General features: G+C 44.6%; 2 protein-coding genes, 1 long non-coding RNA gene and 2 other non-coding genes across 13 annotated transcripts; 4 read left to right on the forward strand and 1 right to left on the reverse strand.

The window, feature by feature from the left end:
• Window positions 1–23,506: 23,506 nt before the first annotated feature.
• On the forward strand, window positions 23,507–43,751 carry Znf746 (zinc finger protein 746). 7 transcript variants are annotated; one of them, XM_077796663.1, is made up of 7 exons: window positions 23,507–23,779; window positions 26,697–26,996; window positions 27,084–27,210; window positions 28,126–28,272; window positions 39,220–39,411; window positions 39,898–40,023; window positions 41,051–43,751. In XM_077796663.1, exons 1-7 carry the CDS (start codon window positions 23,756–23,758, stop codon window positions 42,142–42,144), a joined length of 2,010 nt encoding a protein of 669 aa, XP_077652789.1. In that variant the 5' UTR covers window positions 23,507–23,755; the 3' UTR covers window positions 42,145–43,751. The 7 variants fall into 7 exon arrangements, with proteins under 7 accessions (XP_077652789.1, XP_077652790.1, XP_077652791.1 ...); XM_077796664.1 differs by having other exon boundaries at window positions 41,054–43,751; XM_077796665.1 differs by having other exon boundaries at window positions 28,126–28,239.
• Window positions 43,752–43,977: 226 nt separating this feature from the next.
• On the reverse strand, window positions 43,978–57,675 carry LOC144253956 (uncharacterized). 2 transcript variants are annotated; one of them, XR_013343384.1, is made up of 3 exons: window positions 57,317–57,675; window positions 45,782–45,911; window positions 43,978–44,910 (listed from the first exon to the last, which is right to left on the reverse strand). It is a non-coding gene; the product is annotated as an uncharacterized LOC144253956 (long non-coding RNA). The 2 variants fall into 2 exon arrangements; XR_013343383.1 differs by having other exon boundaries at window positions 57,160–57,675.
• A 579-nt stretch (window positions 57,676–58,254) lies between these two features.
• Znf777 (zinc finger protein 777) lies at window positions 58,255–84,937 on the forward strand. Of its 2 annotated transcripts, XM_077796671.1 has the most exons (7): window positions 58,334–58,371; window positions 58,679–58,733; window positions 61,695–62,543; window positions 63,841–63,967; window positions 66,076–66,189; window positions 78,761–79,012; window positions 82,780–84,937. In XM_077796671.1, the coding sequence occupies exons 3-7, from the start codon at window positions 61,710–61,712 to the stop codon at window positions 83,979–83,981; spliced, it is 2,529 nt and encodes an 842-aa protein (XP_077652797.1). In that variant the 5' UTR covers window positions 58,334–58,371; window positions 58,679–58,733; window positions 61,695–61,709; the 3' UTR covers window positions 83,982–84,937. The 2 variants fall into 2 exon arrangements, with proteins under 2 accessions (XP_077652796.1, XP_077652797.1); XM_077796670.1 differs by lacking the exon at window positions 58,679–58,733 and having other exon boundaries at window positions 58,255–58,371.
• A 17,764-nt stretch (window positions 84,938–102,701) lies between these two features.
• Window positions 102,702–102,773, forward strand: Trnac-gca (transfer RNA cysteine (anticodon GCA)). Its single transcript has one exon. It is a non-coding gene; the product is annotated as a tRNA-Cys (tRNA).
• A 15,955-nt stretch (window positions 102,774–118,728) lies between these two features.
• Window positions 118,729–118,800, forward strand: Trnac-gca (transfer RNA cysteine (anticodon GCA)). The gene has a single exon. It is a non-coding gene; the product is annotated as a tRNA-Cys (tRNA).
• Window positions 118,801–135,790: the final 16,990 nt, after the last annotated feature.

Consider the following 135,790-nt stretch of genomic DNA (forward strand, 5'->3'; position numbering starts at 1 on the left):
TTCCTATAATTTTTAGAATGAGTTTGCTAATGTTCACAACAAGAAGCACTGCTTAGGGCTTGATTGGATTTGTTAGTAAAAATTAACATCTTAACAATATAGAGTCTTCCCATAAATATAGTATATCTCTAGTTTTTGGCATTGTTTTATCTAAGTCAAGGTTTATAGTTTTCAGTGTGTACGTCTGTCACATGTTTCATCTGATTTTTACTATTTCAAATTTTTGATGCCTTAATAAGTGACATTTTTAAAGCTTTAATTTTTAATCATTTGATGTTAATATATATAAATGCAATTGACTTTAAAAAATTTTTTTAGTTGTAATTGGACACAATACCTTTATTTTATTTATTTATTTTTACGTGTACCAGGGTTTGAACCCAGGGATACTTAGCCACTTAGCACTCTAGTGCTGAGGATCGAACCCAGTGACTCACACATGCTAGGCAAGTGTTCTATTGCGGAGCCACAGCCCCTGCCCCTGCAATTAACTTTTGTATGTTTATTTTGTATCCTGCAAGCTTGCTAAACTCACTTATTAATTCTAATAACTGTATTTTCTACTGGATTTCTATAAAGATAATCATGTCAACTGTGAATGAAGGGTTGTTTTTTTTAATATTTATTTTTTAGTTTTTGGCGGACACAACATTTGTTTGTATGTGGTGCTGAGGATCGAACCCGGGCCGAATGCATGCCAGGCGAGCGCGCTACCACTTGAGCCACATCCCCAGCCGGAATGAAGAGTTTTTATCTTATCCAGTTGCTCCTCTAAGGCAGAGAGTATTCAATCTTCCTCATTAACTATGATGTAAGCTGTAGGTATTAATATGAATTAAACATTTCCAAATTTCTCCCACACACCAGTTCCAAAGACTCCTGAACCATATCATCAGGCGTGATAACAGGAATAACCCCACTCCTGGTACCACTTTTCTATGTTAATCACCTTTCCATCGATGTAACCAAATACCTGATAGAAACAAATAAGGAAAGATTTTTTTCAGTTCATGCTTTCATGAGTTTCAGTCCACATTCACCTGATTCTGTTGTCTGTGGACTTGTGGTAAGGCAGGACTCCATGGTGGGGAGAGCTGCTCACCTTGGGCTTCTCTCTATGCCTGGCCATGATGAGGAAGAGGAAGAAGATAGTGATAAAGAAGGAGGAATAGGAAAGGGCCAGGCACATGCCTGCAAGGGCCTACTTCTCCCAGCTAGACCCCATCTTCTAAGTTTTCATCACCTTCTAATAGTGCCACCAGCTGGGGACCAAGCCCTTAACACACAAGCTTTCATGGGACATTTAAAATCCAATCCATAACATGTCCGAGTGCTACTTTAGAGGGATGCTACAAATTTTGATATGCTGTATTTTCATTTTTTCTCACTTTAAAATACCTTCTAACTTATCATTTTGTCTTTTGACCTGTGTATTATTTAGAAATGTGTTGTATAGTTTCCAAATATTTGAGTATTTTTAGAGATTTCTCTCTTGCTGATTTCTCATGTAGTTAGAGAACTTTTTTTGATTTCTTTAAATTCCACTAAGACTTGGTTTTATGTAGTAGAATATGGTCCAACTTAATAAATGTTGCATGTGCTCTTGAAAGGAACGTACATTCTGCTGTTCTGGGTGAAGTGTAAAAAATGTCAATTACATCAATTTTATTGATGGTATTGTTTACATCTTCTATATTTTTATGAATTTCTATTTTTAATACCAATTATTGAGTGAGGAGATATTGAAATAGCCTGACTATAAGTTCTATCGGTTTTTCCTACCTGTATCTTGAATATTACCATTGAGGGAAATCAACTTTTAGGATTGTCATGTTGTCTTGTCATTCTCCATTGCTTTGAAAAACCAATTTTTCTGATATTACCATAGCCAATACAACTTTCTTTCTAATAGCATTAGTGTGATCCATGTTTTAGCCAATTTTGTTTATATTAAAATGTATTTCTTTGGACAATATGTTCTGGGATCTTTCTTCCTTTTTAACCAATCTGATGATCTCTGTCTTTTATAAAAAGCAGTTAGTCCATATACATTTAGTAAGATTCATGTATGGTTAAATTTAAATCTGTTATCTTCATATTTATTTTCTATTTGGCTCATGAGTTCTTTATTCTCTTTTCCCTCTATTTTCCACATTCTTTTTTAATTTGATTTAATTTTTTTAAAATATTTATTTTTTTAGGTATAGTTGGACACATGCCTTTATTTTATTTACTTATTTTTATGTGGTGCTGAGGATCGAACCCAGGGCCTCACATGTGCTAGGTGAGCGCCCTTCCATCTTCTTATGCATGGTTTTCGTTAGTTCATTTTATTACCTTTTTTTGTCTTACTAATCACAACTCGCAGTTGTATGTAGTATTGTTTTATGTGTCCACCTTTAACTTACTCCAACACATTCTAGTGATATTACACCATTGCATGTATAGTATGGGAACTTTGTAATAGCATACTTGCATTCCCCCTGCTCAAATTCCATGCTTTTATTCCTTTGTATTTTACTTCATTTATTTTTAATTGGTGCATTATAATTATACATAATTGTGGGATTTGTAGTTACATGTTCATGCATGTACACAATGTAACAATATGATTTTGTCAACTTCATTTCCTGGTACTTCTCCTCTATATTTTACTTTACCAGAGATACTTTACCACTGAGCCATATTCTAGCATACACACACACACACACACACACACACACACACACTCCTTTTAATTTTGAGACAGGGCCTCAATAAGTTTCTGAGACTGACCTAGAACTTGGGGTCCTCCTGCCTCAGCCTTCTGAGTCACTGGGATTACAGGCAAGTGTCACTGTACCTGGCCTGTATTTTACATTAACTGCTATAAATCCCACAGCACATTGTTATTATATTTGCTTAAAGAATTAGTTATCATTCTTTATGCTAAAATTGAGAAAAGTTATATGTATTCACATATAATGTATGTATTCACATATAATGTGTGTATTCACACACAGTTACCACACATATGAATTCACACATAGTTTCCACTCTGATGCTCTTTATTCCTTTATGTAGAGCCATAATTCCATCTGGTATCATTTCCCTACTGTCTGAAGGGATTATCTCAAAGTGGGTCTACTGGCAATAATTGTTTCAACTTTCTTATGCCTAAAATGTTATTATTTTACCTTTGTTTTGAAAAGGTATCTTCACTCAATATAGAATTCTAGATTGACAAAAAAGAACAAGGAAAAAGAATTGCTATTCTGGTATGATGAAGATTTTGTTCTGCTCTTTTCTTGCTTGTATTGTTTCTGATGAACAATTTAACATCCTTATAATTGTTCTTCTGTACCTAACATTTCTTTTTCTTTGTCCATCTGCTTTAAATATTTTTTATCATTTGTTTTGAGTAGACTGATTATGATATCCTTTGATGTCATTTTCTTTATGCTTCTGCTCAGGATTCACAGAGTTTAAATCAATGAGTAATATGATTTTTATCAAAATTGGAAAATTGGGGCCACTATGTTGTGAGCATGCCCCCCCCCAAAAAAAGTTCATGTGTTATAAACTTAATCAAACAATTCTTTGCTAATGGTATTTGGACATAGGGTCCTCGGGAGGCATTAGTATTAGACAAAGTCTTGAGGGTGCCCCCCCTTCCCCCGCCTGGTGGCAGTAGTGGCCTCAGGAGGGAAGGGAGACAGACCTGGGGTAGCACACTTGCTGTCTGGTCGTCTGACACCCTCTGCCGTGCTATGGCCCAGGAAGAGGCCCTCACCGGATGATGGTGCCACGCTCTTAGACTTCCCAGCCTCCCAAACCACAAGCTAAATAAACCTCTCTTTATAAATTACCAGTAAGTGATATTCAGTTAAAGCAGCAGATTAAGACAGGGGCCCTTATTTCTTCAATTTTTTTTTCTATTTTCTTGCCCATGCAGTGTCAAGGGTTCTTTTCTGCTCATGGATGCTCCGTTCTTTCTTTTCAAAAATGTCTCCCTTATCTAAATGTTTCACTCTGAATATTTCTATTGCTAAAATCAGTATCCATCAGTATTTTCTTCTACAATGTCTAATATTTGAATCACACAAGTGTATTCTTTATCAAAATTATTCCAGTATAGCATTTTCATCTCTAAGCATTTACTTTGGATCTTTGTGACATAGTAGGAAATATATATTTGGTCTCTGCCCCCATTTAAAGTCCTTGTAACCTCTGAAGTAAGGAGTGTCTTTTTATAGATTAATGAGGCCGTAGATGTCAGGGGCCAGTTAGCAGAAGAGAGAACTGTGTGATTAAAGAATTGGGACTTTCAGCCTTATCCTCTGCCTCCAGGGAAGAGAAAGGGGCTAAAGTTGAGTTGATGGCCAATGGCCAGTGATTTAGACTACCATGCACATGTAAATGAGCCTACATAAACCCCAAAGGGATGGCATTCAAAGAACTTCCAGGTTTCCCAACATGGGAAGGTGCTGAAGGTGGCATGCCTAGAGAGGGCATGAATTCTCCATGCCCCTTCCCCATCCTTGCCCAACATATACTTATTGCAATGTCCTTTATAATAAACCAGTAGCTATGTTAATCTGAGAAGTACCAGGTCTCTAGTACTTCTGCCCCAATTTATACCAGTTGGGCAGAAGCACTAGAGACCTGGACTTGCAATTGGCATCAGATGTGGGGATAGTATGTGGAACTGAGCCTTTAACCTGTGAGCTCTGACTCTAACTCTGTATAGGTAGTGTTAGAATTGGGTTAAATGGTATGACACAATTCCCTGTGTTCACAAGAGAATTAGAGAATTACTTGATGGAGAAAACTCCCACAGTTTGGGGACCAGAAATATTCCATGTTGAAAGAACAGTAGAAGAAAATTTTTCACACTATGGAGTCTTGAAATAGCTCCCAGGAAACTAAGCTTAATCCAGAGTTGCTAAAACAAACTGGGAAGTCTGTAAACAACAGGAATTTATTTCTCACACTTCTAGAGGATAGGAAGTCCAAGATCAAGTCAGTAGCAGATTCTATGCTCCGGGAGGGGCTCACTTACTTGTTCATAGACAGCTGTCTTGGCTTTTTGGGTTTTTTTTTGTTTGTTTGTTTGTTGTACTGGTGATTGAAACCAGGACCTCACACATGCTAATTAAACACTCTGCCTCTGAGTTATATCTCCAGGGTTTTTTGTTTGTTTTTTCTTTTTTGGAGATAGGTCTCACTAAAGTTGCCTGCACTGGCCTAGAACTTCCAAACCTCTTGCATCAGCCTCCAGAGTCACTAAGATTACAGGCGTGTGCCATCATGCCCTCCCATGGCCACCTTTCTTCTGGAAGGCCAAGGGAACCCTCTAGGGCCTCTTTTATAGTGCCCTAATCCCATTCATAGGGCCTCCACCCTCATGACCTAATCAGCTCCTAAAGGTCTCACCCCCTATTACTTTCACCTTGGTAGTTCAAATTTCAACATATGAATTGAGGGAAGGGTACAAAATTAGTTTGTAGCATTGCTTAACTTTTTGAACACAGAGAATATAGTTACAATAACTGTTTCAATGTTCTCTGCTAATTTTTCTGGGTCAGTGTCTATAGCTTTATTTTTCTCCTACTATGGATAGTATTTTTCCTGCTTCCTTAATATCTAGTAAACTTTGCCTACTAAACATCATGCATTTTACCTTGAGGGTGCTGGATATTGTGTATTCCTGCGAATAGCCCTGAGGTTTGTTCTGGAATACAGTTGAAATACTTCTGTGAACTCTCTCCAGTGTCCCATAGTGACAGGTCTTCCAGGCTGGCTGGTGAGAACAGGCTGTAACTTCAGAGTGAGAACCAGGCTCGGATCCTTTCCGATGGCTCCATCACTGGCCTGGGAGAATTTCCTCCTGTGCTGAACATTTCTGTGTGCCACTCTGCAGAACTCCAGATTTCTCTGTTGCTGAGCATCTCTCTCCTGTCCAGTATTCTCTCCTGCAAACTATCAGCATTCATCTCCCAAGACCTGAAGCTCTCTCTCAATTGCTGGAGTCCACTGGGCTCTGCCTGGTTCCCAGCCTTCGGCCATAGCCTAGGACTTTCTCATGTCAGTAACCTGGGGCATTCACGAGGTTTGCCTTGCTCCTTTCCCTTTGATCAAGGATGGCTAGCCATCACCAACTGATGCTTAGTGTCTCAAAAACTATTATTTCATAGAATTTCCCACTTTCTGGTTGTCTAGGTAAGAAGATAAAACCAGTCACAATGAGGATAAATCTTGGTTGTGAGCAGAAATTCCACTAAAAAAAAAAAAAAAAAATCTATGTGATATCCCCATCTGGATGTCTTGAGGGTCCTGAAACTCAAGATGGCAAACCAAGTGTCCTGTCCCCCACCTCCCCACCCACACGCCCCCGCGCGGCGGTCCTGGCCTCAGTGGATGGAATTGACTTGTCAGTCCTTGTCACCCTCCTTTCCCGGGCTCCTCACCACCAAGTCCTGGTGGGTTCTGGCTCCTGGCCCCTTTCTCCAGGCCGACACTCACTACCCTAAGACCCCCATCCTCTCCTGTGGCAGTTCGTGCTGGGTCACCTGGAACAGCTGGGACTGCCTCCCCGGTCCCCAGGGCGGATCCAGGTTAGAGTCGGAGAAAGGAGAATTCGAATGCTCTTTGGGAGGTGGAAGCGAAACAGCAGCCATTATTCTCTGCAGGTCGTTGTCGCTGGTTTGGTGACAGACAGACATAAATACTGATGGAATCCAGTTTAGACTGCTCCCCCTCCCCACCGCCAGCCCCGTCCACCAGCAGCAGCCCAGAGCTTCCACCCGGTCCCTGGCCGAGGACCCACCGCCGCGCGCTCCCGCCACCCGAGTGCGGATCCTCGCGCAGCCTCGGGGACCGCGGTGCGCGGCTCGGGGACGGCGGCGGACGACGGTTCCTGGTCCTCCGGCGCCCCCGTGCGGGCGGTCAGGTCTCGCCGCGGCACAAGGTCACTCGTGCCGCGTTGGCCTAGGGCGACTCTGCTCCCCGGGTGAAAGCCGGGGACCTTCTCACTCGGTAGGTCTTGTTTGTTTGTTTGTTTGTTGTTTTCCAGATTTTTCGTACAAGTCTGAAATATACAAAAATGCGCAAGTCGTAAGGGGTCGGCTGTATAGATAATTCTAACATCACCCACCTCGATAGCTCGGCGTCCGAATCCGAAACAGAACACCACCCGGGAACCACGACGGAAAAGTGAGAAGAGGCCCCCTCCGCCGGGGCGCTCTCGTCGGGCCGTGTTCTCACGTTTCCAAAAGCAAAGGAACCGATATGAAGACAGAAACCTAGAAACAAAGGCAAGACCCTCAGCCTGGTGGCCAGTCACACCGATCACAGGGTCCTGGGGACAAAAGTCCCACGGGTGTGACTCAGGAAGAAACAGGAGCCAAGGAACCACCGGCAAGTCCCGGGTCGGCAAGTCCTTCTGGCCCCTTGGTGTTTGGGGAGCCGGTTCCGTCTGTGGAGACCAACTCGCAGGCGGAGCGCAGAGGCCAGAGGCCGGTACCCAGGGCTGTGCACACAGTCAGCTCCCACTCTTCTGAAAGGGACAGAAGGGAGTCGGTGCAGTGAGCGCCCCTCGTGCCCACGTCTCGGCCATGAAATGTCATTAAAAGGAACCAAGAACTCTGGGTGAGATGGCTGATTCCAGGGCGAGGCAGGAACCTAAAGGATGAACCAGGGAGCGTCCTGTGCAGAAAGTATGTGCTCAAAGGCGGAGGGGAGGCCCAGAACACGGGTGCCAGTGTGAGAGACACCACCAGCCAGGGACCCCTGAAGCATCCAAAGTCAAGAATGTGTTTCAGCTCATTGAATTAAAGAACCTATGAACCCATGTTAATAAGTTTATTTCATATTTAAGGTGGGGAAAAAAGGAAGCTCTTATTTATATAAAAATGTCAACTCATACAGGTAAATAAAATGATAGAAATATCCAATCACCATTTTATAACCATCATGGTCATTTCAATTAATGAAAGTAACCATCATTGTAACGATCTGGATCAGAATCATTAATGGATACTGAATTTGTTAAGCAAAAATGGTTGGGGAACAAGATATAGAAAAATCGGTCAAAACCCATTTTAAATGAATAATCGAATTATGTTGAATCAAAAGTCTGACCAGCTGGCTGGCGACCCTGCGTTCTGGTGTGAGGTACTGAGAGCGCCAAGGCGTCACCTCCAGAGTCATTAGCCAAATTCAGACCTTCAGCAAGTAGGGAAGCAATCAGGCAAAGCCCTCGCCCATAAGCAGCCCCCGCCCTAACTCTTGGCCTGTTGAACCTCACAGGGTCCCCCAGTGATAGCCTGTGAGGTCCAGCCGTGTGGCTTTGGTGTGTTGAGTGCAGGGAACTCCTGCAAAGCAGCTCACTCAGTGCTTCAAAAATGTTGATTTCATGGAAGAAATCAGAAGGCTAGAGAACTGTTCTAGATTAAAGAGATGTAAAAACACACGACAACTATTTGCAATACATAAGCCTTGACTGGATCCTGAGTTAGGAATGAAAGATGATTATCGGTAACATTACTGGGATAAATGAGAAATAAAGGCTATGCATTGTATAATGGATAAGCATATCATTTATTAACTTCCCGAATATCTAGCGGTTATGTAGGAGAAAAACTTTGTTCTTAGAAGATACGTGTTGAAATATTAGTGGTGCCAGGATGTCTTTAACTAACTTTCAAATGATTTAGAAAACACACACACACACACACACACACACACACACACATACACACACACACACACACACACACACACGAATATAGAAAGAGACACATAGCAAATGTGGCCAAATGTTACAATTGGCCATCCAAGTAAATAGTATGAGGACTCTCTTTATACTATTTTTATAAATTTTCTATCAACTTGAGGTTTTTTATATAAATTGTTAAGAAATTTACTTTTAAAGGTGAATTTAAGGGGCTGGGGTTGTAGCTCAGTTGGTAGAGCGTTTGCCTTGCATGTGTGAGGCACTGGGTTTGATCCTCAGCACCACATAAAACAAATAAAGATTTAAAAAAGTGTATTTAAAAACAAAAAGAAGAAAAATATTATCCAGAAATCACCCTTGTGCTTCCTCTCAATCTTAATATCCTCTTTCTGTTTGGGGAGTTAATAACATACAATTTTCCAAAGAGGTCTCATGTCCCAGTTTATTGGCCATTTTGAAATCATCTTCTGTGAAGAGGGATCACATCCTTTAATGGACAGAACTCTTAATGATAATGGTCTGATTTATCAATCTTTTCCTTTAGGTTTAATTTGGGGGGGTTCTCTTTGATAAATCTTCACATTTTTACCAGCTCACAAAGATAGTCTTTTGTTTTCTTCTTGAAACATATTGCTTTATTTTTTTGTTTTGGGCAGACACAGTAGGTGACTAAGGTTCTTTCCATTGTTGTTTGATTGAACATCATCAAATGGAAAGATCCTTCCTTCTCCCATCACTATGAAGTACCAAGTTTGTCACAGACCAGGTGCTCAGCTCTGTTCCTGTACCTTTTATTCTGTTCCATGGATCTATATATTTTCTCAGGCACCAATACCACACCAATTATCATCTTAATTACTGTACACAGCATATCTGGAAAATTCTTCCAACTTCATTCTTCATGAGTATATTGGTTCTTAGACTTTTTAAATATTTATTCATTTTTTTTAGTTGTAGTTGGACACAATACCTTTATTCCATTCATTTATTTTTATGTGGTGCTGAGGATCGAACCCATGGCCCCACGCATGCTAGGTGAGCGCTCTACCGCTGAGCCACAATCCCAGCCCCTGTTCTTAGATTTTTTAATGTCCATAAGAATTTTAGAATCAGCACATTAATATACTCAAAAATATTAAGTGGTTTTGTTAGTGATCATTTTGAATCTATAGGTAAAGATGAAGGAAAAACTGATACTGTTGCTATACTTAGTTCTTCATTTCATTAACTTAATATATCCCATTGGGTTTTTAGGTCTTTAATTTTTCTCACTGGTATTTTAAATTTTCCTTTATAGAGACTTTAACCCTCTTTATTTTTTTCCTTAGTCATTAATTTTTTTATATTGTAAATAGACTTGTTTAAATTTCTCTAGTGTTACAGCTTCTGAAAAAAATGATTGATTTTTATAATTTCATCTTGTATCCAATGACCTGCTAAATTTGCTTATTAATTTTAACAGTTGATCTGTATATCCTTTTAGATTTTATGTACACAATAATACCATTTGTGAATAATGACAATCTTATTTCTTCTGTTCTTACTGTTCATGCCTCTCCTTCTCTTTTCTTCCCTAATATGCTGGCCAGGACTTGGAACACCTAGTTGAATAGGAATAGTAACTCGAAGCATCCTTTCTTTTTTCCTGTCTCTAAGAACTTCGAGTATGTCCTCGTTAGGTGTAATGCTTGCTAAAGAAGTTTCCTAATGCCCTTCATCAGCCTAATAACACTATGTTCTGGTAGGATGAACAAAGGTGTCCAAAGGTACCAGGTCCTAAACCCAAACCTGCAACTGTTATTTGCCTGGAAAAGATATTTTCGCAAACGTGATTAAAGTCTTAAAATGAAGAATTGACCCGGGATTATCTAGATGGACCCTAAATGCAATCAAAATTGTCCTTATAAGACATTTGTTTTTCATTTCATATTTTTATTGGTGCGTTTTGCTTGTACATAATGATGGGGTTTGTTGTTACATATTCACACATGCACATAATAAAGCCATGTAATTTGGCCAATATCCCTCCCCAGCACTTTCCCCTTCCCTCCCTTTCAGTGCCTTTTCTCTTCTGATCTCCTGCAAAGAGACTTGACATGGAGAAGAAGACAATGGGACCCTGGAGGCTGAGATCAGAGAGATGTGGCCTAGGCCCAGAAATGCTGGAGGAGGCAAGGGATGGTTTCCCCCTGGGCCTCTGGACAGAGTGCAGCCTGGCTGCTACCTGACTTAGGCTCAGTGAAACTGATTTTGGACCTCTGGGCTACAGAACTGGAAAATAATAAATGTTGTGTTTGAGTACTTATTGATGATTGAACCCAGGGGCACTTCACCATTGAGCTATATCACAGCCCTTTTTATTTTTTTGAGATTGGGACTCACCAAAGTCCTGAGGCTGGCCTCAAATTTGCAATCCTCCTGCCTCAGCTTCCCAGGTGACTGGGATTACAGACAAGCACCACTAGGTCAGGCATAAATGTAAGCCAGTAAATCTATGGTTATTTGTTATAGCAATCATAGGAAATTGTACCTTTTGCCTTGTTATTGTAGTGGATTGAACAGTGTTCAATTCATTTTCATGCCTCAAAATTCATTTTCATCCAGAATTCAGGATGTGACCTTATTTGGAAATAGACCTCTTAACAGATGTAAGTGAAGTAAAGGTTGGCGTGAGCTGGAAGCACAGGAGAGTATCCTCATAAGATACAGAGAAGGACACAGAGACACCGAGAGAAGGCCATGTGGTGACAGAGACAGAGACTGATTTCACCACAAGCCAAGGAATTCCAGGAGCTGCCAGGAGCTGGAAGAGAGGGGAAGGATGCTCCCCCAGGCCTCTGGAGGGAGCGGGGCTCTGCCAACACCTTGCTTTTGGTCCTCTGGCCTCCTGAAATACAAGAGAATAATTTTCTATTGTTTCAAGCCACTCAATTTGTGGTGATTTGTTACAGCATCCTTAGGAACTAAGGGAGTTATATATGCTTTTACTGTTCATTTAGTGCTTTAAATGTTAGGACATGCAACTATGACTTGTTAAAATCTTATTTACATATTATAAAAGTATCTTTCATTAAACCAAAATCAGACTCCCTGTAACTTCTGGGCATTGGCAGTAATTGTATTACCTGGGGCTTTATAGAAAAGATCTAAACCTCCATAAAAAATCATATTTAAGTGATAATTCTGAATGCTTCCCATACAACATAAGCATCTTACAGCATTTTAAGTCCACTGACATTTATCCTGCCTCTTCTATTAACATTGTCATATTTTTTTTTAATTCTACATGTAAGGATTATAAAACCTTATTATTATTGCTTTATAAAGTCAAAATTAATTTATATTTTCACAACTACAGTTTCTTGTTCTTCATTCCTTTTTGTATTTCCATCTGTATCCATCTGGGTTTTTTTTTTTTGTAATCTTTGAAGAGTCCCTTTTTATTTCCTTTAATACGAGCATGCTACTAACAAACCATTTTTGCTTATCTGGAAATGTCTTTATTTCAATATTTTCACATGTGAGGGATACTCTGAATGGGTGTGAAAATTCTAGGATGCCATTTCCTGTCTTTCGGGATTTTTGAAAGATCATTCTTGTCTTTTGGTTTCTGTATTTTCTGCTAAGAAATTAGCAATAGTCTTATTTTATGTTCCTTTGAAATGAATATATTTTTATCTGGTTATATATAACATTTTTTTCCTTTTTTAAAATTTCTATGAAGGCTTTATGTATACTTTCCATGGGAGGATGTTAAAAGTACATAATTTATTGATTTTTTTTTTTTTTTTTTGTGTGTGTGGTGCTGGGGATTGCATGCAAGGCAAGCGCTCTACCAACTGAGCTATATCCCACATTTTATTTTTAAGAGCAATGTTAGGATCACAGCAAAATTAAGCAGAAAAGACCAAGATTTCCCATTTACTGCCTGCCCCAACACGTATTACATGTATGATGGACCACCCCACCATGTTCCATATTCTCCCCAACACAGCCTCCCTGACCATTAACATCCTCCCCCAGAGTGGGACATTTGTCACAATCTATAGGGACATCGTCATCCCCCGAGTCCACAGCTCACATGCAGGCCCACTCCTGGTGCTGCAAATTCTGTGGGTTGGGACACACACGTAATGGCCTGTGTTCATCACACAGTAGCACACAGAGTGGTGTCACTATCCTAAATATCCTCTGTTCTCCCTCTCCCTGAGCCCTGGCAATCACTGACCTTCTCACCAGTCCTGCCATCCTGCCTTTTCCAGATGCTGTACAGCGGGGACCATGCAGGGAGCAGCCTTCCCACCGTGACTCTTTTTTTTTTTTTTTTAATATTTATTTTTTAGTTCTCAGCGGACACAACATCTTTGTTGGCATGTGGTGCTGAGGATCGAACCCGGGCCGCACGCATGCCAGGCGAGCACGTTACCACTTGAGCCACATCCCCAGCCCCGTGACTCTTTTCTCTCAGCAATACATGTCCAAGTTTCTTCTGCGTCTTTTCACAGCTCAGTGGCCCATTTCTTTTTAGTGCTAAATAATATTCTGTTATTTCGATGTCAGTTTATTTATTTGTTCACACAGTTTTCTTCTCATTTATTTTAGTTGGAATTTGTGATTCTTGCAGTGTGACTTGTCTCACTTTGTTAGTTCTGAAAAATTATTGGCCACAACTCTGTATTGCTCCTGTCTCTGTCTCTGTCTCCTCTCCTGAGGTTCTAATTACACGTATGCTGGGCCACCCCACCATGTTCCATATTCTGTTTTAGATAGCCTATATTTCCCATTATTTTCATTCTGTGCATCAATCTAGCCATTTTCTTCTGACTGGCTTTTCTTCCAGTTCACTTAGTCTTGCTTCACCCCGACCCACTCTGCTGGGAAACCCATCAAGAGTCTCTATATTATAGAATTAGTTTGATTCTTTTTTCTCATATCCAATTCTCTACTGAAATCATCCATCCTGTCATTTGCTAATCACATTTAAATTTGTAAGTCAGTTAAAGTCCATGTCTGATAACTTTGCTATTTGGCTCTCCTGTGAATTTTTGTGTATTATCTGTGTTTCTCTTGATTTTGCATGGGTGCCTGGTTTTGACTGAATGACCGACACTATATTTAAAAATTCATAGACATACTTTGAGATTCTGCAGGACATTACCATCTTCCAGAGAGAATTTACTTTTTCCTTCTGATAGGCAATTGGGGTAGAAGCAGATCATCATAGGTGAATCGGGGACTTACATGGTTGCAAAATGGTCATGAGCACCCCTAATGCTGGTCCAGTATGCTGGTGGCATGTATATCAGGAATCTTTCTGGAATTTTTGAACTCCAGGACTTTAGTGCTTACCTCTTGACATCTGCTACCTTCCCCTTAAGCAATGATTCTGCCACCTTAAATTTCCAAATGTCTACTTCATTTTGTATTCCCTGCTCAGACTCCATCATTGATTTCCCAGTTCCTAAATCAATGGTTTTTAAAACATGTTCTGTAGAAATTCTTCTGAGACCTCCAGTAGAGAGAAAAGAGTTCAAGCCATCAACACAGCAATTGCTCATTAATCTGATCTCTCTATTCCTCTTCACAGGCTTTCGTTTGAAGAAAGAGGTTTGCAGCCATCAAACTTCCCAGATTATCTCTTAGCACCCACAAATGACATCAAAACCGTGGACTTTTTGTTTAGAAAATATGGTCACCTTGATTATACACCCTTCACTCCCAATGCTAGGTTGAGGAACCAGTAAGTACTCAATATAGACTTGACTCATTTCTACTGAGTAGGTTTTGTCCCCACCCAAGCTAGATAGGACTCGGTGTCCCTATAAAATATTCCTAATTCCATCTGACTAGCCTTTGATGTGACATCTCTCCCCCATTGTGAAAGTTATAAGGCAGTACTGTATTCATTACGAGGTCATCTAACATTGATGACTCAAGGGTCAGCCTTATAAAACTTCAAAATCTTTTGCGAATATGAGTCAGAATCTGAGTAATAAGCTTCCTTCTATTATAATGAATAATGCCATTTCTGGGTGGCCATGTTCTGCCCAGTAAGTATTTCTGAATTACATGGTAAAATATCTAATTTTTGTAACTAGAACATTATTTTCAAAGCTGTGGAGAACTTAGTTATAGGGAAATTTAGTAACGTTAGTTATTAAATTTTTAAAGTAGATCTAAAAACAAACTCTGATGGCTCTTTCATGTACATCTGGGTTTTCCATACTTGGCATTTGTACATTCTCTGGCCACACTCCTCTGCTGGGAGAGTTCAGGGCCAGAGCTTTCCCCTGCCGAGGAAGCCTGGACTTCCTGGGTGTTCAATCCCTCACTCCTGGGGCCCCAACTCTGACTGACCCCAGGGAAAAAACAGAGCCCATGGGATGGGCTGCTCTCGAAGCTGCTGTTTCAGTCACAGAGAGCCTTGGTGAGGGCAGGTTTTGACATCAGCACATCAGAATAATTGAGGCTACAGAAGGATCTAGAAAACATGAAAGGCAATTGTGGACTCCAGGGTATGCAACTTCCTCCACACGCACACGTGTCATGTGCCCACCCTGTCCCTGGCATAGTGCCACATGGGAATCTACCTCCAGATGGTCTGAGGGTGGTATCATCACAGTGAGAACTCAGTGACACCTGAGATGCCCAGAGCTGTGCTTCTTCGGACAGAGTCAGGGACTCTCCTGGAGGGAGACCCAGAGTGGCCAGGGATGGAGGAGCAGGAGGTAGGGTCTCAAAGCTCCCTTTCTTTGACTTTGTTCAGTAGTCGATAAAAGTCTTCAAAATTAGAACAAGCATGGATGTTTTATGAAAGAGACCACGAGGTGTGCATGGATGGGTGCACGCTTCTGAGTGAGGACAGACATTTCCTCTTCTCTGTCCTTGAATGCACCAGTGTAGTATCTCCAAGGCACTGGTCCACAGCAAGCCCCTAACCCAACCACGGGGCATGCAAGTCTCCCAGCTCCCAGAAAAAGAGTTGAAGAGGAGGTAGCTCCACAGAGCTAAGGTCCTGAAAACCACCACCCCTGCAACTCTGCAACTTTCGTGAGGGATTCCAGACAGGCACTTGGCACTCACTGGCTCTGTGGGAGAGACTCCAGAGCCAGCTACAGTCTCTCCTGCACATTGCCACTCTAACAGCTGCAGGGGAACATCTCTGTGCAAGCCCTCAGTCGGTGCCTCTTTCTCTTTGGGGTGAAAAAGGCCTGTAATTGATGTCAAGTTTGAACAGATACCACCTGGAGCCCAAGGACCTCTGCCTCAATGCCTAACAATTTTTCACCAATCCTTTGTATCAGTTAGGATAAGCTAAGTTTAGATGTAGAAACAAGCTACCCCCAAATCATGGGACTTTAAAAAGCAAAGGTTTGCTTCATGCTACTACATGGGCATCAAGCATTGGCTGGGATTCTATTCAACATCTCCTCCCTCCAGGATGCAAGCCAAACACAGCAGCAGCCACCTTCGTGAATACTGCTGGTCATCCCAGTAGATGAAAGAAATCTGTGGAGGCTTCTAGCCTATAACTAAGTGATCAGCCCAGAAATGATGAATCTCCATGCACAACTTCTTGTCTATGACCCAACCCAATAAGAAGGGGCCAGGAAAGGTAATCCAGCCATGTTCTCCAAGGGAAGTCAATTGGAAATATTTGATATGCAGCAATGACTACCACAACTTTTTGAAAGACCTAAGCCTGAATCTTTAGAATGTTATGGCTGTTCACACAGCCAGGAAAGCTCAGACATAAGGAAACAGCTGGAAAATACAGACATAGCCAAACTTCTGCACCTGCCTCAGAATAGGAAGCACCCTTAGGGACTCCTGGGTCAGTAGCCCTCATATCTATGCAGTCTGATCCACTTGCTTTCCCTCCTCTCCGATCCCTGAGTTGAAATGCAGGCTCAAGTTCACCAACCTTCCCAGGTACCTTCTGAGTAAGCTGCAGGTATTCAGTGATCCCCCACACCCTTACATTTTTCCATGAATATAAACAGAAAGACAGAGAGAGTAAGGGTGATGGTGATGTTAGAGCAGAGGAAAGTGATGAATTCTTGGGACCATAGTTTATCACATCACACAGAGCAGTCGGTTAATACTTGTACTATGTCAGTATGCTCTGTAAACCCACCCTGTTATAGGCATTGCAGAAGACAAGAGAATTGAGACAGTCTCTGCTGTCTAGGAGGAGAGTTAGGCCACCACCTATTACTTTGCATTGTCTCTGTGACAAATGAACAGTGACAACATTAAAAAATGTTAAAGTTTGGAAAAGACAGAGTTTTCCCAAGACTTAAATGGAATGGAAAAACTTCACTGGAAGAATCAGAGCTTGCATTGGTCTGGGAAAATGGGGTGACTTTAGGCTGGAAGTGGGAGGGTATGAGGAAAGGCACAGGAGTGGAAATTTGTTGTGCCTACTTATGACATGTGTAGTGACAGACTGAGCCATGGTAAGACACAGGGAAGGGCATGGAAGGCCTCAGATATTAATTAAAGGGAGTCTGTCTTTATTCTTTCCGCAAAGAGAGGCCCAAAGACCAGCAACCGGAAACGCTTTGCAATAGATCCCTGTCTCGAGTGGAGGCCAGGGCAAGTCATAGTTTCCCACACACGGCAGTGCCTCAGAGCCTCACCAGCACCCTTACCCACCCTATAAGGAAGTTGTTCCAAACAGACCTTCTTTGTAAAAAAAGAAAATACAATAAAATAATCCCTTGACACTCAGCCCTCAGGACCCATGCCTACAGAACTGGGTTCAGTAGAGCTGGATGGGATCCAGAAATCCATGCACTTACAAGCTGACCCAGAGACACTAATGGAGCTCCTCTGAGAACTAGGTTAGGTAATTCCTACCTAAAAATGGTCCTGGTACATCTAACACAGCATGGCAAAAGGTGAATATTTTTTAAATCCCACTCCTAAAAATTGTTCATATTCTGATGCTTTGCTTATGCGGCAGGTCTGCTCTTCCTCCACTCAGACCCCAGGCCTGGGGCTGTCCTGCGCTCCTCCTCACAGGAGCAATCCATCCCTTAGTTACCATCTCTCATTGCACGTCCTTCTGCTCCTTCCTGTCTGTTCTCACTGCTGCGACATTTAGTCAGCCCTTTCTTCACCTCCTGCTTGGACTCATAGCAGTCTTCTTACTACTGATCTTCTACCCTTCCTGCATATTCTCTGCTGCACTCAGGCAAGTCTACCCATCAACAAGGTAAGTGGGTTAGGCCCTGCTCAACCAGCGATCAACTCCAGCACCTTGGCCTGAATGAAGTCCAGAGCCTTAGCATTTGCGCTTGTCATAATATGGCTCAGCCAATGCCATAACCTAGTGTTGAATGTCCCCCAAAGGCCCTTAGTTAAAGTCTAGATCCCCAGAGTAGCACTACTGGGAGGGCTGGGGACCAGTGAGAGGTCCTTGGGAGTGTGACCTCAAAGTGGATGTAGGCCCCAGCCCCTCCTTGCTCTCTGACTTCCTAGCCACGGCATGAGTGCTTTGCTCCTCATGCACTCACTCCCTGCTATTGCCACCTGGCACCAGCCTAAAGGCAATAAGTCCTCTCAATCATGGACAGGAACCTCTAAAACCATGAGGCAAAATAAACCTTTACACGTTAAATTACCTAAGCCATGTTTGATACAGTGACAGAGAGTTGACTAACACGGCCTAGGTTCCTGTGTTATTCAAAGTCTTAGCCAAACTGGACTACTCTACTTCTCCTAAAATGCTGTACCTTCCTGAGTCAATTTTCTTCTAGGTTTTCACCAAGTTCATACCTCTACACAACCATCTGGTCTGAAATGCTCTCTGCCCATTAAAATTCTGCCCATCTTGCATAATTAAGTTCAAATTTTAGCTATTCTATAAAGTCTACCCTGTTTTTTAAAAAAGATAAATATATACATGTATATTTAAATATATATTTTCTTATTAGTTGTGTGCGATGCAGTTGACTGATATTGGGGAATATAAAGATGAGCAAGTTATGATCCTTGTCCAAGGGCAATACCTAGCCCAAAGGGCCGGAGTATGTGATGGGGACATGAATTGGAAAAGACCTGTGAAATTGAAAGGTTTCTCACACCCACAGCTCTTTGAGAGAAAGTGATCCTCAGCAATTCTCTCTACATAAAATTGCTGACAGTTTTCACCAAGCACAGAGAGTTAGCCTGACCCTGCATTCTGGTCTCCACCCCTATGGGGGTCTTGACTTTCTCCCCTGTGCTCAAAAGGGGCAGCCTCTATTGGACAGTAAGAACCAACTTAATCAGATCCTTCCCTGGGGAAGAATTCCTTCCAGGGACTCACAGAGCCTTGTAAACCCAGGCAGCACCTGCCCCACTGCTCAGATCCTCTAGGAGGCAGGGACAGGTCCACTGCAGATGCACGGGGACCCTGTGAGCCACATCACCATGGAGCTAACGCCACAGTCTTCTTAAACAGAAGTAAGCCCCATTCTCCAAGGTCATCTGGGTGGAGATCCTAAGGACAGAGTGTAAGGGACTGGCAAGCACATGGTGGTCATGAGAATATTAGCAAATAACCATGCAGAGTGACCAGCACCTAGGCCACAGTGAGAGAGGAGGCACTGGTCTTCACTCAGGTCCAGTATTAAAGTAAGTTAGTTCTGACTGGGGTTGCGGCTCAGTGGGAGAACACTCGTCTAGCACGTGAAAGGTACTGGGTGCACTGAGTTCAATCCTTAGAATCACATAAAAATAAATTTTTTTAAAAAAGGTATTAATCGACAAATGCATGAAAAAATGTTCATCATCACTAGCAATTAGAGAAATGCAAATCAAAGATTTCATCTCACTCCAGTCAGAATTGAAGCCAGATTTAAAATTAGGTAGTCAGTGTAGTTAGGTAAATCAGGTCTAATATCGAGTAAGATCTAAAATGGAGGCCATGTTGAGAATGAATTCCGGAAACGCAGGACAACTCATGGAATGTTAATGAAGTCCAGGAAAAAGTCCAAGGCCAGAGTCACCCCAAAGAAGTGTTAATGAACAGCCCCCAGCAAACTTAAAGATAGCCCATCCCAAAGAAGTGTTAATGAACAGCCCCCAGCAAACTTGAAGGTGCTGACTCAGAAGCCCTTCCTGACCAGATTACTTCTTTGGTCCACCTGTGTCCCACCCCTCGGGCCTTCCCACCTACATTCAATCACTGAAAGAAACTATAAAATGGAGAGACAACGGCACTTCCACAGATTCCATCACTTGGGTCCCCTTCTTCCTCCGGGAAAAGTCTTTTCTTCTGTCCTTTAATAAACTTCTAATTTCTACTCTGACCTTGCCTCGGTGTGATTTTCTGGTGTTATTCTTCAACATTGGGGAAGCAAGGACTTGTCACCAGTCAACAGTGGTAACAGAATGGCATCTATTAAGCATACAAACAACAATAAGTGTTGTCAAGGATGTGGGGGAAAAGGTACTCATACACTGCTGGTGGGACTGCAAATTGGTGCAGCCAATATGGAAAGCAGTATGAAGATTTCTTGGAAAATTGGGAATGGAACCACCATTTGACCCAGCTGTCCCTCTCCTCAATCTATACCCAAAAGACTTAAAAACAGCATACTACAGGGACACAGCCACATCAATGTTTACAGCAGCACAATTCACAATAGCTAGATTGTGGAGCCAATCTAGATGCTCTTCAATAGATGAACAGATTTTTAAAAATGTGGCATATATACACAATGGAATATTACTCAGCAATAAAAGAGAAATCATGGCAATCTGCAAGAAAATGGAGTTAGAGAAGATAATGCTAAGTGAAGTTAGCCAAACCCCAAAAAACAAATGCTGAATGTTTTCTTTGATATAAGGAGGCTGTTTCATAGTGGGATAGGGAGAGGGAACATGGGAGGAATAGAGGAAACCTAGATAGGGCAGAGGGGTTGGAGGGGAAGGGAGGGGGCATGGGGTTATAAATGATGGTGGAATATGATGATCATTATTATCCAAAGTAAATGTATAAAGACATGAATTGGTGTGGATATACTTTGTATACACCTAGAGATATGAAAAATTGTGCTTATATGTGTAATAAGAATTGTAATGCATTCCACTGTCATATATAAATAAAAATAAAAAGGTATTGTGTCCATCTACAACTAAAAAAAAAAGTTAATGATGAAAGAGATTAGACTTGGTGATGTTTCTAGAATGATCTGTTCCAGTCTCCTCACCTTACACATGACACAGGGAGAGCCCTGGGAGGCTGGATGACTTGCTCAAGAACTTCAACCAGTTAATGGTATTGAAAAACCAGCCTCTACCTCAGAGCAAAGCCTGTCCAAGGAAGAGGCACGACCTTTGTCCTTGGAAAGACCCAAGAGCACTCCTAGGCACATACCCACCCTGCTGAGTTGTTTATCTACAAATAACGGGAGAGATCTGCTGTGCCAGGTGTCCCTGACTCAGTCAGGCTAGGTGGGGACCCACAACAACCCCCTAGCAGCCACCAATCAGCATGAGACAAGGAAATACCTGGGATGCCAGATGACCCTCCCAGTAGTTTATGGTGGTTGAAAACATGTTGGGAAACCATGTAGTTCAGCACGTACTCCCCTCGTGGACTAAACCAATCAGTTCATACGAATCCCCCTCTTTTACTAGCCAATCACCCCTACCCAACTTGTTCCCGCCAGTGACTGTGCTAATCATGTTTTAGAGTTGTTTTATGATTTTCCCACGGTGTGTGATGATTTGCTAAGAGATGCTATGATGTATGTGAAGTTTCTGCCTTCCCCAAAGAGTGTATAAAACTGCTGCAAACCCTGGGCTCTGGGCCTCTCAGTGTCACCAGTTGCTGTGTGCTCGCGGGGGGGGGGGGGGGGGGGGGGGGCGCGGGGCGGCCGGACCAAGCTAGCTTGCAATCAACACCTCTTTGCTGCTTACATGGATCTTGGTCTCTGGTGGCCTTTTGGGGGGTCCCAAATTCGAGCATAACAGTGTAAACTTCAGGTCTGTATCCCAGGTCTCCATCCACCAGGATAAATAAGGCTTGGGTGTATCATAAAGTTCCTGCTGGCTTTTTCCATTTTAAATTCAGGACCTTATGGTGAGGCTTCAGGATGCCTCCCTTGCAATAACTATTACAGTTGTGTTGTCAGGGTTTTTCCTTAATATTTTCCCCCCAAATGATAAGGTTTCAGTTCCAAATATGGGTCCAGCCCTGGCAAAGGAGATGTGTTCATTGGGAGGGGAAGGAATAGATGGAAGAACTCAAAGAAAATAACAGTAAAAAGATTTGGGGGGGGCTGGGAATATGGCTCAGCGGCAGAGTGCTTGCCTAGCATGTGTGAAGCACTGGGTTCAATCCTCAGCACTAAATAAAAATAAATAAATAAAAGTATTGTGTCCATCTACAACTAAAAAAATATTTAAAAAAAATAAAAATAAAATTTTAAAAAGGATTGGGGTCAGATTCCAGAGCATTTGCCTAAGTGCCTGGGGGTAGCAGGTTGACTTTAACTTTCAAGGATTTACTCAAAAGGCAGGGCTCCAGGCAGGAAATCCCTACACTTAGGGACAACCCCCTGGACCTGGGAGGCCTCAGGAAACCCCTGCATTAGCAAGGGAGAAAGGAGAGTCAGGCCTCCCCTAACAGCAAGGACTTCCCCCAGGACAGTTCCCTGGCCAATTCCATATTTATACACAAATAATGAATCTGGGATAAGACCCTCTCTTGCTGGCCCGGTGGGGTTCAGGCCAAAGAGAGAGGATTGAGATCCCAGCTGCTGGACCACATGGTGAGCAGGTTCCTCCCTGGGGAAGTCCCCTGAGCACAAGCAATTCTGAAAGACAATACATACATCCAGACCATTATGCGGAGGCCTCACACCGCATTCCTTCCACCCGCTGCTCACCTTTACTGCTTAAGGAGTTTTCTCCCCCTGATAAAAATACATATTCTTTTAATTACAAAATAGAAATAAGAGTTGAAAAAAGTTAGATATATATGGCCTGTTGTCTCAATAATAAAGAAAAAATGTTTAGACTATGTTGATGTACACGCTTCCCAACCTGTTATGTATAAAATATCATGCATGTGACATATAAACATTACATGCATGCATGTGTGTACATCCCATAAACAGGGTGCACTGTATATGCCCAAGCTATTGTACACACGTTTTAAGACAAAATCGAATCATTCTGTACAGACTTCTCAATACATCATGAACGTCTTTCCATACCAAGTCCTTCGCCAAAATAATTTTAAATGGTGGCGTTGTGTCTCGTTTTTCCTTCCACTAAAGACATTTCCTATAATAAACATTATAGGAAGCCCCACGTGGCTGCCCACCGGGAAGTACCCAAGCCATCTCCCCGCGGCTGGAAGTACGTGTCGCCTTTCAGAGCAAAGACAGACGGGAGCTACCGCTGTCCACCACACAAAGCCACGTCCCCGCGGCTCCCGCAGCAGCGCGAGTCCCCGGGCGATCGGGCCGCGGGCACCGGGGAGGCGCAGGGCCGAGGGAGGCCCTGGGCGGCCCCAGCTCGCGCCGGCCGGGCCCGCGCGGTGCCTCGAGCCGGGACGGGACTTTTAGCAACGAGTCCCTCGGGCCGGACCGCGGGCGGCGGGCGTGACCCAGCGCGCGCCGACCGCGGGTCCGCGGAGGGCGTCCGGGCCCGGGCCGGGGCGGGGGCGGCGGGGGGTCGCGGCCCCGCGGGGGGCGGGGCGGGGCGGGCGCGGCGGCGGGGCGGGCGGGGCGGCGCGCGCTGCCGTTCGCCGCTCGGGCTGCAGGTGGGGCTGTGCGGCCGCGCTGCCTCCAGGAAGCCTCACGGGCCTTCGTCGGCCGGGCCGCGGCGCCGGCTCCCAGGATGCAGTGTGGACCGGCCGGGCGCTGACGGCGGCGGCGCGTCTGCGGGCGGAGCGGAGGCAGGCCGGCCACCGAGGAGTGCGGCGGGGAAGGCAGGGCCGGGCCGGGCGCCGCCTGCCGAGAGGACCGGCGGCCGGGCCTTCGTGGGGCGGCGCGCGGCGGCGGCGACTTCCTCCGGGCCGGACAGCGCAGGGCCATGGCCGAGGCGGCCGCGGCTCCGGTAAGGGCGGCCCGCGCGCTTGGACGCGCGGCCTCAGGGCTCCGGGCGGCCCGGGCCCAGCTCACGGCGCCGCAGGCCCCGGGGAGGGGTTCCGGGGGCCAGGCCGGGCCGCAGGGCCTGGGGCTCGGGCGAGCGGGGCGCAGGGTCCGCCGGGGCCTACGGCGCCAGCCGCCCGGGCCCCGCACCGCGGGCCGAGCCAGGCAGGGGGAACCGCCGCCCCGCGCCGAGTTCCCGTAGCCTTCCGGGGCTTCCTGCCCCCGACCCGGCCGCTGTCCCCTTGGTCCCCGCGCCCCCCCTCCCGCCCGGGCTCCTTTCTCTGCCTAGCGCTCGGCCCAAGCTTCCCTCCCCCAGCTCCCCCCAGCGGCCTGGTGGCACCTGGGAGGTGTCCGGCGTCGATTCCGCAGACACTGAGCACCCACTATGTGCCCAGCTCGCTCCGGGCGGCGCGGGAGGGCTGCTGTGTTTGTCGAGCCAGGCACTGCACCTAGCCTTGTTTAGGCATTATTTTGTCCTCACTGCAGACCTATGGGGCAGGTACTGTTATTATCTCTGCCGTACAAAAGAAAAACCGGAGGCCCAGAGAAGTTAACTTGCCCATGATCAAACAGCTAGAAAGTGTGGGGAGACAGTGGCTCCGAGTTCAAGGACCTGGTGTGTGCTGGGGAAGCAGACAGGTACACCGTAAGGATCTTGCAGAACAGAAAAGGGGGAGCGCAGTGTCCAGGTGGAAGCATACCGTGGGAATGCAGGAGCAGAAGCAGCGACCATCCTGGCCCAGTATTTTGCTCTTCTGTGATTTGAACTGGGCTTTTGCAGGAGGTTAGTGTTTCATTAGACTGAGCTAGACCCAGGGAGCTTTCCAGGAAGGGAGGAGGCTCCGGCAAAGGCACAGAGAGACAGAAAGACCCCAGGAACAGAAAAAGAGTCCATGATCTTGGAAGAGATGACTTTAATAGGAGGCTGCAGAGAATTGGAAGGGATTGAAAGGCCTGGACTTTGTCATGTGGGTGGGAACCGCTGAGGGATTTGGCTGCTGCTTAGACCAGCAGCTCATCTTAAGTGGAGTTTGGGTTTCCCTGCTGGTAGCTAAGGCAGCAGGGCTACTTCACACTAGTGAGGCTGTGGACTTCAACAGAGCACAGTCCCCACCTCCCAGTAGACACTCTGAAGGCCTCAGGTGGGGCTCCCAAGCCACATGAAAATGATAAGAAGACTGCACCATTGTTCAACTATCAAAGAGGAATGTCTTCTTAATGATGTTGGAGTTTGCACAGGTGCCCTTTTCATGCAACAGGAAGATTCTAACAGTGCATTTAGAACATAATGGGATTTCAGGGGATGGAGAGCAGGTGGTGAGGGGCAAGGACAATTTTGGAGTAGATTGTTGAAGTCTGGGATATATGGCAAGGTTGATCCCAAGGAGGAGTTGGAGGTGAAGGGAGGATTACCAAGCCCAGCCAACCCCCAAAGCACCAGCAGGACTGCACCACACACTCCTTGAGAGCAGGGCCCCTCCCATGGCAGTCTTTCCCTATCAAACATCCCTTTGCCCATCCATACTCCACCCTCTGAGACCAGCTGAAGTCCTACCTTAGTGAGGCCCAGAGTCCATCCTTTCAGACAGCCAGAGAACTTTTTTTTTAAGTACCATCTGGGCAGGGTTTTTTTTTGCTTCCTGTAGCACTCTCCTTTTGTCCCTTTTTCTGAGGTGTCCTTCCATGTTCTGATTCTCAAGAACACACTCCAAATTAATCCACATATGGTTCCTAGAAGCCACTTTATTTTGCAAGTAGTTGCCAACATTTTGCTTAGGAATGCTTTTCCAGAAAGTCATCCATCCATCTACTGTCACCAGAAAAAGCCTCCATAACATGACTCCTCCCTGCCTCAGACTGTAGTGGGCAGATAGTCCACAAATGTGTGCTTCCTTCATGGTCCCCATCTGCTAGTCGGTCAAGCCTCTGTGTGGCCATTTCCATTGACAGGGAAGCTCCATATCTTTTGACTTTTGCTGCACATTTAAAAGTATGACTTTTAAAAGTATGACTAAGGTCCAGTCTCTAATAGAGCCATGTGCTCTATATTCTGCTCGGTGTCTATCTTCCTCACCAGACTCAAGGGCACGTCACTCATTTCTTACAGCTACAAAAAGGTCTTGAGACTATCAATTTTACATTGGGAAAGGTAGGAGCCAGGAGAGAAAGAGAATCTCAGGAGGCTCAGGTAGTGTGAAAAAAATCCAACTAGCTTAATGAAGTTGCAGTAATGGTAATCCTAGCTTGCAAGGAGTGAGGGACAAGATCAGATTGTCTTGGAGAAAGGGGAATTGGCCATTAGATTTTTCTGTCTTGTTAAAAGAGGACAGGAGGTGCTTTAAAAAAAAGAATTGAGCAACACTCTTGTTTGTGTGGTTTCAGTGGAACAGCTGGGGGTTTTTTGCTGGGTCATCGGCAGTACAGTTCCTGTGGGTACCGGGAGTGCAGGCTGGGCTCTAGTAAATCTGCAGTTTACCATTTCTCCACTAAAACACCCCAGCAATGCTAAGTCACTGTTTACTTTGCAAAATCATACTGAGCGCCTGCTGTGTGTCGAGCACTGTGCTGTGAAAAGCTGCAGTGCGCCTCCAAGGCCTCATGGTGTTGGCCCTGCAGGAAATGGCCAGATAGGGTGGTGAGCCTCAAGATGGGATTCTGCCGTGTGCTCTAGGGGCTGGAAGCAAGGCGCCACAGCCACGGGCCAGATCTGAGATTCCCAAAGGAGGTGATCTCCAGGTTGAGATCTGGCACATGAGACAGGAGATTCCCACTTCCCACAGACATGGGCTCCCTGCTCTCAGCCTGCCTCTCCCATGCCTAGGGAGATGGGGTCATAGATACAGTGAATGCAATGAGTGACGCTGGTTTCTCATTTTTGAAAGATTTCTCCATGGACAATGGCAGCTACAATTCAGGCCATGGAGAGGAAGATCGAATCGCAGGCTGCCCGATTGCTTTCCCTAGAAGGTCGAACAGGGATGGCTGAGAAGAAGCTGGCTGATTGTGAGAAGACGGCCGTGGAGTTCGGCAACCAGTTGGAGGGCAAGTGGGCCGTGCTGGGGACCCTGCTGCAGGAGTACGGGCTGCTGCAGCGGCGGCTAGAGAACGTGGAGAACCTGCTGCGCAACAGGAACTTCTGGATCCTTCGGCTGCCCCCTGGCAGCAAGGGGGAGGTCCCCAAGGTAGCCTTTGGGTGCCCTGGAGTTGGGAGCCCTTGGGGCTGTGCCTGTAAGTGTGTGGGTGAGCGAGTGTGACACTTGTGGTTCCAGGTGCCCGTGACCTTTGATGATGTGGCCGTGTATTTTTCCGAGCAGGAGTGGGGCAAGCTGGAGGACTGGCAGAAGGAGCTCTACAAGCATGTGATGAGGGGCAACTATGAGACACTGGTCTCCCTGGGTAAGGCCTGGCACTCCCTTCTCTGTCAAGTGGATTTTATAAGTCCCCAGTCTCTTTCTTCTGCTGGTTGTTTTCATCTCAGTGACATGTAAACCCCTAGATACTTTGAGCAAGGGAGTTGTCTTCCTCCTCCTAAAGATGATGCTAGTAATAGTCAGATTCCCCCTTCTGCCTTTTGGAGTGGCAGAGTGAGGAAAATGAAGGTCCCTTTCCTAACAGGGCCTAGACTGTGGACATAACTGCTGAGATGTAGATTGCAGGAACTCCTCTGCTCTAAGGTCCAGTCTCAAATTGACCACATATTGAAGAAGGACTTGCTTTACCTTCTCTTGCAGAGCTTTTGGCCTTTATGTGATAATTCTTCAGGGTCCATAGAGAATAGGACAGATCTTGCTTCCTACAGCAAGCATTTTCCCCTGCCCAAAGCCTTGCTGTCCCAGACTTAAGGGTCACTGCCTGGGAAGGGCCTGGATTCTGCCTCCTGGGCCCATTTCCAGCTCAAGATGAGCTCTCTATGACCTCAGAATAAAGGGCGATGAGGTGTCCTTGGTGAGGAAGGGAATGGGCACAGGCGTGCTGTTGCGCTCTAGAGTGCAGACGTGAGCTGTTGGCTCCTGTGGAGGCTTTATGCCCAGCACTGCTGACACAGGGCCAGGTAACTCTTTGTTGGCTGGGGCTGTCCTTTGTGCTGTCAAATGTTCAAACCAGCCCTGCCCTGTGCCCGGCAGATGCCAGCAGCACCTCTCCTAGACTATACAAGATGATCAAGCTTTCTAGCAAAGTTGCCCACCTTTGAGAACCATTGCTCTCTACCAACCCAGACATTTAATTTCCAGACCTTTCTTGATTTTCCAGCTGCCTTTCCCTTGCTCTGATGGGAACATGGCCAAAGCTAACCTTCCTCTCTTTCCTCAGACTATGCCATCTCCAAGCCTGAAGTCCTCTCCCAGATTGAACAAGGCAAGGAGCCCTGCACCTGGCGTCGTGCTGGCCCCAAGGTTCCAGACGTTCCTGTGGACCCCAGTCCAGGTGAAGGGTGGGAGAAGGCCAGGGAGACACCAGGTGATTGGATGAAAGCAGAAAAGTAGCGGGTTAGGGATGCTAATTGCTTGTTTCCCGAGAGACGGGAGAAACATGAGATGGGTGTGTGAAGTCTGCCTTCTGTAGTCGATGTATAACCTCTAACCTACTCAGCTGGCACTCTGGAAGCTAGTGCCTTCCGCATAGAAACGGGCAGACCAGCCAGCCAGCCAGCCACACAGAATGATGGGAAGAGAGTAGAGGATTTGGGCAGAGAAAGGAAGAATCTGTTGAACACAGAATTCATCCAGAGCTTTGCAACATCCACTGGCTGCCTTTAAGTCTATTCCCAGCTGCACAACGGAATTCTGTTGGCAAGCTGTGTGGTCCAATGTTATAAAATTCATGAATTTATTTAAGGTGAATGTGAATGCTAGATATCAGTGTCTCAGATTTCCCTGGAGCACATTTGAAAGTTCAGAAAAGGACAGGGGACATATGAGAAAAACCACATTCCTGAGGGGAAGACCTTGCTGGATTCTCTGGCCAGGAAGACCCTGTCTCTGTTCCATCCCTGCTTCCTACCTTGACTGTCCCAGGGTTCCCTTCCTTCAACACTGTGTGACTCAGAAGTCTTTCTGTGGCCAACTCATGTGCACTATTTGTGTCTTATGTGTTTGTTGCTTCATCTCAGTTAGATTTTCATTTTATCAAAGGCAAAAGCACATACAGAACTGACCTTGTGACCAGCTTCTGCTAATACTCTCAGTGGTTTAGTTTAGCAATATATTTTGAAAGTCTTCTAGGTGCTGAGGACTGTGCTGATGGTTGAAGTATAGAAAGGTGACCAGGAGCAGAGCACTATCCACAGGGAACAACTACAGGTCACAGGCAGCCTCCAGCTTCCACATCTGGGTGGGGGGGTTCATGTGGCTGGTTTTATTTTATCTGTAACACTTGCAGGGCCTTCCCAAGCTCCCACACCATCATTAATTAAAAGCGAATGAGAGCCCGGAGGAACCCCAGTTGCCATCAAAACCCCTTCAGCACTCAGACTCCCATTGTCTGATAGGAGTCCCATGTGGCCCTTCAGTGCAAGCACTAGGGAGGACCCCTACTGTCCCCCACCCTCATCCGGCCTGTCCCTGCCTCTGTCAGGCTTCATGTCCCTTTTTCTTTGTCTTCTATGAATTCCTCCACAGTGCTTAGCAAGTCCTGCTGGATCCTGAGTGTTCCTGCCTGTTCTTGCTTCTCTGCAGTTCTCTTGTCCTCTTCCCCATGTCCCTCTGACACTGGGCTTGCAGGAGGAGGTATCCTGCTCCTCAGTTTTGCCCCTCTGCTGGCTTCCCTTCCCTGTTCTGTAAATTCTGTAAACCCTGCCCCAGGTGCTCAGGTCTCTCAGATCTCTGGGGATCCCCCTTTCCACCTTGTCACTCTTAATGCCTTCACTCTTGGCGAAGGCAGCATCCACATGGAGGGTCCTTGGCTCTTCTCTGCCCCACATGGTCAACCTTTGTCGATGACAGTTACAGCACCCCTCCTAACCACCCCCTGCCATCCATCTTTCCAGTTCTCTCTCTCTCTAGAGCCTGAGTGCCCTGGGCCCTTAACCTCAGGAAGCTGTGAGCCCTGAACCCTCCCACCTTCTCTCCATCCTGGCCCATCCTCCCTTCCCTCTGTGGCCATCTGCAGTGGTCCCTTCGTACAGCCTCAACTCTCTATTCCTCCTCTGTTCACTGTACCCATCTGGCAGAAGCACAGTTCTGGGGAAATCTGCCTGCCTGTTGTGCATCTGCGCTCAGGTACCTGTCTGCAAGCCTGCTACTGGTCTCACCTGATTCTCCCAACCAGCAATGTCAAGTGAGCACCCAGCATTGCCCAGCAATCCCTGGCATCACCTCACTAGGCCAGAGATTGGCAAACTGTGGCTCTTGGGTGAAACCTAGGCCAATTGTTCCTATGGCCCACAAGCTGAGAATGATTCTTGTTTTTTGTTTTTAGTGCTAGGGATGAGCCCAGGAGTGCTCAGGCACACTATCCTCTCTGCCATTGCCACGCCACTTTCCTGATGGTTACCACAGATTCTTTTTGAGCAGCTACGAAGCACCTGTTTTCTCACATCTTTGCCCACTTTACATCATTTTTTACCAGTTGGATGGAGGCACAGTGGTTTCTTGGTTTAATTTGTATTTTCCCGACTGTTAATGAAGTCGGGCATCCTCTTCACAAGGTGATGTGGTTTCTTCTGTGAATTGGGTTTTTTTTTTTCTGTTTTTTCTACCCAGTCCTTTTTCACTTTTGTATTGATTCTGGACATCCTTGTTTGTGTTCTAGGTGCTGATCCTCATCCACTATGCGCATTACATTCATCTGCCCCTAATCTGGCAGATCTTTGAGCTCTGCAGTTCTTCTGTGGACGTGTTGATTTTTGGTAGGCATACCTGCCAGTCTGTTCCTTTATGACCTGTGCTTTTTCTTTGTGGCTGTCCTTGCCCTTCCTCATCCAAGGTCAGAAAGGTGTTCTGTTATATTTTCTTATAAAACTTTTAAAGTCTTGCTTTCCAAATTTAATTCTTCAGTCCATTCTAGAATTAATATTTGTATAGGCTACAAGGGAAAATTTACATGTTTTCCCCACAAAGATGTCAACTTTTCCAGCAATTTGCCAAGTGTCTTGTCCTTTCTCCATTGGTTTGTAGCACAGCTTCTGTCTTGAGCCAGGGTTTCATGTGTGCTTGAGGCTGTTCCTGGGCTCTGTGGTTCCTGTTGGTCCTCTCTAGGACACTCTCTCAGCTTTATAATATGCCTCACAATCTAGCAAACCAAGCATTCCCTGCTTATTCTTCAAGGTTTTTCTTGGCTATTCTTAGATCTTTGCTCTTCTGTATGAATTTCAGAATATTCATGTCAAGTTCTCAAGAAAATCCTGTTGGAATTGCATTTACAATTTAATGTTAGGGAATTGCTACCATTAAAATTTTGAGCTTTGGGCTGGAGTTGTGGCTCAATGGTAGAGCGCATGTCTAGCATGGGTTTGATTCTTAGCACCACATATAAGTAAGTAAATAAAATAAAGGTCCATTAACAACTAATAAAAATATTTTTAAAAAATATTGAGCCTTGCTCTTCATGGGAACACTTACCAAAGATTTCTCTTTGTGGTTGAATAAGGTTTTACAATTTCTCCTGATAGTTACAGTTTCTCTCCTAAGTCAGATTTGTAGAATTGATTACATGTTTTATGGTTGTTACTGGGTCAGGTATGCTATTGGCTTGGGTTTAGTGAAAGAAAATGTGTTCTCTCATTAGGCAGAGAGAAATATCTATTTAGAGGCTCTTGGATTTGTTACATATACAATTACATCCTCCACAGTAGCGCACCTGTCATCTCTGATTTTGATTTTGTTTTTGTTTTTTGTTTGTGTAGCAGTCTGGCTAGGACATTGAAGAATAGTAGAATGATAGCATCCTCATCTATGGATGACATATATTTCTAGAGTTTCCACATTAAGTTTGATTTTTTTTCATAGACATTTGAAGATTCTCTTAGTTTAAAGGCATGTCCTTCTGCTTGTGGCTAGCCAACAGTTTTTATTATGAATAAATGTTATATTGTGCCAAATGCTAGATTTTTTTCCCCTCTGTTTAAATAGTGCCTAGGTTTTTTTGTTACTCTGTATTATACATAATAGTAAATAAAACTCACATAATGGGTGGAGTGCTAGTCAACACAGTTCCCAGTATCCAGCACACAAAGAGCCCGGCCAGAGCCTTCAGAACCCATCATGCCTCCCCGACCACAGTCCCTGCCTTCCTCTTTCGGATTAATAGAAAATTCAGAAACAGAGCTCATCAGCCTTTTGCTTTCTTTACATTTTTATTTCCTCTGTACATATCCCTAAGTAACATTGTTTAGTTTTTGCCTGTTGAACTATTTATGAATGGAGTCTTATCGCGCATGTTCTTGAGTTTGCTTTTCCCACCTGACATCATGCGCCTGAGTGTCTGTGTTGGCGTAGTGCAGTTGTAGTTCATTCATTTTCATGACTTTCACCACTTCATAGTTTTCTGTTTTATGACTATAACACATTTTTTCCTTCTACTGTTGGTGGGTGTTTGTGTTCTTTCTTTCTTTTACTTCAAGACAATGCTGTTGTGAAAATTCTTGTGTGTATATAAAAGTCCCTAGATACTGACATGGGTATAGACCCAGGAGTGCCGGGTTGTAGGAGAGGTGGTGTGCTCACCGTCACCTGGTAATGACAAAGTGTTTCTGAAGTGGGGATACCAGTCAGCACCCTCCCCAGCAGGGCCTGGGGATTCCTAACATATCTTATTTTCACTGGCTTTGAAATGCCATTTCCATTCTGCCCATCTGGTGGAAGTTGAAATAGTCAAAAAATTGTGATTTAAATATGCATTTTCAAAATTAGGAAGCTTCAGCATTATATCCACTATTTATTTTCTTGTGAAATGTCTTTTGTCCACTTTTCTTTAAATTCGTAAGAGTTCTTTACATATTCTGGATATGAATCTTGCTGTCAGTTGTGGTGTTGATGGTAGGTTTTTCTGTTTATGCTTCCTCGTGTTGCTGGGGATGGAACCCAGGGCTGCATGCTGCGCACCAGCCTGTGGTATATTTTAAAGTGCAGATGCTTTTCACTTCCGTATTCTTGGATCTTCTAGTCTTTTGCTTTATGGTTCATGCTTTGTATGTCTTCTCCAGTTAAGAATACTGTCCAACCAAGAGGTCATAATACACGTCTCATTTCCTACCAGAGGTTTTCTATTCTTGCCTTTCATGTGCAAGTTCTTAATCCACTAGGAATGGATTTTGTGGTGATCTGAGGGAGAGCCCTGGTTCTTTATCACTAGCCCTTTGTTCTCATTTTTCCTTTGCTATTTAGAGAAACTTTCAAATTACCTCATCAAGCACCATGAAAAATCCAGTCCGTGTTATGGTTGGAGTTGACTTCAATCTACAAAACATTTGGGAGAAAATTGACCTTTCACTCTACTGAGTCGTATCATCCTTGACTATCCTCAGTCCCTCCATTTCTGTGATGTCTCAATGAAGGTTTATAATTTTCTCCCAAAAAGTAGGTTGAGGGTGTAGCTCAGTGGTAGAATGCTTGCATATCATGCCTTCAGCCCTTGGTTCAATCCCCCACACTGCAGAAAATAAAAATAGATCATTTTCTCCCAACAAGGTCTACACATTCTTTTGTCAGTTATATTCCTAGGTTGTTTTTGGTTTGTTTGTTTCTTTGTTTGTTGTTGTTCAGTCTCTGTGGTCAGTGGTGTCTTGTTTTTACTTGGGGGCAGGGATCACCATTCCCTGCAGCTGCAGCTTAATCAAGGTGCCATCTCCATCCCCCTGCCCTTCCTCGGTCCAATTGCCTGCTGCCCCCAGGGATAGGTGCCCTCTGCTGCTTTGCAAGGGACAGGCTCTATGCTGGCCCAGGTTACTTCTGGTTTTAGGGTCAGCATGAAGAATTCCTTCTGCACAGATAAAAACTACATCCTAAATTATCACTAATAAAAGTAGCTTAGCTTCACTGGCCTTCCTCATTTGTTTTCTCAGTTTAAGAGCCACAACAGGAAAGAAAATAGTAATTGGTCAGCTCCCTCAAAATCCTAATAGTAAAAAAAAGGCAGTTGTGTTATTTATTGATATTTCTATACAGGAACCTTGCTAAAATTCTCATTGGCACTAATAACTTTTCTAATAATTATCTAATGGTTTTCAGATTTTCTGAAAAGTTAATCATATCATCTTTGAGAAATAAGACTATTTTTTTAATTTCAAATCTTTATGGTTTATTTTTCTCTTATTGGGCAGGGAAATCCTTAAATAGAAGTGATGATAACAGGTGTCCTATGGATTCATGATTTTAAAGAGAATAATTTTTAATTTTTCACAGTGAGAATAACATTTACTAAATGTCTCATTTACAAATCCCCTTTATCAGGCTGAAGAAGTCCCCCCCATTTCTGACTTGCTAGGTATTTCCAACAGGAGTGATTGTAATTTAAAAAAAAAAATTTTTATCTTATTTATTCTAATTTGTTATGACAATAGAATGCAACTCAATTCATATTACACAAATAGAGCACAATTTTTCATGTCTCTGGTTGAACACAAAGTACAGTCACACCATTGGTGTTTTCATATATGTACTTAGGGTAATGATGTCTGTCTCATTTCACCATCTTTCCAAACCCCAGTGACTGGAATTTGTAGAATGCTTTTTATTTTCTTCTTGGTGTTTATTGAGATGATTATATAATTTTTCTCCTTAACTCTCTAATAAGGTCAATTATATTATTTCCTAATGTTAAGCCGATGTTGTAATCCTGGAGTAAACCTAACATAGTCATGACCTTTATATACATTTCCAGACTTGTCATGATCATTTTGCTTAGGACTTTGCATCTTTGTTCATGAGTGAAGTAAGCTCATAATTTTCCTTTTTCAGACTGTCTGCATTATTTGGTTATTCAAGATATAAGCTCTGATGTAGGCCCTCTGTTTTTATTTCAGGGAGTTTGTGTAATGTTGGAATTTTCTACCCTTGAACATTTAGTAGAAAATCCCAATAAAGTCACCTGAGCCTCCAGTTTTCTTTGTAGGGGACATTTTGACTATCCATTTAACTTATTTTAGTTATTAGACTATTTAGCGTTTCTATTTTTTCACTGGTTATTTTGGAAAGTTGTAATTTTTTCTAGGAATTTGTCTGTTTCCCTGGGATTTTCTGATTACTTGGAATGACATCTGTAATGCCTTGTTGTCTTTCTAACCTCTGCTGAATCCAAACTGCCTCCCCTTTTCCATTCTCCATTTGGTTCCTGATGCTGTCTCCTTTCCTCCTGATGTGCTTGCTGGAGATGAACTGGTCTAATTTCCTCTTCACTGGACCAACTTCATGCTGTCAGTATTCTGTCCTTGTTTTCCCTTTTAGTAATTTATACTCTGATATTTGTCATTGTCTTCTACTTTTTAAAGGATTTTGTTGGTGGTGTTATTTCTTTCCTAACACCTTGCAGTAACTGCTTAGCCTATTAATTTGCAGCTCTTATTAAGAGCACACAAAGCTGTAGAAGTCCTCTGTGCCATGGTGCCTGCAGCCCATGTGTCTGGATAGATAATATTCTTCTCTACTGGGTCCAGTTATCTTCTAATTGTCATTGTGATTTTTCCTTAGACCCTTGGATTATTTAGAAAGCAATGTTTGTTTGTTTTAAATTTTAGTAAATATGAGGACTTGAAGACTTCTAACTTAATTGTATTATCATTAAAAAAGACAGTGTGTAAAATATTCATCTTTTAAAATTTGCTGAGATTTGTTTCATAACCTGGAGTGTTCTTTTTTCTTCCTCACTATGTGCTTGAGAAGCATGTATGCTCCCTGTATTTGGTTTCTACTTGTGTCCATTTGATCAGGTTTGCCAAGTGTTGTTTAGTTCTATGACCTTTAGTTGGTGATATTTACCAATTATGAAAAATATGTATCAAAATCCCCCACTGTGAGGGCAATCTGTCCATTCCTCTCCAGAGTTCTTTTAGTTTTGCTTTATTATTTATTCTTAAAGTCAATTTCTTCTAAGATATGTAGCTATATCACTTTGTGTTGTTAATTCTGGCTTAGTTTATCTTGTATTCTGTGATATTGCTTTCTGCATCCTTCTGTTACAGGTGTGAGTTTTCTGGTAAACAGCATATTTCTGTGTTTTTTGTTTATTTACAGACTGATAGTCTTTGCCCTTTAACTGTCCAAAATTATAGCCACCAGCTACAGGTAGCTATTGAGCACTTGAAATGGGCTGTAAGGACAAAATGTAGACCAGATTTTGAAAACTATGTGCAAAAAAGAAAAAAAAAATGTATATGAAGGATGTGTGTATAAAACTATATAAGGTACCTTATTTTGTATTGATTGTATGTTGAAATAGCATTTTGGACATATTGGGGTGAATCCTTCCATCTGTTTCCTCAAGATTTTACAATGCAGCTACTGAGCCCCTCTGCCAATTGCCTGTCCCGTGGGACCCTACTGCTCCAAATCTTTTCCCTGGTCATGGTGGCTTTTGTGTGTGGATCCTTGCTGCCTTTTTTAAAGGAAGCTTTAGAATTTTTCTTTGTGGGGAGTTATTTTTGTGGGTATGTTGGTAATGAACTTTCAGTTTAAGTGTACTTATATATGGATCTATTTCTATATGAAAAAATCTTTATTCTATATTCTATCCCTGTTTGAAAGACAGAATTCTGGTCTATTACTTTCTCTTAGCCTTGTGAGACTGTCGCTTTGCAGAAGTCAGCTGTTGATCTTGCAGGTAATCTGTCTTTTTTCTCTGCCTGCTTTTAATAAGGCTTTGTCTTTGAGAATTGGCAGTTTCACTGCAGTACCTTTACGTGTGGACTTATGTTTCTTTCTCCTGCTTCAATCCGTGATATTTTCATCAGTTCAAGGAAATTAGCAATGTTCTCTCTTTGAATATTGTCTTGCCCCTTTCTCTCCAATCTTTTATTCGTGAGGTTTTCATCTTTGCCTCTATAATCTCTCTTTATATTTTCAGCTCTATCCCCAGGCTGAGGTCTGAGCATCACTACCAGGAGTATTCTTCCCCACACAGCTTGGAGCCAAGGACAGGGCAGGCAGTGCCCTGAGTGGCAGTTTGGGCTTGGGTTGTAAGTTTAGTCTGCTGGGAATGTTGCCAGTTGGGTGGTGGGGTGTCTCCAGCCAGCTGACCCCCACACACACCTGACCCTAGACCTGCCACACTCCTTCCCTAATGGGAGCATGCCACTCAGACCTGGGCAGGAGCTGGATGTCCTCCATTCTAATTTACTGTAGAAACTGGGGCTTTCTTAGTTTCTGGCCTCTGTTTGTTTTCCTTACTTTATTTGTAAGTCATCTATACTTTGATTTTTTTTTTCCTTTTTCTTATTTTTATACTATACCCAGCATTTTTATTTTTAGCTGTCCCAGTCTGGAAGGAGTTTCTCTGTTTCTCTGCACATCTAGCCAGCCATATGCCAGAAAGAAGACTTGATGCTGCTTTTACATCTGTTAAGATGATCATATTGTCTTTGCCATTACTGTTAACTTTGTGAATTATATTACCATATTTTCTAGTCTCATCTTATCCTTGATAAACCTGATTTGCTCATAAAGTGTTATCTCTTTCTATTTTGAAAATACATTATGGGATTTGATTTGTAATTCTTTAATTTAGAATCTTTCATATGTGTTCATAAATGAGATTATTTTATACATTTTTTCATATACATTAGTTTGTATAATCAAAATTATAATAGCTTCATAAAAGGAGTTAACAGATATTTTCCTCTCAGCTTTTTCTTTTTTTCTTTTTTTTTAACCCAAAGGCACTTTACCACTAAGCCAGCCTTTTTATTTTGAGACTCAGTCTCACTAAATTGCTGAGACAGTATTTGAACTTGTGATCCTGCCCCAGCCTCCCAAGTTGCTGAGATTACAGGCAAGCACCACCTTGCATGGCTTTCTCAGCTTTTTGAAGATATTCCATTATCTCTGATGTCCTGATTATTGTAGTAAATCTGCTTTCAGGCTGAATGTTATTGTTTTCTCCTTAGTGCTTTTTAAGATTTTTTTCTTTGTTTTTGCTGTTATTTCATTTCACTTGAATGTTGTCTGTTTATTTATTTGTGTTTATTTTCTACTTTGGAACCCATAGTTTTATGAACCCTTTAAACTATGGGTTCATAATGCCTTCAAGTTTGGAAAATTCTCAGCCATTCTTTCTTTACCTACTTCCATTTGCCCCTTTCTTTGTTCTCTACTTCTGGAATTTCTACCACCGGTTGTTAGAACTTCTTATTCTATCCTTCATGGCTCTTAACTTCTCTTTCGTATTTTCTATTTCTTTATCTCCAGTGCTTTGCTCTAGGTTATGTCCCCAGATCCATTTTCCAATTCATGAATTTTCTCTTCAGCTGTGTTCAGACTGATAAGCCATTTATTGAGTTTCTAATTTCCACAACTGCTTTTGTCATTTATAGAATTTATTTCACTCTTTTTCAAATCTATCTATTTAAAAAGAATTTACTCTCCTTCCTTAGAGATTCTGCTCCTTCTTTTATTTCTTTGAATATTTTAGACATACTTATGTTACTATATCATTCAACCTATCCTTTTTTTTATGGTTCTTGAGAGCAAAATCTGCCAGTGACTCCCATGACTATTTGGCTCCTCTTCTGGTCTAATTTTTAATTTTTCCTCTAGTTTTAGTGTGTAGGGGACCCCTGTAGTCTGAGTTGTAGGGGTAATCCCATGGGGCAGGTTTGCTCTTGCCTGTGCTGGGTTCTCCTGGGTCTCCATGACTCTCAGCACCTTTTCAGTGAGCTTCTCAGCGTAGGGCACCTGCACTGTGTGGGTAGAATGAATTCTGTGTAGATGCTGAACTCCAGTGTCTTACGGGTCACTTCCCTCGCACACCCCTGGACAGGTGGACAGCTTCCTAGTAACTCCCTTTAGTGGTTAGAGTTTTCTTAGGCCCCATCTCACTTAGGACAGAGCCTTATAGATCCTGGCTGCCTGCAGCAGGTCAGCACCACATGGACATGAAAGCCCAGCCCCTAAGGCCTGTGTTCTATGAAAGCAACACTGTGGGTTCATTTGTCTTCTACAGCAACTCTTGACTGAACTCTTACTCATATATCTGAACTCTTTCTTTTGAGTCATTTAACCATGTATATGAGGGTTAAAGTTGGGGAGAAGAGGAATTTGAGGTTCAGTTTTATCTGTCACTCCTGTGTTTTAAGTGAAAGCAGGACTTCCCAGAGCAGCTCATGGACTAGCTCCAGTCCAAAGTCCCTACTTGCTATTACCTTCCTTCCCATCAGACTCTTTGCTGTTGAACCTGTGTAAGGCCAATGTGTCCATTTCCTTGGCTGCATATTTATGAGCTCAGGGCCAAGGGACTCACACACTCTCCCTTTCCTAGGCTCTGGGCCCCCTGTTCCTGCCCCTGACCTTCTGATGCAGATCAAGCAGGAAGGTGAGCTCCAGCTGCAGGAGCCACAGGCACTGGGCGTGGAAGCCTGGGCATCCGGGCAGCCAGATATTGGGGAGGAGCCCTGGGGCCTCAGCCAACTGGACTCTGGGACAGGAGACATCTCCACAGACGCTACCTCAGGTGAGTGGCTAAGACAGAGCAGTAGACACAGGAATGAGTTGTAGAAACTGAGGGCAAGAACTGGGGGAGGTTCCTGAGAGGCTGTGGGGAGCTATGGTCTCTCAGAACTTCTGGTCTGACTAGTATAGAAGTTTGCCTTCCTTGAGGAAGGGTCTGGACTGAAGCATATCTCACAGGCCCTCTGGGGGTTGGTGACACTGTTCCTGAGTGTTCTTTGGCCTAGCAGATTATCTAGGCCAACACATGCCTGCTTTTCCTGTCCCCAGCCTCAGGCAGTGACATCAACAGCTGCCTCTTGGAAAAGGGCTCCTTCTCAGTGACATCTGAGCTTCCCCATGCTCTGACATCAGAGAGGCTGGGTTGTCATGATCATTCAGAAAAGTCCTTGTGGGGCTCTTGGGGTTTAGCTGCCCTCCCCTCCACAGTTTTCTTCTGCTCCCCGTACCCTTCCTGCCCCTGACCATGGCTCTGGTCTCTTCATTGCAGGCGTCCATTCCAACTTTCCAACCACTATCCCACCCACTTCCTGGCAAGCAGATCTCCCTCCCCACCATCCTTCATCGGCATGCTCAGACGGGACACTGAAGCTCAACACAGCAGCCTCCACAGAAGGTATGGGGGGTGGCGAGAGAGGAGGCGGGTGCCTCCACTGGGAGCCCTGTTTATTGGTGAGGTACCCTGACCTTTGGGTGTCTGTGATCTCATGACTATTTTAATTCTGAATTCTGTTTTTTATCTCCTCCAAATGCTTAGGCTTGAGCAGTCTTTCCTGACAGTATCCATGTTTTAGACCATTCTCTTTCATGTGGTGTTAAGCATTCTATTCTAATGTTCTGATTTCTTGAAGGACAGACCTCCTCTCCAGACTCACATGGCTCCTCTGGCATAGAAGCAAACAAAACAAAGCCAAAACCACTTCTTAGGTATTGGCCTTCCAAAGGCCAGAATTGGGAGCATCACTTACCAAACTTATGTATTCGTTTTTTTCTTCTGTTATGCTACCTCAAGTTATAATTTCTGTCATCTTAGCATCCACCAAAATATGTTAAAAGCCAAGGTCCCTGGTATAAAACCTTGGGATGTGAAATTACAGTACCTTTATATACATTCCTACTCATTTTCTACTCATTCTCTAATATTCTCATCATTAACTGGGTGACTGCTTCTTGGATGTGTTATCTTGCTTAATCCCCTGACATCTGACATTCACAGAGGAGCTGCTGGTTGGAAACATGCCTGATGTCCACAGCTGGTACAAGCAGAGCCCAGTCTCAGATTTATCTAAACCTGTGCCTATGCCTTTGCACCTTGGGCAGTAGCCTCCTTTGGTCAGAATTCCTTTTCTTAGGAAAATTCATGATTAGCCTTAACAGCCAAAATGAAAACAAAAGCTGGGGGGCAGATCTGGGGGTTGCCTTGCTGTGGCAAAGGCACTAGGACACAGTGTCCTCTGGGTCATGAGATAGCCTCACCACCATGGTGGAGTGCTCTGCAGAGTCTGGTCCTGAGGCTTGGCCAGGAGGGCCCAGAGTAGCGTCCCAAGGACTAAATAGCTGCTGTGCTTCTAAATGAAAGCATCAGATCCTTAATTCCTCAAGAGTAAGGGCCAAGATGATATGTGCCTTTCTGTCTTTCTCAGCAGATGTAAAAATTGTGATCAAAACAGAAGTCCAAGAGGAGGAGGTGGTGGCCACACCTGTGCATCCTACCGACTTGGAGGCCCATGGGACTCTATTTGCACCAGGCCAAGCCACAAGGTTTTTCCCTAGTCCTGTCCAAGAAGGAGCCTGGGAAAGCCAGGGTAGTTCCTTCCCTGGCCAGGACCCCGTGTTGGGGCTGCGTGAGCCGGCCAGGCCTGAGAGGGACATGGGAGAGCTCAGCCCTGCAGTGGCCCAGGAGGAGACCCCTGCGGGGGACTGGCTGTTTGGTGGGGTCCGGTGGGGCTGGAATTTCCGGTGTAAACCTCCGGTGGGCCTGAACCCAAGGACCGTGCCAGAGGGGCTGCCTTTCTCCTCCCCAGACAATGGAGAGGCCGTCCTGGATCCCAGCCAGGCCCCGAGACCCTTCAACGAGCCCTGTAAATACCCTGGCCGGACGAAAGGCTTCGGCCACAAACCCGGCCTGAAGAAGCACCCTGCAGCGCCCCCGGGAGGCCGGCCCTTCACCTGCGCCACCTGCGGGAAGAGCTTCCAGCTGCAGGTGAGCCTGAGCGCGCACCAGCGCAGCTGCGGCCTGCCAGATGGCGCGGGCACGGCCACCAGCACCGGCACGGGTGCGGGCACGGCCACCTCAGGGGGCGGCAGCGCACGGGACGGCAGCGCCCTGCGGTGCGGGGAGTGCGGCCGCTGCTTCACGCGCCCCGCGCACCTCATCCGCCACCGCATGCTGCACACGGGCGAGCGGCCCTTCCCCTGCACCGAGTGCGAGAAGCGCTTCACAGAGCGCTCCAAGCTCATCGACCACTACCGAACGCACACAGGCGTGCGGCCCTTCACCTGCACCGTCTGCGGCAAGAGCTTCATCCGCAAGGACCACCTCCGCAAGCACCAGCGCAACCACGCCGCGGGGGCCAAGGCGCCGGCCCGCGGGCAGCCGCTCCCGCCCCTGCCCACCGGGCCCCCCGACCCCTTCAAGAGCCCCGCAGCCAAAGGACCCTTGGCTTCCACAGACCTCGTGACTGACTGGACTTGTGGCCTAAGCGTCCTAGGACCCACTGATGGTGGCGACCTGTGAACACCCCCACTACCATAGCCCCCGTGGGCTAAAATGTACAAAGTCCTGAGTGCAGACAGCAGGGTGGCGTTGAAAGCCTAGAGGCAGAAAGGGAGACTGGCAGAACCAAATTCCCACATTGCTGAACTGATCACTGGAACAAGAGGAACGCTCCACCTCTAGACACAGTAGGATTCTGATTGTGAAACTGCATACCGTAGTAGAATTTCAAGTAATTTAACTGCAAACCCGGTTTTTGTTCTTGTTTCTTTTTTAATTCTTGAGGAAAAAGCTGGAAAACAGTAGCAGCATCAGTTGAGATCCTGTCGTGCACTTTTGTTTTTCAGGGTGTGTGTCCGCCATGTCTCCTGAGTCTGATGGCAGTGCTGGGAGGGTGGTGGGTGGGGTCCTGGAGGTGAAGAGGGCCCTGGATACCCCTGGCCCCAGGACTTCTAGGGATTGGTCTCCAGACAGCACAGTCTGTGGGAGTTGACTCACCAGTCTGCCTGGGCAGCAGGTCTGGGCCTGGGCAAAGAAGGGTACAGGACCTGGAACCCCAGCTTCCACTCAGCAGGAAGGACCAGACCAGGAGAGTCAAGGCAGTGGTCAGCTTGCCTGCCTATTGAAAAGGCCCCTAAGCACTGGCCTGGCTTTTCCCTATTCTGCACCATGCCATCCGCAGTACTGTCCTAGAGCACTTGACAACATCCCCCAGGGACTCCTGGGCCCCATCAAGGAGAGCCATGTGGAGCTGTCAGGTCTGGAGGAAGTGAAGAGCCAAGGCTGAGTGTGGAGCCCTCACATCTGGTTATGCAGAGCCAGGCCTGGAGCCAGCGGCCCAGACCCCAGATGCTTCTGGTGTGCTGCCCCTCCTATAGTGTCTCATTTCCAGAGTACTTGCACATCACATCTCACTTGATCATACCTGACTTTGGGAAGTAGCAGGACAGGTACTTGTTTCTTTATAGAAATGAGATGAAAAGGGCTCAAAGGGGGCATATCTCGGCCCCTCGCCATTGAATGCACAATGTGTGCCAGGAGCCAGGAAGCGCCACAGCTGGGACACAGTTCCTCCTGAAGCCTTAGTTTAAGGGAGAAAAGGTTTTGGGTTTTGCCCTCTGAAAAGACTTGTCCCACACCCAGTGAGTCAGATCCTTAGGCCTCAGAGGAGGAGTATCTGGCTCCGAAGCCTTCGGGAACCTGGCCTCTTTGGTGTGTGTGCTCATTCACACACTAGGGCTGCTCAGGAGGCAACCTGGGAGGCTGGTAACATGTAAGTGGCTTGCTCAGTCCCACCTCAAAAGTCTTCAAAGTGGAATTAGAAATGGGCCCAGATTTCTTGTCCACCGTAGTGCTATCCCCACCACACACATATCCATTCCTGGTTTTTGAAGCAGCCTTTGGTCCTCTTGCCCAAAAGGGTTCCTGCCTCTCTTTGCAAGGAAAGGCCATGGCATCCATTCATTCACTCTGTCCTGCATTTTATTAGGAATAGACTAGTTAAGAAAAATGTTTCTATGTACTGTATATTTTGTACCTGTTTACACTTCTAATATTGATATAACTGATATTTTGAAAAATAATTGAACAGAAAACATCCTGTTAAAATAAAACCTAACCAGCACCAAGGCAGTTTGGTGGGTTCCATTCTTAGACCCGTGTCTTTGTTGCTAACCACGTCCGCCAAGGGGCTGTCTGTCCACTTCCTCAGCACCCTCCTTGTGCGCTTAGTCACCTTGAGCCCCCAAGAGGTAACTATCTTTGAGAACTAGGAATGGGAGGTCCGCGAGAAATTTGATCCCTTGGAGATAAACTGGCATTGGGAGGACAATCAAATCACACTGCATCAGAAAATAAACATGGCTTATGCAATTTAGTTTAATTTGACATTATACATGCAAATAAGTCTAGGAGGAAAGATGCAGAATATCAAAGAAATAGATGTTGGCTATTTTGTCCTCTTCTTTTCTTGGCTGGGTGGGAGGCAAAGGACAAGTAGTGTGCCTATGGTATAATCGTAGTCTCAGAATAAAGTCCCTCTAAGTGGCACTTAACTCAGGCTCCTACCGACCAGACTTGTTAACATCTTGTCTCCTGTCTTTGGTCTTTTTCATTTTGGTCATAGTTTTTTGTTTTGTTTGTATAGTGGTAGTCGGACAGCATGCCTTTATTGTTTAGTTTTTATGTGGTGCTAAGGATTGAACCCAGTGTTTCACACATGCCAGGCAAGCTACAGCCTCAGCCCCATAGTTGTGTGTTTTTTTTTTTTTAAGAAAAAAAAAAAGTTTGATAGATAACAGAGGGTTGCTGAGACAAACTTTTCTTTCATTTTTGTGCAAGAGTCAGATGCAAACATGATGGCCCTTCCAGCCATGGTGGAGCGGGGTTATACCAGCCGGACCCCTCTCCTGGCCCAACTCCCTTGTTGGACATGCCCTGTGCTTGGGCCGGCTGGGGCTTGCCCTCCAAGTCTGCCTTGCTCCTCACACCCTCACCACTCTCCAGGTGCAGGAATCAATGTCATGCCCAGAAGCCCTGGTCTTGGTTCCCAAATGGAATCCTCAGTCTTGGGTTTGGGTTCACCTCACCACATCAGAACTTCAGACATCCAGGAGGAGGTGGGAGATCAGGCCTTTCCAGGAGGGACTGTACTGCCCCACCATGGGGACCGCCAGCCCAGAGCACAGCCATTCTTCCTGGGTCCATCCGCCCCTGCTGTTAAACTGCCACAGTCACCCAAATGTCTTGTGGTTCCAGAGGTCAGAAGTCCAACTGAGTCTTTTGGAGCTAAAAATAGAGGTGTCAGTAAAGCTGTATTCCTGCTAGAGTCTCCATGGGAGAATCTGCATCCTCATGTTTTCCAACTTTTCAAAGCCACCTGCATCCCTTAGCTCATGGCCCCTTCCTCCAAAGGGAACCACAACAACTTCTGCTTGCCTTGCCTCATCCCCTTTTTCTGACTTTGCCTCCCTCTCATAAAGACCTTTTGATTACATTGATCCTGCCAAAATAATCTCTCCCTCTCAAGATCCTAGTTTTTCCTGGGGGAGAGGGGGATGCTAAGCAAACACTGAGCCACATCCCTGGCCTAACATAACCACATCTGCAAACTCCATTCTGCTATGTGAGGTAACACATTCACAGGCTCTGGGGATTCAGTGACATCTGTGGGGACTCCCAGTCATTCCTTGTCTCAGCAACCCTCTGTTATCTATCAAAAGATACTTATCTGCTGCCTGCCTTCTCTTAACATCTACCTTCAGTTTCTTACAATTTTGTTCTCTTATTCCTGATGCCTCCAAAGATGGCCCCATCCCTTCTCATTCTTCCCATTGTTAGGTGACAGCACTTCACCATTGTCACATTCACAGATGGATTGAGACAAGACGGTCAAGCCACACTCCACCCCTTTCAATAGCATCAAGATCTCTAAAGATCGTCCTGGCCACTTTCAGCTATGATTCTTCTCCATCCTCCGTTGGACATTCTTCCACATCACTGAAGGTTTGCGGGAGGCCTTGGAAAATCCTCAAGTCTATTGCTCTATCCCCTTGATCCCCCAATTCATCTTTCACACTGCCACAGGGTAACCTTTCTAACTAGGAAATCACATCACTATTGCTCTCTGATTTAAAGGCCTCCAAGAAATCTCCGTCACCTGCTGGTTAAGATCCAAACTTCAGGGGCTGGGGATGTGGCTCAGCGGTAGCGCGCTCGCCTGGCATGCGTGCGGCCCAGGTTCGATCCTCAGCACCACATACAAACAAAGATGTTGTGTCCGCCGATAACTAAAAAAAATAAAGTAAAATATTAAAATTCTCTCTCTCTAAAAAAAAAAAAGATCCAAACTTCAGCACAGCACATCCAACCCCTCATAGGGGCTCCTTCCTGGTTCTTCCTTTCCACTCTCCATGTGCATCTCACTCTACACAATTGCAACCACCAGCTCTCCCCTGAGCACCATGCTGTTCCCTGCCTTTGCATGTGCTGTTCCCACTGCAGACAATGTCCACCCTACCCTTAACCCTTGCCCAACTGGCACAGTCCACTTCCCACAGGTCTTAGTTCAAAGCACCACCCAGGTCCCTTGATCTCTGCACATGAAACTGACACCTCCCCTGCTTTTCCCACTCCCCTGAGTCCTACTCAGACTCCAACTGTTGACTTGCCAGACCCTCCTTTACTTTGCATATGTCTGTAAAAGTAATCTGTTTAAACATGAGGCACAGGGCTTAAAATTCATAAGGAGACCTTTATTCATTGGCAGATATATGGTGGAGTCCCTGATTTTGTTTTAATTGTCAAATTTCTTTTAACCCAGAGTATTAAATGGTTTATACCTAACTATTTACCAACATTGAAAGCACATTTTAGACATTAACTATATACACTTAAATAATTTCTGTTTCATAAAAATTTTAGCCAAAGTCCGTCGCAGTGGTGAACGCCTGTAATCTCAGCAACTCGAGAGGCTGAGACAGAAGGATGGATGGCAAATTCAAAGCCAGCCTCAGCAATTTAGCGAGGCACTAAGCAACGCAGTGAAACCCTGTCTCTAAATAAAATACAAAATAGGGTTGGGGATGTGGCTCAGTAGTTGAGTGCCCCTGAGTTCAATCCCAGTACCCCCCCCCCCAAAAAATGTAATAAATACAAAATCTGTGGATGATATGACTCAAACACTCCTGATACAAACATCTGTAAATTATGGATAGGATTTACTAAGCAAATTAAATACAAAAATAAAAAGAAAACAAAGGGAAAACCTATGTGCCCAAAATGAAGACAAACTGTAGGCCCACGTTGTAAATATAAGTAACTACTGTGCCCAACTGGGGTGGGGTAAGAAGGGCATACAGGCCATGGGCACCTAAGATAAAGCCCTGGATGTCCTCTTGGTCAGCAAATGCAGGTTCAGAAGCACACATCCCAATGCCAAAAAGAAAATTTGAAGTTGGGTCCTCCTGGAAGCAGATGCTGAGACAGTCTGAAGTGCAAATGTGTCGGGAATGATGTTGTGGAAGATAACAAGAGGAGGAAGCAGGATCGCAGGCCAAATCTCCAGCCATAATATCTGTGAAAGGAAAGAGGCAAGGAAGCAGCCACCTGGCAAAGCTGCAGCCACCAGACGAAATTCTAGGGCAAATACTGCCCATGGGCGGGGATTCCTATGTTGGGCATCAATGACCAAGCCTCGGGCCTCTAGCCACTCAGTCCTTGGCTAGCGCTGCACAAAAAGAGCATGAAAACTGAAGCATTTCCCAGACTGTGGCCACCTGCACTCTGCAGCCAAATACCCAATGCCTGGATTAAGATCCAATCGGTGTGACTGCACAGCTGCCACAGATGACAAAAGCCTGCCTGTCTGAGATTGGGAACCAGGCACTGGGCACTGGCCGTGGTGGGGGCCATGTCTTCCTTGAGAACTCAAGGCCACAGCTAGTACCTCAGGTTTGGGTTCAAATTTACATTATCCACAGGGCTGATAAATTGGCATAAAAATTGTATAGAAGCCAATAATAGCACTTGAGGTTTCCGGCTGAAGCAAACTCAAAACCAGGAGGAACCATCCCACAATCCAGACCACAAGCCCTGCTCCACACAAACTCACAATCACACACCACACAACCACAGGAAACAACCCACTATTAATGAAAAGACAAATGCAGGATTACAAATCCAAGAACTCAAACTCATGTAAAGCTACTCCCAAAGAGAACAGACAGAACATGAATATGTTTATACTGTATAAATCTAACAAGAGGCATGAAGTGGTAGAAGCAACATGGAAAAAGCACAGTTAGTTGAAATGACCAAACCTTAAGAAAAGTCAAGATACTGTGAAAAAGAGAGTGCCATTTGAAAAAGAACCAGTGAAAATCCCAGAAATAAAAGGAAAGTCTCCAGGTGCAGTGGCACATGCCTATAATCGAAGCAGCTCAGGAGGCTGAGGCAGGAGGATCAAGAATTCAAAGCCAGCCTCAGCAACTTAGTGAGACCCTATCTCTAAATAAAATGTTTTTTAAAAGGGCTGGGGATGTGTCTCAGTGGTACAGTGCCCCTGGGTTCAATCCCCAGTACCAAAAAAAAAAAAAAAAAGTAACATTACTGAAAAAAAAAAAAAAAAACGGTTAAAAAACAAAAAAAAAAACTTACTGGCCTGGTTAAACAACATAACCAGATACAGTTGAAAAATAATTATGGCTGTCCATTGGTACCCACTGGGAAGCCCAACGAACCCCCATACCAAACCCTCAGATGATTAAGTGCCTTATATAAAACAACACAGTATTTACATACAAATTGTGCACATCCTCCTGTGTACTTGAAATCGTCTTGATTGCTTATAATGTATAATACAAAGTAAATACTATACAAATAGTTGTTATGGTATATTTTTAAAGGAACAATGACAAGGAAAACAGTTTGTATATATTCAGTACAGATGCAATTTTCTTCAAATATTTTATATCCAAATCCACAAATACAGAGGTCTGATTGTAATTAAATCAAAGATAGATGAAAAAAGTACCCAGAATGAAGTACAGAGAAAGAAAACAATGGGTGGGAACCTGATATGTTATAATCATAGACCAGGAACACTTACCATAAGTCTATCAAATCAGATGTTCTTAACTAGAAAGTGATTAGGAAATTAGGAGAAAAGAAATGTTTTTAAAAGAATGACTAACAAGTTTCAAGAATGGATAAAAGATATAAATCCTCAAACTCAAAATGTAAATGTCCTGAATAAGATAAATAAAAGTAAATCTACACATAAAAATATGTGAAACTATAGTACACCAAAAACAAAGAGGAAATCCTAAAAGCAGCTAGAGAAAACGATAAACAGACATCAGAAGAAAAGTATTAGGTTAACAATAGACTCTGCTGTGATAAAAACAGACATCAGATGACAATGGACAAATGCCTATGAAGGAGTAAGGGAAAATAACTGTCAACCTAGATTTTATACCCTGATCAACTATCATGCAACAACAAAATGAAACTAAGATGTTTTCAGAAAATGAAAACTCAGAATGCACCATTCATAGACACTAACTGGAAAAAAACAACTGGGGAAAAGGATAAACCTTAACACGCACTTGATTTATAAAACAATAACAAAGATAAATTTAATGAGTAGAAAACACAAAAATTGGGCTGGGGATGTGGCTCAAGAGGTAGCGCGCTCGCCTGGCATGCGTGCGGCCCGGGTTCGATCCTCAGCACCACATACAAACAAAGATGTTGTGTCCGCCAATAACTAATAAATAAATAAATATTAAAAAAAAAAAGAAAGAAAACACAAAAATAAAATACTAAGCAACCATAATCCACAGGAGGATAGAGTATGATTTAAATAAAAGCATTCTATAGTCTTTGTGATTTCAAAGAGAAGAACAGAGAGGTCAATTTCACTTAGACTTTGCAAGTCAAATGTGTATGTTTAAGATGCTCATTAACATCACTAAATAGAAGTAGAATGGCTCCTGGCAGAGATAGAAAAGATGAATAAAGAAAGCTTACAGGCTGGGGTTGTGGCTCAGCAATGGAGCACTTACCTAGCATGGGTGAGGCCCTGGGTGTGATCCTCAGATCCCAAGTACCACATAAAAATAGATGAATGAAATAAAGGTATTGTGACCAACTACAACTAAAGAAATGTTTTTTGTTTTTTAAAGAAAGTGAGAGAGGAGGGAGGGAGGGAGGGAGGGAGGGAGGGAGAGAGAGAGAGAGAGAGAGAGAGAATTTTTATTATTTATTTTTTAGTTCTCGGCGGACACAACATCTTTGTTGGTATGTGGTGCTGAGGATCGAACCCGGGACGCACGCATGCCAGGCGAGCGCGCTACCGCTTGAGCCACATCCCCAGCCCTAAAGAAATGTTTAAAAAAAAAAAAAGCCTTAATCTAATGAAAGGGAGCAGAGGAAAGAAGCAAAGAAAGAAAAACAAAATAACATGATACAAAAATCCAAACATATCTATATTCACTATAAATACAAAGAAATGTGAAGCTTTCTGGTTGAAGAACAAATTGTCAGATTATAAGATGAAACAAAAATTCACCTCTGTGCTTTTAAGTTTTAGGAGGTTTAATTCATTGGTGCATAAACACAAAATCATTTTCCTTTCTGCAGTGACTGTCCTACAATTGTGTTAACCCTTCCTTTCTCACTAGCTATTCAGCACCATAATGACATCCTGTTGAAATTCTAATATATTTCATCAATTTCTACTATCAGAAAAGTCTTTTTGCAGTCTCATTGCTAATTATTGCAGTCTCATTGCTAATTATAACAACATTCAGAGCCGCGTGTCCCTGTCTCCAATTCAAGCTGCATCTGTCCAGCTGTGAGCAGCTGGGTGGAGCCAGCAGGAGCCTACTCCTCAAGCCCTACCCTCTTCCCTCACTTCCTTCACTCCAGTCAAGTCCCTTACAGAGCCTTGCTTCTGGTTTCAGGTTTATAAAGGAGGCAGAGGACACACATCTGTTGACACAGGACCTCCATTCAGCTTGGCTCCACCTGTGATTATGGACACCTGCTAGTACAGTGTATCCAGCTGGAATTGTCAAAATGCAAATGTCCAGAATCCAAGAGAAGTAGCTGGAAATTTCTGCCCCTCACTCTTTCTGGAGAAGGCATCTGTCCTGTGGCCATGTGGGTAGCCTCAGAGCTCCACCTTCCCTCCAACCTCTGCTGCTCTGCAAGAAGGCTAGGTAGTCATTCTGCTGCACCACCGGGAGTTGAGAACTGAAATGGGGTGGGGACAGCCACGACTTCTCCCCACTTGGCGACTTCTCCCCACTTGGCGGGGCTACTCCTCAGAAATCTCTTCCCATCAGTTTTCATGGCCTGAGGGACACCCACCAAGGGCCTTCTGCTTCTCCCCTGTACTAGAGAGACTATAAAGGACCACAGGCTGTCTCTTGGGCTCCATAAAATCAGACCAAGTCTTCCCTATACATGTGATGGGACAAGGACAGTAGTTGGCCCTCCTGAGGTGGTGCCTCTTGATGAGTCTGTCCCAAATCCTCTGGCCACATGAAATTAAAATGTGGGGTGCCTCACCTTTTTTGTCCTCAGTCTTGATTCCCAAATAAGGAGGAAAAATTCTTGTTATCCTGTCATGTGCTGTTATAAGAGATAGACCTAAAAACTAAGGATACAAAATACTTCACAGTTAGTAATGGGATGGTGCAGGTGCCGGTAGAGCGGCAAACCCGCAACACTAGCCAAAAGAAAGGTAGAGCACTAATGACTGGACAAGCAGGCTCTAATGCCAAAACACCACCCAGTTAAAAGGGTCATCTTTTTGAGAAAAAGAAAATAGTATAAGTATCTAATAGCATGACCTCAAAAAAAATAAAACTGGCTGAATTAAGAGGGGGGAAAAATGAAAAGAGGAAGATTTTCACATACCTCTCACTAATTGATCAAACTACCAGAAATTAGTAAGGATATAAAAAAATTTGAAGGGCACACATTTAACTAGTATTATCCAAATCAATTTTTTGTTGTTTTCAAGTATTTACAAAAACTGGCTAAGAAGCAAATCAGAACAAATTCCAAATAACCCATTTTATTCAGACTACCTTTTAAAATCACAATGTGATAAAATTAGAACTAAATAATAAAATGACACACGAAATACAAAATGTTTTATTTACTTTTGGTACTAGGGATTGAACTCAGGGGCACTTAATCAATGAACCACATCTTTTTAATTTTTATATTGAGACAGGTCTCGCTATGTTGGTAAGGCTGGCCTCAAACTTGTGATCCTCCCTTCTTAGTCTCCCAAATTGCTGGAATTATAGGAGTATGCCACTACACCTGGCTATACAAAATGTTTTTAAAAGAGAATGATCATTTAATGAAGAAAATATAAAACAACACTGTTTTTTGAGGCAAACCCTACTATCTAGCCAATTACAGAATGTTTATCTAGCATTAATGTGTAAATATGCAGTTGATAATCTTGAGAGGGAAAATACACCAAGAGTATACACAGCCATAGAAGTAAATTCATATTAAACATAGCACTCTATGAAATGAAACCCTGAGCAGTAGAGTAAAACCAAGCTGCTAAAAGTCGGGACACATGGCTGAGTCTCAAACACTATGTGTAGGCCAGAAGACGTCACCCATTTACAAGAAGGCAGGAGCAACCTACATGAAGAACACAGATTCACATATGCACATGGACTCACAGGTGGGGAAGGAACAGGAAGGAACTTTCTTGAGTGATGAAATGTTTTAGGTCTTGGTTGTCCATGCGGATTACAAAACTACATTTGCCAAAGCTAGATGACCTATAAATTTGAGATTAGTGCACTGAACTGCATATAAATAATACTTTGATTAAGAATTTTAAAATTTTGTGCAATACTCAACCAGGCACAGTGGCACACACCTGTAATCCCAGCGGCTTGGAGGATGAGGCAGGAAGATTGCAAGTTCAAAGCCAGCCTCAACAATTTAAAAAATTTGAAGGGCACTTAGCAATGCCCTTGAGTCCCGACTTTCAGCAGCTTGGTTTTCTCTATTGCTCAGGGTTTCATTTAATAGAGTGCTATGTTTAATATGAATTTACTTCTATGGCTGTGTATACTCTTGGTAAATTTTCCCTCTCAAATTATCAACTGCATATTTACACATTAATGCTACATAAATATTCTGTAATTGAGTGGAATTCTTTGTTATGAATTTATCATAGTAGGGGTTGCCCCAAAAAACAGTGTTGTTTTATATTTTATTCATTAAGTTATCATTCTCTTTCAAAAACATTTTGTATAGCCAGGCATGGTGGCATACACCTATAATCCCAGCAACTTGGGAACCTAAGAAGGGAGGATTACAAGTTTGAGGCCAGCCTTAGCAACTCAATAACTTAGCAAAAAAGGCAGGACATGTGGCTCATGGCTCAGTGGTTCAGCATCCCTCAGTTCAATCACCAGTTCCTCACATGTGTGAGACACTGGGTTCGATCCTCAGCACTACATACAAAACACATAAATAAATAAAATAAAGGCATTGTGTCCATCTACAACTAAAAAAAATATATATTTTTTAAAAACTGTGCAACAATTACTGTGAAAAATATTAAGACATGAGAGAAACTGGGAAAAGATATTTGCCATGTGTACAACCACAATGTCTTGTGGAGATTATGACACATTTAGTAGTGCCCCTTTGTCCACAGGGGATGCACTCCAAGGCTCCCAGAGGAAGCCTGAAACCTCAAATAGTACTGAACCACACACAGTTGTGCCTCAGAACTCAAGGGGCTTTGGTTCCAGGACCTTGCTGTGATCCCAAAATCCAAGAATGTTCAAGCCCTTTCTAAGAAATGGAGTAGTGTTTGTGAAGAATCCAGGTACACCCTCCTGTAAACTTTAAATCATCTCTGGATTACTTGTCATACATAATACAATGTAAATACTATATGAACAGTTGTTGTACATTACTGTTTAGGTGATAATGATAAGGAAAAAAAGTCTGTACATGGTAGGTACAGATGCGATTTTTAAAGAACATTTCCTGAGATTAGTTAAATTTGTGGATACAGAACCATGGATACAATTATGTATATACTATTTTCCTAATCATGCATACACAACTGTGATAAATTTTAATTTATAAATTAGGTATATTAAGATATTAACAACAATAATAAAATAAGCAATGATAACAACATATTTTAATAAAATTGCCAGCATCACTACTCCAGCACTTTGAGGTCATTACTAAATAAAATAAAGATTACCTGAACAAAGCACTGCAATACCACAGTCGAACTGATAGAGGGCTACTAAGTGCCTAAAGGGTGAGGTGTGTATACAGTGTGGATACACTGGACAAAGGGATGATTCAGGTCCTGCATGGGATGCATCTCATCACACTACCCAGAATGGTGTGCAATTTAACTTAGCAACTGTTTATTTCTGAAATTTTCCACTTAATATTTTCAGCCACAGTTCACCATAAGTAACTGAAACTACAGATGGTGGCAGGGACTACAGTTGGCCTCTGTATTCAAGGGTCCCGCATCTGTGAATTCAACCACCCTAAGGCAACATATTTAGGGGGAAACTTATGCTTGCAATGAACTTGTATAGACATTTTTTATTGTCTTATCCCCTAAATAATACTATGTAACTATTTATACGACATTCATATTGTTTTAGGATCATAAGTAATCTAGTATTGATTTAAAATATATAGCAAGGGGGCTGGAGATGTGGCTCAGCGGTAGCGCGCTCGCCTGGCGTGCGTGCGGCCCGGGTTCGATCCTCAGCACCACATACCAACAAAGATGTTGTGTCCGCCGAGAACTAAAAAATAAATATTAAAAATTCTCTCTCTCTCTCTCCTCTCTCACTCTCTCTTTAAAAAATAAAATAAAATAAAATATATAGCAAGGGGCTGGGGATGTGGCTCAAGCGGTAGTGCGCTCGCCTGGCATGCATGCGGCGCGGGTTTGATCCTCAGCACCACATACAAACAAAGATGTTGTGTCCGCCCAGAACTAAAATATAAATATTAAAAATTCTCTCTCTCTCTCTCTTTAAAAAAATAAAATAAAATAAAATATATAGCAAGATTGTATAGATTATATTCAAATATTATGCTATCTTATATAAGGGATTTAAATATCTGCAGATTTGGGGATCCTCCATGAGTCCTGGAACCAGTCTCCCATAAGATACCAAGGAACAATTGTATAAACCTACAATGTGTGCTAACAATAGCACAAAAGATGGTAAGGATGACCTATTGTGAGGTTATCGCACCAGATGTAAAGTACGCTGTTAAAAATTAAGGATACATATATTGTAAAACTTAGGGCAGTCATTTAGAGATGTAAGTAATAAGTGAACTGTAACTTTAAGAAGTAGAATATTAACATAAAAATAGACTTACTCAAAAATAACCTCAAAACTGGCCCCCTCAAAATGGAGAAAAAAGTATTATTAAACACTTGGAACCCACAGAAAATAACTAGCAAGGTGGTAGATTTAAGTGCAATCATATCTGTGGAGGAATAACTTCTAATGTTCTAGAACTGAGCAGGATAACTATGGTGGACAACCACAGTTAATTGAACATTTCAAAATAGCTAGTAGAGAGGAGTTTAAATGTTCCCAACACAAAGAAACAATCAAGATCTGATCAATATGCCAATTACCCTGATCTGATCATTACACATTGTCTACATATATATAGAAATGTCACACTATACCCTACAAATATGCACAATTACTATGTGTCAATTAAAAACAAAAGTATATTTTAAAAAATAAATGAAATAACATCAGCAATTATCTCCACCTCTCGACCAGCACGCTGGTTTCATTAAAGAGGTTCATAGCATAGAAGTTAACTAGTGAGATCCAAATAAACACACAGACTCAATTACCTTTTTCTATGACCAGGTCCGAGAGGGCTCTCCCCTCTGGCTCCTGCCTCAAGCCACCTGGTGGAGCAGCAAGGCTTACTCAGGACTAGCAGGAGAGAGAGAGAGCAAGCCAGGGAGTAGCCTTTTATTGGGGAACAAGAAATTCAGGGGAAAATTCCATCCAATGAAGGTAGAGGGGGGCAGTATTCCAAGGTCAGGGTCAGTGATTGGTCTCAGGGTCAATGGTCAGTCACACCCCCAACATGGACAAGCTCTTGCACCTGGAGAGGGTGGGGATTAGCTCCAACACAGTTTGGCCAGAACGCCTCACACCCAGTCAGGGAGGTGCCCAATCATGTGCAAGAATGGCTTCCCACAATTATCTTAAATGTTCAGTGATGGGATTAATATCCAGATTATACTGTTTACAAAACTTCTATAAACCAGTAAGACAAAAGCCTTACAACAGAAAAAGGCAAAGGATGTGAAGAACAAATTCACAGAGGAAGAAAACTTAATGTCAGTAGCATAAATATGAAAATGTTCAATTTCTTTGATGGGGAAATACAACTATAAACGCAAATTAAAATAATGAGTTATCAGGCTAGGGTTGTGGCTCAGCGGTAGAGGGCTTGCCTAGCACATGCAAAGCCCTGGATTCAATCCTTAGCCACATAAAAATGAATAAATAAAATAAAGGTATTATGTCCAACTACAACTAAAAAATAATATTTTAAAAATAAATAAATAAATAAATAATGAGTTACCGGTTCCTACTCCTTAAATTGGGAAATGATCTAAGTCCCTCATCACTAAGAGTTGGCAAGGACCAGAAAACAGATCATGTATTACTGTGGGAGCTACCTCCTGTGAGCCCTCTGGGAAGACTGGGAAAGCTGAAGGTGCTCCTGTCACCCAGTAATTCATGTCTAGGTCCCTCTCCTGGGGACATTTTCCAACCGGGCCGGTGGAGTGAGATGTGTGCAGAAGTTCCTGGCAGCAGGTTTGTCTTCCTTCCCCTCAGGGGAAACAGGAGTTTTAAGTACTCAGTGAAATACTATATAGTGGTTAAAATGAGAGAACCAGATAGGCTTGGTTAAACATGACTCTGTCTCAAAAACACCATGATCCACACACAAAAAGAGCAAGTTGCAACAAGATATGGACTGAATAATATAATTCACCTAAAATCTTAAAACATCAAAATCAGTAGCATGCAACTGTGGATGCACACGTGACAGGAAATGCATAAAGCCACGGTGTGGTGGGAGGGGACCGGAGCGGGTGGCCTGGCCTGATCAGTATCCATAACTTTCCGTTTTTAGAGACGCTCTGCTCTGAGCGGTGGCCTGGGGCCGTCTGCTCCCATGGCCCTCCAGGCCAGCTGCACGCCTGACCTCCCAGGGGTTCGTGAGGGGGGCACACGCTCTGCCCCTTCTTCCCTTGCGCGGTCCAGTGGGGATTCACCGCGGGGAACCGGGCACCTGCTAATGCCCCCCTCCCCTGCCCCATTTCACCCCCCGTCCCTGCCCCACTCGGCTCCCAATAAACGTCGCTAAGTGAGCCTGTCCAGCAAGGCCAGGGAAGCTCTGCCTCTCCTTTGGGGACCCTCTTGGCTAGAAAGCACTCACAGGAGGGACGGAAACGTCACTTGGGGTCGCTCCCTCTCGGCCTCAGTTTCCTCCCGAGTGCCCCGTCTGGCCCCCGGCAGGCCGGCGCCCGAGGACTGGAGGAATTCGCTCCCCTCGTGTGGAAAACCACCCTCGGGCGCTTCACAAAAGCACCCACCGGCTCGCCACCCTGGGAACCGCAGCCCGCGGCCCGGGGACCCGGGCTGCACCGCGCTGGTCACATGAACTCGGGGCTTTCTCTGGTGTGACGGCTTCCTCAGATCCCTTTGTGCGCGCAGGTTTTGAAAGGGGACGGCCCGGGTCCGGGGTGTGAGGGGAGCAGGAGCCGGCGGGAGGAAGGCTGTCGGAGCCAATCGACCCGCCTCCAGACCCCAGCACGTCGCCGGGGCTGCGCGCTCCGAATTCCGCCCCGCCGCGCGCCGCCCGCCTCGCCCGCGGGTGCCCGGCCGGGAGGACCCCAGGTGAGAGGCCCGGGGTCCCGGGGGGAGGCCCGGCGGCTCGGCCCGGTCTCCACGACGGGCTGGCCCGGCTCAGGGCGTGTCCGTCGCCGCCTGGCTGCTCGCTCGACACTGTTCGCTCCTACCGGCTGTAGATGGAGCTGTCTGGGTTCCGGCAGCCTCCGACGAGCCTCGGAGTGTTTCTCTTTAAACGGCCTGAGAGGGACATGCCTCCCAGGATGCAGTTTGTATCAACATGGCAGCTGCTGTGCAGCTCCCCTGCTGAAGAGGCGCCGGGACGGCAGCGCAGCTCGCAGCCGGGGCCGGGGCCGGAGCCGGGGTCGCAGCGGCGGCCGCAGAGGGGCGGCGCGCGGGCCGGGGGCCGCTGCTGAGGGCCGGGGCCCAGCTCGCGGCCGGGGCGCAGCCGGCCGGGCCGCCCGCACAGCCGCGCGCCCCGCTCCGACGCCGCCGCCCGGGCTCCGCGGCCCCGCGCCCGCGCGCCCCGAGCAGGCCGGGGCCCGACGGCCGCGCGCGAGCCCCGCGGGGAAGGCAGGGCCGCGCGGCGCCGCCCGCGGAGAGGACCGGGCGGCCAGGCCTGCGCGCGGCGGCGGCGGCGGCGGCGGCGGCTCGCGGGGTCCGGGCCGGACAGCGCAGGGCCATGGCCGAGGCGGCCCCGGCGCCGGTGAGGGCGGCCCGCGCGCGCACGGACGCGCGGCCTCGGGGCTCTGGGGACGGCCTGCGTGCCCCAGGCTCGGCGGCCCGGCCTGGGGTCTCGGTAAGGGACGGGAGCGCTGCGACGTTGGCGGGGGAGGGGGCGCCCTGGAGGGCTCGCGCGCCCTGGGGCTGGGGGGGCGCTGCGGGCCGGCGCCGGGCCGGGGATCGGCCGCCGTCCGTGCGAGGCTGCGCGGCCGCCGGGCCCCGGCACACGCGGCCCCGAGGTGGGGCGCCGGCGGCGCGCTCGCTCGCTGCGGAGCCGGCGCTGCGTCCGTCGGGGTGGCCGCCCGCACGTTTTCCGCAGAGCTCGGCCTGCCGAGCCTCTCCCGGCCCGGGCGCGGCGCTGACGCGGCTCTCCCATTTCGCAGAGCGGAGACACTGAGGCACAGACACCTGGCGGCGACCTGCCCTGCCTGCCCCAAGGTCACGTAGCGACTCATCCGTGGCACGGTGCCCGCAGCCTCCGAAAGGCCTGCCTGGCGGGCTGCGGGCCTGGACGGGGAGGGGGCGGCCTGGGCGGGCGGGCGGTGGCTGCGGCCCGTCGGGGAGGAGGGGAGGCCGGGCAGCGCCCCTGCGAGTGTCTCCGCGGCGAGGAGCTGGTGACCCTTCCGGCTCTGGCCCTGACCGCTGCCAGCCTCTGCGTCTGGAGGGCCTGGACCGAACTTTGGGTGTCCTGACGGATGGGGCCTGGGGCTGCTGTTTCTCCTCGGTGCACCATTCTTGAAAACCAGCCTTTAAACGCCCTCAGCCCCCGGTGTGCTCACTGAGACGCCCTGGCTGTGCTAGTGGGGTTTACTGCATGAGAATCAATGCCTTTGAGCCTCACTTTCCTATGGAGTACAGGAAGGAGGGGGAGGGCATGCTTGGCTTTCTAAACACCCCCCCCCAGTTCTTAAAAATAATAATAATAATAGAAACTCTTGGGAAATAAAATGAAGATTTTTACCTGCCAGACCTCTGGGTTTAGGGCCTCTTCAGGGCCTTTTAAAGGTATATAATTCTGGGTGAACCATCCTGGGTCATGCAAGAAAATTGCACAGCTTGCATAAGTCGGATAGTTGTTTATGTGTATCTCTACTAATGTGGCATGAATCCTGGAGGCCTCATCGCTTATGCTACACGGGGAGGAGTGGGACTGTTAAATCCTATGAAGAATGGTTCAGAAGAATTCAAACCCTAGCCCCTCCCAGCGGTTTTAAGAATTGGGCTTATTTGTTTTAGATAATTTACTGCCCCTCTGTTTGATCATTTCTTTCTGCTTGGGGTGAGATCAAGCCACAGGTTTACTGGGAGTGATGAAATTATAGCAGGCTGCTTTTGTTTGGGGTCTGGGGGAGGGGGCATGCCCCAGTGGCCCTTCATCCCTTTCCGGTTCCCCAAATCCCAAAATGGAGAGAGATGGTCCAATAATAGAAAGCAAAGAAATAGTATTTTCCTTTGAGCTGATTAGACTGGTTGGTAGAGATGTCTTGCTCTGCTGGCTTTATTTTCTACACTGGAGCTTTTTTTTCATTGTTTCACTTAAACCCCTGTATTCCTCTGGGAGGCTAACCTGGCCTCCAGGGATTTTTCACTTCTTCCTACTAGCTGTAGGCAAATATCCTAATCCCCCCCTGAAGACAGGGCCATAATGTGCCTATTGTGTTGCATTATGCTAGCCTTTACCTGTGATTGGGGCCTCTGCCTAAGGGGCCACCCAGACCTGCCTCCACCTGGGAACAGTGACGGGTTGAGAGTGGGCTTAGTTGATGAGCCTTCAGGTTGAAGGCATCTGTGAACTCAATAAATGTTAGGGGCCCATGACCCTGCGTAAATGGTAATGTCTTTAAGGGCATGGCCTTCCACCCCATCTTGGCCACCCCCAGGAAGCCTCCCACAGGTCTGGATTATCCTCCAGCCTCTGATCAGAGCACATACCTACTGGCTGCCTCAGTGGACAGTGAGGCCCAGAGGCAACTGACAGGCTCTGGAGCCAGGCAGCTGTGTGCCTTGGGCCAAGTTACTTAGCCTCTCCTATCCTTAGTACCTTCATTTGTTAGGTGTGGATAGTGATTCCGATAGTCCCTATTTCATAGAGTTTTGTGAGAACTAAATGAGGTAATCCTTTAAAATGCTTATCACAGTTCATGATACAATAAACTTTGAATGATTATAGCTATTCCTGACTAATTAGCTCTCACATCAAAGGACAAATGCATGGTACTTTCTCAAAGACCTTTTGCTGAAGGGTTCTTGAATCTTCAATTCTTAGCTTAAAAGTGTGATGTCATTTCAGCCAAGCTGCTTATACATGAATAAATGAACACATAAAAGAAAGAAAACTGTAGAGGTCTAAAGAAGTTTTGGATTTGTCTGATAGGTGACTCAAGGAACTTCATTATTTATTCCCATAATTTTGTTGTGACTCAGCAATTTACTGTTGATTCATTCAGCTGATGTTTATTGAGCACATGCTATATAATCAGACTGCACACCAGGGAAGGTCTAATTTTCAAATAGAGAAAATGGAAGATTTAATTACTTTAAAGATCACTTGTATATAAAACATAGTAATTGAGCAGATTCATTGAAGGAAGATCATGAAGAGATGGACAAAAATTGTTATAGGAGAAATTCTTTTCATTACAATAAAGGTACCGCTTCACAGGGTAAATACAGAGCTGGTCACACACGGAAGAACATGGCTTCACCTCCCTGGTGATTAGAGTTCTCTCAGGTGGATGTGGTGAGGTGGGAATAGGGAGAGTGAGGATCCCTGAAATCCCAAAAGGAAACATCTTTATTTTGGTTCTAGGCCGCACCACTCTGACCCAAGTCTCTAAATGGGCTGACTTCTGCGCGGCTTCCTGTCCTGTCCTTCCAGTCCCCCATTCTTCCTCACTCCCACGTCCCCACTAGGAACGCAGCCCGCCAGAGAACACCTAGCCCAGGGCCCACCTGCCCAGAGACCTGGGCTCCTGTAGGAGGGCTGAATCACCTGCTGCCTGGTCTCCCTGTCCCCCTCTTCTGTGTAGCAGAAGCTAGAGAGGTCAGAAACGTGGGCCAGGATGACACAGGCAGCCGTGGGTTCAGATGGGCGATAGCCAAGTGTTCTAACTCATGTCTGTACCCTTCCCTTGTCCACACTACTCACAAGATGAAATCTGTGAAAGGTACACGCTACAGGAAACGGGGTGGCATAGCTGTCTTTTATTTGGTGCTCCCAACAGCTTTATCATTGATGTCAAATCAGTGCTGAAGTCTCAAGAAGAGATTCACGTTTATGGGGCATTTCTTATTGCTACAAAAGCTGATGACCTCTTAATATGAACATTAGGGATTTATTTTGTCAGCTGGAGACTGTGGCCTTCAATCCTGTCTTTTCCTTTCTTTCCTTGAATACAGATCCAGCAGCAGGACATGGAAAACCAACGCTCATCACCTCTGTCATTCTCGAGTGTCCCGCAAGAAGAAACCCTACATCAGGCCCCAGCTGGACTCCCCAGAGAAACTCTACTCCCATCCCGAATTCTTCCCCCCAAAGAAATTCCTTCTTTGTTGCCTACTGTTCCCCGGCAAGGCTCCCTGCCCCAAACTTCCAGTGCTCCCAAGCAAGAGACTTCTGGCCAGATGCCGCATATACCCCAGAAAGGACCGTCACTCCTGTATCCTGCCACTTCTGAACAAGAGACGCATCTCCAGGGCCACCTGGCTTCCCAGGAAGAGACCCAGTATCCTGCTGACCAGGAAATCTCCCTTCTCTCCCACTCCGCCCACCATCAGGAAGCCCCACTCCACTCCCCTGAAGTTCCTGAGAAAGACCCCCTGACTCTTTCCCCCACAGTCCCTGAGGCTGACATGGACCCCCTGCTCCAGAGCCCAGCTTCCCAAAAGGACATCCCCTTCCAGGTCTCTTCTGCAGCCCAGAAGGAACAGCCACTGCCCACAGCAGAGATCACCCGCTTGGCCGTGTGGGCTGCTGTCCAAGCTGTGGAGAGGAAACTGGAGGCCCAGGCCATGAGGCTACTGACCCTGGAGGGCAGGACGGGGACAAATGAAAAAAAGATAGCCGACTGTGAGAAGACGGCCGTGGAATTCGCAAACCATCTGGAGAGCAAGTGGGTCGTGCTGGGGACCCTGCTGCAGGAGTATGGGCTTCTACAGAGGCGCCTGGAGAACATGGAGAACCTGCTGAAAAACAGAAATTTCTGGATCCTGCGGCTGCCGCCAGGGAGCAATGGAGAGGTTCCCAAGGTACGCTCGTCCCCCTGGGTCTTCCCAAGAAGTGGTCTGAATTGGAGTGATTTAGGAATTTAGTTTAATTGAAAGAAAAGGAAAGCAGTTGTTGAGAAAGAATAAAACATACCCAAACCTAGTTGCCAGTGTAGCTTCACCAAGAACAGGACTCACAAAAGCAAGATATTTCTGCTGTTGGTAAAAGCACTAGTACAAAACTGCCCCCAGGATCAGGATCACCATTTAGAAGCCTGTTCAGTAGAGCTGTCCTCAACAGGTGAGGACAGAAGGCAAAGCCAAAGCCTAAAGAGAGTGCCATGCAGAGGCTTGCAGTCAGATACAGCCACCCTCCACAGCTCAGGTCCTGCATAGCTTCAACCAACTATGGTTGGAAAATATCTGACAAAAGAAAATTGTGTCTGTTCTGAACACACACAGACTTTTTTCCTTGTCATTATTCCCTAAAGAGTCTAACCATTATTTAGGTGGCGTTTATATTGTATTAGGTATTGTAAGTTTTCTAGAGATGATTTAAAGTATACAAGAGGACCTGCAGAGGTTACATGCAAATACTACACTATTATTTAAAAGGAACTTGACATCCTTGGATTTTGGTATCTTTGGGGGTTCTGGAAGTAATACCCTATAGATACTGAGCACCATGAGCATTAATCAGTGGTTCACCCCCAGGGTGGCCTGAGGGAGGCTGCAGGTGAAGTTCACTTATAAATCATATTCATGCTAGTGAAACTGATTTTAGGAGGTATCCTTAAAAAACTAGAGAACGGCTAGGTTTTAATCGTATTTTTCCAGAAAGTTCTGAAGGAGCTAAGTATAGACTGGTTTTCTTTCTGTTCCTCTGTGCTGCTGCCCCTTTCCACAGTCCTGTATTAGAAAACACAGATTATGTGCCTGAGCCAGCCCTTTTGTTACTTTATTGTGCAGGTGAACCCATGAGGGTCTTTCTAAATGCAGGTGGATTTAGTGGGTCCGGGTGGAGCCTGGAAGTCTGCATTTCCAGCACATTCCCTGGTGGCAATATTACTACTGGTCCTCAGATCATGCTTCAGAGCAGCAAGAGCTATCCTGTGAGAGGCAAAGGACCAAGCAACACAGTTCCCCCACTCTTTATGGCCAGGACAGTGGTCAGACTTCCAGAGAGGTCCTGGTGAAGCCCCAGAGCTGTGGGTATGGACTTTTCCCTCTGGGTCCTGAGGAGGAGGTATTTGAGCCAGGGCCTGGGGTGAGTCAGGGGAGTTGACCACCTGTGACTGCCGTCCTCATGGTCCAAGCTGACCTTGTCATGTGGTTTCAGGTCCCTGTCACATTTGATGACGTCGCCGTCCATTTCTCGGAGCAGGAGTGGGGAAACCTATCTGAGTGGCAGAAGGAGCTCTACAAGAATGTGATGAGGGGCAACTATGAGTCTCTGGTTTCCATGGGTAAGGACCAGGCTTTCCTCACCAGGGCCGCCTTGGCATCGGCATGCAGTCCACTCAGAAACTTAGGGTAGTGGGAAACAAGGCCAGCAGAAGTTTAGAGAGCACAGTGGATGGACACAGTGCCCTGGGCCGCCCACATCACAGGACAGCATGTGCATGGAGATCCCACTCTCAGAGAAGTCCCTGGGACAGGAGGATAGGGCAGAAAAGACATCAGGGTCTCTCGCATCAGTATTTTCCCTGTGGACCCTTCTTAAAAAAATTAGTTTACTCAGCAAACTATTACTAGGGAAGGAAAAAAGAAGAGGGGATGGACACACACTGGGTGCCACCAGCAGTGTGCAGGGTACTTCCCAAGAGTCACACCCTTCAGTCCTCAGCTCTGCCCTGAGGGAGCCAGGGCATTGTTGGCATTCTGTATTCTTATTCAGGTGACTGAACACCTTAGTCCCTCAGGTCCTCATCCCCTTGTGTAAATAAGGAGGCTTGATGAGGCGGCCAGAGGCTCACCCTAGGCCCCCATAAGGAGGACACAGTCTCCCCGAGATTTGTCTTAGAATCTGTGGATTCTTGTTGCTTTCATTAAGAATATTTAGTGTCAAAACCTTGGAAAAATCTACTTCTATTTGTATCCTTTTCTCTGATATGGAAAAATCTTTGGGCATATACAAAACAATTTTTAAGCCTTAGATGTGCTGTTGGATAGAACTTTTATCTTTGCTAGAATCGTTAATTTTACATATACCTTTACATAGGATAACCATCCCCCTTTAAAAAAAATGTAGTCTTTTTTTATATATATATACATCTGAGTAACTGTGAAAATTCAACAATTTAGACTGATGTACTAAAGAGCAACCCCCATTCAAAAAATCACCAGCCCCAGGGGGACCACCATGAATGAACCCTTTGGCCCCTGTTCCTGCTCACCTTTTCTGTGTGACACGTGCGCTGCTGCACATGCGTGGTAGCCACAGATGACTTTCCACACAGCACACCTGGGCCTCTCTGGAAAGTGTGGTATCCAGGTGAACATCGGGCTTTCGACTCTTCTGCTGTCAAAGAAGAGTGGTTGCTTCCATTTTTCACTTACAGCTCTGCGTATTTGTGTGAAGTTAAGTGTTTGAATAGTGCAGATGTGGAGAAGTGGGTTGCAGAGTAAAGAGGACACACATTTGCCATTTCATGGCACTGCCGTGGAGCCCCCAGAAGGCTGGACCAGCGTGTGTTTCTGCAGTAGTGTGTGAAAATGCCATTTCTTCATACCCTGGCCTGAACTAATGTTTTTCAGTTTTAAATATGAGAGATGGAAAGTGATGCCTCATTATTTTAATATGTATTGCTTTGATGATGAGTGAACTTATGTATCTTTTTATATATTTTATTTGGCCTCTTGCATTTCTTCTATATGTAAATTTCCTATCATCTCTTTGTTTTTTTATTTTTACTAATCGTAGAGGTTCTTTATTTATAGCTATGAATATTAACCCTTTACCATATATGACAGATTTGTGTAGGTGTATGTGTAATATATATAATGAGTCTGTTTCCTCATCTATAGAACAGGACTGGAATTAAGGTTTAACACTAGAGCCTGGCATGGGGTGGCATGTCACAGCAGCACAGTAAACAGAGTTGTGGTCAGTGCGCTGGGAGTGTCATGCTTTTCTTCATTTTTATAACTTTGTTTCCAAAGAACTTTAAATTTTTTTCTTGGGTGTAGGGGATTGAATACAGGTCCTCATGCATGCTGAGCATGTGTTTTACTACTGAGCTACATTCCCAATTCCAAAACTTTTTTTAGATGTGGGGAAATCTATCAGTGTTTTGCTTTATAACTTTTGGATTTTACCAGGATTAATTTTTTGCTCTAAAAAATTTCAAATATTGTGTGTTTTTGTCATGAAGCCCTGAGCAGGCATTTGCACCTATAACCAACAAGACACATACAGTATATGCTGAGGAAGGTGGTTGGACATTTGGCCGTTTCTTTTCCAACACTGCTGGTCCCTGCAGAGGGGCCATTCCAGGGTACATTCCAATGATAACATTAATAGCATGTTATGTCACCTCATCCCACAGTATATTTTCATTCCTTCCTTCTTCAGACTATGCAATTTCCAAGCCAGATCTAATGTCACAGATGGAGCGCGGGGAGAGGCCAGCCATGCAAGAGCAGGAGGACTCTGAGGAAGGCGAGACTCCCACAGACCCCAGCGCTGGTGAGTGGTGAGCATGTAGCCCACAGCCCTGTGCCCTAGGCCTCAGTACCCAGCACAGAAATCACAGTCCAGGGTGGATCTGAAAGGCATGGTAGCAAGCTGTACAGGAAAAGGGCCTGCAGGCCCAGGCACCTGCCTAGGGTCCCCACGATCACCTGAGGCATAAGTAACTGATAAACTTAGAACACTGGGATTCATCTCCTCAGGGATTTTTTGACATAACTCAGGAAAACCTCACTCTTTGCTTGAAATAAAGCCAGGGTACTGACACATGAATGCCTTCCTGCCTGCAAGAAACAAGGCATTCATGTATCAGGGGACTAGTGCTTTTAAACTTCCCAAGAAGGCCACCTCCTGAGTCCTGTAGCCAGTCTTGGAAAGGATAAGGACCAGGCAGGGACCTTACCAGAAGCATCCTGCAGTGTAGGACTCCAGCAAAGTTTTCTGGATGAGGCCATTAGATGGGGTCAGCAAACAGGCTATGTGGCCCAGAAGTACCCTGGTGTAGGGCTGCCTGCGTTTGAATCCAGTTCCTTCCTATCAGTGTCAGTTTTTTGGAGTCTGTTTCCTCATCTACAGAACAGGACTGGAATTAAGGTTTAACACTAGAGCCTGGCATGGGGGTTGGCATGTCACAGCAGCACAGTAAATAGAGCTGTGGTCAGTGCGCTGGGAGTGTCATGCCTTTCACAGAAACTGGATCAGTGGCACACGTTCACTGCTGGTGCTTTCATGGTACAGAGTTAGCTTCTGGAAGCTTTGCTCTGCAGTTGCCTTTGGACTTGTATCTCATGCCTCCATCTTCAGTAGAAACATGCCCTTGTCCTTGGTGGGTGCATGTGGCAAGCAAGAATAGCCTAACATCACTGGGGATCATTTCTGTTGCAAAGGGAGGAGATCCAACTGGAGAATTCAGCTTGGGGCCAACCTCCCAGGCCTTTTATAAATTAATGTCTTTGATTCATGGGCCTATAAACTGGCTCTGAAGAGGGGTTCTAGGAACATGAATAACATCAGCGCTGTGAACTAGGTAGGAAGATAACGAACAGAAGAGATGGACTCTCTGAAAATAGAAGTAATGGCCTGTCTCAAAGAAATCCACTTTCAGAACTTTTTTAAGAATTTTCCTGAAAATTTAAATGGAGAGGAGAGGCTGTTCCTGAATTCATTCTGGCAGACAAAAGAGATGAATGCATTTAAAAGTAGATGAGGGCTGGGGATATGCTTGCCTCATCCACACAAGGCCCTGGGTGCACTCCACAGCGCCACACACACACACAAAAGTGGATGAGTTTGCGGGTTGGGGCTGAAAGGAGGCACACTGCAGAGTAATCTTTTAGTTGTAGAAAATCAGTGCATACTTTAAAGGTTTGATTGGTCACATCCAAAACAAGGGTCATGTGTGTCAGGAGTGGTGGCGCACACCTGTAATCCCAGCTACTCGTGAGACTGAGTCAGAAGGATTGCAGGTTCAAAGCCAGCCTCAGCAACTTATACCCTCTGCAACTTAGTGAGACCCTGCTTCAAAATTAAAAAAATAAAATGGTCTGGGGATATGGCTCAGTGATTAAGCGCCCTAGGTTCAATCCCGGGTACCAAAAAAAAACAAGGGTCATGTTGAAATAAAAGAGATTTGAAGTAGAAGAAATGGGAAAGAATACATGGAAAGTAGAGAGTGAGAATTCAGGAGGTTTGATTTGTGTCAAATCCTGAAATACAGCGAGGTCCCAACTGCCTTTGTGGCCCAGGTTCCACTGTGCTAGCATTTTCTTAGAAGGGCTGGGACGAAGGAGATCTGTCCCCTTTCTGTCTACTTTCCCATCTTCATCACTGGCAGGCCTCCCACAGAACAGGGCAGAGTCAAAAAGCAACTAACCCCAGCCCACTCTGCACTGGCCCTTGCGTATCCAGGGCCTGAGAGCTACTGGGAGTGGAGGCCTCACAGAGCTGTCCTTATGTGGCTGAGCTGCGCCATATTTTTCCACTCGCCGTCTCCAGCCCTGTGGAGTCTGCAGTGGGAGGGAGGACAGGTGTGGGAACTGTCACCCCACGGAGCAGCCTTGAACCCACACCTGCGCTCAGCCGAGCCCCAGCGGAGCCTCACCCCCCGTGGCTGGGTGGGAAGCTGCAGGCCTCACAGCCCCTTCACACTGTGGCAGCCGTCCTGCCGTGCATCTTCTCCCTAGAAGAAGGCAGCAGGGTCAGCCTTGAGCCAAACCCAGAGGTCTGACATCAAGCAGGGGGATGTCTGGAAAATGGAAAGCTTTCAGAGTTCCACGTCATCAAACATGACAGTGTCATGAACTGGCTAAGTAAACTCATTCAGTAATCTATCATTGAATGGTTTGGATCCCTGAGGGCAAAGAGATCCAAAGAGGGTACAGAGCAGAGCAGAGGACCAGCCCTGCTCTCAAAATACTTAAAACAGGGGCTCCTGTTCACGGCCCTGCACGGGTAGTCGGGCCTGGAGAAGGCGTGCCATCTTCACCAGCAGATCAGCCAGAGAAAACCAGGCCAGAGGCATGGCGGAAACGCACATTTTCACCCATCGCCACTCAGCGTACTGCCTTTCAGTCTTTTTAGAAAGCAGTGTGATATTCTCTAGCCTGTAGTAGACTCAGAAGGACGCAGCAACCAGTGGAAATGGATAGTAGGAGAAGGGAGGTGGATGAACGACTCCCAGCACCTGGCTGAGGCACAGGGGAGGCATGATGCTCGATGTGAGGAAACAATGAGAATTTAATTTTGAACACATCTGAAGTAAATCCCGTGAGACACCAAGGAGGAAGCTGCTTAGAGAATCTGGAATTCAGAGACAGAAATCTGAGCCAGAGGTGCTTGGCACTGGGACATTTGGACACTAGGGCTTTGGTAGTGTAGGCAGCAGTAGCATGGTCTATAGAGAAGAGACAAGAGTGCAGTGATTCCTACAGACGCCTGACTCTTGGAGCAAATTGGGGGTCTGGAATAGATTGGTCAGGGCGGAGCCCAGGTATTCGTTTTTTAAAATACTTCCAAGGTGATTCTCCTGTGCACCCAGGCCTGAAAATCATTGTTGTAGGATTTGGGGAAAGAAGGAGTAACCAGAGGAATCAAAGGGTATATAGTTCAGTGGTAGAGAGCTTGCCTAGCATGCACTGGCTCTGGGTTGGATTCCCAGCACCACAAAAAGTAAAGCTGCATATGATTTCAAAGAAAGCAGCATGAGTGGCCAGAAACATAGCAAGAAAATTAGGGCAGTGCCTCATTGGATGTTTCAAGAGAAGTGTTTCTGGAAGGAGGAAGTGTGGTCAACAATGTTGAATTCTACTCTTAAGCTTAGTAATATGAAGACTAAAAAGTGTCATTGGATTTACACATTAAAAACCATCAGTTGGGGCTGGGGCCGTGGCTCAGTGGTAACTCGCTTGCCTAGCATTCGTGACGTACTGGGTTTGATTCTCAGCTCCACATACAAATAAATAAAATAAAGGTCCATCAACAACCAAAAAATATTTAAAAAAAAAAAAAAAAAAAAACATCAGTGACCTTTGACTTTTGGGGACTGGCCTATTTCACATAGTCTCCATTCTATCCATTTACCAGCAAATACCATAAAGTCATTATTTATGGCTGTGTAATACTCCATTGTCTATATAAACCACATTTTCTTTATCCATTCATCTGTTGAAGGGCACCTAGGTTGGTTTCATAGTTTAGCTATTGTGAATTGTGCTGCTATAAACATTGAAGAGGCTGTGTCACTATAGTATGCTGACTTTAAGTCCTTTGGATATACACTAAGGAATGGGATAGCTGTGTCAAATGGTGGTTCCATTCTTAGTTTTGTTTTGTTGTCATCGAACATTTATTTATTTATTTGTTTATTTTAGTTATTTATATGTGCCTCATGCATGCTAGGCAAGCACTCTACCACTGAGCTACAACCCTAGCCCCCATTCCTAGTTTTCTGAAGAATCTTTGTACTGCTTTCCAGAGTGGCTGCACTAATTTGTAGTCCCACCAACAGTTATGAATATACCCTTTTCCCCACATCCCCACCAACATTCACTGTTACTTTTGTTCCTGATAATTGGTGTTCTGACTGGAGTGAAAGCTAATCCAAAATAAACAGGGCAGGGAGTAGAAATAAAAGTAAGATCAGAGGAGTAGACAAAGGGGAATGAAGGGAAGGGAGGAAGGATGTGAAAGGGAAAGTCGGCAGGACGAGTCTGACCTAACTTTCCCATGTACATATATGAATATACCACAGTGAATCTCACCATCATGTACATCCACAAGACACTGATTAAAAAAAAATCAAGTGAATAGTAAAAGAGTAAAGGGAACAGAACATGGAGTGGGTGGGATGAGGGGAGGGGAAGGGGAAGCACTGGGGACTGAAGTAGAACAAATTATATCCCATGCTTTTAAAATTATGTTGTAGTATATTCTATCATTGTATATAACTAAAAAGAACCAAAAAAACTATCAGTGACCTTAGCAGGAGAAAAGTTGGTGGCCTGGCAGGTGGAGAACTGAACAGAGCAGGTGAGAGGTGAACAGGAGGTAGCAGGTAGAGGCAGCAAGAAGTTTGGCTGTGAGTAGGCAGTGGACACCAGGGCAGGAGCAGGGGGTGGGGGTGGGTTTTGTTTGCCGAAGCTGGGGGTGCTGAAGGCTATCTGACTTCATATTATCAAGTCAGTAAATTCCCAAAAAGCACTTGACTTAAAAATTTCATCTGGAAATGGGAGTAAAGGTGACGCTGAAACCAGAGGGTTGGCAAGGTGTCCTTTAGAGAAGCAATTAAACACCCTCCTGTCTCCCAGCCCCTAAAGCTGGCATCTGCCTCTCCCCAGCCCTGGCAGATGACTGAGGCTTATTCTCTGGGAAGGGTGAGAAAGAGAATGTCTGGATGGGGGCACCAGGTACAGTGGATCGTGGGTACCCTATTGAACACAGGAACAAGCAAGACTTGGCATGGCTCTCCAACCCGCTTCCCTTACCTGGTTCCCAAGATGACGCTGACCTCCCCGAGTAAGCCTGGGGGCAGTATGTTGGAACTGTCTTATTTGGAGACTTTTGGGACCAGTGCAAGAAGTTTCTGAGATGGCCACCAAAGCTTCCTACCTGGAAACAGGGAGTTAGAAAGCCCCACCCAAATACACCAACATTCCAGTTCTCTCTTGAGTGTCTCACTTTTAATTCTACATGGACAACCACGAACCTCAATACAGTTGGGAAAAGCCTCTAATACAGAGAGGCAAATAAAGAAATAGATAAAATCAGGAGCAGGTTCAAAGACACAGCCCCAGAATGCTTCAGGCTTGACAGCTTCAATAGCTAGAAGACAGTAGAATAAAATTTTCCTCTAAATTTTTTTCAGGGAAAATATTTTTTGCAACTTAGAAATTGATATTTAACCAAACTATTTTAATTAAATACAAGAGTGAAATCGAGACATCCTGAGATGGTCAAGGTCTCCATGCACCCTTTCTCAAGCTGGGGCCATACTCTGCTAAAAGGAGGATGTAAACAAAAAGTAGTACTGGGTTGAGAGAGAGAGAAAAGACTGGGGGCAGGGTGAGGGCTGTGAAGGCATATCCTAGGCACATCAGAAGATTCCAGAAATTTTTCTTCCAAGTAGATGAAATCGAAGCACACGCATTATGTGTGAATGCTTTGGAGGAAAGCTTCACAGCAGGGCTGAGAATTTGGTGCTGAGTTCATATTAATTAATAGTAACTTAAGCAGAATAAATCACTCTAGGAGCCAAGGGCAGTGGTGCATGCCTGTAATCCCAGAGGCCCTGGAGGCCGAAGCAGGAGGATCTTTAGTTCAAAGTCAGCCTCAGGAATTGAGCGAGGCCCTAAGCAACTCAGCAAGATCCCTCTCTCTAAAATACAAAAAGGGCTGGGGATGTGGTTAAGTGTTCCTGGCTTCAATCCCTGATACCAAAAAATAAATAAAATAAATATCACTCTAGGAGAAGAAAAAAGGTTTGAAGGTGTAGAAAAGTCCTCATAGGGTACCTCGTGGGTCTGTTGTAAATGACACTCATATACTCCAGTACCGTGATCACCAAAGGCCAGTCCCCCTAAGGTGATAACGAATCTGCATTTGCAGGTCAGAGATTTGGAGGAGGTGGTCCTGATCTCCACCTCCTGTTTAAAACTGAAAATTCAAGGAATGGCAGTACAGCTGTGTTCCTAGAGTTAGGAAGAGAAACAGCAAAAGAATCAGCAGGAAGACCTGAAAGTGATGGGCTCTGGAAACCAGAAATGGGGAGTTGAGGGTTACAGAAGCATTTTTTGAAAATCAGGTTTGAAGAACCACCCAACCCTCCAGCCTAGCACATGTGTAACTTAGAAAGAAAATAAAGGTTGAGAAATCATTTACCAGATTTGTAAAAGCCTCATAGAAAGTATAGCCATGGGGAAATTAGAAAACCAGTGCCAATCATTCTTTCTTTACTTTGAGCAAGTAGAGATGGTTCATATGTCAACACTCTTTTTGTTGTTTTATTTGTTTATTAAATAATTTTTTAGTTGTAGATGGACACAATATCTTTATTTATTTTTATGTGACACTGAGGATCAAACCCAGTGCCTCACGTGTGCAAGGCAAGCACTCTATCACTGAGCCACAACCCCAGTCCCCAACACTGGTTTTAATAATAAAAAACATAGAGTGGGTGAGTGAGTGCACATCCCCCATGATTCTCTCAGGAGTCAAGAGCTCATTCACTCCAATTTCATGTGCATACACTTACACACACCCTCAATTATACAAATAATACATAAGTATACCCTCCTATAAAACAAATTCAAATACTATAGAAGTACATTGTTTGGCAACTTGCTTTTGTCAATAAAATATCTGGCATCTGTACACATCAGAATACATGAATCTATCTTATTCTTTTTAATAGCAGATTACAGTATTGTGTATTGATTTCATATTTTATTTAAATAGTCTCCCACTGTTGTACGTTTAGGGTGTTCACAGTTTTTAGTGCATCAGTAAAGATTCTTAAAATAGATCTCTGTGCCTTCATCTGAAACTTTTTTAGAAACAAATTTTCTGGGTCAGAGGATATACCCATTTAAGCTAATAGATCCTGGCAAGTGGCCTTCAAAACAGTTGCGCCAGTTTATATGCCTTCATCTAACATGCGAGTACTTGCTTCCTCACACCTGTGCCAATAATAAGTACTTTTAGCTTTTTATTACTTGCAAAGTGACAGAAAGAAACAACGTTTTGATGTTCTTTCTTAGACTTTCAGAAGGGTAATACTGAGCTTATTATATCTTTATTTATTACTCGTATGTCTGATTCTGTGAATTTCTTTTATCCATTGTTCTTTTGGGTTATTCGTCTTTTTATTATTGATTCATAAAAGCTTTTTTTTTTTTTTTTTTTTTTTTTGGTACTAGGATTGAACCCAGCGGCACTTAACCACTGAGCCATATCCCCAGCCCTTTTTTGTATTCTATTTAGACACTAGGTTTTGCTGAGTTACTTAGGGCTGGGCTGGCTTTGAACTTGCAATCCTCCTGCCTCAGCCTCCGAGCCACTGGGATTACAGGTGATTCATAAAAATTATTTATTTATCTTTTTGGCAATGCTGGGGATCAAACTCAGGGCCTCCTACATGCTAGACAAGCCTTGTACCACCAAACTAAACCCAGCCCAAAATTTTTTTAAATTCCAAGGATATTAGCTCATGTGTATCATATGTATCCAAATATTTTCCTTGGTATTGGGTTTATTTTTGACCATAGTATTATATGTAGAGTATAGCAATTTTAAGTTTTTATTTATTCTTTTCAGATATACATGATGATAGAACATGTTTTGACATATTTATACAGATATTGAGTATATTTTATTCTAATTGGGATCCTAGTCTTGTGGTTGTACATGATGTCAAATTCACACATTTTAAGTTTCTGTGTATTCAGACTTATCATTTTCTTTATGGTATTTGGGTTTCCTGTCAAGTGCAAATTTATTTACCTAGGCCATTTTATTTGGTAAATGCTACCTACCATCACAGGCCTTGGCTCCATGAGCTTCATGAAAACCCATGAAGGCATTAAAAACTTGAAACTGTTTTTTTCTCCTTGTCTATGAAACAAAAAGAAAATTGCTAAATGTAAATAATCAAATGTTTATTTTAACTAAGTGTCTCCAGAATATAGTATTATATCTGTTCCATCAATTATTAAGTTCAGGCTTCAAAAACATTTAATATATTTGAAAACAATTTGTAGGCTAGATTTTCCCATTTCTCAAGAGTTCTTAGGTGCACATGTAATGACAGAGATCAAGAGCCAATCACAGATTAAGTGAATTTTTCATAGCCAGTGTCAAAGCAAACATCTTTCAGAACAATTTACAGCAAAAACTTAATAGTTGATGTGACTTAGATGCATTTGAGGTGTTTGGTACCAATGGCCATAGTGCTTCTAGAAGAATTATCTGAGGCCCTAGAGGTTGAGGAATGACCTGCTTCTCTTTTCAGAGCTGTAAAACTGATGTCCCGGGCTTTTTAAGTTGTAAATGCTTATAAATGCAGTTTGTTTGTACATATGCTTACCAAAGTTGTTTGGGGTGGGGAGCACTGGCTCCCTACTGTCTATATAACAAGCAATGGGGGCATGAAAAGATGTTTTGAGGGAGCATGCGGTGCCCTCAGGGGAGGGAGAAGGGCTTGGGTTCCAAGGCCAGCCAGGTTTCACTGACGGCTTAGTTAGGTGTGGGGTGGAACAGGGGACTTGGACTGGGTCTCTGGGTCAGGGCAGGTGCAGAGACACTAGTCTTCAAGCCAAGCACTCATGGTCTTGAGGGCATAGGAACTTCTCCAAGAGGAGCACAACATGGGTGGCCTTGAGGCTCCCTTTGCAGGTCCTTGACCCCCGTTCTCATTCATAAACTGATTGGCCAACATACATACATGTGGCTCCTGAAATGTGTCCCCCACGTCTTCCACTGTGTGAAAACATAGAGGGCCCCTCCTGGCCATCCCTCTCACTATGAGCACTCCTCTTCATATAGACCCTTTGGGTTACCAAACAGAGGGAATCCAGGATGTACATGACAAGAAGTGCATCTCTTGGGCCTGAAAGGCAAATTCTATTCCAAGTTAGATTGTTTGAAATAATTCCCTTTCAATAAAATTGAAAGAGAAACTAATCAATTTGTCAGCTAATAGGCTATTAAGAACAATTTTTAAAAAAATATTTTTAGTTATAGATGAGCACAATGCCTTTATTTATTTATTCATTCATTCATTCATTCTTATGTGGTGCTGATGTGAGGATCAAACCCAGTGCCTCACATGTGCTAGGCAAGCACTCTACCACTGAGCCACAATCCCATTCCCACAATTTTTTATAATATATTAACCATGTGATTTTTGTGGCATATAATTCAGGATAAATTCAAAGAATCGAGTGACAGTTTCATAACAGCTTCTTCTAACCCATTACATATTGATGAAATGAGGTTTCCCAATGCTTGCATTTATGAAAATGAAAATTATAATAGAAGTGATTCTGAACTCTGTCTCTTAATACAATAAGAATATGTATTCATTCTCAGATATGTGAACTAGTTGGAAAAAAATAATCCCTATTCATCCTCAAAAGATACATTTCCAAAAGTTTTTTCTTTTCTATCTTGGATAATTGATTATCATTCTGTAGTAATAATCACGAAGGATAACCTCATCCAGGAAAATAATGAATACCTATAGCCCTATGGTTATTAGAAATGAAAGCAAAATTAAACTTTCAATTTACAAACACATTTTTGTGGCAGATGAAGCCATCAGTAAAAGCCTTCTAAGCATAAAAATATGCTCTGTTAGGATAAAATGTTGTGGGCAAAGTGGGAATGGAAATAGAAGTTCAAGGTGAAAAGGAATGATGTAAAAATTCCAACTGTCAAAGAAGTACTTGTTCACATATTTTTTTAAGTGAATATTGGTGGGTTTAAAAATTGCTAGGGTTCTTAGATTCCACTGGTGACATTAAGGTATGAGGGAAGGGTTTACTTCAAAATATCAATATTTAGAATACTCCAGAAATTACATCTTTTGCAGTTACTGACGCATTTTATATATTTATTCAGAATGGTGCAAAGGGGCACACAGTTTTGAAAAATTATTTTAGGGAGTAGGCAACCAAAATATTTCAAGAGTTTGTGAAACAAGAAAGTCATGGTTGTGGAGGGAGCATAATGATCTAGTACAGGGACAAAGTTTGAAGACAGGAGAAAGGAACATACTTTTGGAGCAAATTTCCAGAAGGAAAACATGGGCAAGGTTAAGGAACAGAGGATTTGGGTTAAAGGAAGAAGGGGGAGATGGGACCCTACTTTTCCTGAGATCGGTGAGAAAAGGGGGCATTTTATGTAGCTGTAACAAAATATCTGAAGCTTGGCACTTTATATAGAAAATAAGCTTATGGAGGTCAAAGAGCATGGCGTCTGCACCTTTTGACTCTGGTGATGGCCTTCTGGTTATATCATAGCATGGCAGATGGCCCCATGGTGGGAATACATGAGAGAGGGAGAGAGGGAGATATCACATGATGAGACGAGCTCAGAGAGGCCAACCTTGCTCTTTTGTAATAGCTAGCTTTCTCTAACCCACTGTGAGAGATCAGCATGACTACCCTCACAAGGGCAGTGCCCCAATCTCATCATCTCTTCAAGGCCCCATGACCTCAGTACCATTACGCTGGGACCCTACTTCCTACACAGACCCTTAAAGCATCCAAACCATAGCAAGGGAAAGGTGGTGACTTTCAGCTTGAACAGGAGGAGGAGGAGGTGTAAATGTGGGTGACTTTTGTGTTTTGTTTACTAGAGAACAGGATACAGAAAACTTTGTAGGGTGAGAGTGGGACATTCCCCCTGCCCCAAGGGAAGGTAACCAGGGTCCTCACTGAAGGCTATCAAAACTACACCATGGGAACATTAGAGCTGCTGTATATTCCACCTACTTCCCAATGGGTTGTCATGACTGATCAGGGAGGTATTAAGGGTTACCGAGCATCAGAAATGACCCAGCATTAGGTCACAGGGCATCTCTTTTCAGCCTAGTGGGTTGGTCTGATTACTCTGTGACCTGTTCCACCCTGGACTGGAAAAGAGAAGACAGGACAGGAGGAGGCTTCTTGTGGGCAGGGCTATCTGCCTCCTTCACTTGACTTTGCTCCCCACCCACCCCCCACAGCACTATCACCTTCTAAGGTATAATTTACTTACTGTGTTTACTGGCTTATGTGAGATGTAGTTCTGTTCACTGACATATCCTGGGTCAGGAGAACACTGCAGGTCCTCAGCAGGTACTAGGAAATGCCAATGAACATGTAAAGAAAGAATGAATATATTTATGCATTACACTTTTATCATTTCCTCAACTAAAAAATGTGTTTTCTCAACATTCAAGGGGCTTATGCTAGAACAAAAGTCTATCCATATGAAAAAATAAAATAAAATAAACTTGAACACATACCTCCTACCATATATACAATAAAAATAAATTTCAAGAGTATTGAAGACTTTAAAAAGTTAATAATAAGCGCTGGGGTGTGGGCTCAGTGGTAGAGTGCCTGCATAGCACGTGCGAGATCCTGGGTTTGATTCTCAGCACCACATGAAAATAAATAAATAAAATAAAGGTATTGTGTCCAACTACAACTAAAAAATAAAAATATTTACAAAATGTTAATAAGAAGACAAAAAAAAAAAAACTTGGGATATAATCTAGGAAACCAGATGCACCATCTAGCAGCAGAGGAGACTTGAACTAAGACAATCCAGGAAAGAGAGGGATACATATGAAAACTTTTTAAAAGTTGTAATGCAAAAAATACCTAAAACTGGCAAATTTGAGGGGAAAAATATTTGAAATACAGAGAAGAGAAAGTGAGTTGTCTTTAATGCAAGACCCAGAATTCTTACAAGTTGTTAGAAAATACAACCTAATTGGCACCAAGTCAAAAGATATGCACCCCTGGTATGCACAAGAGCCTGTGTCAGTTGATGGCTTGACTTGCAGTGCTGCAGCTGAGGTAAACCACAGACCTATGGGGAGGGCTAAAAGACATAGTTTAAGGCACAATGTATGATAAGGATGCTGTTTAGCTTAAAAACAAACAAAATCCAACTGCTCCTATTGTACTCCTAAATGTGCTTGAAAGTTTGGGCTGGAAGAGCCCCAGGAGGTCTGGAAGGGTGAGAGTAGAAGGGAGAAGGCCCTACCCCTTTGTATTCACCTGGACAATGAGCAAGCCAGCCACAGGCCCCTGGCTTCCCAACCTGGGAAAGGGAATGAGTTCTCTTTAAAAGCTTGTGGGGCTGATAGAGAATAAACTTTGCAAATGTCCTAACTTGACTCCAGTTTGTATTGGTGTTCAAGTCTACAAGTGCCCAGAAAATTCTGTCCACTCACCACCACCTCTATTATATTTCTTCAGGATCTCTAAAATAAGAACTGTTGGAATGTAAATTCTCAGGCTGTGGAAACCTGGGCAGGTGCATGACCGTGTTCTGGATTCTCTCCCCCTCCTCCTCTCAGCACATGATGGCATCGTGATTAAGATCGAGGTACAGACCAACGACGAGGGCTCAGAAAGCTTGGAGACACCAGAGCCCCTAATGGGACAAGTGGAAGAACATGGCTTTCAGGACTCGGAGCTGGGTGACCCCTGTGGAGAGCAGCCAGACCTGGACATGCAGGAACAGGAGAATGCCCTGGAGGAGTCCACGGAGGGCTCAGGCGAGTTCAGCCAGCTCAAGCAGATGCTGGTGCAGCAGAGGAACTGCACAGGTAAGCTCCAGGCAGGTGAGGCAAGCCTGCAGGGGTCTTCCAGAAAGACATCTGTACACTGAGGGGTTGAGGAGACTTCCTGATCAGCACTGGGCTAGGAAAGAAGTTGTTATATCCAAAGACTGGTTCAGACAAGAACTCAAAGATCCTGGCGATTATCTATCCAGCCCCCTCCTAGAGGCAGGGAGGTCACATCCATTGTCTAAGGCCACAGCCAGAAAGAACTTCCTCCTCCCAAGGTGTTCTTGATTCTCCTGTCACATTAACATTATTATTTTTTTTTAATATTTATTTTTTAGTTTTCGGCAGACACAACATCTTTGTATGTGGTGCTGAGGATTGAACCCAGGCCGCACGCATGCCAGGCGAGCGCGCTACCGCTTGAGCCACATCCCCCAGCCCCACATTAACATTAGAAGCCTCAACCAACTTGGAAATTTCAACCCTGGAGAGCATGTTTTTAAAATGACTGCTCTATACTGTCTTTCCCTGGTAGAATCTAGCCATCATTTTTTGTTCATTATATAAAAAAAAAAAACTCAAGTTTAATCATTCTGCACCTGTAGCTCTTTGGGAGTACAAGAATATAAGCAGGGGGGCTGGGGATGTGGCTCAAGCGGTAGCGCGCTCGCCTGGCATGCGTGCGGCCCGGGTTCGATCCTCAGCACCACATACAAACAAAGATGTTGTGTCCGCCAATAACTTAAAAATAAATAAATAAATATTTAAAAAATTCTCTCTCTCTCTCTCTCTCAAAAAAAAAAATAAAGAAAGAAAGAATATAAGCAGGGCTGGGATGTACCTCAGTGGCAGAGCATTTGTCTCACATTCACAAAGCCCTGGGTTTGATCCCCAGTTCCAAAAAAGACAAAAAAATAAAGAACCCCATGAAAAATAAGATTTTTTAAAAAAATAACCCTTAAGAATATAAGGCAGTGGGGCTCACAGCACCTGATCCAGGACTTGTTTTTGTGACAGATTTTTCTGAGGCTCCACCACCCTTGCATTCCGGGATTTGGTGTACACCATCAGCATGGTGTATTTTTTAAACATGCTGTTGGACTTAACGAATATTTTATTCCAGGGTTTTATAACTATATTCATAAATGCAATGAACCTAAGCTTTTCTTGAATGAGCCTCATCTAGTTTTAGAAACAGTATTATTCTAGATTTATCAGAGGGACTGGGCAGGTTTTGCTCTTATTCCATATTCTGGGTGAAAAAAATAATAATAATGAGGTAAGAATTAAGTTCCTTGAAAATTTGGTAGAACCCAGCTGGTTTTAGTCTAATTATTAGATTTTTTTTCCCATTTTCTTTCCCATTTTATCTATAGTTCTTCTACAGCTTGCCATTTTTGCACTTAATCAGAGGTCATGGGCATCCTACACCATCAAGCAATGGATCTAACTCCTTATTTTTAAAATAACCATATGGTATTCTAGAAGTCTTTTTTTTAAATTATTATTATTATTATTATTATTATTATTATTTTAGTTGCAGATGGACTCATACCTTTATTTTATTTATTTATTTTTATGTGGTGCTGAGTGCCTCACATGTGTTAGATGAGCACTGTGCCACAGGGCCACAACCTCAGCCCCAGAAGTCTTTTTAACATACTACACTCTCTTTCATAAAAGAAGAGCAAAGCTGGGCGCAGTGGCACACACCTATAATCCCAGTGGCTCGGGAGGCTGAGGCAGGAGTATTACAAGTTCAAAGCCAGCCTCACCAATAAGGCTCTAAGCAACTTCGCAAGACCTTGTCTCAAAATAAAAAAGGGCTGGGGATGTGGCTAGTGGTTGAGTGTCCCTGGGTTCAATCCCTCGTACCAAAAAATAAATAAAAGCCGGAAGACATAGGCAAATTCTGAGAACATCATAACATAAATTCCAGATTGTTATCTGAGCATTCCTCATTAGTTCCATTCATTCTAATAGAACCTAGAAAATACTAAGCAGCTGGTAGAAATTTGAGTCTTGAATTTCAGGGCCAAATATCTCATTTTTATCATTTCATTAAGGAAAAAGTGACATTGGTGCTCAAGGAGAGTTTAGATCCCTAAGGCTCAGCCTTTTAGATCTGACTATATTTTCAGGATAAACACCAGGGTGACCAGCTACCCCCTCCTTCCTGATCTTTTAGGGATTGTGCTCCAAGGATGTTCTGAGTCACTTCCTGCTGGGAATCCTGACACTGCAGAGGCAGCCCTGACTCAGCCCACTGGCCCATTTTAAGACGAGTTTACAGGCCCTAGAGGAGCAGTGGAGCATCACTAGCAACTGAACAAGACCTGGGCCAGCTCACAGATATCACTAGACTCAGCTTCCCAGTCAGTGAGGGAGTAGACCAGACAGTCCCTCAGCTACAAGCTCCAAAAAGGTGTATGACTTTTTATTTTACTAGGAAACATCACTTGGTATCTCTGGGCTTAGATGCTCCACCTGTGAAATGGGGATAATTCTTGACTTTATCTGTACCAAGATACTGTGCATCTGAAGAGAAAGCAGAGGTGTGGAAGTGCTTTCAAAGAGTTCTTTGTGAGAATTCTGCAAGCTCAGACTGGTACTTTATCCCGTCTAATAGATGGACTCAGAGAAATGAATGACTTTGGGGCAGAGGATGTAGCTCAGTAGTGAAGGGCTTGCCCAGCATGCATGGGACCCTCGGTTCAAACCCCAGCACCACAAAAAAACAAAACAGAAGTGACTTTCTCATGTCACACAAATTCAGTGACTTAAAATAACAGAGGTTATAGGAGGAGAAGGACACTCCTTTCCCCTTGAACTTACATTCTCATGCACTACTGTAGAACTTGGCCTTGTTTAGGCCTAAAAGGGCCAGACTAGCAGGGGGAGCTGGGAGGAGGGGAGGCCACCCACCAGTCAGAGCCACATGTGGGCACTGCACACACCCTCCTGACCCCAGAGTTCAAGACTGGTAGTCTGAGGGAGCAGTGAGTACACACTCACAGTATGCTAGAGAAGGCAGAGTGCCAGAGTCCCAGGGAAGTGCTCAGGGAGAATCAGGACCACACTGAGAATCTCCAGGTGAGTTGAGGAAGGAAGGAAGCCAGTCTAGCTGAGTTCAGGTGAAGGAGTCCTTAGAAATAAGATGGAAAACTCTGAATCAAGACTTTTTGATACAGTTGGCAAAAACCTAAATGAAAGAGGGACATTTGTGGGGCTAGGGGGTGCCCTCATCTAGCATGTGTGAGGCACTGGGTTTGATTCTCAGAACCGCACTCAAAGATCCATTGACAACTGAATTAAAAAAAAAAAAAAAAGGAATGTTTGTGGACTCACATAATTGGCAGGTTCACAAGTAGGACAAGTTCAGGTACAGCTGGATCTGGGTGCCACTTACACTAGACCTTGGAGCTGGTATCCTTTTCTGCTGGATGCTGCTGCACCAGAAGCTTCCAATCTTGCCCAACAGAAAGCCACCTCCCCTGTCTCCTCTGCATAAAATGCCAAGAGAGAACTCTAAGTGGCCCAGCTTAAACCTAAGCTGGTTCCTGACCAAACACCATAGCCAGCCTTGGTTACATGGCCAGTCCCGTGGGGGTTGGGGCCATTATCCTCAGGGAGTGAGATTTTCCCAAAAGAAGGAATTTGGTCCTACAAGGTAATCTGCGGTATCTCCTGATGAGGAAAGTGATGCTCTACCTCCACCCAGGTCAGTGGCCCTAGGCGACAACGTGACTTTCTCATGTCACACAAATTTAGGGTCTAACGTCTCTCTTTCTCTGTCCTTGGAACAGAGGGGATCGTGATAAAGACAGAGGAACAGGAGGAGGAGGAGGAAGAGGACGACGACGATGAACTGCCGCAGCACTTGCAGTCCCTTGGGCAGCTGTCTGGGAGGTATGAGGCCAGTATGTATCAGACCCCGCTGCCTGGGGAGATGTCCCCCGAAGGCGAGGATAGCCCCCCACCCCTGCAGCTGGGAAACCCGGCGGTGAAGAGGCTGGCGCCCCCCACGCATGCGCACTCGCACTCCCACTCGCACTCGCACTCCCACTCCCACTCCCACGGTGAGCGGCACCTGAACGAGAACCGCGGGGCCTCCAGCCAGCAGCAGCGGAACCGGCGCGGCGAGCGGCCCTTCACCTGCATGGAGTGCGGCAAGAGCTTTCGGCTGAAGATCAACCTCATCATCCACCAGCGCAACCACATCAAGGAGGGGCCCTACGAGTGCGCCGAGTGCGAGATCAGCTTCCGGCACAAGCAGCAGCTCACGCTGCACCAGCGCATCCACCGCGTGCGCGGCGGCTACGCCTCGCCGGAGCGCGGGCCCGCCTTCAACCCCAAGCACGCGCTCAAGCCGCGCCCCAAGTCGCCCAGCTCCGGCAGCGGTGGCGGCCCCAAGCCCTACAAGTGCCCCGAGTGCGACAGCAGCTTCAGCCACAAATCGAGCCTGACTAAGCACCAGATCACGCATACTGGCGAGCGGCCCTACACGTGCCCTGAGTGCAAGAAGAGCTTCCGCCTGCACATCAGCCTGGTCATCCACCAGCGCGTGCACGCCGGCAAGCACGAGGTCTCCTTCATCTGCAGCCTGTGCGGCAAGAGCTTCAGTCGCCCGTCGCACCTGCTGCGCCACCAGCGGACTCACACGGGCGAGCGGCCCTTCAAGTGCCCTGAGTGCGAGAAGAGCTTCAGCGAGAAGTCCAAGCTCACCAACCACTGCCGCGTGCACTCGCGCGAGCGGCCGCACGCCTGCCCCGAGTGCGGCAAGAGCTTCATCCGCAAGCACCACCTGCTGGAGCACCGGCGCATCCACACGGGCGAGCGGCCCTACCACTGTGCCGAGTGCGGCAAGCGCTTCACGCAGAAGCACCACCTGCTGGAGCACCAGCGCGCGCACACGGGCGAGCGGCCCTACCCCTGCACGCACTGCGCCAAGTGCTTCCGCTACAAGCAGTCGCTCAAGTACCACCTGCGGACCCACACGGGCGAGTGAGCGTGCGCCCCGCCGCCGCCCCTGCCAGGTGCGCGGGCCCAGCCCCCTGGGACACCTGCCTGGGCCGCACCAGGCCCGAGCCCATCGGGCGGGGGCGGGGCGCCCCGAGCCCTCTGCTGTGAGCCCCCCTTCCCCTTTCGTCCCTCCTCCCAAGGACGCTGGGTAGTGAGACCTGGTCGCTTGCTGCCTGTTCCCCCTGGGCCTCTGTGGGGAGAGTGTGGGCCTGGGGAACCCCTTCGGGCTGTTAATTTCCTTGACAATAAAATGGATGAAATCAATCAGCACGGGGGGAGTGATTTGGCTGCCGGCCACTCGGAGGGACGGTGCAGGGCCATTTAGTTGGGGATAGAAGTTTATAATTACCTTTTGGATACTGTGGTTCTATTTGATAATAATAGAGTAATTTTTAAAAGACGAGCGTTTCCTGTTTGCCGTTTTTGTTTGGTTTTGAAGGGGAGGGGCAGAGAAGGTGGCCCGAGGGACATGTGCGTAGTGTCAGTTGACAGGCCTTATGAGTCCCTTCTGCGTGCTCATTCTCCACGTTGGGTGGAGAAGGAGAAATAGCTCTCTCTGATTGTAAAATCAAAACAGGGGACAGCACTGACCAGCCTGAAGAAGTAGCAGAGAAGGGAAGAGTAGACTCCTGGCTGCCGAGCTTCCTGCGTGCCCTAGTGCCCACTGGACTGTGGGAGTTCAGGATGGCATAGGGCCCAGTTGACTAGATGATGAGGGAGAGTGACAGTGGGGCACGCGGGTCCTAAAGCAAAGCTGGGCACCTTCCTCAGGATCCAACTTTGCTGCCCAGCTTGAAATGCAGCTGGCAGAGGAGTCAGTGGTGGGAGCGAACAGCTGTAGGGAAGGGTTACAGAAGCCTCGGTGCCACCCTTTGGGGAGGCCACAAAAGGCACCAGTCAAAACACTGTTTTTTGCGGGGCTGGGGATGTGGCTCAATCGGTAGCGCGCTCGCCTGGCATGTGTGCGGCCCGGGTTCTATCCTCAGCACCACATACCAACAAAGATGTTGTGTCCGCCGAGAACTAAAAAAAAATAAATATTAAAAATTCTCTCTCTCTCTCTCTCTCTCTCTCTCTCTCTCTCTCTCTCCTCTCTCACTCTCTCTAAAAAAAAAAAAAAAAAAAAAAAAAACACTGTTTTTTGGTTTTTTTTTTTTTTGAATGTTGTTCCAAAGTTACTCTCCAGGAGTGTTGAATGCACGGAGGAACATGGCTTCTCTAGGAATCCATGTTTCTCCTCACCCTTCAGCTTTCTCTCTCCTATAGAAAGAGAAACTGCAGGCATATTACATTGCCCACAGAGTTACTTCCTCTCACTCTGGCTGGGCTTGGCAGTAACCAGAGAGGATCCTGGCCATTTCAAGGGACAGCTGGTGGAGAATAGCAGAATTAGGGCTTAGCCATATCAATGGGAGGCTGGGCTTCCCGGAAGGCAGGGGCTCTTCTAAGAGCAGAGCACTCTGAAGCTGGGCACTACACATGTAAGAAGCTGCTTATTCAGGGTTGGAAAAGGACTGGAGGGAGGAGGTGATGTGTTGTTCACTTTGATGGAACCATAGAGATCACTCTTCTGTAAAGGTGGAAACTGAGGCACAGAGAGAGGGGAAAGAGTTGGCACAAGAATTCACATGTGGAAGGATATAGCTCCTGCATTTACACAGCTGATTTCTAAAAGGATGGTAGAACATCAGAGGACATCCAGCTGAAGAGGTGGCATGGATAAGGAGCAGGAAATCAGGTTAGCGTGCAGTAAACACCAGCTGCCAAGCAGAGGGTAAATGGGCCTCAGGCTACAGGTGGGCCCTGCAGGAGCTGGGAGGGATTCCCCAGGGGTGGAGTCCAGGGGGTCTGTCCAAGAGGGAGAATTTTTATAGATGAGAATAGCAAGGAAGGTCTAATAGGTGGGGTGTTCTTAAGAGCAAAGGCCTGGCAGGGAGGCCACAAGGACGAGTTGGAGAAAGGGCCAGCTTGGAGTGGACAGAGGGTGCCGGAAGGGTTCTGGATGTGAGGTGTCAAGGCTGTGGAGTTTGAATTGGATCTTGTATGAGAAACTGGTGAAGACTTTTGAGCAAGAGAGAAACAAGATGCCAGTGATCATCAGGGAGCAGATTGGATAGGGAGGCCAGGTCACAGGTGATGGAAGTGGTGGGTGAAGGTTGAGTTTAAGTGGCTCCTTTGAACATGAAGATATCTGAAGCGCCAAGAAGATGGTGGCAGATGTCTTCTGCTGCTCCGTCTTTGTAGGCCTGCAGTTGGAGGCCTCGGTGCTGGTGGCACTCCCACAGTGGAGACCATGTGGTTTGGGGTAGAACCCAAGTTGGAGACTCAGGGTGATTTCATCTGTAATGTGAAGTTACCAGGACAACATGAGATCAAGTGGGAGGTGCTTAAGAGCCTTTCTTTTCCTAGGAACTCTAGTCTTTAAAAGAATTAAACCCAGTATAGCCAAAGACTGGTATTTCTTGTGTGGGGCTGGGCTGCCAGGGCGTGTTGCACCTGTACTTCCCCTTCCTTGGCTCTAACCCCTTCTTAAACCTCTTTCTCCTCTAGGCCCAGCGCCCTATATTCCAAAGCATGGGTCCCCTTGTCCCACCTCCCCACTGCTCCCTGATCCTCCCTGTCCATCTGCTGTACTCTCTGCTAGTGATCGGAGGCCAAAATCAAATAGAGGACAGTCATTGAAGTATACACAGACTCTAGAATCAAACAGATACAGATTTAAAGGTTGTGCGACCTTGACCCTAAACAAGTTCATTAACATCAACTTCCTCACCTAATAAATGGGGATAGAGAAGTTCCCATTGTTCCCAGACCTAAGTAACATAAAGCATAAATATATAGCAAAGATATGGGCACATAGTAAGGTCTCAAAGTTTGCTAATTTCATTATTAAGTTATGGCTAATTATGATTTAACTTAGGAAAAAAAATAAGTTCAGTGCGCTAGTGTTGTATTCTAAAAGTACAAATCTCTTAGAAGGAAATTTCTTCAATAGGCAGAAACAGAAAATCGCTGTGGTGAGAAGAAAATCAAATCAAACCACATCCTGATGTCCAAGTGGACAGAGGTCCAAACCCACCTTTCCGCCCCACACCAGGTTTGCCACAGGTGGGAGCCCATGCCTGTGGGTTGTCTGGTACTCTCACTGTGATTTCTTTGGGTACCCTTAATTAGAAAGACTCAAATTTCTAAGTTGCTGTTGCCATTGGCCCCATGAGGTTGTATACCATAAAGAATTAACTGCCATTTATTGAACACTTATTTTTGAAGACCTTATGAGCATTATAAACTCTGATATATGTACCATTACACCCATTTTATAGGTGAAGAGCTTGAGATCTTGAGAGGTTAAGGAAGCCTAAAGTCACACAGCAACCAAATGGTAGAGTCAGGATTTGAACTCCAATCTTCTGCTCCCAAGCCAATGTGCTCAGCCACAAAGTTCTTTCCCTGGAACCTGTGTGGCTGTGGAAAAAAGTCAGCACCACTTTTAAGTTATTCCATTTTATTGCAGATTTTTTGACTTAAGATAAAATTGGGGAAAATGGAACATATCACGCAGAACATTGCTGTCTGTAAAAATGATGGCTGTACTAAGAATCAAAAAGAACTTCAAAGGCAGAGAGAGCCGAGCCCTATTACTTCACAGCTGGTCACCCCAGCCAACTCACTGATACTAATGCAGGAGGCAAATGGGACGCTCACTGTCATACAGCCCCCAGTATGTATTATGCATCCACTGTGTGCAAAGCATTGTGCTGGACTCCATGAAGAAACACAAAAGGATCAGAAAATCATCAGCTGCCCTGATAGCACTTAGAATCTGGTGGTGACTTTGCAGCCTCATTCTGTAAACTGAGCCCTCAGGGATCTGGAACAGCCTGGCCATCAGGGAGAATTGTGGGCAGCTATCTTGAGTAGAAAGAGCCACGGCTCCATCTTTCCTGCTCCAGAGGCGTGAGCAGCCAGGTCCGGGAGACCTTTCCTGAGGCACTGTGTGGCAGCGCCTCAGATTAAGGGATCAGGGACTGAGGCCCTCCAGGCCCTCCTGTTGCCAGGGCAACGCTGAGTCAGGCCAGGGCCTCAGCTCCAGCTTTCTGGGAAGCCTTCGGGCTGCGGAAGCTTCCTGTTGTTTTCCAGGCACAGTGGGAACGTCTACATTCGAATTTCTTAAAAATCAATTTTGCATTGATCACTTCTAGTTGGGTTCCTTGAAATGAGTATTTCTAGTCAGGACAGAATCTAACCCTTCTATTTTTTACAAAGGCTAGCTGGAGTCTGGAAGACTCTTTAATAGGAAAAAAATTAGGAATTGAAGGAGGGAGTGTGGGAGGAAGGAAGGAAAAAAAGAAGGAAGGAAGAGAGGGAGGGAGGGAGGAAAAGAGAGAGAGGGAAAAATTATCATAGTACTACTTACAGTGACCTTATATGAAAACTTCCAGGCAAAAATCAGATCTCTGAATTTCCAGGATAATGGTTATAATCATTATGATTCGGAGTCTTACAATGTTCCAGACACTATATGTTGTATGCAGTGAATGTTTCTATTTTATCTTGCAACAAGCTGTGAAATTGGTACATGTGTCCCCTTTAGAGGTTCCCAGAGGGTAAGCAATCAGCCCAAAGTCACACAGCCAGAACTTAAACTAAGTGTGTGGACCCAAAGTGTTTGCTGTTACCTGCTCTTATTTACTGTCTCCCAATTGCAAACCAGATCAGAAAGAAAGAAGAAGGAAGGAAGGAAGGAAGGAAGGAAGGAAGGAAGGAAGGAAGGAAGGAAGGAAGGGAGGGAGGGAGGGAGGGAAAATGGTACAGTTTGATTTGCAGCTTGGACTATCCCATGGACACCGCATGCAAGTCTGGATTGGGTTGAAAGCAGATACCTCTGGCCAGGCCGGCCTAGCCCCACAACGGCCAGAACAGACAACGCCCTTCACATGACCTGGGTGGAGTAGATGCTGCTGCGTAGGTGGCAGAAGCACCCACCACACTGGCCCTCATTTAAAACTGAGTCCCTCTCTTCTGAGGGACTTTGAGACATGTTTGTCAAAATGATGAGTTATGGGGAAGTCAAGTCCAACTGCATGGCAGCCACACTGTGGTCCTGCTGTCAGAGGAGAGTGAGGGCCCCGTGCCCTTTCAGATGTTGGAACCTAAGAGGCATTTGTTCAGAGAAGCCCTTGAAAAGGGGACCGCTGCAAGGAAAATAGACTAGTCAAATAACACATGGCCAGCTCCAGCCCAGGTCAGCCTGATGCCAGTTCCCACCCACCCCCACCACTACCACCTGCACAAAACTCACTACTTAATAAAATAATAAAAGAACTCCATTATTGTAAGACAGAGCATCACTACTGACTATTAAGGTAACAAAAAGTTGAAATTCAATGACAAAATATGCCAATGATAATCTCTATACCCACTATTAATTTTATTTAAAGAATATCAGGACATGGGCTGGGAGTTATAGCTCAGTGGTAGAGCACTCACCTAGCATGTGTGAGGCACAGGGTTCAATCCTCAAAACCACATAAAAATAAACAAATAAATAAATAAAATGAAGGTATTGGGTCCAACTACAACTAAAAAAAAAGAGAATATCAGGACAGGCCTTTTTTTTTAGAATTTTTTAATATTTATTTTTCAGTTTTCGTTGGACACAACATCTTTGCTTTATTTTTATGTGGTGCTAAGGATCAAACCCAGCGCCCCGCACATGCTAGGCGAGTACATTACCGCTTGAGCCACATCCCCAGCCCTGGGGACAGGCCTCCTTAAAATTAGCATGGTCTGATAAATATAAAATTTTTTTAAGAACTAAATTCAATCAGTTCTTTATTTTTAATATAAGATACATAAATGCTAAAATTGTGCTCTCAAAGCATTGGAAATTGATTGGATTTAATCTACCCTCAATCAAGACAAGTAAACTGGTGGCAAAATTGTGACATAGCCATTTTCCATGGAAAGTAAGATCAGAGCCACATCCACAGCCCCATATAGTAAAATTTTTATGTGAATATTTTGCTACTTGGATTAATAGTCACCACTGAAAAATCATATTAATTTTTCCCCGAAGACACTAAATTGGTTCCCATAGTTATCCTCTGAACAATTTAATAATAATGACTGTCCAACCCAAATCATCATTTCTTTCCTACTTGAACCTAGTCGTTCCTTAGCTTATCTTGAATTAATGTCTCACTAAGCCAAAAAATTGTGGTACCTTCTGAAATAACTTTGGGGGAAAAGTTAAAATTCAAAAGTTTCAGAATGTTGCTGAAAAAGCAAGTCAATATCCAGACCAAATGAAATCAATCTCTAGTATATTTAATTCAAACAGCCAGGTGTGATAGCGCAGGCTTGTAATCCCAGCAGCTCCGTGGGCTGAGGCAGGAGAATTTTGAGTGAAAAGCCATCTTCAACAATTTACTGAGGGCCCTAAGCAACTTAGCAAGACCCTGTTTCAAAATAAAAAATAAAAAGGGCTGGGATGTGGCTCAGTAGTTAAGCGCCCTGGTTAAAAAAAAAAATTTTAAAAAAATTCAAACAGCAAATATATTAAGAGAAATTGACAACACATGTTTCTTGCCCAAGACACTGCTAGCTCTTTGGAGTCTTGCAATAAACATTAGCTGCATCCAAACTTGCTTGGGTGTTCACTTTACCAAAAAGATTAACTCACATTAGTATGAAATATTCACATAATAGAAATTATTTCTCTCCAAATGAAAAAAGCATTGTTATTTTTTCTGACTGTAAAAATAATTTCTAAGTTCTAAACAACACAGATTCAGAAATTAATCAGTCTCTTATTTTCTAAGAAAGAAAGAGGTATCAGTCTTTTATAAATGTGATATCCATTTTATTTCTCACCTATGGCTTTTTAAAAATATATTTTATTAGTTGTTGATGGACATTTATTTATTTATATGTGGTGCTGAGAATCAAACCCAGTGCCTCACCCATACTAGGCAAGCACTCTACCACTGAGCCACAACCCCAGCCCCACCACCTATGGCTTTTAACCATGTCCACACCTGTGACATTAGGGATTTACTTGGAAGAGTTCACCTCTTCTGTTATATTTTAGAATCTCTTTCAGATTCAGGACTCAAAATCTTTATCAAATATAGAAGGTCAGTATATATGTGTGTGTGTGTGTGTGTGTGTGTGTGTAATATATATATACTGGGCTTGAATCCAGGGGTGCTTTACCACTGAGCTATATTCCCAGCACCTTTTTGTTTTGTTTTGTTTTTTGAGACAGGGTCTCACTGAGTTGCTTAGGGCTTTGTTAAATTGCTGAGGCTGGCCTTAAACTTCCTATCCTCTGGTATCACCTTCCTGCTGTGTTGGGATTACAGGCAAGCCACTAGGTGCTGGGCTCAGTCAAATATTTTGTGTGTCAAATTTGCTGTTTCTCTGTGTTTTCGAGCTTTTGTTTTTAGCCTCAGCATCCTTTGTTTAAATAAAATAATTTTCTGAGCTAAATATGAAAATAACTAGAAGCAGAGAGGCTAAGGCGGCTGTGGGGGAGTCTGGTCTCCCCTGGGTGAGGGTGCACTGAAGGGCCCCCAAGGTGATCCCCTCTTCAAACCCGATGCCCTGGGCAAGTTAGCAGAATTCTTTTTCCCTTGCTCCAGGTTTCCCAGTCTCAATCCAAACTAGATATGTTTAATTTACTCAGTGACAGTTCCATAGTAACTTAGCTCTTTGAGAGCGCACAGGGCTTCTTAATTTTAATTCTCCTTGTGGGGTATACATGCATTTCTTTTTCTATAACCTCTATGTTATTTTCTCACCACATCAGAAAGTGGTGAGTTTGGGTTGTGGCTCAGTGGTAGAGCACTTGCCGAGACGTCGGTTGATCTTCAGCACCACATAAAAATAAATAAATAAAATAAAGCCACTGTGTCCATCTACAAATTTTATTTAAAAATAAGTGATTTTTTAAAAAAAAATGGTGAGTCCCTATAACCTCGCCAGGGAAATCCAAGAAGCCAACACCCACCAAGAATCCCTGAAAGCCAGTTCAGTGGCAGCATGGCTGTCCTGAACAGCCCTGTAAGAAAGCGACAAGGACCCCCAACTGATGTCTGCAGCAAGCACTTCCACTAGAAGATCGGGGAAGATCCACACGCAGGGGACAGCTCGGGGCGTGGTGGTCGTGGGGCTTTCCTGGGCTTGGTGGTGCTCCCAGGGGCACTCAGTGGCCACTGTGCGCTTGACTTCCGCCGGGACGCGGGTGGCTTTTGTTCGTTGGGGCTTGCTCCAGAATCTGACAAGCGGTTCAGGCACCTAAGAGATATCCAGTAAACGTGGACGCTAAGCCCCAGATGATACCGTGCGGGAAAAACGGGGGCAATCTCAAATCTCTGCTAACTAGGACGGAGATGGTTTTCTTCATTAAAATGAATCCAAACCTTCCGAAGCTGTCGGGGAGCCCTCCCACCCCTCCCAGCTGGCAGCGACCCTGAGGGGCCTGCCACCGCCTGGCCTGGCCGTCCTGCCTGCTCTCCGAGGCGCAGAGGCTCGGGAACCTGGAGAGTCCGGCCCCGGCCCCAGCCCCAGCCCCAGCCCCGGCCCCCGGCCCCTCCCGAGTGTCCCCAAATCCTCCAGTTTGCCCAGAGGATCGTGTGCGCACCCTGGGCTCCCTCGCCGGCCTCACTGACTTTTCCCCACTGCAGCCAAAGAGACTTTATAGGATCCGAGTCCCTATCCGGCACCTGTAAAGGGGGCCATAACGTTCGAGTGTCACAGGGTGCCGAAGGGTGGCTGCGAGAAGAGGGAGCGAGGGCGCCATCAAACTGTTCGATTTTCTTATTTAAAAGTGCGTTTCTCGGAGCCTCTATATTGTGCTGGGTGTACATCCATCCTCTGCGCTTAATTTTTAAGGTCGCAAATGTTCAACGCTGCGCTGCCCAAGCGTCCCCTCCCCGTCTGATGGGGCCGATGGCGGCGCGGCTCGCGTGCTGCAGGCCCGGGTGGGTGCCCGAGTCTCGCTACCGCGGCGCCACGTCGGGCGGCGCGGGGCGGGCGTGCTGCCCCCTGCCGGCCGGCGTCGGGGAGGCCCCGGAGGCCCGGCGCCCGCACCTGGCCGCTGGCGGCCGCTCTAGGAACGCCCGGCCCTCTCGGTGGTGGCGCGGGGTCGCTTCCGCGCGCCCTGTCCCCGCCCCACGCCCGGGGCTGGGCGCGCCCGGCCTGTCAAGCCCCGGTGGCCCTGCGGCCGGGTTGCACACGCTCTGTGGCGGTACTGAGCGCTCCGCTGCGCGGGAAATGGCCTCCTGGCAGCAGCAACGCCCGCGTTCTCGTTGCCTGGCACCCTCTGGCCGTCCGGCCCGGTTCCCCGAGGTCGGGCCTGTTCTTGATGCAAACCCTCGTGCGGACGCGGTGGGTGCAGGCACAAAGCGAGGCCTCGGAATGTGCAGAGCCCTGAATCCGAAACAACCCCCACGCCGACGGCTCAGACCCACTCCCGAGGAGAGGACAAAAGGACCGCGGAGGGCCGTGGCGTCCAGCAAGGAAGGGGTGCCACCGTGAATTTACACCAACATGAGGGCTCCCCCGGCGCGTTCGCGTGCCGCCCCTCACTTTGCCCACTTTTCTCGTTTTATACAAAATGATACCAAAGTTCAAGTCATTCGAGCCTGTAGCAGAAGGACTTCTCTGCAGAAGCGGCCTTTGACACCTCTATGATGACGGGCCAGACTATTTTTCTTACTTAAAAATATATTTACTTGGTTATGTTTACTTGGTTATTTCCAAAGACTAAATTCCTAGACAGGGTCGCGGAGCGTGGGCGTTTCCTAAGACTGTGGATGTTCTCTCTACAGGGCTCCTCCGTGGGCAGCAGGGAGCAGGGCTGTCTTCTTGGATGGAGAAATGTGGCGCGCTAAGGAACACGTGCTTCTGTGGGAACTACTTACAGACGGGCAGTGGCACTGGAATGCTGGGCCCCACTCGATGAATTTGGGAACATTAGTCAACCAGATGTTCTTGGTCTGGCAAATCCAAACATGGTCCCCTCCTGGGGGATTCCCCATTTTTTTAGGATTAAAATACAAAATCTCCCCAGGTCTGCTCTGGCACTTTCTGCCTCCCCAGTCCTGATAGGTGTTACCTAGCTAGTGGCAAACTGGAGGGGGTGGGTTGCTTTAAAGAACAGAAATTTATCTTCTCACAGTTCTGGAGGCCAGAAATCTATAATGGTGGCGTACACAGTAATGGTTCTTCCTGGAGGCTCTGCACCCCACCTCTCTCCTAGCTTCTGGCAGTGGCTCTGTGTCCCTTGGGTTGTAGAAGCATCTTGCCAATGTCTGCTCCATCTTCACTTGGGCTGTTTCCTCCACCCCGCCCTTCATAGGAGGATGACAGTGAGATTGAATAAAGACCCTCTATACTCTAGTATGACCTCATTTTAACTGACTCCATTACATCTGCAATGCCCCTATTTCCAAACTAGGTGACATTCTGAGGTTCTTGGAAGGACATTAATGTTGGTAAGATTCTCCTCAAAACACAAGAAGCCAAGTCCCCAGACTTTAGCACCCCAGTCCCCGCCTATCTTCTGGTACACCCCATCTTCACCATCTTTCTGGGACACTCAACTACTAATCAATTTCCTTCTTCCTGCAAGGTGCTGGAAATATCACCACCTCAGAGAAGTCTTTGAATCTCTTAGGTGATTAATCCACCCATCCTGGCCTGTTCTGAGCTCACAGCATGTATCACAGTGATAATTGAGTTGTCACTGAGTCATAGTATGTTCATGAGTACCTCTCTCACTAAGATCTGCTTCTGAGGGCAAGAAGCAGGTCAAGGGAATAATGGTAACAAACATTACCGTTCAAGACCAATGGTGCTTACACGCTGACATAGGAAACCTGCCTCAGTAGGACAGGCGCTAGATAATGAAGGCCTGTGCTGTGTCCACTACAGAGTCCACTGGGAAGATCTCAGAGGCAGTGGCCCCTATCCACTGGAGGGAGACGCAAATTCAGGCTCCATTCCCCTGGGGGACACATGAAATAAAACCCATACCCTGACCATGGTTCCATATAAACCAACCCCACTCCACCTTCCTGACCTTTCCAGGACTCACTCTCTCTGTCCCTTTGCTGCAGCCACCCTGGCTTTGCTCTTGCTCCTTGATTCTGCCAAGCCACTTCCTGACGTAAAGCTGGCTTGGCACCACTTGTTACCATTCAGATTCCCTTGCATGTTACAATTACACCTTCTCTTGTGAGCACTATTCTGGTACTTAGGAGTGAACCCAGGGGCTCTTTACCACTGAGCCACATCTCCAGCCCTTTTTATTTTTAATTGCAATCCTCCTACTTCAGCCTCCCGCATTGTGAGATGAGATGGTAACTTTTACAGACCCCCTAATTCAGCTGCATATTATTCCAGTGACTCAACCTTTGCTACAAAGGTGGTCCTGTGGAAACAGCCCTGTACCAGACAGAGAGGTCTTAAAATTGAGTTTCTTGGAGACTTTCTGAGGCTGTGTCCTCATCTGCAAAATGGAAATAACTATTCCTACAAAAGTTTGCATGAGTCATGTGTGAATTTTAATGCACTTATTAGCAGTTCATGGATTCTTGTCCTGATGTAGCAATGATTTATTAATTATGTTGATAGGAAATGGTATCAGTTGCAATTACTAGGTGGAACTATACTTATATGTGTAATATATATTATTTATTCCCAAACTGTATAATTTTGGAAATGATATTTTGAAGATAATTTGGAGAATACAAAAAGAATATAAAGAAGAAACTTTAAAAATCAGCCGGAACCTCTGTTTTGTAGGCCTCACTTGTATGCTGTGGAGCAAATGCTGCAAATGAAGTGCATACAGCTAGGAGCTGAGGTGCAGCAGGCCAGGTGAAGCAGCACAGGTAGGGTCTGCTTCCTGCAAGGCTGTGGAAAGTCCCTGTATTGATGTTGAGGTCACCATGATGCTTGACAGAATTCTGAGAGTGGCTGGGACTCCAAAGGAGCTGAGAAGGGTCTGAGTTTGCAAGATGTGGCCCAAGGTGGGACTTTTGACTATAGGTCAAGAGGTTCTGGTTTGAATTCTCTAGTGCTTCTCCTAGGTCCTTAATTTTTTAAAGAAGTAGCTAAGTGTTTTATGAAAACAATACAGTTACTGAAACTACAGAAAAGTATGAAGATGAAATCATCACTAATAACATTACCATGGAAATAAGAGCTGTTAGGATTTTCAGAATATTCCCTGTTTGCTTTTTGTTTGGCTGGTTCTACTTATTCTTATATGGGAGATAATGTTCTGTCATCCAACACTATGATTCCCAAACGTGGCTCACAGTGGGATCCCCTAGTTTTAAAAACTTTTAGTGTCTGGGTTTGTACCCCAGGTATTCTGAGTCAATGCTCTTCTCCCTCTGCGTCAGTGTTCTTAAACCTCCCGGGTGATTCCCACGTACAGTCAGACCTGAGAACTGCTGGCTTCATGTGTAATTCACATTTTCTTGACTGGATATGCTTACATGTGGATGTGGCATACTTGACATAACCACTTCTCTAATATTAGGTGTTTCAGTGGTTTAATGTCAATGTTAATAATAGGCATTTCAGTTTTCATTTCACAGTGCTGGGGATCAAACCCAGGCCCTGTGCATGTTACGCAGATGCTCCCCTACAAAACTACATCCCACCTTTGTTAAATATTTAAATAACACTTGAGAGCATTGAAATATCTGTGAGCCTGTATTTGTTCAAATTTCAGGCTTTTGCTAAAGGATGGATTCCTAAAAATTGAATTATGTAAGTCAAAGGGAATTGCCTCTAGTTTTCCTCTCAAGAAAGATTGTACCAGGGCCAGGGTTATGGCTCAGTGGTAGAGCACTTGCCAAACATTCATGAAGCACTGTTTGATCCTCAGTACCACATAAAAATAAACAAATAAGGGCTGGGGATGTGGCTCAAGCGGTAGTGCACTCGCCTGGTATGCTTGCGGCCCGGGTTCGATCCTCAGCACCACATACAAACAACGATGTTATGTCCGCCAAAAACTAAAAAATAAATATTAAATTTCTCTCTCTCTCTCTCTCTCTCTCTCTCTCTCTCTCTCTCTCTCTCTCTCTCAAAAAAAAAATAAAATAAAATAAGGGGCTGGAGATATAGCTCAGTTGGTAGAGTGCTTGTCTCGAAAGCCCAAGGCCCTGGGTTCAATCCCCAGCACCAGAAAACAAATAAATAAACAAACAAACAAAATAAAGGTATTGTGTCCATATAAATACATATATATAAAGAAAGATTGTACCATTTTATAGCCCTATATAGAACCAGTCTCACCATGCTCTTGCCGTATGCAAATCACTGTTTTATTTATTTTTCTATTTTATTTTATATTATTATTATTTGGGGGGGTACAGGAAATTGAACTCAGGGGCACTCAACCACTGAGCCACATCCCAGCCCTATTTTGTATTTTATTTAGAGATAGGATCTCACTGAGTTGCTTAGTGCTTTGCCCTTGTTGAGGGTGGCTTTGGCCCAGGAAGGAGATGGTGTGGAGGAGGGCGGAGGACATCCAGGATGATGGCAAGAGGAGGAAGCTGGAGAATGAAGGAAGAGGAGAGGGAAAATCAAGGGAGAAAAGAGGTGGAGGATGGGGCTCTTGGCTCCAGGTGGCTTGGTGAGTCCTGGGAGGCAATGAGAGGGTTCTTGCCTCAGAGTTGCCTTGCCTGGGGACAAAAGATGTGATCAAACAAAACAGCTCACCAAACTGGGTTAAGAGAGTGAGGTGGAATGTGCCCATGGGTCAGAAAGACAGTGTGGAGTGACTGGAAGAAATGTCCCCTCAGGTACAGAAACTGCCTGGTTTATGCAGGCCTGAGTGGCTTCTAGAGTTTAAAGTGATGATTGACAATTCATCCAAAGAGTAGGGGTGTGGCTCTGGGGAAGACTGAGGGTTCCCTGGTTCAACTGTGGACGCCTCCTTTGTACAACCTGTTAGAATTTCTAATCTGTAGCAAATTCATGTAGGTCCCTGATGGGAGATCCTCAATTAGGCCAGATTTGAGCTGGTCCCCTGTATTTCCAGGTGCAAAGAACACCAAGTTTGGTATCTGGAAATAGCAGACTCTTGTGTCCCGGATGCAACCCCTGATGTGGCAAGTGTGGTGCAGTCAGCCTTCCTAGCCACCTGACAACATGTAGATAGTTCAGATAGGTATCTGGGGAATAAAGGGGGATGCTAAAAATAATTCACATTGCATACTTTTTGGAAAAGCTTGTTTATTAACCAATAAATTTGTTTTAGTACATTGGTGGACCTACAAATAGTTCCATTCAGTGGTTATTTTCAAAGATATTTGCTGATAGTGCTTACTGCCATGATAATTTTCTTGTATGAAATCATCTCTGAATGACAAAATCATAGAATTTGGAGGGAAATGGATGGCATTAGAGCAGATTATGCTAAGTGAAGCTAGTCAATCTTTAAAAAACAAATACCAAATGACTCCTTTGATATAAGGGGTGTAAACAAGGACAGGGTAGGGACTAAGAGCTTGAGAAGAATATTTACAGTAAACAGGGATGAGAGGTGGGAGGGAAAGGGAGTGAGAAGGGAAATTGCATGGAAATGGAAGGCGATCCTCAGGGTTATACAAAATGTCATATAAGAGGAAAGGAGGGGTAAGTCAAGAGAATACAAATGGAAGAAATGATTTACAGTAGAAGGGGTAGAGAGAGAAAAGGGGAGGGGAGGGGAGGGGAGGGGGGATAGTAGACAATAGGACAGACAGCAGAATACATCAGACACTAGAAAGGCAATATGTCAATCAATGGAAGGGAAACTGATGTGATACAGCAATTTGTATACGGGGTAAAAGGGGGAGTTCATAATCCACTTGATTCAAACCGTGTAATATGATGTATTAAGAACTATGTAATGTTATGAACGACCAATAAAAAAAAAATAAAATAAAATAAAAAAAAAAGAAATCATCTCTGGCACCAAAATAATTTAGAACATTTACTTATGTATCACCTTTATATTAATTGGCAAAACAGAACAGCTTGTTTGGATGCTCTTGTGAGTTACATATGCATCACCACGGGTTCCAAAGACATTTCTGCTTCATTTTGTTAGGATTTACTAACTAAAGATTTCCTTGTGAGAAGGCTGTTCCTCTTTTTTTGTTTGTTTGATTTAGTTGTGGTTGAACACAATATCTTTATTTTATTTATTTATTATTTTTGTGTGGTGTTGAGGGTCGAACCCATGACCCTGTACGTGCTAGCGGTGCACTCTACCGCTGAGCCACAACCCCAGCCCGGTTTTGTTTGCTTGAATCACAAGGCAGGGCTCTACCTGAATTGCATTCTTGTATTTCCACTGCAAAAGCAGAGCTCTGCCTTCAGTACTGACTGCGACAGCATTCACCGCAAGTCAGGCGTTACACCTTTGACAAAATAAACCTCCAAAAGCTTTGCTTTGACTCCAGGACAAGAGGCTTGAAAGAGGGATTGTCCCCAGTCACTGACTAATATTCACCCTTCTCAACGAGGGCTTTGTAGTTCCTCCACTTCCAGAGTCACCAACTGATGACCAGGTGTTCCTTGGGAGGGGTGTCTTCCTGGGAAAGGGTTCTCTCTGTCTGGGGGGGTTGAACAGGAAGGAAGAGAAAGGACAAAGAGGGCAGCCCCTGCCCCTCCCAAAGTCTGGGGTTTAGATCCCTGATGGAAATCAAATCCCTGCGTCCTGGTCCCGCCCACTCTCAACAGCCCCCAGCGCACAGGCAGCTCATGGAGCCTCTTCCAGGTCAAGCCTGGGCTGGGTCAGGGTTTTCCTGTGGCCCTGAGCTCTCCTCAGTGTTTACTTTCTCCTCCTTGTATTTCAATACCAATCTTAATGGTTTTGATAATTTGTTTTGGTGCTGGGGATTGAACCCAGGTGCACTTACCACTGAACTTTTAATTTTTCTCCAGTTCTTTTAATTTTTTACTTTTGAGACACAATCTCTCTAATCTGCCTAGGTTGGCCTAAACCTGCACTCCTGCCTCAGCCTCCTGAGTCACAGGGATTACAAGCAAATGTCACCATGTCCTGCCGCAGTCTGGCTGGGCACAAAATCACGAGCCACCACACACCTTGTAGATTCAAACAGCAACTCTTTATTCTCAAACTGTCACCGGCACTTTACACAAACACGAACGTTCTGGGGAAATTCACGTTCTGGCCAAAATACACCGGGCTCTGAATCCCAAATACTCTCTGAATCCCGTGAGAACTCAACGGGAACTCAAGGAGTGGGCGCCTGAGGCAGCAGGATACGCCCTATTCCCAGCAGGATACACCTTAAACCTGGAACCGCCCTAAACCCAAGGAGAGCCCTAAACCCTGATCCGCCCTAAACCCAGAACCGCCCTGGTCCTTGAGCAAGGTCACCTTACATACAATGTCACTGCAAATGACCTGGGTCATGCCATGCGTCATTCCTACTTGGCAATGGCTCTCAGCAATGTCCAGCTTATATTTTATAGTACGTTAACACAATACCTTTACTTATTAATATGTGGTGCTGAGGATTGAACCCAGTGCCTCACACATGCTAGGCAAGCGCTCTACCAGCTGAGCTACAGCCCCCGCCCCAGCTTAATGTTTTTAACTCAGGAATGTGTGGCTCTTTTGGGGGGCCACTTTGTAATCAAGGGCTACTTCTGGATACTCAGGGCTGGCTTGTGCCTCAGTGCTTAGAATGTCACCATGTAGAGCTTCAATACCTGTGATGGCAGAAGAATGGAAGCCAACAGAAGTATACAAGAGAAACAGTGGAGCCCACAAGGCGGGGACAGGTATGTTTTCAGAGAGGCACTGGGGTCCACGGTGTCTACCCGGGTTTGGTGGCTTTGCTCAGGGCCTGCTACATCTAATAAACCAGTTTCATCTGAACAGCTATTAATTTGGATGTCATTACATTGTGATTTCATTTGTACTGATTTCTAAAATTATTTTGTCTTTACAGGGCATAAAACTGGAAGCACAGGCATTTACATCTTATCTGGTGTACATATCTGTGTATGAGCACTATGATAACTGAAATTAGCCCCTGGGCTCTTGCTGTTTAAAGGTATAGAGAGAAGGGCAAGGATGTTATGTGGAAACTGGGGGCCGGGGACAGAATGGAGGCTTAATTTTTCTCTGAGTGCCATTTTCAATTCTGAACCATGCAAAAGCATCACTCACACAAAAGCCAATTAATTCACACATTCAGTTCAAACCTCTGGTTTCCAGAAGCCTCCTTTGACTTCTCTCAGGGCACCTGGTAAGGGGCTTCCTGCTTCTCTGGGTAACCCCATCACATAAAGGGGAGGCCTGCAAGAGCAAAGAGAAGGGAGGGAGGGAGCTCCAAGGAGGCAAAGCTCTGGAGGTGATGGAAGGTGATAAATCAGGTGATAGAAGCATAATGCAGTGCAGGGTGTCTGCTACCATCTGTGTTTATGCAGCAAGGACTGTGCTGTTGCCTGCAGATGCCTGGTGAGTGGCTAAAAGCAGGACTGAAGACTTTCCATCTCTACCTCCTTGCATCCTGATGGGCAGCAGCCGAGGCCAGGCAGGGTAATAGGTGACTCTTTGACTCTTGATCCTGCCTCTTTGGAGCAAGTTGCTTCAATTCCCTGTGTCATTGCCACCCATAGTGCTACCACAAATAATTTTTAATTTATATATGAAGACTTAGAACAGTTTATCTAACACATTACATGTGTTTTTTTTTTTTTTTGAGAAGGGGGGGAGAGAGAGAGAGAGAGAGAGAGAGAGAGAGAGAGAGAGAATTTATTTATTTATTTTAGTTTTTTTCGGCAGACACAACATCTCTGTTTGTACGTGGTGCTGAGGATCGAACCCGGACCGCACACATGCCAGGCGAGCGTGCTACTGCATGAACCACATCCCCAGCCCCATTACATGTGTTTAAAAAACACTAGATGTTATTGTTATGCTCAAATTCGGGACCCCCCAAAAGACCACTAAAGACCAAGATCGATATAAGCAGCAAAGAGGTGTTTATTGCGAGCTAGCTCAGTTCTCCATGCACACACAGCAACTGGTGATGCTGAGAGGCCCCGAGCCCAGGGTTTGCAGCAGTTTTATACATTCTTTGGGGAAGGCAGAGACTTCACATACATCATAGCATCTCTTAGCAAATCATCACACACCGCAGGAAAATCATAAAATAACTCTAAAACATGATTAGCACATTCACTGGCAGGAATAAGTTGGGTAAGGGTGATTGGCTAGTACAAGAGGGGGATTCTTTTGAATTCATTGGTTTAAGCCACGAGGGGAGTACCTGCTGAACTACATGGTTTCCCAACATGTTTTCAACCACCATAAACTACTGGGAAAGTCATCTGGCATCCCAGGTATTTTCCCTGTCTCATGACGATTGGTGGCTGCTAGGGGGTTGCTATGGGTCCTCACCTAGCCAGAATAAGTCAGGGACACCTGGCACAGCAGATCTCTCCTTTTATTCGTAGATAAACAACTCAGCAGGGTGGGTATGTGCCTAGGAGTGCTCTTGGGTCTTTCCAAGGACAAGGGTCATGCCCCCTTCCTTGGACAGGCTTTGCTCTGAGGTAGAGGCTGGTTTTTCAGTTATAATTACTGCAGAGGTCCTGGGTGTGGCTTCTGCAGTAAGGAGTGCTCTGGAAGCTGTTTCTTCCTGTAGGGGGTGTAGCTCAGGGGTAGAGCATTTGACTGCAGATCAAGAGGTCCCTGGTTCAAATCCAGGTGCCCCCTAGTTGTTTATCTCCAGGTCTCTGTCCTCCAATTTATGCAGTGCCACCATTTATATGAAATTAAATCAGGTGATAGAAGCCTAATGCAGTGCAGGGTGCCTGCCATCTGTGTTTATGCAGCAAGGACTGCGTTGTTGCCTGCAGATGCCTAGTGAGTGGCTAAAAGCAGGACTGAAGACTTGCCATCTCTACCTCCTTGCATCTGGCTCTTCCAGCTGAGTCACCTTGGATTCCAGGAACAAAGTCTGATATGATAAATGTGTTGTGATAAGTCCAAGCTGTTGTTGCCTGCAGATGCCTAGTGAGTGGCTAAAAGCAGGACTGAAGACTTGCCATCTCTACCTCCTTGCATCTGGCTCTTCCATCTGAGTCACCTTGGATTCCAGGAACAAAGTCTGATATGATAAATGTGTTGTGATAAGTCCAAGCTCACCCCAGCTCCCGCACACATACAACAGTAACTTTCTTAAGGGAAAAACCTCCTCTCACCCAACCTGATCAATCCTGAGATAATGATGGACCTACCACACCTGTTGGAGATCACTGGCTTTAGCTGCTGACAAAAGCTGCCAACTATGCAAAATCCCAGCCCTTGCCCTTGTTGACCTTCTGTAAACCCTCAAAGTCATTGCCGGTTCCTCAAAAACAGGGCTGTGTCTCTTGGTTTTCTTATTGGAGCTCCACTGACTGAACTCCCTGCATGCTCTCACCATGACCTCTCTGTCTGGATTTTGGAGAAAGCGACCAGACCTGATTTGTTGGATCTTCAGGGTCACTCTGGTAACATTTACAGGAAAGACCGGAGGGAATGTACATCAGCAACACATACACAGATTATCCTCAGAGGAACACAAAAGACACAGGCCAGCGTGGGTTTCCATGGTCAAGAAATGAATGTGAGGGAGATTTTTCACTGCACATTTTTGTTCCTTTTGAATATCATATCATGTGAACTTTCGTAAATTCAGAATTCATTTTTTAAAAATACAATTGAAAATTGAACTACATTAGGTCTCATTACCAAGACTATTTGGTCTGGTTGGACACAGGGCACCACTCCTTTTGTGTATACCAAATTTTCCATAATAAAAAGTGTTTTAAAACCTCTTTCTCCTATATACACACATATATATTACATACAAAATAGGAAGACCCTATGTTCTTCTATTAAAAAGTGCTATTTTCTTTTTTGGAAGACTGGAGATTTAACCCAGGGGTGCTTTACCACTGAGTCATATCACCAGCCCTTTTTATTTATTTATTTTTTGCGATGGGCTCTCACCAAGTTACTTAGGGCCCTCACTAAATTGTTGAGGCTGGCCTTGAACTTGAAATCCTCCTGTCTCCACCTTCAAATCCCTGGGATTACAGGCATGAGCCACCACACACAGCTAAAAGATGTTACTTTCTTTGATGTTCTGATTTGCTTTTGGATCTTGCATTAATAACTTTCATATTGGTGTATAGGGAAACTTTATTTATTTCTCTTAGCCACCATGGTTTCTGGTTCACTGGCACCATGACTGGTCTCAATAGCCACACAGAGCTAGGTGACAAATGTCTACACCCCTGATGGGCACTAGCTAGTCTGCTGTTTGGCCAGGTGGGCCATCTGTCCAGAGATTAAAAAAGAAAGAAAGTACTTATCTCCAACTTCAACAAGGACTCTCCTTGGAGACACTCCTAGGACCTGAAGATTAAGTCACTTGAAGATAACATCACCCTGTGAAAGTGAGACTAGAATCAGCATGCAGTGGGTAACATCGACCCTGGAAGAAGCAACCCAAAGAGGCATGTTTATGAATCACCCAGGCGATTGCTTTGGATGGAAATGTCAGTCTAATTAGTTGTGTCTTAGCCTTTCAGTCTAAGTGAGCTATTAGCTCCAGAACAGACAGGGAGTCTGACATGAAGGATCTGGTAGATGTTTTCCCTAACACTGCCACCCAGGCAGAGCCCCTCTGTCCCCTGTGTTCTGGAAGGACTTCTTACAATATTGAAACAGAGGCCCACTTTATGCTCTGAATAGAGCCCTTGCTGCTTGGCGACTGCCACTGATTTTTTAAATGGACACATTTCTTTCTCTTCCTTTCTCCTGCTCCTCCCTAATCTCTCCCTGTTTCTAATCTCAAGGAAACAGGGTCACCTTTCTTCCTTATCCTAGGCAGAGTTATCTGTCCCTGAGCATACACCCACCATAGGAACAAAGTCATCTAGACTTTGGGGATGGCACCAAAAGATCTCAGAAATGACTCTCCCAAATAACAAGCGAATCACAACTCCAACAGAGAACAGGAGGAATGCAGCCTGGGAATCACCTCTTGAAAAGCCCCCTGTTCCTGCTGAAGGACAGAGTCAGCCCCTGGGACAGGAGTCTCCTGTGTTTCTCCTTTGCTAGCAAAGCAATAAACTTCTTTTCCTTTTCCTCAAAACCACATCCTTGTTATTAGATTGGCATCTGGGACAAGGACTAAGCTTTCGGTAACAATATGATCCCAATTTTTGGTTCTGTGTTAGACTATCTGGATTAATGAATTTCTCTCAGCTTTATCTTTTTTTTTTTTTTGTAAATTGGGGACAATCAGCACCTATCTCACAGTGCCCCATGCAGTCAAAAGGAGGCAATTTCTGGAAAGCATTTAAGAGTTCAGTCCCATAGGTGCTGTTCTGGGAAGGATGGAGAGTCCTGGGGAGTGGGAGAGGACACAGACACCAGGCAAGAAGATCCTCTGTCTCTAGCACCAGAGGATGACACCGTAGAATGCAAATTGCCAGTGCTTGGCTTCTAAGTTCTAAACTCCAGCAGGGGATTCAGGGAATCATGGTAGGCATAGGAGCAGCCTAATGTCCTTGTGTGGCAGCGCCATCTAGGCACCGATGGGAGCACCTGAGGAAGAGATGCCATGAGACCAGCATGGATTCACCACAGCAGGAAACCAGATGGACCATGCCTACATGGGGTTGGGGTAATGTGGGGGCCAGGGGCACTCCCCCCCATCACTGTGGCACACTGAAAGCAACTTTGGAATATTGGTGCAGCATGTGGGACACATTGAGGGATCTCAGAGTGAAGTCATTACATTTTTAATATTATTATCATCATCATCATCATCATCATCATCATCATCATACAGGCAATTGAACCCGGGGGACTTAACCACTGAGCCACGTCCCCAGCCATTTTTTACATTTTATTTAGAGACAAGGTCTCACTGAGTTGTTCAGGGGCCCACTAAGTTGCTGAGGCAGCTTTGAACTTGATTCTCCTGTAACTGGGGTTCACTTGACTATGTATATGGCTTGTGGCTTTGAAACAAATGCTTATTTTTCTTTTTCCCAATCTTCTTTTCCCTGATATTTTCCTCTCGGATCTTCTTTTCCCTGAACTTCTCCTCCCTGATCTTTTTCTCCCTGATATTTTCCTTCCTGATCTTCCTTTCCCTAAACTTCTTCCGCCTGAATCTCATTTTCCCTGAATCACTTCTATAAAAGCCCCCTGTTCTTGCGGATGGGCAGAATCACAGCGTTTGGAACAGGACTCCTCTGAGTTTCTCCTTTGCTAAAGCAAAGCAATAAACTTCTCTTTCCTTTTCCTCAAGACCTTGTCTTCATTAGAAGGTTGGTGTCAAGGGCAAGAACTGAGCTTTCGGTTACACTCCTGCCTCAGCCTTCCAAGACACTAGGATTACAGTTGTGCATCAACATGCCCACCTAAATCATTAAATTTCTGCCATCCAGCTGGGCACGTTGGTGCATTCCTGTAATCCCAGTGGCTCAAGAGGATGCAACAAGAAAATGAAGAGTTCAAACCCAGCCTCAGCAATTTAGCGAAGCCCTAAGCAACTCAGCAAAACCCTGTCTCTAAATAAAATATTAAAGAAGGCTGGGATGTGGCTCCATGGTTAAGTGCCCCTGGGTTCAATCCCTGTTATAAAAAAAAAATTGCATCCAGTAGAATGGGACTTGAAATAGAAATCAGCCTTGTTTGGTAAAAGAATGTAGAGTTCCATATCCTCCACCCCTTAATTTTGGTTCACATAGCAGATCAGGGGGCCCAGACACTAACAGTGACAATAATGCATAAGTCCAGAGGCCCATTGATCTACTGGGGGTGAGAGGGAGCCAGTGAGGTTTCTGGTTTGTGGATGTATGTATTCTGTCCTCTAGAGAGAGGACAATATTTTGGAACAAGAATTATTCATAATAATTTTCCACAGCCTGAGAAAATAGTCTCAAGAGAATCAATTGCATTTGCTCTGATTGCAGCCTCACTAAGCAACCTTGCTGGCTAATTGGGTCTCCCAGGTAACCTGAAGGGCATTCTGGCTCATTATGGATCAATCTTTGAGAGTCTAATTAGGAACGTCATGAGAGCCTGGTCAAATCAGGTTGCATCTACCACTGGAGGGATCTGTTCTGCAAATTGAAGCTCAAGCCCCATACCTTGATGCCTAGGCTGAAGGGCTGCTGGCTCGGGATTTCTGGTGCCTTTTGAAGCTAATTATTAGCACTTGGGTAAGGATGATGGTGAGGGGCAGAATGAACGTCACAACCCAGCAAGTACCGTGGAGGCGGAGTTAGCCTACTGGGACCACCAGGGATGGAGTGGCCCTTGAGAATAACAGTTGTGAGCCATGTTGGTGAGTGGTGTCCTTGGACCCTGGTACTTTCACTTTTAGGAGTCAGTCCTAGGGATGCAATCTGAGAACTGGGGAAAACATCTACTCATGTTCATGAGAGTCTTGTTTATAATATTAAAAATAAATGAACCACTTCCCAACATTCTGGGCTGTCATTCCCTTGTCCCTCCTACTTGTTCTAGAAGGGAAAAACTCCACCTGGGAAAACCCCCATGACACTCTTACTCTAGACTCGAGCCGAGGTCTGTTACTGGAAAAAAAAAATTATACAGTCCTGGTATGTTAGTTTGCCAGGATTGTCACAGCAAAAAGTCACCGACTGGGTGGACTGAAAAACAGGATTTTAATTTCTTTCAATTCTGGAGGCTGGACGTCTGAGATCAAGGTTGGCTCCTTCCCAGGTCCCTCTGCTTGACGTCCTTCTGTGTCTCCACGCAGTTCTCTCTGTGTGTCTGTGCCCCACCTCCTCTTCTATTAATAAGGGCACCACTGGTCACATTGGATCAGGGCCATCCTAATGACATGTGTCTGTGTGTGGTCCTGGAGATGGAACCCAGGACCTGTATGTACCAGGCAAGTGCTCTCTACCACTGAACTACATCCCCAGACATTTTTTAAAAAATATTTTTAAAGAATTTTGAGACAGAATCTCACTAAGATGCTGAGGCTGGCCTCAAACTTGGGATTCTCCCAGCAGCCTCCCAAATATCTGGGGTTACAGGTGTGTTCCTCACTGGCCTAATGACCTCCTTTTAACTTAATTACCTCTGAAACACCCTATCTCGAAATACAGTCACACTCTGAGGTCCTGTGGGGTTAGGACTCCATATATTGTGTCCGAGGGGACACAATGCAGCCCATAACCCCTGATAAGTAGCACTCTTGCTGCCAGCCTTGAGCTCAGCTCTGCTGTGGGCATCCCATGCTGCCCAGGATCTCCCTCCTCCTCTAGCCTGTGCTCTTCCCAGCTCCTGGATGAGAGCAGCATAGCTTCTCCTCCCCCCAATTCCCAACATTCTCTCCGCTCCCCACCCTCAGCTGGGGTCCTCACTGCATATTTAACCAATTGGACCCCCTGCTCTGCCACATCAGCTTCCTGATTCTGCTTCCCTGGGTGGAGAATATATCCTTGCTCCTACTGAGAGTCAAGACCTCCTTTGGCCTCTGTATTCCTCCCTCCCACCTCCTGCCACGTCACCCTTGTCCATTCCTCCTGCTCCTTCCTCACCAGCTTTCTTCTCTCAGTGGGGTCATTCGTGTGCACGCCATCACGCTCCAGGAGCACGTATGCCTTGCCCCCTCCTCCTGGGCTGCTGCTGTTCTCTGTTGTGACCCAGCCATCTACATTGCCATTTCCTTCCCCTCCCTCTCTCGTAACTCACTCTGAGCTTCTGTTTCCACACTCACTGAGTCAAAGTCGTCAATGACATTCATGCTACCAAGTCCAACGTCCCAGTGGTCCGCCTCTTCCTTGATTCCTTCCCATATTATTAACATTATTTGTTTTTGTACTGGGGATTGAACTCAGGGGTCCTCAACCACAGAGCCACATTCTCAGCCCTTTTTTATATTTGATTTAGACACAGGGTCTCACTGAGTTGCTTAACACCTTACTTTTGCTGAGGCTGGCTTTGAGGTGATCCTGCTGCCTCATCCTACCAAGCTGCTGGGATTACAGGCCTGCGTCCACCATGCGGGGCTTAACATTTTTATTTATTTATTATTTATTTTTATGTTGGCAATTGAACCCAGGGATTTGCATATGCTAGGCAAGGAAGGGCTGCCAGTAAAGCACACTGTTGTCCCTTGTTAAGGATTTTTAGTACAGTACACTTGTCACACCCAAGGAGCCAATATTGACAGATCAGTGTTAACTGAATTCCATTCTCTGTTCAGTTTACCTTCAGGGTCACGGAAGCCCTTTCTGTCCCAGTGTCCGCTCAGGGTGCTGCATTGCCATTAGTTGTCCTGTCTCCTGAGGTATTTTTGATTGAGACAGTTCTCAAAATTCGCAGTTGTAATGTCCTTAACAGGTTTTTGTTCTTGTTGTTTCGTTTTCTTGGGGAGTTTTGTTGTTGTTGTTTGGTACCAGGGATCGAACCTAAGGGTCTTCAACCACAGAGCAACATCCCCACTCCTTTTTATGTTTTTTTTTTTTAACCTTTTAAATTAAAAAAAAAGGAAATTATTTGTTTTTAGTTATCCATGACAGTAGAAGGCACTTTGACACTTCATACATAAATGGGGTGTAACTTCTCATCTTTTGGCTGTGCATGGTAAAGAATTCCACCAGGCGTGTAGTCATATGTGCACGTAGGGTGATAATGTCTGATTCATTCTGCTACCTTCCTCCCCCTCTGCCCTCCCCTCGCTTTGCTCCCCTCTGCCTAATCCAATGTTACCTCTATTCTTTCTTAGCAGAGTCTCACCAAGTTGCTGAGGCTGACCCTGGATTTGCGATCCTCCTGCCTCAGCCTCCCAAATCGCTGGGATTACAGGCAGGCGCTACCACACCCAGCTTCCTTGATGGTTTTGAAGAGTACATCTCAGGTATTTCATAGACTGTTCACAACTTGGATTTGTCTAATGTTTTTATCATTAGACTAGAGGTAATGGGTTTGGGGAGGAAGTTCCTGACAGTATAAGGTTATTCTCATGTTTATATATCTCTCCTCCTGATGTTGGTATATATCCTTAGGTATTATCAACACACAGATGTTAACCTCAATCACCTGACTGTGAAGTAACTATTTTTCTCCTTTCCATATTGTATTCTTTTTTTTTTTCCATATTTTACTCTTTGGAAGGAAGTTGCTACAAACAGTTTACACTTAGGAGTTAAGTTACATAACCACATAAAAGTATCTGCATAAATTATTTGAAATTCTTTTACCCAAGAGACTTAGCTGTTGTCCCCTATTTATTCACTCAATCATTTATTTATACCGTGAATATTTATTTTATACTCTGGGTTACAATCTGATGCTATTGATTTCTTGCTTGCTTCCTCTGGAATCCCGCAGGGACTCTGGGCCAGTGCACAGTGCAGGTAGGGGCCACAACCACAATGCCAGACCCTTGGAAATCTGCCCAGGAACACATTGCCCGTGACTCGTATGTTATCACCTCATCTCACCCTACTAATGCAGAAAACAGCCATTTAATATGTAACAGATTTTCTATTTATTTTCAGGTAAGGGCTCCAATTGCTGTGGGTATCCAAACCTCAGACGTGGAGCCGACACAGCCCTATAGGGAATCCCCACAAGGTGATTGCCAAGTGAAGGGGCAATCCAGGCGGGGCTGCCCTGCATCCAGGCCTGCACATGGAGGAGCCTGCCAGGTGCCAGACAGGGCTCCTCACCACAGGAGTGTTACAGTAGCACTGTTAGCTCTGAGATAGAGGAGACCCCTGGGCGTCCTAGCCTGTCCCTCTGTGCTGTCCCAAACCCTGCTCATGGTGTCTGTTTGCTGAAAACAACACAAGTCCCAATCCAACAGTCATTGCTTGAAAACCAGAGCAGTTTGCAGAATGGGCTCTGCAGTAGAAAACCGGGGCCCAACTTGGTATTGGGAGGTGGCAGACAACATGGGCACTTGGGTGTCTCTGTGGTCACTCTCCCCGCCCTCCAGGACAGGGGACATCCACAACCACCATCCTTAGCAAACCAAGTCTCCATGCAGGTGGCAGGGCTCTGCCTGCTGGGGGTTTTGAGCCCATTACTGGGGTAACAAAAGCAGAAGAGTGTGGCTTCTTGTGGCTTTTCACAGCGTAGGGAGCTGCTAAGTGTCAACCTTTAAATAACAAACACACAGAGACTCCCTGCAGAGTACTTGGGGGTAATACTTTGCTTCACAAGGGGGAACACAGGCCAGGAGAACCAGGGGCGGATTCCAGGGGTCTGGGTGAGGGACACACTAAAGGTAGAGGAACTCCATAAGCTGCCTGGCCAGGAGGATTCCCAACAAGGGTCCTCAAGGATCAACAAGAAGGGACAGTCGCCGACGTCTTCACAGAGGTCTCCTTTGTGCCAGGCTGTGGTTTTGTGGAATCTCTTGCCACAGTTCCTGTTCTCAGGCCCTGGGGGGTGAGCTCCCTCTCTTCCTGGCCTCCTGGCCCTTAATCAGGGCTCCATACAGGAGGTTCCAACAGGCTCCTCTGTATCCCCCGCAGCCAGCAGGGCCTTTCTGTAGTGTGCCATGTGTCATCACAGGGGCAGGGGACCAGGGGCCGCACAGTGCCCCTCCAACCAGGAGGATTCTCTACTCCATCTGGAAAGAGGGGCCTCAGGCCACCTCACACTGGCCGTGCCTGAGCCCCTGGGCCCTGGCTCTGGTGGCTGTAGGTTCTCCCCTCTAGGAACAGAGCCTGGAAGCAGGGATGAGGGCTGAGCCTTGGGGCTGTGTGGGCAAGGGCTGGGTGGATCCTTATTCTTGGGACATCCCCTGGCAGATGTCCATCTGGGGCCAGGTGTACCAGCGTTGAGGACTTGGCAGAGGTGCTGGCCTGGGAAGGGACACCATTTGGACACCATTTGCAGTTTGTCCCAGGTACTTTCTCCCTGGGCTTGGAGTCAGCCCAGGGCCTCACATATGTGAGGTGAGTGCTCCACCACTGAGCGCATCCCCAGTCCCGCACCCCGGACTTTCTGGCCTTCCCTTCTGTCAAATGCTGTCCCCTGAGCCACCCTCCTGTCCTGCTGCGACTTCACAGTTACCACCTTCTTGCTGTGTGGACAAGCCCAGGACTTCAGACTTGTGGCAGCTGGCAGTGTTACAGGGCTGGGACCTTCGAGAAACTGAAGTAATGCAAAGACCCCCCACTTCTAAGCCCTGATTCTTCATTTACCCCCCATCCTGCCCACTGTTCAGCCTGCAGTGGAGATGGGGTTCCCCTTGGTGAATGAACTGGCTGTGAAATAGAAGCTAAGGGAAATAAAATGGCCAAAAAAACACAGAACACAGAAAATAGTTTCAAAAGTGGAGGCAGGACGGGCAAGCTGACCAGATGGACCGAGCTTCTGCTCAGGACATTGCAAGAATCTTAAAGCACTTTAATTCTACTCACTCCCACCTTGACCTATGTAATACCATTGTTTTTTTAATTATCTATGTATTTTTAAACTCAATCAGACATTATTATTGTTATTTTATACAATCAGTATTCATTTATACTTATATAAATATACACATTTATACACACATGGAGCCCGCTTTATTCATATCAGTAAACATCAAAGAGATTCTGTAGAATGTTCTTCTCCAAAAAAGATTAAAGGTGGGCTGTTCCGTTCCTAACAGGTCACGCCCATGCCGCAGTCTGGCTGGGCACAATTCAGGAGCCACTTGTCAAAAGAAACTAACTTTATTTTTAGAACTACAAACGCCAAGCAAAACAGCTCCTCAGGAAAAACCCTCAGAGCCCAACTGCCATCACCGGCTTCCACAAGCCTCTCACCCCCACACCAACCACCACCTCCCACAATCCTCCTGCTCTTGAGGCCGATTGGCTAGGTCGCGTGGGCGGAGCCAAAGAAGTCCCCCAATGAGCAGTTCCGTAGTCTGAAGGGCGGGGAAACAGCCCAATGAACATGACCGCAGAGGAGCCAATCAGCTAGATGTTGCTGGGGCCACTGTGAGCCAATCATCAGCCGGCAGCTGGAAGTTTGCTGGCAGCTGGAAGTTTGTTGGGGCCCCTTTGGCTGTGGCTCTCAACACCCATTTTGGAGCTACTGTGAGGAACCTTCCTGGCAGAGTGGAGGGAAAGGTCAGGCATCGGGCACTGTTGCTGTGAGAGAGCCAATGCCAGGCCTATCTCTCCCTGGCTACCTGCCAAGAGAAGGTCCTCAGGTATTTCAAGGATGGGTTACCACATCCCTGTTCTGTTCTTTTTTCCCCTTATTTAAAAAAAATATATATATTATTTTTTATAATTCTATTTTTTTCCTCTCTTAGTTTGAAAGTTATTTCCTTTTGTTATTGTTGTTGTTACCCTTTTAAATATAGTTATCCTGGAGGTCACAGAACACATCCTTGGCACATCAAAATTCAACAGTGAAGGTACCTATACCCTGGTCCCAGGATATTGCAAGAATCTTAAAGCACTTTAATTCTACTCACTCCCATCTTAACCTATGTAATACCATTGTTTTTAAATTATCTATGTATTTTTTAACTCAGTTAGACATTATTATTATTATTTTATATAATCAGTATTCATTTATATTTATACACACATTTATTTTTTTTTCATTGTTCTTCTTTCCTTGCATATCCAACATGTCTTTTGTCTTTTCTGGCTAAATAATGTCCTCTGAAACTTTCTTTGAGGTGAGTTAGCTGATCATAAATATTATGTTTTTGTTTGCAAAAAAAAAAAATCTTCATGTCATCCTTAGAGAGCAGGAATATAGATATTCCAGGAGCCAGGAGGAATATCTCCAAGAAAGAAAGAAAAAAAAAAAAAAAGGAAGATTAACTTATGTGTTTTCCTGTATTAGAGAGGATTTATACTGAAAGAACAAAGAGAGGGGAATTTAAATAACAGAAATCAGCACAACTGGGGAGTAATGCCTGATTTCACAGATTGGAGGAAGCTGAAAGCTAAATGCCCTATGACTAGACCCAGGTGAGGAGGGAGTACCCCCACCCCTGAAGAACCCCAGGGGGGCTCGGGAGGCAGCAGCCCAGCAGGCAGGCCTTCATGGCACCTGGAAGCAGGAGCATGGGTTGAAACTATTGCCCAAACAGAAAGACCCCAGATCCCTGAGCCACAAGGGAACCCTGAGAGGCTGCCCTTCTGCTCTGGCAGGAGAGAGGCTAACCCAGCAGGGTATGACCCAGAGGGAGTCAGGACTCTGAGCATAAGCAATGGGTGCTCAATGCAAAACAGGAGTCATTCTGTTAAATGTATACAGTGCGGCTGGCACAGTAATGCATCTATAGAACTAGATGAAACAAAGTCCCTGTCCTCACGGAGCTTACATTCTAGAGAGGAATAGGCAAAGTCCTCATGATAAATTGTGAAACCCTCACCATCTCCTGCCCATGTTGTCTACACAGCCCATTGCCAGCCCTAGCTAGAGATGGGAAATACCATTTGGAGTCCTCTTTCGTGTGTGATATGCAAAATCAGTCTCTTCTGTCTGTCCCTATGATGAAACCATTGACCAACAAGGACCTCCAATACTTACAAAGAACCCAATCTGCATTAGACGCCTCTCCCTTAATTGTTGCTTATGGGTTCTGAATGGATACTGAAAGATCCCCAGGCAACACCTCTAACAGGAAAGACATAGAAAAAAACAACCAGAAAAAGAAAATGAGACAATACCAGGAACACAAGAAAACGTTAAAAATATACATGAATCATTGCTGTCCCCAGAGAGATAAGGAAAGAGGAGGGTTGTGCTATGGGAGCCACTGTCTGAGTCCTGTCACTGAGTGGAGGTGGCTTTCAGATCACTGCATGCATGAAATACAAACAACAAAAGGACTTCAGAGAATAAGAAAGAAGGCTCAGAAGTTTAAAATATGACAAAAGAAATAAAAAATTCAAGAGAAGAATTAAAAGAAAATTCATCCAGAAAGTAGAACAAAAAGATAATGAGAAAAATAGGAAGCAGATTTAAAAATTGGAGGATAGGGGCTGGGTTGTGGCTCAGTGGTGGAGCACTTGCCTAGCATGTGTGGGGCACTGGGTTCAATTCCCAGCACTGCATATAAATAAGTGAAGAAAGTAAAGGTCCATCAACATCTAAAAAATATTTTTAAATTGAAGGATAGATCTAGAAAGTCCAGATTTCTCTTTCTTTTCTTTCTTTTTTCTTTTCTTTTTTTTTTTTTTTTTTTGGTACTGGGAATTGAACCCTGGGGGACTTAGCCACTGAGCCACACCCCCAGTCCCTTTATTAGAGATAGTGTCTTGCCAAGTTGCTGAGGCTGACTTTAAACTTGAAGTCCTCCTACCTCAACCACCCAAGCCGTTGGGATTAGAAAGTCCAACTTTCAAACAACAGAAGTCCAAAAGGAAAGAATTCAGAAGTCAGAGAGGAGGACATTTCCCAGTGCACAAGTGATGAGCTTGCAGACAGGAGCTACCAACATTAAGACTCTCACCAGGGAGCCACGTTCTGAAATCATAGAATCTCAAAGGCTTCTATGGAAAGAGAGAGGGAAAGGGCAGATTCAGAGGATAAGGAATTAAAATCCCATTAAATTCTTAACAATAACAATGAAAGTTAGAGAAAAACTGATATTAGTCAGCTTCTAATTGCTGATGAGAACAATTTAGAGAAGAGAAAGTTTATTTTAGCTTGTGGCTTCCGAGGTTCAGTCCATGGTCAGCTATTCCATTGCTCTGGGCCCAAGGGAGGTAGAATATCATGGCAGAAGGGTGTGGTAGAGAAAAGCAATTCAGGCCTTGGCAACCAGGAAGCAGAGGGCGCTCCACCCACCAGGGACAACACATAAACCCCAAAGGCACACCCCTAGTGACTTACTTCATCCAGCCACACACTCCCTGCCTACACTTGCCACCTGGTTAACCCATATCAGTGGATTAATCCACTTCTCATTCTGGGGCTGGGGTTGTGGCTCGGTGGTAGAGCACTTGCCTGGCATGAGTGAGGCACTGGGTTTGATCCTCAGCACCACATAAATAAATAAAATGAAGGTGTTGTGCTGGGATTATGGCTCAGTAGTAATGTGTCCATCTACAACTAAAAATTTTTTTTAAATGCTATTCATTCTGTATCCATGAGCTCTATCTCAGTGAAAGTATCTTTAACAATGAAGGTGATACACACTATTTTTTTCAAGACCCACAAAAACTGAAAGGATTCAATACCAGTAGATCAGGAAATAATGGAGTTCTTCAGGCAAAGACAAAAATAATATCAGATGAATATATGGATTAAATTAATTAAGAGGATTGGAAATGGTAAATATCTAGATAAACAGAATTATTAATTCCCATTTTAAATCTTTTTAAAAGATAATTGAAGGTTAAAGCAAAAATAATAGCAATGTAGTAGGGGCTCATAGTACACAGAAGAGGTAAAATCTATGGCATCAACAACACAAAGGGCAAAGTGGGGAAAGGGAAATTTCTGTACGATTCTTACGACATCAGTGAAGTGGCATTACATTGCTGAAAGCAAAGTGTGTTAAATTAAAGATGATGCTGTAATCCCTAGAGGAACCAGTGAAAATTATAAAACAAAGAAGAATAGCTAATAAGCTGGTGGTAGAGACAAAATGAAATCAACAAACATACTCAACCCAGGGCTGGGGTTGTGGCTCAGCAATAGAGCTCTTGCCTAGCACATGCGAGGCACTGAGTTCAATCCTCAGCACCACATAAATAAGTAAGTAAGTAAATAAATAAATAAAAATAAAGGTATTAAAAAATACTCAATACAAAGTTAGGGAAAAAAGAATAAAGAACATATCGGACAAACAGAACCTAAGTACTAACATGACAGATATAAATGCAACCCTGCAGACAATCACTTTAGGTACAAATGGTTTAACATTCCAACTAAAAGTCAGAGATTGTTAGGGTAGATTTTTTAATAGTTATTTTTTAGTTATAGTTGGAAACAAAATCTTTATTTTATTTATTTTTATGTGGTGCTGAGGATCCAAGCCAGGGCCTCACACGTGCTAGGTGAGGGCTCTACTACTGAGCCCATTCCCAGATTGTTAAGGTAGATTTTTAAAAACAACTATATGCTGCTTACAAAAACACTAAAAATATGTCTTTTTAGTATAAAGACATATTTCAAATTAAAAGGGAGAAAAAGTAGTGCTAAACAAACATTAACCAAAAGGAAGATGGAGAGGCTACTTTACAACAGATTATGTAGACTTCAGAATAAGGGAAATTGTCGGTGTTAAAAAGGATGATCCTTAATAGCGCAAAGATCAATTCATCAAGGAAATATAACAATCTTCAATGTGTATTCATTTATTAACAGAGCTTTAAATGCACATGAAGCAAAAAAAATATGTAGAACAACTTCTGGTAACTGAAGTTGCATCTCAATTTCTGCCTCAAAAAAAAAAAAAATAAGCAAATGGGCTGGGGATGTAGCTCAGATGTAGAATGTGCGCTTCCCATGTACAAGGCCCTGGGTTCCCTCCCCAGCACCCCACAAAGAAACCAGCAAACATTCAAGTGGTCCAACTGAGAATAAGCCAAAGAGACAAATGAGCAACATCATAAAGGAAAACCAAAACATGCCTAAGTGAATTTTCACAGTATAAGAGAATACTAGAATACTCTGGACAACTTCATTCCATTTTCTTGGTGAAAATGAATCAGTAAATATGGCCCAGAAGAAGTGGGGCACCTAAATAGGCCAGTAATGATGGAACACATTTAAAAGACAGGGAGCACCTCTTCACAAAGTCACCACATCCAGAGGGCTTCCAGCCAAGTTTTCCCCAACATGTAGAGAGGAATAGGTCACTCTTGTGTTCTATATAATATTCCAGAGCATGGAAAACTGTGGAAATCTCTCCAAATTATCCTAGGAAGTTTGCATGCTCCTGATAACATTAAATTAAAAGACCATATTCCAAAAAGAAAGCCACAGGCCAATCTAAACAAAACCATGGATAACCATATCCATTAGTATAGTAGTGTGTGATACCCAAGAAAGGCTCAAAACAGAAGTACAATTGATGAAGGCTCAGGACGAGAACATTTACTACTGTCAGGTAGAGGCGCTTTGAGTTCCAGAGCAAGAAGACAAATGCTTAAGGCCTGCAGCTTTGCTGACTTTTGGAGTTAAACTTACATATTCCTCATCCTCCAGATACCCGATGCTGCCCCTTAATTGGCCTAGCCTCAGTGGGGCTAGCCAAGCTCCTGAGAGCCTCCTATGGCCCAGGCCTGGTCCCTGCAAAAGGAAACCAAGCCAAAGAATGGAAATAGAGAAGGAAGGAAGGAAGGAAGGAAGGAAGGAAGGAAGGAAGGAAGGAAGGAAGGAAGGAAGGAAGGAAGGAAGGAAGGAAGCTTCTTAGATATTAAGTGGTGTGGGGAGATACTTTGTTCATCATCATCATCATCATCATCACCATCATCATCATGATGGTGAGGGGAAGAATTGTTTTAGTGGGCTGGGGAGAGAGATGCTTAGGTGGGCACAGGTGGGAATATTTTGGAGAAGAGAAACAGGTTCTGGCAAGTGTGGAGGTGGGTGAGCAGAACAGCAGCTTGGGTAACTCCCAAAGAGACATGGATGGCCACAGCATAACTTGAGAATAACTGTGGTTATGACAGTGTTTAATGAGCCAAAGATATTCTCTGGGGGTATAGCTCAGGGGTAGAGCATTTGACTACAGATCAAGAGGTCCCTGGTTCAAATCCAGGTGCCTCCTGTGTTACCAACCTTTTCTTAAGGAGAAGTCAACCTCTATTATCTGGCAGATCCAGCCTCCCAACATCGAATTTTCCCAACATGGTGAACACTGAAGTGTTCCTGTTGTCACATTTTTTCCTATTTCATTTTTAAGTCCTCAGCCATAATCATTTCCTGGAGGGTAGGAGCCTGCCCTAGGTTTTCTCTCTCCCTACTGAGTAATTATTACTTTCCTCATTTTATTTGTTTATACCATGCTTCCTCTTAAAAAAAAATTGGATCTGAGACAGTTTACAATAAAAACACAATAAAATTCTAACCAGACAAATGTGTGCTATAGGAGGCAAGACCTGAATGTCTAGAAAAGGCAAGAGACATTTATTCCAAAGAGCTGTCGTTAGAAGCTTCTACTACTGGGAACACAAATATTATCTTCTGATTTCCTGATAATCAAACAGAAATTAAAACATCCCAATTCATCAACTGAGAAATATATTTTGTTGGTTCTGGAAACCAGCAGATATTCATATAATAGGTCTTTATAGATGGGACATTGGAAAGATGATGATTATTGCCACATAGGTTTTGCATGACACAATTTTACCAATTACATAATTATGAAACACAGTGACTCTGGATTTTTGCCATATTTTGTTTATGTCCCCCCTTCAAAAAAAAATGCCAAAATGATGCTGCATGTGAGGGCTGCAGGGTCCATGGTCTATCCGGGTATGTCTGGTCTAAGCCCACCCCTGTACAAGATGTGGGACACTCCAGGGACCATTGACATTTGGCTGCTCCTCTGCCCTAAGCTGCCCCAGGAACCTCCTTTCCTTCACATGAGAAATGAGAGGTACTCCTGCAGTGAGCTCCCGCCTCAGCATCATGGCCATTGCTCTCCAGCTGGATATGGCTCCGAACTACTGTACATGATTCTCCTGCTGGTTTGGAAAAGGCAGGTCTGCAGAGGACTCAGAAGAGTGGGAAAGGCAAAGAGCCACCAGAGGCTCAGTCAGCACATCCTGTAGACCTGGCATTAGTCAGGGTGTAGCCTACAACCTGGGACCTGTCCACCAACTCTTTGTTGCTGGTCTGTGCTGTGAACCATTCAGAAATTGAGAGTCAATAATTACAAAGTCCAGGACAATCTGCCATGGTCAGTTCTGGTGGTGTGTGCGTCTCAACATCTGTGAGTCTGATGGGCTAGTATTGATCCAGGACAGATTATAAGAAAAAATAAATAAAGCTGACCCTTCACCAGAGACAGTTTGAAAAGCCCTGATTTAATTCAGCCTTCTTGGAAATCCACTTCTCACTCTTCTGTGTGAAGCAGTAGGTACCTCAAGATTCAGCTCCCTGTATCAGTCAGGGCCTAGAAGCCAAGACTGAGCAGTTGACGTTTATTAGAAAGCTCCTCGCAAGGTCAGAGTTGTGGAAAGTGTGGCTCAGGCTAACCTCCCAGGAGGGACGCCCCACCAAGCTGCAGAGCTGGTTGGTTGATGGAGAAACAACCGAGGCAGCACCCAGTGCTGGGTGCCACCCTCTACTCTCCTTCCAGAAATCAGTCCTCATGCCGTTTGTATTCCCACCCCAGGCCCTGACAGCAGGACAACAGTGACTGCTCCCTTGCAGGCCAAAGGGTTCCTCGCCTTCCCTCCTCTTCCCCCTTCAAGCCTGGAGCCAGAGCATCCGCTCCTTGCAGCCGGGGCCATTCCATAACCCTCTGCAAGGGTCCTGGAGAACAGGGTTTTCTAGCTTCTATTTTGAGCATGCAGGTTTTGTAAGGAAGACATTCTCCACAGTGGGGAAGGCATTCCAACATTCTGCACAGAGAGAACACATGAAAAAGTCCTTCCCATCAGATTGCTGAATACTCATTACAAAAAAATGTAAAATATCTTGTTAATATTTTTTATATTAATTACATGTTGTAATGACAATGTTTTTGATATTTTTGGATTAAGTAAAATATGGAATCAAGATGATTTTAATAATTTATTATTGCTTGAATGTGTTACTAGAAAACAACATCACATGTGGCTCACATTTGTTGTTTGCGTTATATTTCTATTGGACAGCTTTAGATGAAGTGTTATCTGAGAATATCCAGACCTAGATGGTGTCACCAATCAGTGGACAAATGGTGGACTCAATAAAGGGTACTGAGTTCATTGTCTCAAAAAAAAAAATCATAGAGCTGGGATGCAGGTTCAGTGTTAAAACATTTGCCTAACAATGTGTGAGACCCTGGGTTTGATCCCCAGCACTGAAAAAAACAAACATCACAAATCATCTCTACCTCACTCCGTTAAGAAGAATCCAAATAAAGACCTAAACATGAACTCAAACTTTTAGAAAACACACACACACACACACACACACACACACACACACACACATCTTTGCATACTCTTAAAGAGAAAATTATTCAAAGATACAGAAAGCAGAGTGAGGAAAACTCTATTCTGGACCACTGAGATGGGAGGAAAGAGACGGGTTTCAACTCTGACTAAAGCATGGACAAGTGAAAACGTAAGCCAAGGAGCAGCGGGGTCAGTGAGTGGAAATACACTGAGAGGAGAAAGTGGGATTCTTGCAAAACCAACCGAACGAGATTCCCGCTGGAGAAAGGCCACCATGGCCAGACAGTCCCTGGAATGAAGAGGAGGAGGACGGGGAACCTGATCAGATACACAAGGCAATCAGACACCAAGGATGGTTCTTGCTAAACTGACTTAGCTGGGCTCTTGGCTAAAACTGGATTTTACAAGGAAGTACACAAATGGGCTTGGGGCAGGTTCAGGAACCAGATTAAAGTTTGGCCAAGAAGAGGGTATTTATTCATTATTTACAATCATAAATACGGCCCAGACTAGAGTTTCTGAGACACAAATTATGAACTAGAAAAGAACATTTTAATCTTTATATAAAAGAACTGTAAAAGATGATTTTGATTATATCAAAATTTAAATTTTTATATGGCAAATAACTTCCCAAACAAGAGACTGAATTTTGCAACACAGATGTTGGGAATGGATTTGTACCAGAATATAAGCAAGATGAAAAACTTCTGGAGATTGATTATATTAATGAAGTGTACTTAACCTTACTGAACTGAACATTTAAAATGGTTAAGATGGCTAATTTTATATTTTATGTTTTTTTATAATAATTATAAATGTTTAAGTTATTTTTTAAAAAAGAATCCCTGCAGATCAAACAGAAAAGAAAAATAGTTGGCCCAGCAGAAGAATGGACAAAGACAGAATTAGAATTCACAGAAGAGGTTATTGTCATGACCAATACATTTATGAAAAGATACTCAACATTGCTAGAAATCAGAGAAATTAAAACTACATACAACAATAAAGAGGCAACATTGTTTTGTTTTTACTCAAGTCAAGCAAAAATAACGTTGTTCTTCTACTTCCTCCACAAAGTTAGGATAAATCAAATTTCAACTAGATCAAGAGTTGGTAAAGGTGCTGGGGAGTGGGGTTGTAGCTCAGTAATAGAGCGCTTGCCTAGCATGCATGACGCACCGGGTTCAATTCTCAGCACCATATATGAATAAATAAAATAAAGGTACAACAACAACAACAACAAAAAGAGGGGCTGGGACCATAGCTCAGTGACAGAGAGCTTGCCTCACATGTGTGAGCCACTGGGTTCAGTCCTCAGCACTATATAAAAATAAGCAAATAAAATAAAGGCATGCTATTTATCTACAACTACCCCAAAAAAATTAAGTGAGTTGGTAAAGGGAGAAATGGTGTTTTCTTTTTCTTTTTTTCTTTCTTGGTACCGAGAATTGAACTCAGGTGCACTTGAACATTTTGCATTTTATTTAGAGACAGGGTCTCACTGAGTTGCTTAGGGCCTTGCTCAGTTGCTGAGGCTGACTTTGAACATGCAATCTTCCTACCTCAGCCTCCTGAGCCATGCACCACTGTGCCTGACCCAAGGATAATTTTAAACACTTGCAGACCCAGAAAAGAAAATCTGCCTTAATATAGTACCAGTCAGCTAAGTGCTTTCTTATTGTCCTTTTCTTCTCCGCATTCTGAACGCAAGGGCTGAATGCTAGGTGGGGAAAGACAGAGGAAGGGCCTGTCCCAATCACCCACTTCTAGGTGAGGAGAGGAGTTGAAATGATTCCAGAGTAGTGACCATTATGTGGAGTGGAAATTTTAATTGCTGAATTCAGGCTGCAACCATAGGACTTTCTGTTAAATAAGATTGATCATTGGGGGCTGGGGATGTGGCTCAAGCGGCAGCGCGCTCACCTGGTACGAGCCAGACCCAGGTTCGATCCTCAACATCACATAAAAATAAAAATAAAGATATTGTGTCCACCTAAAAAAAAAACCTAAAATGTAAATATTTTTTTAAAAATTAAAAAATAAAAGGCATTGTGTTGTGTCCATCTACACCTAAAAAAAAATATTTTATAAAATGATCATTAAAGTTACCTGGGCAAGAAAAGGCTACTTTGCTCTTGCTTCCTTCATTTCTTTTTTTCTTTCTTCTTCTTCTTTTTTTTTTTTTTTTTGAGGGGAGGAATGAGGCAAAACCGATTTTATTACAGGAAGATGGAGAAGACCTTTTTCTTTCTCACGTCTTTATCCTCAGGGACAGTTCCTCCTGGAGGAGAGGAGACAGGGTGTGACAGCAGGAAGTAGACACATGCAGATTTAGCCGGGCTGCATTAATTGGAAACAAGTCACAGCCCCTCTGCTGGCTCTTTCCTTTTCTTTCTTTCTTCTTTCCCAGCTCAACACAAGTCAGATGCTTCTTCTGAACCTTGCTCCTGCCCGTAATGCACCTGCTGAGTGGAGCTTGCAGTGTGGAGTGTTCTGTGTCCGTGGACTTAGGCAAGTAGAAAAACTTCAACGGGCTGGAGCAGCAACCAGCGCACAGTGAGTCTGCCGCTCCAAGGGCAGGTATGAGACCAAGGCGAGACGCATTTGAAATTTCAATGCCTGAAACCGAGGTAGGATTTCCAGGGGACCTAGGGGTCATGTTGGCTCCGTGCCATTGGTTACTGGGAAGCGATGTCAAGTGAAAAGCTGGCAATGAAGGTTCCAGTCCTTGCTCAGAAAGCAGCAGCTTCCCTCTGGGCTCATCTTCTGTCTGTGCACCAAGCTGCACAGGCTGCATTTTCAGAGGGAACCTTCAGTGGCCTTCCAAGATGGTGCCAAGAAGTGACAGTGTCTTTTTGCAAAAGAAGGATAATTACGCCACAGGAGGTCCATTTACAGTCGGACAGGATGCACAGCTCTCTGCAGAGACAGAATGAGCACCTGTACCTGTGTAGCTGGAATTACAAACAGGGACTAATTATACCTGTTCTCAATAAAAGGGGGCATGGCCCAGGGATAGAGCTTTGGCTGCAGATCAAGAGGTCCCTGGTTCAAATTTAAGTGCTCCCTTTGAAATACTTTTCCTCCTTGAGCTGAACTGACAAAATCAAGTTTTACTTGACTAGAGACCATTTCCCAGTCCCCCCACTGACTAGAGCTCTGCCCTAAGTTACTCATGCTGTATAGAACAGCAGTGTTCAGGCTGTGCCTAGCCCTGAGTTACACCAAAGCAGGAGTTTGCCTGAGTCACTCCATCCTGACGAGAGTCAAGGGAGAATGACTCCATCAACCATAAGGCACAAATTGGTTGATAATTTATTCATGCTGATAAAATAATTAGTAAAATTAAATCAGGGGGTTGTGGCTCAGTGGTAGAGCACTCACTTGGCACGTGCGAGGCCCTGGGTTTGACCCTCAGCTCCACATAAAAATAAATAAAATAAAGGTATTGTGTCCACCTACAACTAAAAAATAAATATTTAAAACAAATTAAATCAGGAGCACATGGACACTTGGGCATCTCAAATCATATCAGAAACATCAGTCTCAGGAGCTTATCAGTCTCACCCCCAAAACCCTTCACCCAAGGCCAGAAAAAGAGGAGCACCCTGAGACGGGCACAGTGGCACACAGATCCCATCCCCTGGTCATTTGTCACAAGTCTTTCCCAGGAACATCACCACAGTGATGAACTTCCAACTCTCTGTCCCAGGGTTTCTGTGCAGCACAGTTTCTCCTGCTAGTGATGATACGGCCACTTCCACAGGACACTCCATGCAGACATTTTGAAATTGCATGCTGCCTCCATCTTCTCCTTGACTCCGAGGATTGGTTAAAACCTTTATCTAACCACCTGAGTGACATTTATATTTGCTCTCAGCCTCTTGACACTCTGTGACCACCTTAACCTTTCTGTAATATGTATAGTTATTATGACATTTATATCTCTATACCATTGCTTGATGCATGATGTGGGACTTTAGTTTATAAATATTATTAATTACAATTGGAGTAGAATAAAAGAACTTGTGATTGCCATGATCTTGTCACCAAGTGAACCATGAATTAAAGCTGATGAAGCTGAGTGTGGTGGTCCACACCTGTAATCCCAAGGGTTTGGGAGCCTGAGGAAGGAGGATCATAAGTTCAAAGCCAGCCTCAGCAATGGCGAGGCCCTACGCAACTCAGTGAGACCCTGTCTCTAAATGAAACACAAAATAGGGCTGGGGATGTGGCTCAATGGTTGAGTGTTCTTGAATTCAACCCCCGGTTCAACGCCCCCCCCCCCAAAAAAAAAGCTGATGAAATTGATGTAATTTGCAAATTAATAGTTATTCAATAAATTCTGACATTACAGAAGAACACAAACATGTCTGGTCTTGTTGATGGCATAGTTTGCTCGTGACATGCCTACTGAATAGCACCCTTATGGCCATTCCCTAAGATTCGGGACCCAACCAGCCACTCAGTAGTGCCTGAACAACCAAGGACAAAACCAAATCCATCCCTGATACCATCTCTGAGGATCTGTTTCAGGTGCCCCTGCTCGGCCATTCCTGTCCCTCCACCGCCCTCTTGGCAGGACCAGTCAGGAAGCTGTGAAAGGAGGAGCATTGTTCCCGGTGTCTTTGACCCAGGGTCCCAGATCAGAGCACAGAAGGCTGGACTTGAAGTTTAGAGAAAATCACCTCTTTTTTTTCAGAGGGTTGATCTTGCCCAGTAGATTAAAGGGTTGAATGTCCGGAGCTCTGGGGCAACAGGAGAGTGACAGCCTGCATCCTAGGGTGTGGTTTTTGTGGAGAGAGCTGTGACCTGGTGCCCAATGGTACAGGTTCTGTCTTTGAGGTATTGCAGGGTCGGCCAGCCCCATGGGCATTCACATCTCTGCTTTGGGGTGCTCAGCCTGCCCTCACCCAGGGACAGAGGCAGAGGTCCCCAGTTCAAATCTGGGTGCCCTCTAGTTTTTTGGGCCTTAAAGTTGGTAAAAAGAGTTCCGATTTCTCTCCCTTGATGAACCCAGGGGAGTCTTCCTGCAAGGACAGAAAAGTCAGAGAACACCCTTCCCGCCTCCTCAGAAGCTCTTCCCTCCTTCTCCTTCCCTGAGCCCTGAGCTCTGCAGTGCGTACTTTCATTTCCTGTCTGAGAGGGAGGATTCGGCCCTTTGAAGGTAGCCAGAGGGAAATCTGCAATCCCCAGCTGCTGGCCAGCCCCTCCACAGTGGTGAAGGAAGCCAGGGTACAGTGCAGTGGAACACTCCATGTGTTGAAAGGAAACAATGTCAGCTTGGAATTCGATTCCCAGCAAAACTATCCTTCAAGAGCAGTCAAAAGTTGAGAGAATTGACTACAATGGACCTTACAGAAAACTCCAAAATATAGTTGTCCCTCAGTATTCACGTGGGACTGGCTCCAGGATCCCCACAGACACCAGATGTATATGCATAGTATTTGCAGATAATCTATATACACCTTCCTATATTCTTTGTTTGTTGCATGGTACTGGGGATTGAACCCAGGGGCTCACTTATGCTGGGTGAATACTCTTCCATGAGCTGCCCCCACCTCCTGTATACTCTAAATCATCTCGAGATTACTCATAATACTAGCACAGCAGAAATGCTATTTAGACAGTTGTCTTACTGTATCGGTTAAGGAGTGATCACAATAAAATGAGTCTGTACATGTTCAGTACAGATAAAAAAAAATTTTCCAAATATTTTCCACTTGTGTCTGGTTGGATCCACTGATGCAGAACTCATAGATATGAAGGACTGACTGTTCCTACTTTAGAAAAAATGTCAACGATCCCAAATGGGAGGAAGAGGTGTTTAACAAGGAAATTGGCAGATATGTAAGTATTTCTAAAAATCATTGGTCATTTAACACACTATTATTGTCTTGCTATATTTTTTAAAGATAAAATAAAATACTGGTCAATGGTAATATATAAGGAAAGAAGTCATCAAAGATAAATCTTCTAAATTTTTTTTAATAATTTGGGAGAAATCCAAAGATATTGATTAACTTCACTGTTTAACTTTGCCTGCAGAGATTTCTAGTGTATCATTTTGAAAGCTGTGGTTTAAAGGGAGGTGAGGGACTGGGGATTGTAAATAAATCTGCTAGCAGATGTAATATACTAAGTAAGAAAAAAATCCCCATGAATCCAAAAGGCAGGAAATGAACAATGGAAGAAATATGAGACAAATTAAAATAAGTCCCGATAGATCAGTTTACCAGGTATTCATTTCCTAGAGCTGATGTGACAAAGTACCAAAATGGATTGCTTAAAACCACAGCTGTGTGCAAGTTGCTCAGGGAACCTATGCCCAGCTGCCTGCCCAGGAAGATACAAATGTATCTGATAGCACTATGCATCTACTTTTTTATGTTAATGCCATACAAGGAATATATATATGTGTGTGTGTGTGTGTATTGTATATACGTACACACACACACACACACACACACACACACACACATTTGCTTGTTGGTTCGTGTCAGGGATCCAACCCAGGGCCTTGCATATATCTTTCCATCTTTTTACTTTCACTCTTTCTGTGTCTCTAAGTTTTAGAGACACTTGTTCTTTTTTTTTTTTAAGTCACACATGACAGCAGAATGCATTTTGATATATAATACATACATGGAATGTACATACATCAATCGTATTGTCTATTCTATTCTGCTGCCCTTCCTATCCTCCCTACTCCTCCCCTCCTCTCCCATCCTTTCTCTCTATCTAATCTAATGTGACACACTTTTTTTTCTTTTTCTCATTACAACATCATATATGTATTCTGTATAACAATGAGGTTCTCTTCCCATCTTCTGTGCAACTCCCCTTCTCCCTCTTTTTCCCTCCCACCTCTCTTCCCTATTTAGTGGTAGTCTTCTTCTCATGCTCTTCCTCCCTATCCCATTTTGAGTCACCACCCTTATATCAGAGAAGACATTCAGCATTTGTTTTTTAGGGATTGGCTAACTTCACTTAGTATAATCTGCTCTAATGCCATCCATTTGCCTGCAAATGCCATAATTTTATTATTTTGTAGTGCTGAGTAATATTCCATTGTGTATAAATGCCACATTTTTAATCCATTCATCTATTGAAGGGCTTCTAGGTTGGTTCCACATTCTAGCTATTGTGAATTGTGCTGCTATGAACATTGATGTACCTGTGTCCCTGTAGTATGCTCTTCTTAGGTCTTTTGGGTATAGTCAGAGAAGGGGAATAGCTGGGTCAAATGGTGGTTCCATTCCCAGTTTTCCAAGGAATCTCCATACTGCTTTCCAAATTGGCTGCACCAGTTTGCAGTCCCACCAGCAATGTATGAGTGTACCTTTTTCAACCGCATCCTCGCCAGCACTTATTGTTGTTTGAATTCATAATGGCTGCTATTCTTATTGGAGTCAGATGGTATCTTAGAGTAGTTTTAATTTGCATTTCTCTGATTGCTAGAGATGGTGAGCATTTTTTCATGTATTTGTTGATTGATTGTATATCCTCTTCTGAGAAGTTTCTGTTCAAGTCCTTGGCCCATTTGTTGATTGGGTTATTTGCTTTTTTGTTGTTTAACTTTTTGAGTTCTTTGTATATTCTAGAGATTAGAGCTCTATCTGATGTTTGAGGGGTAAAAATTTGTTCCCAGGATGTAGGCTCCCTATTCACCTTGCATATTATTTCTCTTGCTGAGAAAAAACTTTTCAGTTTGAATTCGTCCCATTTGTTGATTCTTGGTTTTAACTCTTGTGCTATAGGTGTCTTATTAAGAACTTTGGGGCCTGCCCCCACATGATGAAGATTAGGACCAACTTTATCTTCTATTAGACGCAGAGTCTCTGGTCTGATTCCTAGCTCCTTGATCCATTTGGAGTTGACTTTTGTGCATGGTGAGAGAAAGGGATTCAATTTCATTTTGTTGCATATGGATTTCCAGTTCTCCCAGCACCATTTGTTGAAGATGTTATCCTTTCTCCATTGCATGGTTTTACCACCTTTGTCTAAAATAAGGTAGTTGTAATTTTGTGGATTTGTCTCTGTGTCCTCTATTTTGTACCATTGGTCTTCCAGCCTGTTTTGGTGCCAGTACCATGCTGTTTTTATTACTATTGCTCTATAGTATAGTTTAAAATCTGGAATTGTGATACCACCAATTTCACTCTTCCTGCTTAGAATTACTTTAGCTATTCTGGGTCTCTTGTTTTTCCAGATGAATTTCATGATTGCTTTTTCTATTTCTGCAAGGAATGTCATTGGGATTTTGATGGGAATTGCATTGAATCTGTAAAGTGCTTTTGGTAGTATGGCCATCTTAATAATATTAATTCTACCAATCCATGAGCAAGGTAAATCCTTCCATCTTCTAAGGTCTTCTTCTATTTCTTTCTTCAGGGTTCTGTAGTTTTCATTGTATAGCTCTTTCATCTCTTTTGTAAAGTTGATTCCCAGGTATTTTATTTTATTTTTTGAGGATATTGTGAATGGAGTAGTTGTCCTCATTTCCATTTCAGAGAATTTGTCACTAATATAAGGAACGCCTTTGATTTATTGGTATTGATTTTATATCCTGCCACTTTGCTGAATTCATTTACTAGTTCTAGAAGTTTCTTGGTTGAATTTTTTGGGTCTGTTGGGTATAGGATCATGTCATCGGCAAATAGTGCTAATTTAAGTTCTTCTTTTCCTATATTTATGCCTTTAATTTCTTTCGTCTGTCCAATTGCTCTAGCTAATGTTTCAAGAACTATGTTGAATAGAAGTGGTGAGAGAGGGCATCCCTGTCTTGTTCCAGATTTTAAAGGTAATGCCTTCAATTTTTCTCCATTGAGAATGATGCTGGCCTGAGGTCTAGCATATGTAGCTTTTACCATTTTAAGGTAATTTCCTGTTATCCCTAATTTTTCTAGAGTTTTGAACATAAAGGGATGCTGTATTTTGTTGAATGCTTTTTCCGCATCTATCGAGATGATCATATGGTTCTTATCTTTAAGTCTATTGATGTGGTGAATTACATTTATTGATTTCCATATATTGAACCAGCCTTGCATCCCAGGGATGAATCCTACTTGGTCATGGTGCACGTTCTTTTTGATATGTTTTTGTATCCGATTTGCCAGAATTTTATTGAGGATTTTTGCATCTAAATTCATTAGGGATATTGGTCTGTAGTTTTCTTTCTTTGAGGTGTCTTTATCTGGTTTGGGAATCAGGGTGATGTTGGCCTCATAGAATGAATTTGGAAGTCCTCCCTCTTTTTCTATCTCCTAAAATAGATTGTAGAGTATTGGTATTAGTTCTTCTTTAAAGTTCTTGTAAAACTCTGCTATATATCTGTCCAGTCCTGGGCTTTTCTTGGTTGGTAGTCTTTTGATGGCTTCTTCTATTTCCTCACTTGATATTGGTCTGTTTAGGTTGTTTATATCATCCTGACTCAATCTGGGTAGCTCATATGCCTTAAGGAATTTATCGATGCCTTCACTATCCTCTATTTTATTAGAGTACAGGGTTTCAAAATAATTTCTAATTATCTTCTGTATTTCTGAATTGTCTGTTGTGATGTTGCATTTTTCATCCCGTAAGCTAGTAATTTGGGTTCTCTCTCTTCTTTGTTAGCGTGGCTAGTGGTCTATCAATCTTGTTTATTTTTTCAAAGAACCAACTTTTAGTTTTGTCAATTTTTTCAATTGTTTCTTTTGTTTCGATTTCATTGATTTCAGCTCTGATTTTAATTATTTCTTGCCTTCTACTGTATTTGCTGCTGATTTGTTCTTTTTCTAAGGCTTTGAGGTGTAGTGTGGGGTCATTTATTTGTTGGCTTTTCCTTCTTTTAAGGAATGAACTCCATGAAATGAATTTTCCTCTTAGTACTGCCTTCATAGTGTCCCAGAGATTTCGATATGTTGGAGACACTTGATCTTTGCAAACAGAATTTAGTTGTTTGATTGTTCTAACCCAATAAGATGATTTTTGTCTTTTAACCTTGGGTATTTAATTTATTTATTTACTTAAATTTTTATTTGTTCTAAGTAGTTATGCATGACAGTAGAATGCACTTTGACACATCATACATGAATGGAGTACAACTTCTCATTCTTCTGTTTGTACATGACGTACCATCCCACCCGTCGTGTAGTCATATGTGTACATAGGGTAATAGTGTCCAATTCATTCTACTATTCTTCCTCCCCTGTGCCTCCTCCCCTCCTTTTACTCCTCCTACCTAATCCAAAAGTAACTCTATTCTTCCCTAGCCCCTGCCACTTTATCAGTATCAGAGAAAACATTCAGTCTTTGTATTTTGGGGATTGCCTTATGTAGCTTAGCATGATATTCTCTAGCTCCATCCATTTACTGGCAAATGCCATAATTTAATTCTTCTTCAATAGTAATATTCCATTGTGTATATATACCACATTTTCTTTATCCATTCATCTGTTGAAGGACAGAATAGAAGATAGAATAGAAGACACAGAGATAAACCCACATAGACACAGTTATCTCATACTAGACAAAGGTGCCAAAAACATTCAAGATAGCCTATTCAACAAATGGTGCTGGGAAAATTGGACATCCACATGTAACAAAATGAAATTAAGCCTATATCTCTCACCCTGCATAAAATTCAACTCAAAGTGTATCAAAGACTTAGGCACTAGAACAGTGACCCTGTGCTTAATAGAAGGAAAAGTAGACCAAATCTTTACCATGTCAGCTTAGGACCTGACTTCCTTAACAAGACTCCTAAAGCACAAGAAGTAAAATCAAGAATCAATAAATGGGATGGATTCAAACTAAAAAGCTGCTTCTCAGCAAAGGAAAAAATCAATAATGCAAAGAAAGAGCCTACAGAATGGGAGAAAATCTTTACCACATCCACCTCAGATAGAGTGTTAATTTCCAGGATATATAAAGCACTCAAAAAACTTAACACCAAGGGCTGGAGTTGTGGTCAGTGGTAGAGCGGTAGCACGTGTGAGGCCCTGGGTTTGACCCTCAGCACCACATAAAAATAAAATAAAGGAATTGTGTCCAACTACAACTAAAACAAAATCCACCATGCGGCCAGCGCAATGGTTTCATTAATGAGGTTCTTGGCATAAAGTTAGCTAGATGAGATCGAAATAAAACACACAGTCTATTGCCAGGTCCAAGACGGCTCCCCTCTCTGGTTCCCTCCTCTAACCGCCCAGCAGGGCAGCAAGGATTACTCAGGGCTAGCAGGAGAGAGAGAGAATGAACACGCCTGGGAGTAGCCTTTTATTGGGGAACAAGAGATTCAGGGGAGAATTCCATCCAATGAAGGTTGAGGGGGGACTGCACTCCAAGGTCAGGGTCAGTGATTGGGCCCCCGGGGTCAGTGGTCAGGCACACCCCCACACGGATGGGCTCTCTCATCAGGAAAGGGCCAGGAAAACTTCGACACAGGCAGAACGCCTCAGACCCTTAACGGGAGCCACCCAATCACGTGTCAGAAATGGCTTCCCACAACAAAATATTTTTAAAAACAAGTTAAAAAAAACTTAACACCAGAAAAAAACCCACAAATAACACAATCAATAAATCAGCTAAGGAACTGAACAGGCACTTCTCAGAATATACAATCAATCGAGAAATATATGAAAAAAAATGTTCAGCATCTCTAGCAACTAGAGAAATGCAAATCAAAACTACTCTAAGATTTCATCTTTCTCCAGTCAGAATGGCAATTATCAAGAATACAGAAAACAATAAGTGCTGGCGAGGATGTGGGGAAAGGGCACACTCATACACGGCTGGTAGGACTGCAAATTGGTGCAACCACTATGGAAAGCGGTATGGAGATTCCTCAGAAAACTTGGAATGGAACCACCATTTGACCCAGCTATCCCACTCCTTGGTTTATACCCAAAGGACTTAAAATCAGCATACTACAGGGACACAGCCACATCAATGTTCATAGCAGCTCAACTCACAATAGCTAAATTATGGAACCAACATAAGTGTCCTTCAACAGATGAATGGATTGTTTACTTACTTTTAATGTAATTGCTGATGTATTTGCATTTAAATATACCACCTAAATTTATACTTTCAATTTGTATCACCCATGCTTTTCTCTCCTTTATTCATTTTAAATCTGAGATATTTATATTTCATTATTTTATTTCTCCTCGCTAGTTTGAAAACTACCAATGTTATTCTGTTCTGGTGGTTACGCTAGAAATTTAGTTTGCATAGTTACTCCTCAAAATTTGGGTTTAACCAAAAATTTTACCCTTGTTTCAGTTAATTTGAGCATCCTAGAACATTTTAATTCCATTTTCTTATATAAAATATGTGTTTTTTACATTATTCCATTCAACTTCATTATTTTTGCTCTATGTAGGCAATGCTTACTTAGATTTATTCACATTTACTGCTTTTGCTCTTCTTTCTTTCTTCCTGCATCTCTATTCTTCTAGATAATTTCCTTCTGCTGGGAATATACCCTTTGGAACTTCCGTTAGTGCCTGATGCTTTTGATGAATTGTTTCAGTTTTTGTTTGTCTGAAAGATTTTTATTTCACCCTTACTCATGAAGAATATTTTACCTGGGAACACAATTTCATGTTGAAATGTTGAAATCAGTTTTCACAGTTCCACTGCTTCCTGGCTTTTATTGTTGTTCCTAAGAACTTAGTTGTCAATCTAATTGTCACCCCCATTGAAAGCAGTGTGTGGGGGGGGGTTGTTGTTTGTTTTGGTTTTGCTTTTGCTTTTCATGAGAGTTTCTTGCTGTCGCTGGATTTCTGCAAGTTTGCTACAGTTGCTCTAGGAATGAGCTTAATTTTGTTCATCATGATTGAGATTCATATCTCTCATGAGTTGCAAAATAGTCTCAGCCATTGTCTCCTCAATCTTACATGCATCCATTCTCTTTCATCTCTTCTCTCAGGACTCCAATGATATGTACCTGAGACCTTCTCACTATGTCCTCTACATTTATCGCTTTCTCGTCTGTGTGTGCCATGCTTTGGCCTCTCCTTGCTTTATAAGGGATTGTTTTTCCTCCCAACTTGCTAGCTCGCTGACTTTTCTGTTTGGATTAACATATTCATTACATAGAGCAGAGCCCTATTCATTGAGTTCTTAATTTTAGTTATTGCATTTTAAAATGTAAAATTTCCATGTTGCTTTCTTTTCAAATCTTCTTGGTTGCATTTCTTGCTTTCCAATTTTCCACTGAACTTTTTGAGCTTGGCACAGTTAGCATTATTATTTTACAGTGTGTTTCTAGTAGTTTGTTTGTTTGTTTGTCTGTGATATTGGGTATCAAACCCTGAGATAGGATCTACTTGTGAACATTCTCACTGAGGAATTACTGACCCAGGTAAGGCACATAAAGTGGCAGAAGAGAAGGAAGAAGGGAGAATCAAGTGGCCAGAGTCTGAAGGAGAGGTAACACCCTTCTGAAATTCCAGGACAAAGATTAGATTTTTCTTTTAAACCGGGGATCAAACCCAGGGGTGCTTTACCACTGAGCTATATCTCTGGCCCTTTTTAGTTAGCTATTTTTTGGAAACAGGGTCTCCCTAAATTGCCCAGGCTGGCCTCAAACTTGCAGTCCTCCTACCTCAGTCTCCCAAGTCACGAGGATTCCAGGCACGCACCACTGCACCTGGCCACGGACTGCTTTTGACGTGGTCTTCAAGTCATGACTGCCCTGGGCAGCAGGACAATGCACACATTCCTCCAAACTTCACAGAGGGCAAGAACAAAGAGACAGCTGTGCTTGCCTTCTGGACATGGCGGTGAGGTTCAGGAAATGAGATATCAAGAAAAAACAAGTGAAGTCTCTGGGGAGGTCATGGAGGGTGGGGTCTCCAGGTAGCCAAGGGCTGTGCAGCCTATTATGAAATGTAGCTTTGCCTGGAGTTAGTCAGGAGAGGCCAACCAGCAGTCCAACAGTGAGATACCTGAGCCAACTAAATGAATAAAGGGAATGTTTATTTAGCTCACAGTCTAAGGGATTCAAGTTCAAGATCAGGCAGTCTCATGGGTTTGGGCCTCTGGTGAGGGTCCTGGATAGCAATGGCAGGATCACATGTTGTAAGCAAGGGTCTCAGCTTGAGCTAGGAAGCCGAGAGAGAATTGTCAGGGTCCCGAATTCTTTTCAAGTGCATTCCTGCAATGACCTGAGGACCTTCCCCAGGGTATGACCACCTTCCAATAGCAGGACTCTAGGGACAAAAATTTTAACAGACCTTGGAGGCACTTTCAACATCCAACCCATTGCAGGAGGATTCCTGGAGCTTGTCCTAACCTAAACCGAACAAAGCGCCAATATGAATTCAATGGTCCAATGTGGGAAGAAGCAGCAGAAATCCCATCATCTACTTCGGTGATTAAAAGGGGTAAAGAAATACAGAACACCTGAACTTGAACCAGAGACCTCTGGCTCTGCAGTCAAATGCTATGCCCCAGCTATGCCCCAGCTATGCCCCAGCTGTGCCCCCACTTAGGTGGAAGCTCTCGGTAGCGTCCTTCCAGCCAGGCACCACACCCAGGCTACCTGTGGTCTGTAATCCATTTTTTCTCTGCATGTCCTGGGAATGGCCAGCTTTCTCCACGGTCGTCTGCCCTCCTCTCTTCATCTCCAGCCTTAACCAGCCCCCCACAGATCCC

Source organism: Urocitellus parryii, chromosome 3 (genome assembly GCF_045843805.1).
Source record: "Urocitellus parryii isolate mUroPar1 chromosome 3, mUroPar1.hap1, whole genome shotgun sequence".
Taxonomy (NCBI): Eukaryota; Metazoa; Chordata; class Mammalia; order Rodentia; family Sciuridae; genus Urocitellus; species Urocitellus parryii.

What these genes read in the sequence shown, in the direction of transcription:
- Znf746 (XM_077796663.1), top strand. Translation starts at nt 23,756, where the DNA reads ATGGCCGAGGCGGCCGCGGCTCCG. An exon ending in GCAAGGGGGAGGTCCCCAAG is followed by an intron (nt 26,997 to 27,083) that starts GTAGCCTTTGGG and finishes TTGTGGTTCCAG; the next exon opens with GTGCCCGTGACCTTTGATGA. An exon ending in CTCCACAGACGCTACCTCAG is followed by an intron (nt 39,412 to 39,897) that starts GTGAGTGGCTAA and finishes TCTTCATTGCAG; the next exon opens with GCGTCCATTCCAACTTTCCA.
- Znf777 (XM_077796670.1), top strand. Translation starts at nt 58,255, where the DNA reads ATGGCCGAGGCGGCCCCGGCGCCGGTGAGGGCGGCCCGCGCGCGCACG. An exon ending in TCCCACAGACCCCAGCGCTG is followed by an intron (nt 66,190 to 78,760) that starts GTGAGTGGTGAG and finishes TCCTCCTCTCAG; the next exon opens with CACATGATGGCATCGTGATT. An exon ending in GCAGCAGAGGAACTGCACAG is followed by an intron (nt 79,013 to 82,779) that starts GTAAGCTCCAGG and finishes TCCTTGGAACAG; the next exon opens with AGGGGATCGTGATAAAGACA.